Source organism: Hakea prostrata, chromosome 11 (assembly GCF_041222555.1).
Source record: "Hakea prostrata isolate BN-2017 chromosome 11, UWA_Hpros_2, whole genome shotgun sequence".
Classification (NCBI taxonomy): domain Eukaryota; kingdom Viridiplantae; phylum Streptophyta; class Magnoliopsida; order Proteales; family Proteaceae; genus Hakea; species Hakea prostrata.
Window position 1 is genome coordinate 27,100,092 of NC_142610.1, and position 144,179 is coordinate 27,244,270.

The window sequence follows — 144,179 nt, forward strand, 5'->3', positions numbered from 1 at the left end:
ATTCACGGGCGCTCAAGACCGGTAACCAACCCGTGAAAGGACGGGAATCACATTGTGGGGGCCATGTATTGGAGGGTTGCATATGGCTAGACTTGGGTTGATGGGCGCTTGAGACCGGTGAGTATATCCGTGAGGGGACATGAGAGCTTCCCGTTTACCATATGTGGATAACCAATAGGGTTGATGAGTCCGTATTTGAGAGAGTCGGATACGCTGACTCTAGTGGAAAGGATACCGGAAAGGATCCCGAGAGGGGAGGAATGGAAGTATCTGGACCTGACTTGATGTAACTGACTAGATGACTTGCATTGGGCTAGGCTTTTCCCTGACATGCCCCGGTACTTATGCCAAATGGTTGTGAGAGAGTGTGTTGACTTAACCCCCTACCATGGTTTGTCCGAGAGGGATGCAGGACCCATTACCAACCGGCTGCCCAAGATATCTTAAATGGTTGAGGGAACCCAAGATATCTTAAATGGTTGAGGGTGTGTGTGATTGAGACCTTCCCAAAGAAGTACGGTGCTATGACTTAAAGTATGTCTGCCATAGAGACCAGCATACATAGAGTTTAGTTGCATACATACATTATCTGTCTCATATTGCATTGCATCTTGTTATGTTTTGCCACATGTTGTTTATGTTGTTATGGATTAACTTGCCTTACTGAGTTTCTTCGAAACTCATTCCTTTTCTACATTGTTAGACTATTCTGCAGGTACTGAATCCTATGGCGAACAATTCGATGAAGTGCAAGCCGATGAAGCGTACTACACGCAAGGTGTTGGCAACCATCAAGATTACTTTGATGATCCCTCAGTTGATCAAGATGCGTACTACGATTAAGGACAACGTATACGTGGAACGTCTCAAATGGATTGATGAAGTCCACTATTTTGAAGACGTCATTTATAGAAAGGTGGCACGCAAGGTGTTGGCAAGCCGATGAAGTGTACTAGTTCGATGAAGTGCAAGCCGATGAAGCGTACTACACGCAAGGTGTTGGCAACCATCAAGATTACTTTGATGATCCCTCAGTTGATCAAGATGCGTACTACGATTAAGGACAACGTATACGTGGAACGTCTCAAATGGATTGATGAAGTCCACTATTTTGAAGACGTCATTTATAGAATAGAAAACCCTGATGTTAGAATTTTATCTTAGTTCCATTGTTTTAGATATTATTTCTTTTAGACTTACATTCTGCGTTCCGCTGTATTTTGTGGAGTGAGTTTCCGCCTCACTCTACTTCTTTTGATGTGATTACATCTGGTATCATTTTGCACTCTGATTATATTGATTATTCATTTCTTGACTTTAATCTTTTGTCATACTATTTAAACCCTGATTATTTCCTGTTTATGATTATGTAACCTGATATGTGGGAGGATGATTTCCTCATTACTTGATCTTCGGGGCTGTGGATCACACTCTCGGGTATGCCAGTTAGGGTACCGGCTGGGAGGATGTGACATTTTATATTAATGAAATTTTCTTCCTTTCTTTTGCTCTTTTTGGCCTTGACAGAATAGTATCTTTTATAATGCTGACTATCATCTTCTGACCAACTCATAATTGATTAGATGTATATATCTCTGATCAAACTCGTATTCTTCATTGACTTCTGCTGAGATATCTCTGAAGAGAAAGTATTTGATAGAAACCTTAATACCTGATCAGATACTTTGAGATGATGATTTATAGAAAATCTTTGAACTTCGATCAATAGCCTTCCACATAACCTGATCCTTGAGTTATTTTATTGATTAATTCCATTGTTCTCGATCCAAATGATGTCTTAAAGTGACGCTGCCTTAGAGAGATGCTGCCTTAGAAAGATGGCTACTGGAGCCTGACTTCGGAAAGTCGGGATCATCCTCGGAAGGAGTGATCCGGGATCATCCTTGGAAGGAATGATCCGTGATTAGCTTAGCATGACTTGGCTACCTGAGCCTGACTTACGTAAAATCGATCCTCAGAAGGAATGATCCGTGATCAGCTTCGGAAAGCATGACCAGGCCTCGGAAGGCTGGCTACTTGAGCCTGACTCACGAAGAGTCGGGACGATCCTCGGAAAGAATGATCCGGATCAGCTAGCATAATCACGCCTCAGATGGCTGGCTACTTGAGCCTGACTTCGGAAAGCCAAGATCATCCTCGGAAGGAATGACCCTAAATCAGAGTTGAAAAGGCATGATGTGACCTCGTAAGGCTGGCCACTTGAGCCTGACTTTGGAAAGTCGGGATCACCCTCGGAAGGAATGACCCTGGATCAGCATTGAAATGGCATGATCAGACTTCGTAAAGCTGGCCACTTGAGCCTGACTTCCGAAAGTCGGGATCACCCTCGGAAGGAATGACCCTGGATCAGCGTTGAAATGGCATGATCAGAAGACTAGTTTGCCAAAAATGTTCTTTGGATTAATAATGAAGAAGAAATTTTAGATGATCACGCTTAATAAGATGATTTTTCCAAGAATACCAAAAAATCCTGTCTCCTTTCTACTGATAATATTTCTTAAGGTGAATTACATTCCACAGTCGTTTCAAACAGCTCCCATGAGCATCTTTCAGCCAATATGTGTTTATGCTCACAGTTTTTGTCACCACATGTGGCCCCTCCTAGTTTGCAGAAAGTTTTCCATAGTTTCTTGGATCTGATGCTGATTTTTTCCTCAAAACCAAATCTCCCACTCTGAAAGATTTAGGTCTGACTCGAGCATTATAATACGCCGTTGTTCTCCTTTGATATTCTATATTGCGGTATAAGGCTTTTTCTCTGACTTCATCTAAGAATTCAAGATTTGCTCGCAATCCTTCTTCATTAGCTACTGGATCAAATCCTTCATATCTGTTTGATCCTACCATAACCTCCGCTGGAGCCAACGCCTCTGACCCATATGCTAGTCTGAAAGGTGTTTCTCTTGTTGGAGTCCTGACCGTAGTCCTATATGCCCATAGTACATGAGGTAGTTCATCGATCCACAAGCTATGTGCTTCATCCAGCCTCCTTTTTATTCCTTGCAGAAGTGTTCTGTTGGTTACCTCAATTTGACCATTGCATTGAGGATATGCCACAGATTAGTGCTTGCATTCAATATGATAGTCTGCATAGAATTCCTTGAATCTTTCATTGTCAAATTGTGGTCCGTGATCAGTCAGTAGAATCTTTGGCAGGCCATATCTGAATATGACATGATTTCTGAAGAACTTTTCAATTTGACTTGTGGTAGTTGTTGCCAGGGCTTCTGCTTCTACCCATTTCGTGAAGTAATTGATTGCAGCGACTACGAACTTTTTCCCTCCAATTGTAACAGGAAATGGCCCTAACAAATCCATACCCCACATAGAAAATGGAAGGGGATTAAGAATTGATGTTAATTGCTCTGCTAGCTGGCTCTGAATTGATGCATGAATCTAACATTGATGACACCTTCTTACATACTCAATCGCCTCAGACTGCATGCGTGGCCAATAAAATCCTTGTCTTAGAATTTTATAAGCCAAAGCTTTCCCACCTAAGTGGTTTCCACAGATTCCTTTGTGGACCTCTGATAAGGCATAAAGTGCATTAGAGGGTCCCAAACATTTCAAAAGTGGCTCAGAAACTGTTCTTTTATATAATAGCTCATTCTTTAGAATAAACCTGGCAGCTCTTCTTTTCATAGTTCTGGCATTTTCCCTATCTTCAGGAAGAATACCATCCTTCAGATACTGTATGATAGGATCCATCCAAGATACTTCTGCATCAATTTCCATTATCTCTGGATCTGAATATGCTGGAATATTTAGCTCCTTATAATATACAGCTTGTGGTATAGAAGTAGATTTTGTGGATGCCAATTTTGCCAGAGAATCTGCTTCATTATTTTGATTTCGGGATATCCTCATGACTGAGAATTGTGTAAACCACTCCTTACATTGCCATACTTTTTTAAGATACCTGACCATTTGATCATCTTTCGCATCATACACTCCCGTGACCTGACTGACCACCAGCTCAGAATCACTTTTTACTTCAATGCTTTGTACACAGAGGGATCTGGCCAGTCGTAAACCTGCAATAAGAGCTTCATACTCTGCTTCATTGTTTGAAGCATGAAAATTAAACTGGAGTGCATTCTGAATTACAAATCCAAACAGACTTTGTAAAATTACCCCTGCTCCTGATCCCTGAGAATGACTTGACCCATCTACATGCAAGGTCCACACAGAAGACACCTCACTAGAATCTTTTTCTTCCTCCGGTGATGAAATACTTTCAGCAATAAAATCAACCAAAACTTGTGCCTTTATCGCAGTTCTGGGTTTATAATCTATATCATGTTCTGTTAACTCTACTGCCCATGATACCATTCTCCCCGCCAGATCAGGCTTATGCAGTATTTTCTTTAAAGGCCAGTTAGTAAGAACAATAATTGGATGAGCCTGAAAATAAGGTCTAAGCTTCCTGGCTGCTATTATTAAGGCGAAAGCCTGTTTCTTAAATTCCGGATATCTAGATTCTGCATCTAACAATGTATGACTTACAAAGTAGATAGGATTTTTGACAGTACCTTCTTCCCGAATTAATACTACGCTTACTGCCGCCTTCAAAGAAGATAGATATATCTACAAGCTCTCTCCGGACTTTGGTCAAGATAAAACTGGTGGACTGGTTAGCCTCCTCTTCAGCTCTTCAAATGAATTTTGACAGTCCTCTGACCATTTGAATTCGTTGAGTGCATTTAGATTTTTCAACGCCCTGAAGAATGGTGCACATTTATCTCCTGATCTTGATATAAATCTACTTAATGCCGCAACTCTTCCTGTTAAGCTTTGAATTTCTTTCATACTGCTGGGTGCCGTCATATTCAAGATAGCCCTGATTTTTTCTGGATTTGCCTCAATACCCCTCTGTGTGACCATGTAACCAAGGAATTTACCAGATGAAACCCCAAACGCGCACTTCTCAGGATTGAGTCTCATTCCATTTCTCCTTAGTACATCAAAGCACTCCCTTAAATCAGCAAGATGATCAAATCTGAATTGACTTTTCACAAGAAGATCGTCTACATAAACCTCCATATTTCTTCCGATCTGATCAGCAAACAGCTTGTTCATCGCCCTTTGGTATGTCGCACCAGCATTTTTTAACCCGAAAGGCATAACCTTATAACAATAGCTTTCCCGATTGGTCATGAATGCTGTATGAGGTTGGTCCTCCTTCTTCATAAGAATTTGATTATAACCAGAATAAGCATCCATAAAGCTCAACATTTGCTGACCTGATGTAGCATCAATCAACTGATCAATTCGTGGAAAAGGATAGCAATCCTTGGGACATGCCTTGTTCAAATCGGTGTAATCTACACACATTCGCCATTTTCCATTATGCTTTTTCACCATTACCACATTTGCTAGCCACTTTGGACATTCAATTTGCTCAATAAACTCAGATTTCCTGAGCTTGTCCACTTCAACTTTAATTGCATCATGCTTTTCTGATGAGAAATTCCTTCGCCTCTGTTTCACTGGCTTGATAGATTTATCTATCCATAGGCAATGCTCCGCCACTTCTCTGCTTAAACCCGGCATGTCTTGTGCTGACCAAGCGAAGACATCTGTGTTTTGCTGAAGAAATTCTCTTAATTGCTCCTTGTCCTGACTGTTCTGATCAGCTCCTATCATGGTTCCTTTTTTTGGATTCTCCAAACCAAAACAAATTTTCTCCAGCTTTTCTACTGGTTCACCTCTTTGAAATTTTTTCTTCATCCCTGTTATCCGTAACTTCCACAAAAAGAGCAAGTGCCTTACCTTGTGCTTTTGAATCCTTCAAAAAAGTTGTATAGCTTTGCCTTGAAGTTTTCTGATCCGACTTGCATTCTCCAATACCTCCTTCAGTTGGGAATTTGACCTTCAAATGTCTCGTCGAAACTATTGCTCCAATAGCGTTCAACGTTGGTCTCCCGAGAATTATATTGTATGCTGACAGACTTTTTATCAACAAAAATTTAGTAACCGAAGTAGATTCCCCAAAAAATCCAAATAGTCTTGTACCGCAAGGTTTTATTTTGACTGTATCCAACTTCAATCGCTAAAAAGCTTCATAAGACATTATGTCTACAGAAGATCCTATATCGACTAGAACCCTGTGAATATCCCTGTTTGCCACCTCGATGACTACCACAATGGCATCATCATGTGGCTCCTAAATTCCTTCCATTTCCTCCTCCGTGAAGACTATCTCCTTCATCATTTTGATTCTTCTAGGAATAACATGAGATTCGACAGCACTTACATACCTGGCATGTGCCTTAGACTTTGAAATTGAATTCAAATCTAAACTTCCCAAGATGGTCATGATAGGAGATTGCTTCTGTTGAACTTGCTGATTTTCCTATTGTTTAGCATTTTCATCTGGAGAGTTGTACTGAAAATCTCCCTTAGGTCGGTCTTCTCTCGCTGGTGTTTGATTATTCCACCTTCTTGGCTGATCAACGGCATTTCTTCTGTTTCCTCCATTTCTCCTTTGAACAAATTGATCCAACCTCCCCTGACTGATTAATCACTCAATTTCATTTTTCAAAATTCTGCAATCATCAGTATCATGACCATGATCCTTGTGATATCCACAGAATCTATTCGGATTCCTCTCGTCTGCCTTTGCTATCATTGGTAATGGCCACTTCATAATTCCTTGATGTTGAATTCGCATCAGAATTTCTGATCTTCTTGTATTGAGAGGAGTATAGTTTTCCTGGAATGGTCTTGGAATGTCCCTTCTGTATTGATGATCAGGAATATTTCTTGGAAAATTCCTGTTATTCCTCCGATCTCTCTGATCTCTCTGATCAGATCTCACAACTCCATCATCTTTCTTTTTAACTCCATTGCCATCAATTTCTTTTCTTGCCTGAAGAATGTCTTTCATATTTGCATACTGGTTACAGCGAGTCGTTAGTTCCTCAATATTTGCCGGCTTGTTCATGATCAGGAATTCCAAAAGATGCTCATCTATTAGACCTCTGAACATAGCATCATATGCTACTGCCTCATTCAAATTTTTAATCTGAATTGATTCCTGATTGAATCTCTTCATGTAACTTCGAACAGATTCTCCTGATTTTTTACGGATTGCAGCCAAATTATCAACAGTTTTGCTACTCTTCATACTACTTTGGAACCTTGACAAGAATATTTTTGTCAAATCTTTGAAATCCTTAATGGAATCTGGTAGTAAGTTGAAGAACCAAGTTGTTGCAGATCCTTTCAACGAAGATGGAAATGACCGACACTTTAAAACATCAGAATTACCTGCCAGCATCATAACAGAATTGAACTGAGCTAGGTGTTCCATTGGATCTGTGCTTCCATCATACATTGTGAATGTCATAAGTTTAAAATTGTGCGGCAATGGTGCTGACATAATATCTTTAGCAAATGGATTTTGGTTCATCATTTCCTCAACTTTTTCTCCGTCATCTTTGTTTGCCAGTCGCTGAATTTGATCGTCAAGGATACGAAATCTTTTACTGATTTCCGATCCATGAACTTCAGATTTGCTATCTCCTGATCTTCCTGTTTCCTTCTTATCTCTCCGATCTCCAATGCTTCTACTCTTTTTGCTCCAAATGTGACTCAATTGATCATCCTTGGACGATCCTTGATCTTCGGTCTCCAGTGGGATATAGTTTGGATCCGCACTCTCTCCTGATCCTTCCTTTAGAATTGATCTTCTTTGGCTTCCTCCTGACTTCTGAATCTGAGAATTCGAGACAGAGGTCATCTTTGCTCGAGAAAGAGTTCGAGATCTTCCAGCTGATGAGATCAAAACTCTTCCCTCAGGATGAACTCCAATTTGCTTGATGAATGTCCTCATCAGATTTTGCGTCTCCAGGATTTGATGCTGCATGCTCTCAAATCGTTCAGTGATCAGATTTGGATCTAGCTCTGGACTAGATGCCACCAATGTATCCGCCAATTGCTTCTCTTGCCTTTCGAACTATCAGTTGGACGAGGTGAATGATCCTCTATCATTCTCTGTCTCTATCATTCTCGAGTCTGCATCATCGGGATTTGTGGTATCGGAACCACTTCTCTCGTTCTTCTTTTTGGATTTACTCTCCTCGGCTCCCTCTGGCTTGTTTCCACCATTTCTATTGGTAATTCTTCCTCCCGCTCAGGTGATTGAGCCATAGCTTCTGCTCTGAACTTGTTCCAGTTACTGTTTTTCCCACAGATGACGCCAAAATGTTGGTGATATTTCTGCCGATTGCCTTAAACCGTAGTTTTCCGCACCGAACTCCTCAGATCCGATTAGATCTGGTTTGCTCTTCAATGAATCAATCCCTCACTCCTGAAAGAAACAGAATACTAGTAAGAAATGGAGCTGATCGTCTTGATCGGCGTCTCGTCTCCGACGATCTAGTCAGTATGGTGGAGTTTTTGCTTCTGAGCTCTCTTGGAGCTTCTCAAGAGTCTTTAATGGAGTTCAATCAGAGTGAGTTTTGTCGATTTTAGAGACTTACCTTCTTACGAATCTTCCCTCGCTTTTATACTAGCTTTCCCGCTTATAACACTTTTCCAATCATAGCCATCAAATCATCGCTCCGTTTTGGACGTCGCTGATCATCCTTCCTTTATCTCTCAATCGAACCCGGCTAAGATTGGTTTGACCGGTATAAACCGGCAGTGGATATTTTAGTCACAACACATATCATAACATGATTGATCATATATAAAATCATAAAGTAAAATTGAACATGATATTCTAAATGATATATAACATTCTATTACGGATAAGAAAACATATAACAGTCATGTATAGCAAAGGAATACTCATATGAACATAACCATTAAGTTCCCATAATGTAAGCATGTTGGTATAATTAACATACTTGAGTTAACGACTGTCCTTACCTTAATCAAGTTGTAAAAAGATTTAATGATCACCAAGTATGGTCCCAAAATCAGTGTTGATACCCTAGATAACATACAAGTGATGTCAAACGAGAAAACAATCGAATCGGGGTTCAAACGGATCAATTCGGCTGAGTACAGGGGTCTTAACAGCTCTTGGTTGACTGGACAGTCGACCAAGCAGTCGACCAAGACTTGTTAACCATAGGGCAGCAATGGAAACTTGATCCGAAATTGCCCTTCCGGTGCTCCGAACGTCACGAAATTTGGAGGGCATGTTTATAACAGTAAAAGGATACCACACACTAATTTTCATGATGATCCAACGGTTCAGTCAAAAATGCCCAAATCGAAATCTTAGGTTCTATATGATACTTAACAAGAATTAAATTGGAATTGATAGAAATTGTAGAGGATGATGGGAATCAATCAAATGAGTGTTAAGAATCAAGTTAGAATCTTAATTTCATTATAGTCTAAGCTTAACGTGCATCTACATATCAGATTTGAATCAAAATAGGTTAGATTGAATAGAATCAAAGTGATGGAGTGCAATTAATCTCAATTGAATCATAACATAGCATGAGTGGGGAAGGATCAAGGAATTGAAAGGGGGAAACTCATGGTTAAGTGTTTGCAAAGTTGCAGCACTTCAGCCATGGTTTCAAGATCATTAATTGATAAAAAAATAAATGAATAGATTAGAAGAAGAATTGAAGAATTCATACCTTGAGTTGATGATTAATGTATACACTAATGATTGGAGTCAAAGATCTTCCCAAACATCAAGGAATAGCCCAAGAGAGTGCCCAACCTCGAGCTCTGGAGTGCCAATGATTAGTTAAGGTCCTCATTCACGAGTTCCAAAAAGGTAGGGGCAAAATGGGAAGTGATTTAGTGAATTTTCGAATTCCATTACTCTTGGTCGACTGGCTGGTCGACTGTTAGTCGACCAAGCAGTCGACCAAGCCATGACAGCAACTTCAGGAGTGGATTCGGGAGGCTATACAGGTCAAATCGAGCAGGGTTTTCTCCTACAAGTCAATCAACAAGTCTAGTTTCAGAAAATAGCTTCGGATTGATCACGGGGTTCCAAGAAGTGATTCAACTAAATCAATCTTCATTGATGCGCAGATTTTCACTCAACATTGACAATGTGCTCAAGTAAGGGGCATCATTGTCAATGTTCATAGGCTCTGTATCAAGCATCGAATCATCCACTAAGAGGGCCCACAGGTCTCTTCTACCACCACTTTGGGTCTTCCGACCTGCAACAGTATAAAATTCTGGCCAGGTCAAGGTTAGGATAAGGCCGGATTTTACACCCTTTGTTAACTTGCTGAATTTTGGATCTCCAGGGTCAAACCCGACACTTAGGCCTTCAACCAACTTAGGAAAAGGTCTGACCAGGCTTCCTAGGACCTTCCAAAGATATCCACACTAAACTCTGGGTCCCACTTTCAAGGTCAAACACCATTCAGGTCACTTCTTCATCCAAAATAGATAGGGTGTCCAGGCTAGGGTTTGGGCTAGATTTCACAAACAACACCTTCCCCGAAGAAAATGTTGAGCAACTTCCTATTGAACCAATCCCGAAACCAAGACCTCTGTTGAACAGTGAAATTTTTCTCTTTTTTGTACACCGACTTCGTTCAGTATTTGTACTCTTCTTTCTTTCTCTCTCTCTTTTTTTTTTTTTTTTGGGTATGGGTTGGCCCCCTCTGACCATTATGAATAGAATATTTTTCTTCAGACTTCGCATTTATGCTTCTACATTGCCCTTTTTCTTTTACCAAAAGTAATTAAGGTATCGTAAGAGCTCATTTGAGTATAACCGAAGCCTTGGAGAATTCCTGAAAATTTGTGTCAGGAGGTCTCATTCGGGTTAAACCAAAGCCTCTACTTAGCGAATTCCTGAGAATTTTCTAAGCTTTAGGAGGTTTCATTCGGGTTAAACTGAAGCCTCTACTTAGAGAATTCTTGAGAATTTTCTAAGCTTTAGGAGGTCTCATTCGGGTTAAACCGAAGCCTCTACTTAGATAATTCTTGAGAAATTTATAAGCTTTAGGAGGTCTCATTCGGGTTAAACCAAAGCCTCTACGTAGAGAATTCCTGAGAATTTTTCTAAGCTTTAGAAGGTCTCATTCGGCTTAAACTGAAGCTTCTACTTACAAAATTGCTAAGAATTTTTCTAAGTTTTAGGAGGTCGCATTCGAGTTAAACCGAAGCCTCTACTTAGGGAATTCTTGAGAATTTTTCTAAGCTTTGGCAAGACTCATTCGGTTAATATCAAAGCCTTTTGAATTGATTGTATTACTATAGCCTTCATGCGCCATTCAAAAGAGGTCTTGTATCTAAAATATAAATTGCATTGAAAATTTGAAAATTTGATTAAGATTACATCTCAAAATTGCAATAGCTAAGGATAGAAATTTTTAAGATGTTTCGCATTCCATGATTGGTCTAGCTCACAATCAGTTGCTAGATTTTTCAACTTATAGGCCCCAGAACCTACCGGCGTCACGATCATGTATGGTCCTTCCCATGAAGGATCCAACTTCCTTTGGTGACGTGGATCAGATGCTAAGGTGTTCCTTAGAACTAAATCTCCCGAACTATATTGTCTGTACTTCACTCGGGCATTATAATGTGATGCAATCTTTGTGCGATTCGTGTTAATATTTGGACTCCTATAATACCTTTCATTTAAATAATTTGAAGTTATTCTTGCTTTTGATTATTATTGCTTGCATTTATTATTATTGATGGTAGACCTTGGATTCTGTGATGGCTCATACCCATGCGTTGTCGGGTGGGTGGGGTGTGACACTTCCATTGGAGGAGGTAAAGGATTTATATGATTGTTGGGGCCCTAGGGGCCAAGGACTTGATGCAATGGGTAGAAAGGGGGGGCTAAGTTTGCCATTTTAGGGCCATCATGAGAGCCAAAGGATATTTCCCAATTTTAGCTGAAAGGGTGAGACAAACTGCACATAATCAGCCCCCATGTGGATTATGAAGATCCAACTAGAACTGTTAGGGGACTGGCCCCCTTGACTCAAGAATACATGTACAGGAAATGAAGGCCAAGCTTAGTAATGCATATGGAAACAAAGTAGGGAGAGAGTGAAATGTATAGAGTCTCAAGGAAACTTAAGTATAATGATGTTTGCTTTGTTAATCCCGTAGGTCTATTAGGTGGTATTGTTGTTTTTTGGAATGATAACATTTATGTGATTGTCTTGTCTTGTTTTGCCCATATTGTGGATTTACTAATTCACGTTGTATCTTCTAATGCAGTTTTCAGAGTGACACTAGTCTATAGTCATCCTCAAGCTGAGCATCAAGACAAGAGCTTGTATGATTTATCACAAATGGGCTCATCTGTAAGTATCCCTTGGCTTGTTCTTGGTGACTTCAATGAAACTCTATGTCATGAGGATAAGATAGGGGGATTCCCAAACCCTATAGTCAATTAGCTAGGTGATATGGAGAAATTATGATCGGACCGGGTTCATACCTGGTTCGACCCTCGACCCCGGTCAAGTCAGAGGGAACCGACTCGCTCCCGAGCGAACCGGATCGAGAAGATGGCTTGTTGAGGAAGAAAGCTTATTCAGCTACAAGCACGCCCTAATCCTACTTATGGATTAGGTTAATTACCCTAATGATGGCAGATTCAAATTGACGGCTGCGGCTAATCATTATCGAAGGGATAATCATCGCATAACCTAAAGGTTATCTCAGGAGTCCTCTACTAATCCAAACTAGTAGAAGTCTATTGCTCAACGGATCTAACTGTTAAGATCCAACGACTACCCGAAGAAGGCTCAAGTGCATCCAACGAAGGAGATTCGAAGGTACACTCTATATAAACCTCACTGCCATACAAGGTAGACACACACAATCTGAGACTCAGACTCAGATTCAGATACAGACTGATAGACGTAAACTGTCAGAGGCTTACGATCTAGATCACCCTTCCCAGTTCATTATTCCTTAGCTCAGTGCTTCTAGCAGAGCCGTTTGTGATTAAGTTCATCAACTGACTTAGCCTTCGGAGGTGGACTCCCGACCCCCGCGGTCAGGCCACATCTGACGCTTTCGTTTTGCAGGTCATCGAGAGGAGATCTAAGGGCTGAGCAGATTTTGGACGCATCATTTGGCGCCGTCTGTGGGAAACAAATTGAAAAGCTATGGTGACTAGATCAGCAGCCGCTGCACAACGCGATTCCGGCGTTCAGATCCCTGGAGTGAATAATCCAGATTTTCCTCAGGGAAGCCAAAATCCTATCGAGGTAGATGGTGGTCAGGGAGGACATAATCCTCCTGATACATTCCAAGATCAATTGAATCAGGTAAATATTCAACTCTTGGAGGTGAGCCAATCACTCGCATGCTCACCGCGACGAGTGGTTTTACCACAAGAACCTGATCAACGCGATTCAGGGAGACGTGCGTTGCCACGTGATCAAAGATTGGCTGAAGACCAAAATATCGGTCAGAATTTTTGTGAAGGAGACCGAGGACCTAGGAGGATTGACGATCAACCTAGGCGAGACGATCGGTTCGACAGACCGCAAGAGAGTACAACTGATTCAAATACAAGGTTGGATACAGGGGTAAGAACTCACTCACCAACCGTCGAAGAACCGTTCGTGATGATCGAGCAAGTCGCGACGAGCGGAATGTTCGGGAAGGACGGGCTATTCGTGATGATCGAATAGCACGTGATGATCGTGTTAATCGAGGTCGTGATCATATCGTCGAAGATCACCCGACCCGCATTGGTCGTGAATTGGCCAACATCAATGAGAAATTAGGGCAATTGGCTAAGGGAAGGATAACCGAGGATATTTACTCGCTCATTCGGAAGACCCCCTTTGCCGAGCCAATTGCGGGATATCGCTTTCCCCATAACTTCCGTTTGCCTACCTTTTCTACATTTGATGGCTCCGGAGATCCAACAGCTCACATTGGCTATTACCAACGGACCATGGCAATTTCGGTAATTCTCGATGAAATTTTATGCGGGGTTTTTGGTTCATCTTTAATCGGAGCAACACAAAAGTGGTTTTCGAACCTCCCTCTCGGAAGGATCGTAGAACTTTGATGAATTGGCGCGCAAATTCATAGGGCGATTCCGGAGCGGGAATACAGGTCAAAAAGACAGAGGAAACTTTGTTTACCGTCGGACTAAGGAAAAAACGAATCAATCGAGAGTTTCTCAAAAGATTCAACAAAGTAACGATGGAGATAGAAAATGTGGATGAGCAAGTAGCCAAAACGCTCTATTCACGGACTCACTAATCGGAAACTCCCCGGAGTTATTACTACAGGGATATGCCCGCAACTTATGCTTGAGTTGGTACAGAGATTCCGTAAGCAAGCGAAGTCATGGAGATTCTAGATGCGCGCCAAGGAGATAATAAAGTCTCCAATAAGGAAATGTAAGGCTCCCGAGCAAAGCGAAAGCCAAAGAAAAATGTCCGTGATCGGGTTGGAAAATCTCAGGCTTGGTGCCAGAGGTCTCCCGGTAAAAGTGAGTACACTCCATTGAATGTTCCTCGGGCTGATATTCTAAATATCATCAAAAGGAAAAATATTTTGAAGTGGCTGCCTAAAATTCTTTTGAAACCCGGAGAGCAGCAGGATCGAGAAAAGTATTGCCGATTCCACAAGGACTATGGTCATTATACAAATGATTGTTGTCATCTGAAAGCAGATATTGAGAGATTAATATCTCAGGGACACTTGTCCAATTTTGTTAGCAGAAGGAGGGAGGAGCCACGTGAGCCACGCGTGGCTGCTCCTAAAAGGGATCATTCCGTTAGTTCAGAACGATCAAGGGAGGCTCCGAAGTCTAAGAAGGGTAAGGAGGTGATTGAAGCTACTCGGTCACCGATCCTTACCATCTTCGGGGGACCAGAGCCCGAATCACTCCGGAGTTTGAAAACAAAATCCAAATTTGTCGGAACCGGAGAGATGCAGAAGCGAAAAAAGCTGAATGGTGAAGATTCTATCACCTTTGGCGAGGATGATGAAAGAGGCGTCTGTTTACCTCATGATGATGCCATAGTCATCAAGGTAGAAATTGCACGTCGAGAAGTGCATAGAGTTTTGGTTGATACAGGGTCTGCAGCTAACCTAATTTCTTATGAAGTGTATCAAAAGTTGAAGGTGGATGAGGATCTGATGGAGCCTTCATCCACACATCTATATGGTTTTGCAGGGTCATCGGCAGTGGCGGAAGGATCTGTCAAGTTGGACTTATCTATTGGAAGTTTTCCTAAGAAAACAATTGTCCGAATCAATTTTTTGGTGGTTCGGGAACTGCCAGCTTATAATGTTATCCTCGGGCGACCATCTTTATCCAAGATAGGTGCTATTGTTTCGACAAAACACCTGAAGATAAAATTCCCGACTGATATGGGAATTGGTCAAGTCTCCTCTGACCAGAGGATCTCTTGGCAATGTTACGTTGCCTATTTAAAAGACAAGGAGGGCACGAGGAAGGTGACTGCCCTACCTATAAAAGTTCGAGACGATCGGGAAGAAATAGAGATGCAAAGACCCGAACTAGTGGAGAAGCTGGAACAAATCCAGTTGTGTACCGAGGATGAGAAAAAGATCACTTATATCGGGTCTGAACACCTGGAGGAATTCAAAGATGAGTTGAAGTTATTTCTTCAACAGAATAAAGACGTATTTGCATGGTCTGCTGAAGACATGCCAGGAATCGATGGGGTTGTCACAGAGCATAAACTCTGGATAAATCCAAAAGTGAAACCAGTGATACAAAAAAGGAGAAATTTCTCCATTGAAAAGTATGAAGCCGTTCGTGGCGAAGTTGAAAAACTCAAGAATTCTGGTTTCATAGAACCAATTGAATGCCCGACTTGGTTGGCCAACGTGGTAATGGTAAAAAAGGCAAATGGGAAGTGGAGGATGTGTACAGACTACACAGATCTTAACAAGGCTTGCCCTAAAGATTGCTATCCGTTGCCTCGGATTGACCTCTTGATACATGCAACTGCTGGATATGAAACTCTAAGTTTCATGGATGCCTACTCAGGGTATAATCAGATCCTTATGAATAAGGAGGATGAGAAGTTTACAGCTTTCATGACTGATCGTGAAAGCTATTATTATAAGGTCATGCCTTTTGGCCTGAAAAATGCAGGAGCTACATATCAGAGGGCCGTCAACAAGATTTTCAAAGATTTGATAGGGAAGAATGTTGAAGCTTATGTTGACAACATGCTTGTAAAGAGCTTTACAAAAGCAAATCATATTGCAGATTTGACTGAGGTATTCTCAGTACTGCGAAAGTATCAAATGAAGCTGAATCCAGAAAAGTGAGCTTTTGGAGTTTCTTCAGGAAAATTTTTGGGCTTCATGGTGTCACAGAGAGGAATTGAGGCTAATCCTGCCAAAATACAAGCTCTGGTTGATATGGAGGCTCCCAAAACTGTTCGTGATGTGCAGTGTTTAACAGGGATAGTTGCTACTTTGAATCGATTCATCTCCAAGTCTGGAGAAAAGTGTTTGCCTTTCTTCAAGGCACTCAAAGATTTGAGTGGCAGCAAGGAAGCAAAATGGACCGAAGAATGCCAGAAAGCTTTCGAGGAGTTAAAAGAAGCACTCGGACAACCACCAATCTTGTCCAAACCAGAGAAGGGGGAAATATTACAGCTATATCTAGCAACGTCCCTTTCAGCGGTTAGTGCAGTACTTGTTCGTGAGAAAGATAAAAAACAGTGGCCGATTTACTATGTGAGCCACGTGTTGCTAGATGTGGAGAAAAGATATTCGCAGATTGAGAAGCAGGCTCTGGCTCTCATGATGGCCGCCAGAAGCTAAGGCCATACTTTCGAGCTCATCCAATTGAGGTATTTACAACTTTTCCTCTTAGTAAAGTTCTTAATAAACCTGATTTATCTGGAAGGATGGTGTCCTGGTCGGTCAAACTCAGCGAGTTCCAAGTGAGCTTTAAGCCCAGAACCGCAATCAAGGCTCAGGCGCTAGCCGATTTTGTAGTAGAAACTACTGCACCGGTGGAATCCACCATCGAGGATCCCATTATACCAACCACTTGGGAGGTATATGTGGATGGTTCGAGTAATAAAGATGGAGCAGGAGCTGGAATTCTATTAAAAAGTCCAGCGGGATTTATTATTCGATATGCTTTGAGATTTGCATTTGAAGCAAGTAATAACGAATCAGAATATAAGGCTCTGATAGCTGGACTTCGGTTGTCAAAAGCATTGTCTATTGCAGATGTTACTATTTATAGTGACTCTCAACTTATAGTCAACCAAGTCCAGGGGGAGTATGGTATTAAAGAACCACGCTTGCAGAAATATCAAGACATAGTGCAGGCATTTCAAAACCAATTTCGGAATTTGAAGATATCTCAGATTTCGAGGAATGAAAATTCAGTGGCAGATGAGCTATCCCGACTAGCCAATGCCAAAGAAAAGAATCTAGACCCTTCGGTCTATATTGAAGAAATAACTTTTCCAAGTTATCATAAGAAAGAAATTTCTTATATTGAAGCAGAGCGTTGCTGGATGGATCCGATAATCGAGTATCTGAGAGATGACAAATTACCTAAGGATCCGAAAGAGGCAAGGTTGATCAAGATACGATCAGTGAGATTTGTCATTCAGAATGGGAGGCTATACAAAAGTTCTTATTCTGGACCCCTTATGAGATGTATAGGCCCCGAAGGAGCAAAATCAGCTTTGGCTGAGGTTCATGAAGGAATTTGTGGAGCTCACATGGGTGGATGAGCCCTGGCCCACAAAATTCTGAGACTTGGGTTATATTGGCCTTAAGATCCAAGAGGTTGCTAAGGAATATGTTCGTCGGTGTGGTAACTGTCAAATTCATGCTACAGTATCAAAGCGCCCGGCTGAAATCATGACTTCAATTCTAGATCCAATTCCCTTTGCCATGTGGGGAATTGATATTATGGGCAAATTCACCAAAGCGTCAGGCGGACGGGAATATCTGATAGTAGCAATTGATTACTTCACAAATGGTTTGAAGCCAGTGCACTGGCAGCAATTACTGAGAAAAAAGTGGAGAAATTCATGCTTGAGTCAATCATATATCGCTTTGGGATTCCAAAGATTATCGTCACTGACCATGGTACTCAGTTCGACTGTCCGCAATTTGAGCAATTTTGCGGAACATATATGATCGAGCATCGTATGTCCTCAGTGGCATACCCCCAGAGCAATGGACAGGTAGAGGTTACTAACCGAACGCTACTGGAAGGAATAAAAAGAAGACTCAAAGCTGACAAGGCTTCTTGGGTCGAAGAACTTCATAATGTATTGTGGGCCTATAGAACTACGGTTCGAACACCCACAGGAGAAACTCCATTCAGGTTGGCATATGGATCCGAAGCATTAGCACCAGTGGAGATAATGGCAGGGTCATTACGGGATCGAGAGTTCGAGGAAAAAGCAAATGAGCAAGGACTGCTTGATAGTCTTGATCTGTTGGACGAAGTTTGGGCAAAAGCAATAGCACGAACTCAACATTATCAAAGAAGGATAGCGTCTCATATAATACTCGAGTGAAGAATCGTCGGTACTTAGCCGGAGATTTGGTGTTGAGAAACACCTTAGCTTCTGACCCACGTCACCAAAGAAAACTGGACCCTTCCTGGGAAGGACCTTATATGGTTGTAAAACCAGTTGGTTCAGGAGCCTACAGGCTGAAGAACATCAACACCCATAAAGAGTTGGGTCGTTCGTGGAATGCCAAGCATCTCAAAAAGTTTTATCCTTGATGATGATTTCAATTTTTGTTCGCGATGTAATCATTTTCAACTCAATCAATGCAATTTTTGGCTTTCAACAAATTATCTTTTGATTGGAGGGCATCATACACCACATTCAAGAACAAGATCCAACTATAAGGCATTGGATGAAAATCCGTGTGGGTCCTTCAACACTAATGGAATTTTTTCGGAATTTCTTAAGTCGAGGCATCGGATGAAAATCCAAGTGAGTTCCTTTTGCAAGGCGTCGGTTTGAAACCCGAGTAAGTTCCTTCAAGACTTATTGAATTTTCGAATTATCCTTAAGTAAAGGCATCGGTTTAAAACCCGAGTGAGTTCCTTCTCAGACTTATTGTATTTCTCCGGAAATCCTTAAGTAAAGGCATCGGTTTAAAACCCGAGTGAGTTCCTTCTCAGGCTTATTGTATTTCTCCAGAAATCCTTAAGTAAAGGCATCGGTTTAAAACCCGAGTGAGTTCCTTCTCAGGCTTATTGTATTTCTCCGGAAATCTTTAAGTAAAGGCATTGTTTCAAACAACTAAGACCTAATGCAACAACGATTCAAGTGGCTAGCAAAGTTCAAGATGAAGTTAATTTCTTATTTCTTCAAAAGACCAGAAGAGGCCGAACTCAACATCAAACATAAGATTACAAGAGCTGGATACAATCTTCGGTCAAAAAAGAAAGTCATCATCGGTGATCATTAAGAAGTCATACAAGATCGGCACAACTTTGCTAGAACAAACATATGAGTGAACCGTTGGTGTGGATTCAAGGAAAAGAAGAGGAGAAATGAGGATTACAAAAAATATCTCGGTATGCATAAGATCCTCCGCAATTTCATACTCTTTGTCCAGCTTGTCTAGGAGAAGTATGGTCCATGACGAAACTTGCATTCAAGGCGAGCTCGTCATAATTGAACCCTTCCAAGGGAGAGTAAACAGGAGAGTCTTCCAGATAATGCATAATATCTGGATCAGAAGGCGGAAGATCAATCTTATCTTTGGTCCAGTCGGGAGGAGGAAGTCCCAGGTTGGTAAGCACTTCAGGATGGCAAACAGCACTGTAGGGAGTCATATCAAAATGAGGATCCTTCCTTAATATTGATTCCCATACTTCGTTCTCACCATCCCGGTATGCCTGCAAGTTATAAGCATTTAGCATATCAACAAAGGGCTTACTGTGTAAATACTTGAAGACGCAGGCTCTGCGAACATCAGTTGGAAGGGATTCGGGCAAAGGAACGACAGCTTGCCTTTGGGGTAACGTTTCAGATCCTTTGGCTTCTGACTTTCCAACTCCTCGTTCCAGTTGCCGGATCTTCTCCCTGGCATCATCCAAGTCCGACTGAAGACGATCGATCATCGAATTCTTTTCTCCTGCAACCTCCCAAGCTAGTTTCCTAAGGCGAGCAATCTCAAGATCTTTAGCTTCGGAGATTTCCCGAAGCCTCGGAAACTTCATTGCTCAACCTATTGAGCCAAGAGGCTGCTTCCACTTGGTTGTGGAAGTTACCAGTAAGACTCCTGCAAACAACTTCCGAGTTAAAAAGGAGCAGAAGAGTAATTTTTCAGAATCAAAAGATAATGAAGAAAGACTTACATCACCAGTGACTTCGTAAAGACTTCATCTGAAAGTTTGGAAAGAACTGCGCTCTCAGAAGTCATTCGAGCAGCAGTACACCATTCCAACGCTCTATCAAACTCGTTTGACACTAATTCAGGCGAAGGATGAGAAGGATGAGCTACATCAAGAGAAGGATGAGCTGCATCACTTGTCACCCGACGGCGCTTCCTAGTGGCAAAATCCTCCAACTCCAAAGGAGAGGAGGAAGATGCCAAACAAGCACTAGAATTGGAAATAGGAGCAGCACCTGCTGGGACCACACCTTCATCAGATGCCAACATAGTTGCCTCAGATGCCCGAAGAGTATCCTTCGGGGGTGCGCCAACGGTCTCTGCAGCCGGGACGTCAGCAGCGCCATCAACAATGGAGTGATCAAGATCTTTCTGGGAAAGACGAGCGATCACTTCGGGCAAAAGAGGTGCAGGGACGGCATCAATAGAAACTGTGGGAATCTGACTCGAAGATTCACCAACAGCAGTCGCCTGACGCTTGGAGGATTCACTAGCTGAAACCACCTCACTGGCCCCAACCACCGCCGACGGAGCGATTTTCTTACAAGATTTCGCTCTGATAAAGTTCGGGTTGATCTTGGGAGCCACTATATAAACAGAAAAGCCGCATCAGTACAGATATCCAACGACGACAAAAAAGAGGGAAAACCCTAGTTCTCTATCACTTATGAAAAACCCGATTAACTAAACCCCAAGTACTACTACTGTGCAGTTTACTCAGGGGGAAGTGGGGAAAGAGATGAGTAATCAAAAAAAAAACTCACTTGTTCAGAATTTGATAGAGCTATTGTTGGAGTACGAGGAATACGGAAGCAAAGCGAAGGACGGAATGTCGCTTCAGCACTTTAGCAAATCTAACTTGCAGATAGCAGGATAGATGGAAAGTACCCACGAAGGCTTTAAATAGCCTCAGGTATTAAGACGACGGTTGAAAGCTAAGGACAACCAATGGCCCAGATCGAAATGACGCTTCGAAATCCGCAGAAAGCGAGATCAATGGTCGGAGGGATGCCACATGGAAACATGTGGAGGCGAGCACCCGATGCAGAGATACCTCCAATCGTCGCACCGCCATATAATAATGGGTGTATTTCCGATTCATTGGAAACAGTGAATGGTATACCAAAGCAAGAAAACGTTTGGACTTCGCAGATACGAGAAGGGAAACGTGTGGACTTTGCAGTAAATGAAGTAGTGGGGAAGATTAATGCATCTTTCCAAAACGCATCTTCATAATATCTCTACAAGATTATTATTCGTCGAAGAATGTGAAGTTAAGTGATAAGTTTTATCATTTATATTTTGATATTCAAGACAAGATTTCAGCAGGAGACAGGGAAATGGAAAGGCCAACATGAAAAAGAAGTGTCTATTCATTAGCAAGGAGGTCAATCTTTACAAACAAAAAAAAAAAGAGATAATTCCCTAAGCCTCTTCTTCATTGTTGCCCGAGGGACCCTGGTCGGGAGGACTTTTCTCAGGATCCTGAGAAGAGCCTTCCTCAAGAATGACATTGTCAGAGTCCTCTTTAGCAGCAGCTTGTGACTCGGCTTGTGACTTCTCCTCTAGAAGCGCCAGCTCGTCAGCCAGATATGCCTCATATTGTGGGTCAGCTGGAAAAGGATCATTTTCTTCCCAAGCCCAGTCTGAAAGATCCATGCCTAATTTCCCGAAGACCTCTTTCTGGCACACCTCACGAAAGGGAGCAGTATCGAAGGAAGGGATTGATGCGAGAATTCGCTCCCAAACGTTATTCTGCCCCAATCGATAAGCTTGAATGTTGTAGGCACCTAGCAGCTCGGAGGAAGGTACGCTGTTCAGGTATTTCCTAACACACTCCTTCCGAAGCTCTGGCTTGATATGCTCGGGCTTGCTAGGGACCGTCCACTTCAGATATTCTTCGTTCTCCATACATTTAATTTCAAGCCTATCACCGAACAACGTGGCAGCTTCTTTTTGCTTCCTGGCCTCGCACTCGGCAGCAGCGACACGAGCCTTCGAAGCATCAAGGGCCTCCTTGAGGGAGATCACTTCTTCCTCATGCTTTCTCTGCAGCTCCTCAAGCACTGCAGCAGCCGGTCTATCTCGTAATTGGCCTTGGCCAAATTCTCTTCACAGGTTTGCAGCAAAGAGCTGTTGCGGCCAACCCGGCTCAATGCTTCCATGTGTTGATAGAATCTCAACACAGCATTCCTGCTAAGGCGGAAAATATCAGAAGAAGTCATAATAAATTATGAAAAAATAAGTAAGCAAGAAGACCGGTACCTTGTGGATTGACTAACAAGGGCAACGTCATCCAGGTTTTCAAATTCCTGGTGATTAGAAGGAACAAGACTGAGGGAGCTCCACTCTGCAACTTTCTCAGGGTCCCGAGTCACCCTATCTGTCAACTTCAAGGTCCACTGGGGGGTGAAGACCTCCTCACAATCTGCTGAAGTTTTGGATTTTTTATGGGAGGAAGCATCAATTGTATCATGCCTCCTTTTGGTTCTGGCGGAGGAGGAAACATTAGACCTCTCCACCATTGGCTTCTTCCCTTTACCCGAAGCATCAGCCACGGGCCTGATATTCCTGATACCCCTATAAGAGGGGTCGGGAGAGGGAACTGAAGCCTCTTGATCAGCGGTCAAGGCTCTGGGTGATCGTTGCTCAGCTGTCACAACGGCCCTAGCAGCCTTCACTCGCAGGTTCTCGAGGTTCATTCTTTGAGGCACTGCAAAGAAGAGCAAAAGTCAGAATTAAAGACATATCACTTCAGTAAAATTAAAGGATGATGGTCAGAAATCACAATGAGTCAAGCCCCAGTACTGAAGAATGGAGTTATACTCCACCTCAAATCCATGTATCTCTTGATACCATGGAATGGATTTGATCTTTCTGACGGCCACCTCGTCTTCTTCGGATAAGGGAAGGCCTCGATTATTCTCGGAAGAAGAAGTACACCGCCTCCAGGCGGTCGGGAAGTTAAGATCCGATGGAGGCGCTCGACAGAAAAAGTATCGTTCGCGCCATCTTTTGTGGTTAGAAGGGCAAGTTCCTTTGGCAAGGATGCTGCCCCTCCAATCAAGTTCTGCCTTATTGCGTTTGGACAGAAAAACCCATCCGGGAGGATGGGAGATAGAAAGAACATGAAAATGTACAAAGAGAGAAAGAGATGGCGTAATGCCAAGTTCAAAACATAAACCCAAGAAGCCGACAATGAGACGCCAGCTATTGGGAAGGAGCATTCCGGGACAAATGTCCCTATGATTCAGAACTGCGGAAAACAAAGGATCAAAAAAGGGAAAGCGAACCCCGCTTTCCAATGCATCTATGTACAGAGAAAATTCCCCCGAAAGGGTTGAATCAACCCTCTCATCAGGATGGGGAGCCCTAACCTGATAGGAGGAAGGAAAATCAAAATCTTGGATGGCTGAAAGAAGGGTTTCCTCCTTGTAAATGGAGGGAACAGAGCCACGTCCGCTATTGGACCTGGAAGTTTGAAGCTGCCTAGAAGACTCGGCAGTTACCCTAGAAGTCTTGGAAGGTCCAGACTCGAGGAGGACAGAAGGAGTTTCGGTTTTTCTCTCTAAACCTTTTTGAGAAACTTCAGCAAACTCACGCCAGAGGACGGTTAGGGTTTTGTTATCACTATCCGACTGTTCGAAGGGAGGAGAAGCAAAAGCTTCATTATCACTACTATTACTAGAACTGGGTACCAGAGAAGCCCTATTATCCGCCATTACTTGTTTCAGTAAAACTACAAAAAGAAAAAGACCAGTAAACTTACTGATTCAGTGAGGCAAGAGCTTGAGATCAGGAAGGCGCGAAGCAGGCGACAAAGGTTCAAATTCCAGACAGGAAGAATGAAACCTACGAAGACAACGAACCGCTTTTAAAACACCCGCACGAGTGTTCGGGAATCTGAACGATCGAGATTGATTCAAAATCAACAATCGAGAATAGAAGACGTTTTGAAAGTTTGAACTCACGAATCCGAAACAGGCGTTCGGAAACTGTCGCTTGGATTACGTGAGCCACGACAGATCGACTGCAAGGAAACACGTGGCCTTACCCACACAACGCTCGAGGAAAAGTGACCACCGCATTAAATGTGATATGACATTTAATGGAACACACAGAGACTATCGCCTGACAAAGAACCCAGTTAAAAACCAAGCCCTCGAGATGGACCGAACGCTTGGTCTGGGGGGCTCGTGATATGGAGAAATTATGATCGGACCGGGTTCATACCTGGTTCGACCCTCGACCCCAGTCAAGTCAGAGGGAACCGACTCGCTCCAGAGCGAACCGGATCCAGAAGATGGCTTGCTGAGGAAGAAAGCTTATTCAGCTACAAGCACGCCCTAATCCTACTTATGGATTAGGTTAATTACCCTAATGATGGCAGATTCAAATTGACGGCTGCGGCTAATCATTATCGAAGGGATAATCATCGCATAACCTAAAGGTTATCTCAGGAGTCCTCTACTAGTCCAAACTAGTAGAAGTCTATTGCTCAACGGATCTAACTGTTAAGATCCAACGACTACCCGAAGAAGGCTCAAGTGCATCCAACGAAGGAGATTCGAAGGTACACTCTATATAAACCTCACTGCCATACAAGGTAGACTCAGACTCAGATTCAGATACAGACTGATAGACGTAAACTGTCAGAGGCTTACGATCTAGATCACCCTTCCCAGTTCATTATTCCTTAGCTCTGTGCTTCTAGCAGAGCCGTTTGTGATTAAGTTCATCAACTGGCTTAACCTTCGGAGGTGGACTCCCGACCCCCGCTGTCGGGCCATATCTGACGCTTTCGTTTTGCAGGTCATCGAGAGGAGATCTAAGGGCTGAGCAGATTTTGGACGCATCACTAGGCTAGAACAACCATTTAGGATTGCTACCTAATGGAAGTCATGATGAGCACATTTATGTGTGAAATCTTAGGGCATAAAGCATGCATTTTATACACTTAGAGTGGAGTTACCTTGGGTTTTATGTTGTTTTTGCAGATTTTAAGATTTTTCAAGATTTAAGCAAATATTTGGAGTTTTGGGCTTGAATCATGCTATTTTACACGTCAAGAAGTTCATCCAAATTCTCAAATGCGAAAATGGGTCCGATCTGAAGCATGATGGGCTAGAGATGTGTGATTATGGGCCAACTCCGAAATATTGAAGAGATAAAGAATGCAAATCTGATCTACGGCTGAGATTTTAAATCATATCTACAGAGATATTATTGAGAGTCCAAATGGAAAAGAGTCCTTGCATACCTCAATATCTTATTTCCTATCTTGGATTTAAGTAAAGAAAGAAAAAAGAGTAAAAAGAATTATATTCAGAAAGAAAAAGAGGAAAAATCCCGTTTTTGAATGCCTCTGTCCAGTTTCGATCATACCCTTCATCAAACGGTCATCCGATGTCCGATCGTGCTGATTTTTGGAGGAGAGCTTCATGACTACTTAAACCTCAAATCCAACGGTGGAATTATGCATCTGATCTCTCTAAGTTGGCGCGATTACTACGTCAAAACCCTAATTGGCTGAGTCAGATAGAAACCCTGAGTTTTATTCAAATTCAGCCGTGCTTAATATCTCATGTAAACTCTATAAAAGGAGATCATATTCCATCAAAGGAGAACATGTTCTAGAGCTTAGTAGAAGCATTCTTTCTTCTCTCTTCAGTTTATTTAGATTTTCTCTAGTTTCTTTGCTTGCATTAGTGAGATTTAAATTTCTAGATTCAATGTTTAGGTTTAATCTTTTTATGTAATGCAATTCAAGTTCAAGCTTCTTCAAGTTCAAGTTTCGGTTTTTTTTTAGATTCGTTTTTCTCTGGGTCTAGCAATTGCAGATTTAGATCATTCTAGATCTAGATCTGGTTGTTAGGGTTGGTTGAGGTTCGAATCGTTTGTTCAATTTGCAAGTAAGTAACCTTCTTTATTAATCTTCTCTCCTCCCTCCATTCCCGCTTCTATCTACCCCTCCATATTCTTAATTTAGGATTTACTTTCAGCATTATTTATTGTTCTCCCTTCCCCTGGATCCTTGATCAGAGATGCCTACAGTCGTGCCTCTCTTTGGTTAAGGGTTCATTTTCCTTTTATTGCTTTGTTTATTGCTTTGTTATTTATTTTATGTTATTTACTTTCTGCCTATTCATTCATCATCTCGGACCACATAACCGGAGCAAGCCTACAGTCGTGCCTCTGCTTCTGGTGAAGGGTGGTGTTGCATCTGCATTTTAGCTATTTCCTTTTCTTTTTATTGCTTTGTTTATTGCTTTGTTATTTACTTTCTGTTATTTACTTTCTGCCTATTCATTCATTATCTCGGACCACATAACCGGAGAAAGCCTACAGTCGTGCCTCTGCTTCTGGTGACGGGTGGTGTTGCATCTGCATTTTAGCTATTTCCTTTTCTTTTTATTTTTTATTTATTTCTTTGCTTATTGCTTTGTTTATTGCTTGCATTTTTGTTCGCATTTTTTTTTCCTGTCTTTTATTTATGCATTGATTGTGTTTAATTTATTTTTCGTTTCAATTCGATTGCATTAGACATAAAGATTAGGATCGTTTAGTTTAGTTAATTAGTTAACAAAAATTGAATCATTCCACTCTCGCATTACTATTAAGAAGTTCAATTCTAAGTGGCATATCTCCCTAAGATCGACCCGTTAGCTACACGATACCGTGCGCTTGCGGTTACTTTTAAAATTCATAAACAAGTTTTTGGCGCCGTTGCCGGGGAGGTATTAGTCAACTTTGTTTTTCTAATTCTTAGGTAAATCGAAGTGATTTAAAAATAAAAAATAAAATTCAAAGATATTACTCTTAACTTGAGTAGAAACAAAAACGTATAGTAGTCCCCACTCTACTGCAGAATCCCCAGGATTCGATTGTAGGTGGCTCCGAAGACTATACGGATTCCCTTGCTGTCAAACCTATAAGCGCTCAGCTATACGGCAACCTTACAGCTTTGGAATCATTGTTTCAATCGTTGTGGTGGGAAATTCATTACTTTCCCTTCGTTTTTGTTATTTTCTTTTCTTTTATTCTTTAGTACTTTATTTATTTAAAAAAAACTCTCATTCTTTCATAAGAGCCATTAATTGCATTAAGTGGTTAGTGCATGTGTGTCTGGACTCGTGATTCTACAAATAGAATTGTCCGAGTGTCTAACTTGACCATGGAAGGTCTACCTCCACCACCTCCACCTAAGAGTCTTAGGGATAGATTTTATCCAACCCGATCTGCACAACCTTCCTGTATACGTTTACCTGAAGTGAGGGGTAATAATTTTGAACTCAAATCTCATTATCTATCTATGTTACCCCAATTTCATGGGCTACCTGATCAAGATGCATATTTGTTCCTTAGGGAGTTTGAGGAGGTTTGTGTCCTTATGAAGGTACAACAACTTACTGATGATGCCGTAAGACTACGGTTTATTACCTTTGCATTAAAAGACCAAGCAAAAAAGTGGCTTTATAGCTTAATTAGGGATAGCATTATCACATGGGAACAATTTACTGTCCTATTCTTGAAGAAATTCTTTCCTTTCTCTAAGACGAACAAAATAAGAAATGATATTCTTCAATTTCGTCAGAAACCCAATGAGTCTTTTGCTAAGGTAATGGAGAGGTTTCAAAGCCTTCTCCAAGAATGCCCTCATCATGGTATAGAATTATGGCATTTATGCCAAATAATTTATGAGGGTATCGATTACCAAACAAAGCAACTTTTGGAATCAATGTGCCCCACAGGATTTACATCATTCACTAATGATTCCGAAGCTTGGGAATTTCTTTTAGACCTAGCAGATAGAACTAGAGAATGGGAGTCAACCCAAGAGTCTGAAAGGATTAGTAGGGGATATTTTGTCGATAGCCAAGTTCATAAGGAAGCACAAATAGATAATCTTTTAAAAAAGTTAGAGACTTTGGTAGTTAAGGTTGCACCACCATCACCAAGTCAAGCACATTTTATTGACAATTCTATGTGTGCATGGTGTCAATCTCCTACACATGTAATTGAGGAATGCCCTAGCTATTCTGGAGGCCAACATGAAAATGTCAGTGCGATGTTTCCAAACCCGTACAGTAACACGTACAATCCTGGGTGGAAGAATCATCCTAACTTTTCATGGTCTCAAGGGCAAAACCAAAATGGATTAAACAATTATCCCACACAAAATCAATTTGGTGCCCCTCAAAAGCAAAATGCCTAATTTTCTCATTATCCAAATGTCCAGTTCCCTCAAGCCCCAAATTTCCAGAATGCCAATTTAGCTAGACCTATCAATCCACCTATCGTGCCTCATATGCCTTACATTGCACAAAATCAATCATCACCTGGTTTCAACAGAGGTAACAATCCAGAGTTTTCTCGTCTCTCTTCCTTAGAGAAGAATACGGAAGTACTTTCCAGCACCTTCATGACTTCTATGCATAATATGGAAAAACAAATTTTCACTCTTGCAAGTGCTTTATCTGAGCGAGAAAAAGGTAAAATGCCTAGCCAACCTGAGTTAAATCCTAGGATTCAGATTCAACAAAGACCACAAAATCAAGTCAACCAAGTTGAATCCTCCCATTCTTCTTTAGCTTCAATTAATTCTGTGTCTGCATTAAGAAGTGGGAAAGGGTATTTAACAGGTGAGTCACATATTAATAAAAAGAGCGAGATTAGTGACCACTGTGATGAGGAGAATGTTCAAGTATCTCTTAATGAGGGTTTGTCTGAGAAACCCATAGAAGTTGAGGATGAGCCAGTTGCTTTAGCAAAGACCTAAGTTTGGTGAACCACTATCGAAACTATGAGAAAAGAGCAAATTTCAAATGAGAGTCCTTATGTTCCTAAGGCTCCTTATCCTAGTCGTCTAGTAAATAAGAAGAAGACTGCAACTATGGAGAAAATTTTTGATGTCTCCAAAAAGATAGAAGTGAATATCCCTCTTTTGGATGCCATATCTCAGATCCCCGCCTATGCAAAAGTGTTGAAAGATTTATGCACTCATAAAAGAATCACTAGCATTCCCAAAAAGGCATTCTTGGCAGGTAACATTAGTTCCATAATTACTCAACCTGTAGCAACCAAGTATAAGGATCCAGGGAGCCCCACCATAGCTTGTGTCATAGACAATACACACATTGAACATGCTTTACTTGATCTTGGTGCAAGTGTGAATCTTTTGCCTTACCATGTTTATAAGCAATTAGGGTTGGGAGAATTAAAAGCAACTAGAACTACTCTTCAGTTGGCAGATAAGTCAATTAAGATTCCCAAAGGGATGGTTGAAGATGTTTTACTGAAAGTGGGAGAATTTATTTTTCCAGTTGATTTCATTGTGCTAGATACTAAATCATTTTCAATCAAAGATGAAATCCCAATAATTCTAGGAAGACCATTTTTGGCTACTAGTAATGCATTAATCAATTGTCGAAATGGTCTTTTACGGTTGTCTTTTGGAAATCGAAATAAGAGGCAAGGGAGGGACCTAGTAAAGGAATACTTAGACAGAGTCTGTATAAATCTTGAATTTCTTGACCTATTTAGTAGTGTCCAAGGCCATAAGTATGCCATGGTGGGATCTGACCATACCCAATGGAAGCCTCTCTCAACCTAGCAAGCAAAAGACCCATGTCATTCCACTATGAAACCAAATGGGAGGAGCACCCCTACCCGCTAAACCAAATTATTGTTGGTTGGAAGATGTTTGTGAAATAAAAGTAACCGCAAGCAAGCGCACAGTTTCGTGTAGCTAACAGGTCGATCTCAGGGAGATATGCCACTTTAAAATTTAACCTCTTAATGGTAACATGAGAGTGGAAGGATTCCAAATTTTTAACTAATTAATTAAACTAAATTAACAGATCTAAATAAGCAGTCCTAACACATACATCTAAGGCGATTGAATTGAGACTAAAAATAAAATAGACATAACCTAACCATTCATCATCTAATAAATAAAATGTATAAATAAAAAGTAGGAATAAAAGCAAACAATAAATAAATAGACAGATCCAAGTGTCAGCTCTAGATTGAGGGAAGGGGAGTATAACTAGGATGACTTTGACCGTGAACCCTTTTACATAGCTTATAATCCACCAATCAGGGGAACGAATATTAAAGAAAAAGAAAATGCATAAAGTAAATAGAAAAACAAGTAACAAAGCAATACATGGAAAAGGAAAACCTTAACAAAAAAAACAAAAAAAAAGGCACAACTGTAGGCATCTTTAATCAAGGACCCATGTGATAGGAAAACAATAAATTAATCGTGAAAAGTAAATCCTAAGTTAAGAATATGGAGGAGTAGATAGAAGCGGGAATAGAGAGGGGGGGGGGAAGAAGAGACGAAAGCTACTTACTTGCATAGTTGAATCCTCGAATCTTGAATAATAACAAAAAAAAAACTTGAATGCTCGATTTGAATATCAACCAACCCTGACAACCAGATCTAGAATGATCAAAATCTGTAATTGTTAGACCTAGAGAGAAACAAATTCTCTTCAAAATTGAAACTTAAAACTTGAAGCTTGAACTCGAAATTGAAATTAAAGTTGCATTGATCGAAAGAAAGAAATTATATTTGCAAAGAAACAAAATAACTTGAATAATCATTGTATTACATAGAAAAATTAAACATAAACATTGAATCTAAAAAAAAAAAACTAGAACCTCACAAAACAATCAAAGAGTTAGAGAAAACCTAAACAAACTAAAGAGAAATGAAGGTCGAAGACCTAAAAAAAACTAAAGAGAAAAAAGTGCAACCTAAGTCTAAGGAGAGGGGGTATTTAAAGGAAGTGGCGAATGATTTACAAATAAATAAATAATAAACAATAATAATAATAATAATAATAATAATAAAGAAGAGTGAAATAGGAAAAAAAAAAGAAAAGAAAAAGGAAAACCAAATTTCATTGGAAAATCTAAGGAAGAGAGAGAGAGAGAGAGAGAGAGAGAGAGAGAATGAGTGGAGGAAAATAAAAAAATAAATATGGTAATGTAAAAATGTGGAGAAGGAATATGGAGGAAAGAGAGAGAAAAATATGTATTTATTTTAAAAAAATAGCTTTATTAAGGAAATAATAAAGTAAAAGAAATAGAAAGTGGGGAGAGAGAAAAATAATTTGGGAAATAAATAAAATATTCCAAAAAATCCATGGAAAAAAAATAGAAAAACATAATTTTTGACTACTTGTGAGCCCCATACATTTTCAATTATAACAAAGTAAAATAAAATAAAAATCGTAATTAATCTCAACCGTAGATCAAAATTGACTTCTTTATTTCTAAGAAATTTTTTGGAGTTAACCCATGATCGCATATCTGATTCTCTAGCCCATCATGCTTTAAATTAAGCCTTTTTCGCACTTGAGAATTTAAATGGACCCCTTGATTTGTAAAATTGCATATTTCATACAAAAAAAATTCAAATGTTTGCTCAAATCTGAAGAATCCTAAAATCTTCAAAAACAACAAAAAATCCAAGGTAATTCCATTCTAAGTGTGTAAAATGCATGCTTTATGCTTAAGATTTCACACATAAATATGTTCATCAAAAGGCCCATATGTTCTCCATTATACCAACTTCAACAGAAGATTCAAATTGCACTAAATCTTTAGAGGTTGGAGTAAGGCCACTTTCTAAAATGCCTCTACTAAAATCCTAAAGCTCACCCAAATTACTGGAAGTAGGCCAATTGAAGGAACCTTCCAATTTTGTGGCTAAGGAAGAGCTAGAGATGAAAAGAGAAATTGAAAAACAGGTGTTGGAAGAGGAAAAATTATGGTGTCAAAGGTCTAGAGTCCTTTGGTTAATGGAAGAGGATAGGAACACAAATTTTTTCATACATATACTGCCTAGAGAAGATAGGAAAACACTATAAACAAACTGAAAAATGTAAATGGGAAATAGTTGACAGAAGATACACAAATTCATTCTAAAATTTGCTCTCACTTCATATCCCTCTTCACTTCCTCCTCTCTCTAATCTCCCTAGGAGTTCCTCTCTGGTCCTCCTACCTGCATTTCAGCTTCAAACAATAACACCCTTCGTTCCCCTTTCTCCCTTGAAAAAATCAAGAGCACTATGTTTCAGATGAAGGGAACAAAAGCCTTGGGAATAGATGGTCTGGTCTCCCTATAAGGTTCTTCAAAGAGCATCAGGATCCGATTGGCCCTAACCTAATCCTAGGAGTTCAACTTTTCTTCAATGGGGGATTTATGCTTAGAAGTCTTAATAGAACTATTATTTTCCTCATTCTAAAGAGAGCCCATCCCCAAGAGGTATCCCATTTTAGGCTGATTAGTTTATGTGCCACTTCTTATAAAGTCATAGCAAAGTGCTTGGCTAATAGACTTAAATGCATTATGAGATCCATCATTAGTCAAGCCCAAAGTGCCTTTGTCCCAAGTCCTGCTATCACATGTAACATTTAACCCGTGGGTATCTTCATTTCCTTAGAGAGGACATTGTATCCACCCGGGATATAAAAGAAGTCCTGTGGAGTCTATTTAGGGTTACCCTCTTCCATTGGGAAGTCAAAGGTAAAGACCTTTTCCTTTTTTTTAGAGAGTCTGGCCTATAAACTCTCATGCTAGAAGGGGAAACTCTTGTCACATGCTGGCAAGGAGATTTTGATTCAGGTTGTTGCTTTTGCCCTCCCAGTATGTGTTATATCTTTTTTTTTTAATTATTCCAAAATGAATTATGTCATAAAATGATTTAGAAAGTCAAACAATTTTGGTGGAAAAATGATTAACGGAGTGGCATTCCTTGGGTTAAATGGGAAACTCTGTGCGGAGGTAAGAATGAACAAGTTCTAGGTTTTAGGGATGTCCATTGTTTTAACAAGGCTTTCCTGGCCAAACAAAGTTGGAGAATTCTCACAAACCTAGATTCCCTTTGGGCTCAGGCGATGTGTGCAAAATATGTTAAAGATGTTCCTTTCCTTGAGTGCGTACCCCCTAGAAATTCCTCTTATGGTTGGTGAAGTGTCCTCACTGTAAGGGATGCGCTGAGGCCAGTGGGGATTGGATCAATCATTCAGATTTCTAAAGATTGTTGGCTCCCATCTCTACCTTTCAAATGAATTAGCTGCCCCATACAGAGCCATAGCCCCAGGTGGGTGCATGATCTAATTGATTGGCATGATTATACATGGAATCTACCTCTTCTTCAATCTCTTTTGTACCCTTGAGGTGAAAGCCTTTCTTACCATTCCAATCTTGTCCCCGAATACTTTGGACTCTTGGATATGGGAAAAAACCAAGACTTGGAGATTTACTGTTAAATTTGCACATTATTAATGCTTTCCATTAGTAGATGGTTAAGGTAATATTGCTTCCTCATCCTCTTCTATTGATTTCTGGAAACAAATTTGGGGCATCCTCATACTCCCCAAAAATAAACACTTACCAATGGATTACTTCTCATAAGGAAGTTGCGGTCGGTAGCTCTCTCTTCTCTAGAAGGCCAACATTAACCCCAATTTGTTTGGTTTGTGGGTCTAGTACTGAGAATGTTTGCCATGCTTTATTTTTTGTCCTCATGCCAAATAATATTAGAAATTTGTCCCCTCTACGCATTGATACTTCAAAATTTAGGGGAGAACATGTGCATGACCGGATGGATTTTATTCAATCTAGACTTAGGGGTTGTGATGACATCAATAGGATGAACCAAATCTGGAGTGCGATGGCATTGCGTATTGGAACATAACGAATGCAACAATGTTTAGAGGGGTTGACGCTTCAATTATTCATACCATGACTATGTTTTCTTTACCAAAAAAAAAAGACTATGTTTTCTTTACCAAAAAAAAGACTATGTTTTCTTTTATTTGTGCAGATTTCACAATCACTTGGTTGCACCATTGGCATTGGAAAGGGAGATAAAGGGGCCTCTTGCAAACCCGAGAGTGGAGTTGAATTACTTTCAGGTTTTTTGTGGATTGGTCTTGGGAGAGCAAGACCTCTAGAGGAGGTAGAACTTGCATTCTATGGGATGCAAATGGCACATTTGTTGCGGCACAATGTAAGCATCATCGGGGTAGCTTGACAGCAATTATGGAGCTCCAAATGATTAGGGATGGGGTGGCACTGGGGATCTCGCTTGGAGTTGCAAATATCCAGGTCTACTCGGACTGTCTGGCCGTTGTTTTAGTTTTGCAAGTTTTTCAATCATCCCTAGACTGGATGAGCTTTACTATAATTCAGGATATTTGGAGATTATCCTTATGTTTATTTTAACTTCATTCCTAGGGATGAAAATATGTTTGTTGACGTTTTAGCTAAGGGGGCTTGTAAGCTCTCCTTATCTCATTGCTAGTGGGGTTTTCCACCTCTTTTTATAGTAGATGTTCTTTTGCTGTCTTCGGAGTCTCTTGGTCCGAATTCTTTTAGTTTTTCTTGACAAAAAAAAAAAAAAAAAAAAAAATATTGAGGTTTATCAATTGAATTTTTTTTTTTTTTTTTGGAAATGAGGTTCATCCGGCTAGCTTGCGCGCACCACGACTACATCCTACGTGGAAGCGTTGGCCTTTGCCAATTGAGCCACTCCTCGGGGTTAGGTTTATCAATTGATGTTTATCAATATTGAGACAATTCCTTGATATTTACTACTCTCTTTTAATATTTTTATTATTTATTTTTTCAAGTAAGAATTCCCATCTTATTTAGATGTTGGAGATTCCTCTCGGCGTTGGTTTACTGAAATGGTTGAAAAATGTTTAAAATATAAATAAATAAAAACTGATATGTAAATAATTAATTTTTTAAAATAACAGAAAAACAAAAGTTGGTGGAATATGGTCCATAGACCTTTGCATGTTCATCGAGACATATAGAAATATAAAAAGAAAAATAAAAAATGTGGGTGGGAAAAATAATTGAAACACTGGTAAATCCCAGAAAATTAAGCACGCAAGCATGTAATTGCGTAATTGCCAGCTGTTCATCTGCTTGTTGGTTTAACATTTATTGCCCTTAGCATACCCTTCAAGCCTACCTCGTCTTCTTGGAAATTTATTGCCCTAGTATACCCTTCAAGCCTACCTCGTCTTCTCTCACTTTGACATTCGAAGCCAGAATACTTGCGATCGATCAATTTCATCCGATGGCTGCAACTTATCAGCAACAGGCACCCTCTTCTGGTTCGAGTCATGAAGTATTCTTGAGCTTTCACGGCGGAGATGTTCGCACAAATTTTGCTGACCATCTCTACCATGCTTTGGTTGGGGCTGGAATTCGAACTTCCAGAGACGATGAAGAACTGAGAAAGGGAGAAACAATTGGAACTGATCTAATCGCTGCAATCCGGCAGTCAATAATCTCAATTCCCATATTATCCAGGAACTACGGTTCCAGCAAATGGTGCCTCAATGAGCTATACGAGATATGTGAATGCAAAAGAAAAAGGAACCAGACTGTTTTGCCGATTTTCTACAGAGTTGAACCAAGGGAAGTGCGAAATCAGACCGGTAGTTACGCAAAGGCATTTGATGAGGAACACCCAAAACACTTCGAGCAGACAACAGTGCAAAAGTGGCGAGATGCTCTAAAAGAGATTGGAAAATTGTCTGGATGGCATATCGGGGATGAAACGTAAGTTCAATAGTTACGTTTGGTTTTCAATAAATGTTATGATTTACCAAAAAAATAAAATAAAAATGATATGTTTCTCCATTATAAATGTGAATTACTAATGCAAAATTAAGAGAGGTGGATATTGGATGAATGGATCTTATTGGATGTAAGGGGACTTGGTAAGGAGAAGAATTGACTCTGATCTGAAATGGTTTCCCGCGAACTCTTTCTCTGTTTCTCTATTATTTTCTGTTTGGATCTTAAGCATAGCGCTGCTGCCTGCAGCGTTGGGCAACGTGGTATGTTTACGTTCCATTCTTTATTGGCATTTCATTTCTGCAATCTTTTATTGGTGTGCTTGTGCCTCTCTCCTCATGAATTTTGTTTTTCTTTCTGTTATATGTTAGGCTCCGTGCATTTAAAATACCAAGAATTTCTTAATTCACTCCATCTGCTTACTTGTGAAAGATAGAAGCATATAGTTAGATATTGTAAAACTTGCATAATATGCATCAATTCAAATCATTCACCTGTGGCTTTTTCCATGTTCAGTATTTCTTTTTATTCCTTTTGTACATTATTCATTATGCTAAGTATTTTTGATTTGCTTTTTTGAATTATGCAGGCTTGAAGGGAAGTTAGTAAGAGAGGTTGTTAAAATAGTTTCGAGTACATTGAACAAAAGAGTCATGCTTGTTTCTAACAACCTAGTTGGAATTCATAGCCATATAGAAAAAATGTTGGAGCTATTAGATATTGAATGTAAGGTCACAAAAATTGTAGGGATCCATGGAATTGGTGGCATCGGTAAAACAACAATTGCTAGAGCTGTCTGCAATGAAGTTATTGGTAGATTTGAAGAATATGCATTTGTTGAGAATGTTCGAGAGGATGCTAGACAATTTGGGATTCATTTTCTACAAAACAAACTTATCACAACCTATCTTAAAGGATGGGAGCCCAAATATTGTCGATGTGGATGTTGGGATTAATGTGATCCGACAAAGATTATGCCTAATGAAAGTTCTTGTTGTTCTTGATGATGTGGATCAAGATATTCAAGCGGAGTCTCTAATTGGGGATGGTAAATGGTTTGGCATCGGAAGTAGGATTATTATCACCGATAGAAACAAGGATATTTTAACTGCTATAAAGGCAGATGAGATTTATAAGCCTGACTTAATGGGTTTGGATGATTCTCTTGAACTTTTTAGCCATTATGCATTTAAAAAGAATCTCCCTCCAGAAGATTATATGGGTATTTCTACAACAATAGTAAAAACTACTGGAGGACTTCCCTTGGCTCTTAGAGTTATAGGTTCATCTTTATTAAAAAAGAAGAAACCATTATGGGGAAGCATGTTAAAGGGGTTGCAAAAAGTTCCCAATAACGATGTCATGCAAAGTTTGAAAATAAGTTACGATGATTTAGAATTCACGGAACAACAAATGTTTTTGGATATTGCTTGCTTTTTCGTCGGAATGAAAAAGGATATTGTGTGTCATACATGGGAAGGGTGTGATTTTTACCCTCATGTGGGTCTTGATGTTCTTTGTGCAAAATCTTTGATAACCATCAATGAAGACGGTGATCTAAGAATGCACGATATGCTTCGTGATCTAGGAAGGCATATTGTTCGTCAAGAGAGTGAGAGACCAGAGCAACGTAGTCGAATATGGTCTGAAGAGGAAGTCTTGGATGTACTTTTGAAACGGAAGGTAGGTATTGGTTGCACATATTGTTATTTTTGTATAAACTTTGTGAATTTGATACTTGGTCTTATTTTTCTCGGGATATTAGAAGTTTTTTTCATTTTGGCATTGATTACGAGTCATAAATTTTACAGGGGAACAAGTGATTGTTTAGGACTCACCGTTGACTTCCGAAAAGCAATATTCACTCCTGGAGTAAATCAAGGATCGGATGTTTGATGAGTTCGGGACTTGATGCAATGATTGAACTAAGATTTCTCCAATTGGATCATGCACAAATCTTGGTAACTCGCATCAATTCTTTTTCAGAATTGAGACAACTTAGTTGGAAAGGATGCCCCGAACAATATGCATTAACCAAATTTTGTCCAGAAAAATTGGTTGTTCTTGATTTATCAAATAGTGAGATCACGAAAAATTGGATGGGTTGGAACAATATCAAGGTTTGGAAGACTAATCTCTCTCTTCGTTTAATTTGTAAAATTTTCAACATGTTTTAGTAAACAAGTCTCAAAATTTTCTTATAATTATTTTGCGAGATGGCAGCAAAGCTAAAAGTCCTAAAACTCGAGTCCTCGTAAGCAGCTATGTATTACTCCCGACCTCTCAAGAAATCAACTTTTAGAGGTACTGAGTTTCAAATATTGTGAAAATTTGGTTGGGATTGACACTTCTATTGGTAATCTCATGTCCTTGGCCACTTTAGATTTGAGGGGCTGCTGGAGTCTAGTGGGTCTTCCTACAGAAATTGGATTAGTCACGTCCTTGGTCACTTTAGATTTGAGGGACTGTAGGAGTTTGGTGGGTCTTCCCGCTGAAATTCGTCTACTCAAGTCCATGACCACTTTAGATTTGAGTGACTGTAGGAGTCTGGTGGGTCTCCCTACTAAAATTGGTCTACTCACGTCCTTGGTCAGTTTAGATTTGAGGGACTGCAGTAGTTTGGTGGATCTCCCTGCTGAAATTGGTTTTCTCACATCCTTGGTTACTTTAGATTTGAGGGGCTGCAGGAGTCTGGTAGGTCTGCCTACTCAAATTGGTTTTCTTACGTCCTTGGTCACATTACATGTGGCTGATTGCCATAGGCTGGTGGAGTTCCCAATTGAAAATTGTCACTTAACCTCTCTCAAAACACTTATTTTACATTGGTTACTCCGTTTAAACCATTTCGACTTGGGACGGATGACTTCCTTAACAAAACTTGAATTAGTTGACTGCCATTCACTTAAAGACATCTCAAGTCTTCCTCCAGGTTTGACCAGCATTAAAATTTCTCATTGCAAATTACTTCAAAGTATTCCAAGTCTTCCCTCAAGTTTGACCATCATTGAGTTTTCCCATTGCCATTCACTTCCAAGTATCCCAAGTCTGCCCTCATGTTTAACCAGCATGGCTGTTCTACACTGCAATTTAGTTCGAAGTATCCTTCTTCCCTTAAGTTTGACCAGCCTATGGGTTGATAGTTGCAGTCAATTGGTAGAGCTAGCTAGTGGATCAGGAAGTGGGTTGAGAAATTTAAAGACATTAAAAGTTTCTCTTTGTGGGAGTTTGGAAGAAATTGAAGGTGTTGATGAAAAATTGGACTCCCTAGTGGACTGCCAAATTCTCTGTTGCCAATCACTTAAACTATTACCAAAACTGAGGTGCTCAAAATATCTGCGGAGTTTATCACTAGTTGGGCTTGATGTCATGTCCCATTTTGAAGGTGAGGGGATGGATTCTCTTGAGGAGTTATATATTGACAGCTGCAGCTCATTGAAAAAGATACCATACCTGAGATATTCGAAAGGGCTAAGGGAACTATATATAAGGGACTGCCCGGAATTATTAGAGATTCCGTGCCTTGAGGGCTATGAGTCCTTGCAAAAACTAAGCATTTGGGGCATATCATTGACAACATTATCAGATGATATCTCAACCCTGAAGAACCTGAGGGAATTAGAGATAATGAAGTGTGAGAAGTTATCTGGAATTCCTGGGCTTAATGGATTGGACTCCTTGGAGGTATTGACAATAACAGAGTGCAACAGTCTATCTGAGATTCATGGTGTTGACAGATTGAAAAGCCTACGAAACTTGCATATTTCCACATGCTGCTCCTTGGAAAGATTACCAGATCTTTCGAACTTAGAAAACTTGAAGTACCTGAGAGTTGAAGGATGCAAGAACCTGCACAAGGTTTCACAGGTTTGGGAGATTGAAGAACTTAAAGCATCTGGAAATTGGAAGTTGCAGATTACTTGAAGGTAATGTATGGACTTTGTTTCATAAACGTTACTTATATTATTTACTGATTAATAATCTTGTAGGCTCTGTTTATTTCAATGTTGGGGGGGGGGAATGAGTGAGAAAAAGCAGGATGGTTCCCAATTCTATTTCATGCTCATCTTAGACTGAATGGGAGAATTAGAATCATGTATCTCACTCTTTACTTCCTTAATTTGTTGTCATATTATGGCATAGATGGTATTTTGTGCATTGTTTAGACTGGAAATTACATGTTTTGACCTCCCATTACAATGTTGATTGATGAATGTGCTCAGGCTATACATGGAGCAGGTGGAAAAGGTAGACCAGTTCCTTTGTGGTTTTCTCCAAGCTCTTCATCTAGTGCTGCTGATTTGCGATTCAAATGGAAGCCAATCAAGGCATGTTAGCCTGAAACATGCTACGAACAAGATAAATGTTTCTACTGACTTCTATGTAAATTCCCTAGAAAAAAAATTCCTTTTCCTTGTGTATGTATACTTTGTTATTAGCATTTATTGAGGCACCTTATTTCTATTGCAAACACATTTTTGGCTTATTTTTATGTTGAATGAAGTTCTGAATAAGCAGAGAATCATGTTTTTATCACCCAGAGTATTTTGCCTATTCTTATTAAGAAAGGCATAAGCGGAAGCCTTTGATGAAAGAAGGGAGTTTTTGACATCGGCCTACTTAGCTAAGGAGCTGAGGCCTCTTAACACTCCAAATGAGGACGTCAAACATGACAGAGGTTAGAGGTGGCTGGGGCATCTATGGGCACAATGGATGTATCCTCCAAGGCATCAAAAAATGGCAAGTTGAAATTGTGGTCCGGGGATGCCTCCCACTAGTCAGAACCCATAGGTGATGGGGTTTCAAAAATACTAAGGTCAATAGTAGACCCAAAGCCGGGAGATGAAGAGGTAGAGTTGAGGAGGTGGGAAGGGAAGATGATGGGTTCTAATGAGTGGTTATGCAGACTGGTACAAGGAGGTGGGCTGGTTGGAATTGTTTAGAGGGGGTCCATTAGTAACTGGGTTCAAAGGGAAAGTGGAGTGTAGATGCAAAGGGGAGGCCCAAGGAGATGGGGCCCAAATGGAAAGCCTTGGTAGGTAAGTGGGCAGTAGGGCCCACGGTTATAGGGGTTGAAGTCCTCGAGTGCACGTTAGAGGGAGGGGCTAAAGGGTGTGGACGATTGGGTTTAAAGAGAGGCGATTAACATCCTCAACATGGGGAGAAGTTGAGGAAATTTGCAGTGCGACAGAAGGTGTTACAGGGGGTGGAGTAGTATGGAAGGGGAAAGGGGCAGTACCTGCTTGAGCGATAGGATCAGGAGGGCCAAGCCCTAACAGAGATTCGGCAACGAAAACTGAAGTGTAAACCCTGGGAGCATCAGAGCTTGCAGAGAGCAGGGATTGACCAGCATCATGAACAATATCAAAGGAGTTTGCACTGATCTGAGGATCATAACCTGAAGTGAAATGATTCTTCTTTCTTCTTTTTTTTGCACCGGTAAGTTTTCAGGTGGTCGCCGACGTAACAGCTACCGTCACTGACTCTATAGTGTTAATGATGGATCGATGGATCTGGGGAGCTTGATAGGGCATGCGGCCATCAGGAACCGAGTTGCAGACTGGTGAAGGAGCAGCGATTGGGGCAGTGGCCTTCAAGATGGAGTTGCAGGAAGTCTATTCATGGCCAAAGGAGGAGCAGATTTCACAGCGAGCAGGAACCCAGTTGTAGACGATAACTTGGTCTTAATGTTGACCCTTATCATCTTTGATGGTGATGAACGCTGGTAGGGGCTTGGCAGCAGAGGCTTCAATACATATGCAAGCATAAAAGAGGCGCTCCATATGGATGGTTGCAGAGCCAATACGGCTTAAATGATCTGTGTTCAGCCTATCATCTTTATTCTACTTTTCTTGAATTCTCAGGAGTTCCCAAGCCACCCAAAATTCAAGGTCAGACCTACACCAATCTAACTGTTAGATCTGTCCCATACTTTAGGCACGTCATCCCCCCATCCCTAGTGACCTTTACAGTCCAGTTTAACCCTATTCTAACCACCTGATCAAGATATCAATATTTTCATGAATTTTTGTACTTGCCTTAGACCCCCAAACAAGAACCTTCTTATTTTCTAATTTCACCATCCAAATACAGCCAAACTTGGGATCATATCCCTATATTAGTACCTACGTTCCCTGTAGGTTTCAACCCATTCTGACACGTATAGACCCCAATTTCCCATCTCAAGGAATTTACCCCATATCTCCCATTGGATGGGCTAAGTATCCCATAACCTTTTTCCCTAAAAAATCATCCCATCACAGTCCATATCACAAGGAATCCCCCATATCCCATAAGCAAAATTTCAAGAAACCCTTTCTTGGTCCCGTATGAGTTGGTTCTTTAAAGATCTTGGAAGGAGTGATCCTCATTTAATGTAATCCCAATGGTCTTGCAGCCTAGACAGACTCATGAAAAGAAAAGGTGCCAGACGAATTCAATAACACCAGATCCTCAAGGCATGCAATAAGGACCGATTAAGGATCATTTTAAGTGATTTACTTCACTGGGATTCCCGCATGCGAGACATGCCAAACAAAGGTTTAAAGTTGGAGTGAACAGACATTTACATGGAAACCTCCACTACTTAACAAGATGCAAAGTGCAAAGTTTGAGACAGCTTTGGCTGTTGTCTTAATACTTGAAGTACCCCTTATGGAATGGTACAATATGCATCTCCGAAAGTCATCTTCATTAGAGAAATCAGTAGAGTTAAAATGCAGAAGAAAGCGTTGGGCTATGAGGGGAGGAATAGAAGGGGAAATGCCAGGTGGCGTTGAGAGTGTTTATCAACTAGATCATTTGAATTTCTGTAGTCGGGAAATGAGAGAGGCACTTACCTGGCTTTTCTGGAATCCAATGATCTGTCCAAAAGGTGGAATTAGCATTAACACTGCTTTTAGCACCATTGCTTCGGAAGTTGGGAGAAAAACCCTTAGGCTGTTCCAAGTCTGTAAACAATTTCTTTTCGAGATCTGTTGTCGAAGACTGATCTTCGGGGTCAATATTAGGCCGAAATAGTTTTGGCTCATATGAGTGGGGATTCTGAGGTAGTTCCAACCAAGATTAAGGGACTTTTTGGTATCATTTTCATTCTCATTTTCTGACAATTTTCATTATTTTTGTGTTTTTCGTATCCATTCTGAATCTTATTTTTGTTTAAAGAACAGAAAAAAGCTCCAAAATCTATAATAGGCTTGGAGTCTATCATGGATTCTGGGCAAAAATGAGTTTTGATTGTTTCTGCATTGCTATTCAACACCCATGAGTTTGTAGATCTCCAGATTGAATGGTAACATTAACATTTGTTTTTTTTTTATTTATTTAGATTAGAGAAAAGCAACCCCTATCTTCTTCTTCTTCCTACAACCCACCACCATGTCCCACAACCTTAACCATCTACAAGATCCTGCCATATCATCATGTACCATGCTGTTGTCCACAGTAATCGAGTCCCACTAGAACTAAGCTGGGTTTGGGACTTTCCCACACTATATATGTAACTGTGATCTACATAAACATCCATCACCAACGCCACCTCTGGAACTACCTCCTCGTGCAACTTCAACTACCACTTTGGCACTTTCACCACTGCTGCCATCACCAGCACTGTCAGAAAACCTAATTCTTTAATTAACATTCCCTGTATGATACTCTCTTTTTTTAGCAGCGGAAATATTCCCCCCCCCCTCCCTTCTTTCAGACCCAGGAATGCTAATTTGGACCACGAACGTTGCTATACACACTCTTAGCGTCTGTACTTGATTTTTGGAGGCATTAGTCATTGGCAGAGGAACACTAAATGGAGCAAGGAATTCATTTGGATGTGTGTGCCATGAACATGGCTGTGCTTGCACTTTGCAAATAGGGTTGTGGTTGATTTTACGTTCTTGTTAGTATCGGGATGATTTGGCCGACAAGACTTTAGACTTTCATAGGAAAAAGGGATTTTGCTTGTTATAACCTGAAAAAACTTGTCGGAGAGGATCCGGAGTGCCTCAAAGCTTTTTTATTTTGTCTAGTGGCAAGAGAAAACATTTGTCTACAGCACACAAGGAAATGATTCCAGGATTTATCCTTTTGTAAATCCAGGAGAATTTGATCAAATTGTAATTTCATTAAATCTCATTTTGGAATGAGGGACCTTCTTTCAAAGGGCCTCAACAATGATGGATTACAGGCTTTAATTCAGTAAACATGTTGTACCTGCAAAACAATTTATTTCATTCCATATTCTAAAAAAAGAACTATTGGAGGCTATGCAAATCCTAACCCCAAGTTCTTTTTTTTTTACATCTTCAACATAATTGGCAGAAGGATGCTTTCTTTCACGAGTAGTTTTGTGTCAAATTTTTATGCTTCAAATCCTTGTTAGAATGGGAGAATTAGAATCATGTATCTCACTCTTTACTTGATTTGTTGTCATATTATGGCACTGATGGTATTTTGTGCATTGTTTAGACTGGAAATTACATATTTTGACCTCCCATTACAATGTTGATTGATGAACGTGTTCAGGCTATACATGGAGCAGGTGGAAAAGGTAGACCAGTTCCTTTGTGGTTTTCTCCAAGCTCTTCATCTAGTGCTGCTGATTTGCAACTCAAATGGAAGCCAATCAAGGTATGTTAGCGTGAAACATGCTATGAACAATATAAATGTTTCTACTGACTTCTACGTAAATTCCCTAGAAAAAAATTACTTTTTCCTTGTGTATGTATACTTTGTTCTTAGCATTTATTGAGGCACCCTTTTCTATTGCAAACACATTTTTGGCTTATTTTTGTGTTGGATGAAGTTCTGAATAAGCAGAGAATCACGTTTTTATCACCTAGAGCATTTTGCCTATTCTTATTTCAATCTTTAGAGCCCCTAATACAAACCTTGATATAGCCTCCCCCCCCCCCCCCCAAAAAAAAAAAAAAAAAAAATCATTAGGGCACCAAAAAAATCAAATAAGCTATATTTTTTCAAAAACTAGACCATGCATTAGGGCTCCAAAAGCACTTCCGGAGTATCTTCCAAGTTTTATTGAATGCAAGCTAGCCAGACCAAAACCCAAACCCAACGTCTCCCAAAATGAATTCTTGAGAAACTAGCCATTTGTGATTTGACAGTTTCCGACCAAAACCAGAAACTACTTCTCCCAGAAAGACATTGTCTGGTGCTGCTTGACTTTCTTTTCTTCTGGTGGCCAAACACTATGTTTGTAGCATGTACAAGAAGCAAAAATGAGCACTTACAGGAGAGACTACTTTTATGATAAGGACTAGAAAAGAGTTGTTTCTCGTTGAAACTGTGCTGACAGGCAACCGCCTTGTGGTCTAGCATTTGTTTGACTGTTACGTTACAATCACATCATCTGAAGTTATACACTACCTTTGCAAAGATACCAGTTTCAAAAACTATTACCAACCTATCCAAAATTTCCGAGTCCTAATGTCTTTCATTCAATGTCGAAGAGCTACTTGTAATAAAAAAAATAACGAATCATGAGCAAACAGTGTGAAAAGTATGTATACAGATGTGCTTATTGAAATTAAATTTCATGTAATTTGCCTTTTTATTTATTTTTAATTTTTTTCCCATTTAGCAAGTGATAAAGTATTTGGACAAACATACAAGACAGTACTTTAGATGGCCAAAATTTATATCTAGGATGGATTAAATTCAAATGTAGAACTTTTATGACCTTCTTTGATGGTGCTTTTTTTTGAGATATGCTAAGTTGATGCTTACAATTAACAAATCAAACTGGAGTGAGAATCTGAAAGTGTTTCCTGTCTAAATACTCAATGACTAACAGAATATTAAGGTCAATAACTCGAAAGTGGCTCATAACCATGAGTCCAGTACTAAGATGTCAATGGTATCTTAAGATTACTTCTACTTGTGTACTGTTGAAATAGTGGTTCTTTGGGTTAAGTGTGCATTTCTATTGCTTTAGTTGAAAATACCTTGAGCTCTGTGGACCTCTTCAACGATAAAAGATTTCTCTGAACAAATTTAATAGCTGCTGGCTTCTTTTCTCACTTCACCTCCACCTTCTTGTAATCCGTTGGATTTCTCATATGGATTCTGTCTGCAAGTGTCCAAATAGTAATAATTAAAGGCAAGAGCTCACTGTCTGTTGTGTAGCCGTTGCATCAGCATTGGGTTCAATGAGAGGTCTGCACAGGCACATCAACATATGTAGGATTTTTTATTTTTTATTTTTTATTTTGAAGAGGGCAGGGTGGTAATTTCATAGGCTGCTGCATCAAGACATAGGGCCACACAACCAGGTAGAGTTCTTTCTCCCAATAATATTAAATATGAAGCCTTTATGTGCATAACATTATAAGCAACACTAATGTGTTACCCTCCACAAGTTCCCCGTTATCAAGTTGCATGCTTTTCTGTACACGAAATCTGATGTACATGACTAGAAGGTCCCACTTTTTGTATTATTTGTTCCTTTATGGTTATAGCAAGTTATGATGTAAGAACTAGGTCCATGAAAATATGTTGCAGTTTAGTATATAATAATGGCCCCTAATTTTTTGGATGATAAAAGAAAATGAAGTGATCAAGTGATATTAGATGGATTAGAAATCAAAATAGTATGCTTTTGCAAATGCCAGGGTCTTTATTATTGCTGGTGTAATTTTCCTCCAAACTCCAAGGCCTTCAATAGTTGAAGTATACTGAGTAATATGGCCAGAGATTGCTGAGGTCAGCATATTTCCTTAATTTTGAGTTGAGTTGGAGAGCCTGTTTGAGTCCTTTCATTCTAGCACTCTTTGGTTCAAGTTGGTCTTGGAATCCAAGGACCTTGTCACGACAAAAAATCCATGCAATGAAGTATTAAACCGATGTGGACTTGTTCAACCTAGAGTTGGATGTTCCTTTGCAAATTTAGATAGGATGAGGAAAAACAGTAAGTGCAACTGAAAATGAAGTTGAGGGCAAGGTTCAAAATTTTGCCCATTCTGGTACCTACTGAGATGATTGAGATTCTGAAATTTCGGCAAAATTTCGCTGAAATTTTGGAATCTTTTTTTGAGATTTTGACCTTAAGTTTGATAGATTTTTGGGGTTTCTTCTGCCTTTGTTTTCAGTATCCAGCCTATTTGAGGCTAATAAACACATTGTGAGTGTTATTTTTGCCAAAAACCTATCCCAAAATGGTGTTCTTGATGAACACATCCCTTCTGTATGCGGGCGAGATTGGAAGTTCGGAACATGAATTTTAACCAATGTAAATGTGCATATGATGCAAGAGAACACTCAGATCTTCATTAAAATGCAAGAAAAAAAGACAACAACTAAAATTCAATATACAAGTAGTCAAGTATAAGTGTAGAAGTCAGTAGTCAGTAGTGCTATACTAAAACAATATAAATGTATATTGTATACTGTAACAATATCTGAATGAATTACATATTACAATCACATTACACCTATGAATAAGAATAACCTAATCGTAGCTGCTGTGCCGTGGTGGCTCCATCGTCTCAACCTTGTAGGGCTACCTCTATAAATAGTTAACATACTCAGTCCATGTCATGGTATGCCTATAGTGGTCCTAGTAGTTGCACACTGCCCTTCTGTAGGTAGCATCATTCTTATAAAATAACCAACCCGTCTTAAAGAAATTTTCATATGGGAGAGGATTGTTGTCGCGTGGTTGGCCAGTGCTCAAATTAATTTCTTTATCATCTGAATCTCTCTGTGGTATGTCGACTGGTACCACATATGTTATTGATACTACTGGTGGCCCTGATGGATATCCTAAGATGGACTTCATAGATGATCTATTTGATCCATCCCCATATCTAGATGTAGACATACTACTCGAATCAGTAGACTCTCCACCATATGCTTCACTGTAAGCATTTGAATCAACAAATGATTGTATATGCACCATCATATCCTCTACTATACGCTCCAGCATAGGCTCCCTCGTGGCCATATCCTGGATACATGTATCCTTATCCAAGCCCATAAGCTTTGTATGGTACAGACCCCACACTCTCCCTGCCATCTAAACTCATTGATCTCGTTGAGCGTGCCAAGCTAGCCATGTCAAAGTCTCTCTGGCTTGGTGGGGGGAACTATTTATAGGGCCCTCTAGCATAACCCCTAGATGTGGAGCCCTTGCCCCTATGACGAGGAATGCCAACATGGTGCTCATCCTAGATGGCATTGGTGAACTGTGTCTTCCCGGTGAATCTCTGGGGCTCTGACTTTGTTAATGGAATTGCCAAATGCTTTAGAAGTCCACCACGACCTTTGTTATCATCATTCCCATTATCATCATCATTTGCAGCCTCATTAGCATCCCCACCATCCCCGTCATCATTGGTACCATCATAATCATCATCCTCATGTTGAGTTTGACTAGGAGCCAGGGTCTTGTCTAGATCTTGCGTGTACGTGGAAGGCTCAAAATCACCTCCACTTGAGGCCATTATGCAATCCTCATCCACAAAACTAACTGCCTCTTGTGCATGTACTTGACCCTCGTTAGCTATGTTTGCATTGACATCAACCCCCATATTATGAGAAATCTTTGGGTTAGGCCTCCCTCTAGGCTAGTCTATCATCGGCTCATCCCTGTACCTCACCCAATTGATGAGGGGGTCCTCATCATTTGATTCCACCTTAAACATATGGGTGTGGTCGATGGTCTCCTGCTTCCCCTCCTTATATGTTGCAACTTCAACACAAGGATATAGTGGACGAACTCTAGATCATTCATGCGCTAACTCCCCAATATGTTCTGCCTCTTTGAGTGGATCAAGTTAAATGTGCTTCAGTTCCTTTTGCAACCAATGGCAGAGCTAGTTTGGAAGAGGACCCTGATTGTCACTTTCTTGAGGTTCTCTGTACTCAAGCCATGGAAAACCCACCACTCATCTGCAGTAAGACAAAAATATTAAGTTAATTGATAATCTGATAATTTATAAAATATAATAATTATATATGAGTTATGTATCTAACTTGGATTAGTGTTAGCCCGTCCCTTTATAGCAGCATCTGCTCTGAAGGAATCGAATCCATCCCTAAAAATCTTGATCTATAATCATTTGTAATGATGGTTAGCTAAATTCTTTTAAAAATCAAATGCAAAGTCTTGAGTCCTAATTGCCTAATATCTCATCTCATTGTTATAGAAGGACTGGCGAGTTGAGTCCGACTTCAACTTCATAACCACAACCATCACGGCCTAAAACAACGCTATTTTTAACCCCAAATGGTCATTGTATTGATATTTGGGGTCAAGATAATGTTGCACAATTTACAAACGCACTATTAAATTTTAGATCTTCATTAACATAAGAATGAATGAATTGACAACATAGGGTATTTACTTACCAACCTTATGTAGTGGATGCGTAAGATGTGAGGTCCATCGAGCAGCAAAGATATCCAAAAAACTCTTACAGTCTTTGGAATTTGCATGTTGTACGACTATCTTCAGGTCCTGGATTTTGACAAAACATTGAATTAGTACTTAACACTTAATCCAATGATTTGTAAAATGTAATAATTATATAAAATTTATTAATTTAACCATGGTGCAAATTTTTGTTGAAACCTAAGTTTTGTCCCAGGCAAAAACCGGAATCTCTAGGTTTGGACTGAAATTTCGGTCAAAATCTGGTATTTTTCCCCCTTATTTATTTATTTATTATTATTTCGACCCTAGGTTTCAGGCCTTATATGACCACCATTTCATCTCATTTCTTGCCTCTTACCTATTTAAACCATATAAACACAATGGAACTAGTATTTTACCCTAAAAACCACTGAAAATTTTACATTCAAGTATACTGACAAATGATTGGTTTTAACAAGTACAAACTGTATAGCATACATGCATAGAATCATTGTTAGGACCCCAGGATTAGGCGATGTGGAGGAGAGAGAGAGAGAATGAGGGTGAGTTGAGGTAATAATAGAAGGGAAAGAGAGGGGAGATGCATCGAATGTTTTGGGAGTCTTGTGGGCAGCCGTAGGCTAAGGGAACACCGTGAGGTGGGGGGGGTGACTGGCACCATAGAAGCCAGTGTTATCTTGTTAATTCTTGCAACTTTGTAATAATTTTTCAAGGTATTATAAGGGTTTTAACAAGATAACACTGGCTTCTATGGTGCCAGTCACCCCCCACACCTCACGGTGTTCCCTTAGCCTACGGCTGCCCATAGGCGATGTGGAGGAGAGAGAGAGAATGAGGGTGAGTTAGGGTTAGTTGAGGTAATAAATAGAAGGGAAAGAGAGGGGAGAGGCATCGAATGTTTTGGGAGTCTTGTGGGCAGCCGTAGGCTAAGGGAACACCGTGAGGTGTGGGGGGTGACTGGCACCATAGAAGCTAGTGTTATCTTGTTAATTCTTGCAACTTTGTTAATTCTTGTTAGGACCCCAGGATTAGGTGATGTGGAGGAGAGAGAGAGAATGAGGGTAAGTTAGGGTTAGTTAAGGTAATAAATAAAAGGAAAAGAGAGGGGTGAGGCATCGAATGTTTTGGGAGTCTTGTGGGCAGCCGTAGGCTGAGGGAACACCGTGAGGTGTGGGGGGTGTCTGGCACCATAGAAACCAGTGTTATCTTGTTAATTCTTGCAACTGGCATCAGAGCTTGTAACGATCCGGGAGGTGATGGCACTACCTTCGTTTTTTGGTGAAGGAGGAGTTTAGAGATGGATTTTAGAGGTTCTTCTCTTCTGCTGGGAGAACCAAATCGAGGAAGAGCAGTGGTTGGGGGTGGCGATCCAACATTTGGAAGGAGAGGCTCTCGACTGGATCTATCGCAAGAATTGGACGGCATTTTTTTGGACAGGATTCAAAGAAGCCCTGAGGTGTGAGTTTAGCCAGGGGAGACAATCGAGATCAAATCTGGAGTTAGACACCAACCAGGTTGGATTAGAGTATAGTATCAATGGGACTGAATGGCCAAATCAGGCTGTAGAGAAGGTTGGAAAGAAGTATCGAATGGACGATGAAGTACGGCCGGCTACGGAAGTCACGCATCACCAAACGTGGAGCAGAAAGATGAAGATAGGATTGAGTGAAGATACCTACCGGACCAGAGTGGAGGAGCAATATTCTGCTATAAAATTGAGATGCGGTGAAGTGAAGAAGCATAGAAGGAGGCCAGGTACAGTCGGCGGCAAGTTGCAGGCAGCGAAGACTTCGGTTTGCAGGAAAGGAAGAAGACGACGGAGTTTTAGGGTTTTTGGGGTTGGTTCGGTTCACCTCAAACCGGTTCGTGGGTTTGGTCCAATCCCTATGAGCCAAAGATTGTGTTATTTGGGCCTCAATCAGTTATGTTTCGTCTCAAACTTAGGGCCCAAACAAACCCAACACAAAGATTGGGCCGCTAGACCCCCAAAGAAACCCCCTTAGGTCAAGCCCACTCCATTAAACCCTAGCCCATCTTATTTCATTAACCCAATATCCAACCCATATTCCTTAATCCACCATTTTAAGTGCTTAGGCCTAACCCATTTAAAAGACCACCCTTGGGCCCAACCCATTCCATTAACACCAAGCCCATCTCGTTTCATTAATCCATATTTCCTAACCCGTTCAAAAAAATTATTTTGGGCCCAATACCATTTCATTAGCCCAAAACCCACCTTTTCTCATTATTACTTTGGGCCAAATTACTCACACGAACCAAGCTCCCAACCCAAGACCAAGCCAACTCAACCAAATACCAAAGGAGCAGTCAAACCGAACCAGAAAATTGGGAGTCATCGTCTTCAACCTCTGAAAATCAAGACGGACAGCGAGGCAGAGATATTGGGGGTTGTAGCGTTTGCGATGGGTGATGGCTTCGTTGCCAGCGACAGAATCAAGTGTATTGCCCCTAGTCTTGCTGATATTTCTCCAGTTTTTTTTTTTGTCGCAGCTTTGTTGTGGGGCTCTCGCGTAGAGAACTACGATGCTCGTCGACTGTTATTCCGACTGGGAGATTGATGCTGAATTAATACAGTTATGCGGCAACCATGTGATGTCTCAACTTCCAAATTTCCATCACCTTGAGGACAAAGTGATTTTCGAGGGGCCGGTAGGTTGTTAGGACCCCAGGATTAGGCGATGTGGAGGAGAGAGAGAGAATGAGGGTGAGGTAGGGTTAGTTGAGGTAATAAATAAAAGGGAAAGAGAGGAGAGACGCATCAAATGTTTTGGGAGTCTTGTGGGCAGCCGTAGGCTGAGGGAACACCGTGAGGTGTGGGGGGTGACTGGCACCATAAAAGCCAGTGTTATCTTGTTAATTCTTGCAACTGGCATATGGTCCAGCCCCTACAGCTCTAAAGGGCCCAGCTCTTGTAGCTAGGGCCCTCTCCTGCCTTGCTCACTATCATTGCATGCTTTATCTCCCTGGCCTCCTCTCTGTGTACGCCATCAGGATCAACATCCTTGTCACTATTAGAATCAACATGGTATGTTGAAGACCCCCTGACCGCCTCATCCAGTGCTCTTGCCACTTTCTGCTTATCTACTTTCTTCTTCCCTAACCCCTTCTTTAACTGTCTCATTGCTTTCGTTACCTCCGTTGATACAGTAGTGGACATTGTAACTTCCTTCAAACTGCCAGTGAGGTGTGCCTTAAACCTGTTAATGCCACCTCCCAAAAACCTTTTGCCATAGAAATTACACTATGTCCTCCCTTTGTTTCCGTTTATTGATGTGCAATACTACCATGGAGGGTTAACCCTCCCTCCTCTGTGAGTTGTAGCCTATGCTTGTGTCTCCTATTTGACATGCTTTCCACCCTCCTCTTGCCTCTGTGGTTTCTCTCTACCCTCCCTCTCCCTTTACTCTGAACCACGCCCCCCTGTGATCCATCTCACTTGATTCCCGGATATAATCATTGTTGCATACAAAGTGATTGCACAAGTCACTGAACAACATCAAAATAATTTTTGCAAACAAAGAAACAATCATGTGCTTAGGTACTAATTTTTCGCTTGTCCATGTATTTTTTTTTTTAAATATAAAATGAATTTTTAAATTTTTTTGGCTTGAAAATTGAATGTCCATAACAAATCTGGCAATGAAACCATATGAACAACACTTCAAAAATATATAGAGAGCTTCTCTATAATTTTCAAAACCTTTTCCCCTATTTGTTCCCTATTTTTACATGATTATTTATATTTTTATAAATATTTTAATAATTTTTGAAAAGTAAAACAATTTATTGGGTGGAAAAATATTTCGACTCCGTGAGACCTTACATTGGCCTATGGAGTTCAACTTATATTTATTCCATCACCATACAAGCCACATATCATGTATATCTTTTACATTTTCTGTTTAGGAAAATAATCCACTTTGCGAGATAAATTTCAACATAGTGAGTTCATAGATCGGCCCACAGTGTTCAACATTTATTAAATCCATACCCATCCGACAACATGCTAACATGCATTTTATAAAAATCTAGTTTGGAGAAGAATGTTACCTCTAAGATGAAAAACTCCAAGATCTTAGTGAAAAGCTGCTGGATCCTTGCGATGCATGTGTTTACCGGCTAGGACCATGCAAGAAGTGGTAGATGTCGAGGATCGACTCAAACAGGGCAAGAATCAGTCAGGAAATGAGTAGAAGCTTTGGAAATAAAGGTCCAAATTTCTCTCCAAAATGAGCAAAATTTCAACCTTTAGGTACTTTTATAGGCGAGATTTCGGACGAACCCTATAATGGGCCCCAAGGCCTACTCAATCAAGCTGGCTGCACCCAGTGCCAGGGGTATTTTGGGTATTTTAAACCCTATTTTATTGCTGGAATTTTAGCCTTCTTAGAAGAGTTCCAATCCACTTTAAAAATTTTATTTGAGTTGTGTTCGAGTTAGTTTCCATTAGTTAAGTTGTGGATAAGATAAGACTCTTTTACAAAGAGAGTTCCTATGTTTTAAGAGGGTTCTTTTCTTTTAGCAGCTCTATTTTTATTAGAGTTTGTTTGAGTCAATTATTGAGTCCTTGGTTATCTTAAATTCTGGCACATGTGTCATTAGAGTTTTAATTAAGAAAGACTTTAGGCATGTGCTTATTGGAATTTAAGTTGACTTAAAAGTTTTAATTTCAGCATGTGTCTTCAGTTGCTTAGATTTTTTTTCATGAGTCAAGATTCTGTGGTGGGATCCTATCCTATAAGGTGGCGTTTGGTTATGCAATTCCCTGGAATCCGCTTCTGTAGGGAATCATGAGTCTGTGGAATTAGGTTCTGTAGAATCATATTCGTAAAAAAAAAACTATTTGCTTACCCTGATTCTGGCAAGTGAGTCTGTCTGAAAAACCATTTGGTTACCCTGATTCTGAAAGTGAATCTATCTGAAAAACTGTTTGGTTACCCTGATTCTGAAAGTGAATCTGTTTGGTTTTTCTGATTCTGTGAGTGGATTCAACCTAAATCACTTTGAACAACCATTTATTACTGGGTTGAGGCTACTGAGATGACAAATTTTTTCTTTAATTTGGATTAATTTTTTTCCCTTGTTAAGGGTAATATATAATTTTATATAAGTGTAACTACATAATATTAAACATTGCAAGACCAAAACTTTATGAGAGTACCAAATTAAACAAACCACCACCAACAACAACTTGATGTACTGGGTTCAATGTTGCATGGTCCTATAATTGAAGATAAGAGGTTTGACGAATACCCAGTTTAATTGGGATCCCTTTCATGCACTTGACAAATGTCAAATCTCTTGGATCTCTTTTTATTTATAGACAACCTGCCATTGGCTATAAATCTAAGGTCCATGCTTTGTTATTGCCATCACAGCAAATGTGTAGAGAAGTGAAGGAAGTGAAATTAAATGGGATCAAAGTCCAGGTTAAACGATTAAACACTTGATCATTTTGTAGTGTTTAACTCAAGTGAGTTTGTATTATCTCTTCATTTTTTCCTTTATTTAATTTTTTTTTAATTTTCATATATTTTATTATATTCCAGCCACTGAAAATGTGATTCGATTTCACAAACACTACTATGATCCTAGTGTTGTGGAGAACATATAGCCCAAGGGGCCCCTCGGGAGAGACACACACACCCACTCAGGGGTAGGTGTGTCTCCCTTCCTCAAGAGGTTCAGAGAAGCCCCTCGGGAGAGACACACACCCCCACTCGGGAAGTTATGTCTCCCTCCCTCAGGAGGTTCAGAGAAGACCCTTGGGAGAGACACACACCCCCACTCGGGTAGGTGTGTCTCCTTTCCTCGGGAGACTCAAGAAGCCCTTTCGAGGAGAGAGCACATACCCACTCGGGCAGGTGCGTTATCCCTTTAGGAGCCGTGTTTGAGAAGAGTACGAAAGATAAGAAGACCTTCAGTACCAAGAGTGACGTTGAAGACGACCAAGTCAAAAGGGTCAGTTACAGATAACTACTGAACGTATTCGTTCTGAGACTTGGGGAGATGGATAAGCGAATAACGGCTCTGTTAGGCCCGACAAAGAAGGGAGTGTGCTTCCTTAGATCTCTCGCCCACTCTTCAACAAAATAGGCGAAATACAAGGAGACGCCGCCTCCAGGTATCCTCTATATAAGCCTTCACCCTACATAGAGAAAGGTACAAGATTCATCTTACGGTTATTCATTACGCCTTGAGAACTCTCTCGAGGTCTTCTATTGTTGCCTAGACTAACTTGGGCGTCGGAGGCGGTTCCCCGGCCAAAACTTGGCCGGCCCGTTCTTGTTTTCTTTGTGAGTGCAGGCTTCTCAGCTATTCCTATTCGGCTGTAGAAGTCTTAAGGTGGTTATCCAAGTATCCGGCTCTTGAAGAAGGTTTAGACGCAACACCTAGACAAGATCCTCACTTGCAAGATTACTCTACTAAGTGCATGAACCTCATGCATAGGCTTTTTATCCCTGCCCCTTCTCTGTCTTTTCTTTTCTTTTCATTGGTAGGGTACACAATATTCTATTTCCATGAGAAAGGGTCATTGGCATTGGTGGGGGCTTCCTCCGGATCCGGGACCTTTTCAACTAAGGTGGCTGTAGAATTCTTTGCACGAATTACATTTATAGGAAAGCCATGCAATAGGTGGCACCCATTCAGGTTATAGATGCTTGTTACACAACCATGTGACTCCAATTCCAAAGCAACTATCAAAGGAATTATCAACTGATCAAAGTAATCATTCATAACTAACTACAGAGCATAGTCTATGAGGAACTCCAGACGTGGACACTTCAGTGATGTGGCTGCCGATGTGGCTGCCGATGTGGCTATCTCCGCATGTGGAACTATGGCAGTATCAATGTCATAGCCCAATGCCAGATTTATTAGTCTCAGCCCAATCCAGCTAGACTTGTTGCCCTATCAATTTTCAACAAAAGCCATGGAAAAAGGGTGAACTGTGACTTCAGAATATGTGTATACAGTTATCATTTTATTAAAAATTATACTAATAATCATACACATAACCAAGAACCTTGAAATATCCTTCAACGACATACAAATAAACATTAATTTGAGTCTGGAAGGCCCAAAAGAGCAGATACATCCAATGCCATGTTTAACAGTTAAAACACAAATTTTCTTGTATTTGAGTGAAAACATAAAGTATATAGAATGGGGGTTAAAAAAAACCTATAACTAATCCCAGCTTGGCATTGTAGCAGAGAACATCATGCTTTGACGCTTCTGGGGTAACTTCTCTAATATTATTTCAACATCTTCATCTAATCCCACAACAAGCATCTGATATGCCTCATCATGAACACAAGAAACTTGGTCCTAGAGAGGATGAAGGAGAACTCTTGCTGACTTTAACTAAGTCTGAAGTATTTGTCCCTGGTTTCAATAATAAAAGAAGAACACAAGAAATTTGGTTAAGCAAGTCAAGCATCATTAATATTTTAAATAGATGAACGAAAGTTACATATTTTACCTTGGATTGATACCATACATATACAGTGACCATTGTGATGAATATTCCTGAAGCTACAATGAATATAATTGCAATTATACTAAGTTTTTTTTGGGCTGTCTGCAATTTCAAGAAAGAAACTATATTAATAACCCATAAATTCATCTAATATAAAAATCATCTAGAACTATGAATGATCCATTAACCATACTTGATTACAGACTATGCTTTAACATTTTCCCTTTTATGAACCATGTTAACAATATAGCTAAAAGGCAACAAACAAAAGAGGAACTTCAAAATAAGTGCCAAGCCTAATTTGTGAAGATAACATCAGATCACTATCTCAGATCTGTATTCTAGAAAATGAAAAGAATAAGAAACCAGGGTGAGATGGTGTACCTTCCCCTTCACCACTTTAGAAAATGAAGAGTTAGTACTAGAAAATCATCTGTAGTAACCTGCATACAGTGTATTCAAGTGAAGGGGAGGGGGAGAAACAGAAATTCTGACTTCATAGGTTAGGGACCAGATACCAGAGTAGAATAAGTGCCTTAACTTCATAGGTTAGACAAATTTGCAAGACAAATTCAGTTCAACTTAAAAATAATCTCTGCATGGAGGGCTTCATTTATAGCCTCAAAGAAGAAATGGAAAAGGACTCTAAGTTGGAAAATCAACTAGAAGTGTCACTTCTATTTCTGCAACCTTATTCAACCTTCTTTGTCTATTTATTGCTTACTATTTTTGTACAGGTTTAGACAATGGATATATGCAACAGAATGCATCATTTAACTGTTTTACCATGGATGCAGTAGGGAAACCCCAATGAAACTCCAAGGATGGAGTTGGTGAGATTCTTTCTCCACTGGTAGGTGAAAGGCCTAACATATCTTCCATCTTCTTTTCCTTCAAGTAAAGACCTGGTAGAGTGTCAATAAATTTAGCATTTTTCTATCTTTATGCTTCTGCTGTCAAAATATGCAACAAGAGTGTCAATAAATTTAGTAGAACCATTTTGACACTAGTCTACAATTCAGAACCGCCCTCCCTGTTTCAGCTTTCAACTTCAAAGCCCTCTACAAATAAATAATTGTTGCATATTTTATTTATAGATACAAGAACTAACTTGTAATATATAAAATGGCACATTACAAGACCCAAGACATGAGAATATTGGAAGACTCAGAGAGCAAAAAAAACAATCCCGAGGCAGTATTAAAAAATCACACATTTATTGGACTCCACATATGGATTCAGGAAAGATTCAAGATGATGCTCCTTGTACGATGGACAAGCCTCATCCAAGATATGAAAGTGTCCTAATCACCCTTCAATATTAACTTGTGAAAGGCACTGTTCAGAGCATATTCAACCTCATTCTCAGGGAATAAAACTCTTTCTTATCACCACAATTTTGGTTTAGCAAATGAATGGTTAAATATTTGACCTATCAGTCTGAAGGTAATAAATAATTCAATTGGAGGAGAAAGTACATTTTCTTTTGCTGCTGAGGAGAGGAAATGCTTTTTATTATAATCAGTGAGAATATATAAATGCAAACCATAACGTACCCATCTTTCTGTATGGGTATCTATAAATCCTACATGAGTGTTGTGTTCTCTAAATCCTAAATTTTCTAACCATCAGTTTCATGGAAACCTTTCTCAGATAACCCAGCAGCACTAGCTGCAACAGGATCAACCACTACACCCACAGCTGCAGAAATGTAACATCTTTCTAATGGTTTTTTGACTTTCCTGCAGCTGCAGTTGTAAGTATGTGATTTCTATGGTTAACCATCTCCAAATGTACCCCACGATGATCCTGATGCAGCAATACTTCAGATCCTTGAAGAATAATTAATGCAGCATCTTCTCCTTAAAACACACCTAGAAACATGAGAACAGGCTACCATGAAAAAAAATCAATGCCGCCAAAATTCTGAACTGGGAATAGAACGTGTGTTGGTCCTTCTGACATCTCAATTGTGCCCCATGACAAGTTAATCTATGACATGTAAATTCCACATATACTTGCAAGATGCAACCAATTTCTAGCATGATGCTTAGCTAAAAATAGAAGCATAAAAAATAGAAACATAAAAAGAACAAGTATGGGATGCAGAAACAAGTAAAAAATTGAAGCATAAAAAGAATTCAAGCAGGTCAGTTTAGTGTCAACCCATATGAGAATATGAACCACATCACTGCATCCAACCAATATTCCAAAAATATAAAGATCTACTTAAGAATACAGGTGCAAAACAACTATGGATTAGCGATGGGAGGTGGTCACTGGCTAACGTACAGACATTCTCACAAACAGTTAATCAGCATACTGGCATGTTAATAAAATTGAGACAAGTTTGGCAAATTTAGTCCCGTGAGGGTGAAATTGATCAATTGTATACTGTTTCTTGTACAGCTAATAAGATCACATATATTGACAATAAAAATGAAAACTTTGCAAATGTAAACCCCATACATTCTAAGAAACAGGTTTGTTTTAAGACACTGCAACATAATTCTAGTTTCTACTGCCGCCAGATCAGTTACTCCCTCTTGCTACCAAATGAGAAAAATTAAGAAGAAGAAATCAGTTACCCATTGACAGTGCAGTGATCTTATTAGCAAAACAGAGAAAGAAAACCAGAAAATAAAGGTTACAAAAACGATAGAGAAGTGAGTTATCAACTATAAGTATCGCACCCAAACAAAAGTAGAGAAGACTAAAAAACCAACTTCATTACTCATACATCTGCTTCCACGGATCTGATACTTTGAGAGGATAAAAAACTTAGTTTCTCGTCAATTAGTTTCTGCAAGTTTAATTCCATGATGGTCATAGGAACTTTTTTCTAAAGTTTGCCATTCATTCGTTGTCATATCTTATGTTCCTAGAACTGTCCATTGATTCTTCAGAGCTACACCATCTGTAGTCATAGAGTAGGTTATCTGTAGTTAGTTAACTTTCTGGTTTGCCTAGTAGAACTTGCAGTCAGTACCGTGAATATAATCTTTGCTGGACTCTTGATAGTTAAAGGATTTCTATTTCCTAGTCTACAAGGTGGACGTATATTCCTCTGCAATTGTTCTGTAATTGTCAGTGATCATCTGTATTTACCATGATGGTATTTCTTTTTTCAAAGAAACACTAAATGAAATGGTTGTGAACATAAACATTGCTTTCATTGATAATTTTTCAGTGGCATAGTATTTGATCTAGAAACTATAGAGTAACAAAGTGGAATCTGATCTAAAGATAACTGAAGAGCTACTATGGGATGCAGATGATAGGTAGAAAATTTAACCATTAGGACCAATAATAGTTTCTAAAACATTGTAAGTCTACCTAAATTAATCTCAGGATTTCTGTTATGTTCGTTTTGTTACTATTTTTTAATATCATGTTAGTTAAGTTATGTGTTTGTCTGTAGAATTGAGGCTTGCACTATAATTTAGTGATCTAATGCTTTTAATAGCAGCACATATACTAAATCTGGCAGAATGGCACTCAGGTGCAAAATCTTGTTGTCTTATCCACAGGTTAAATGATGATTAACTAGCAGTTCAATTAGTTAAAACTCTAAGATTATGTACATAATCCAGTTGAATGTTCAGACGATGGTTCATTATTTGCTGCATTGCTGAATGAAAGCTTATAAAATTGTTATGAACTCTCTCAATATTTCACTTTAGTGATTAGTCCTTTGGGCTGTCAAGATCACACTTGCTCTGTGTTTGGAGATGTAGGAGCTTCCTGAGTCTGAATCAGCACAAGCATGGTTTCCTGTTTCACTTCATTAAGGAAGCCATTCCTATCATATTGAAACTTGATCTACACTGAAGTGGACCTGGTATCTATTCAGGTTTAATCGGCTGAAGTTCAACTGAAAATGCATTATTGTCCAGTGTTATTATATGGAAGATTGCAAGCTGCAAGTTCAGTTGGTCATCAGTCCAATTGTTCATACCACTATTATCAAGGTGCAAAGGATCTAAAATCTGCTCTGTATTTATTTCTGAAACATTTATCTCAAGTTGAAAGTTGTCCTTTTGAGCTACATTTGGAGTGGAAAGTTTACAGAAACGATAGAGAAGTGAGAGAGAGACCTGGAACCATGCAGTGAAGGCATACAGGATAGTCAAAAAACTCGAGTAGAGATGTTACCTTTTTATGGATCTCTTTTGCAGAAATGGGTGTGAGGCCAAATCGAAGCTCAAGAAAAGAAAGCGATGGAGCTCAATGAACCAGCAGTGCTCGACGACGACGGTCTGCTCTTGTGATGCCAAATCGAAGCTCAGAAAAGAAGGCGATGGAGCTCAACAAACCAGCATTGCTCGATGATGACGGTTTGCTCTTGTGAAGCCAAATCGAAGCTTAGAAAACAGGGATGGAACTCAACGAAGCAGCAATGGTGCTCGACGACAAAGGTCTGCTCTTGTGAAGCCAAATCAAAGCTCAGAAGTGGAGCTCAACGAACGATTGCTGTGCTCGACGACGACGGAAGGGAAGACTCGCTCTGCGAACAAGCTGAGCCCTAGAGAAAATAATTCACGATAATGGTGATTCTACGGGAATCACCCATATTTATACCAGGGGTTGATTTCGGTGAGTCTATTCGGAAACCACCTCTTGAGGTGGTTTTCAATGGATTCCGTTTTTAGTGTAAAATGTGGAGTCCAGGTGATTCATGGAATCACCTGGATTTCGACTCAATATTGAACGAAACGATTTATTTTCATTGGAGTCATGATTCCCTAGATTCTGATTCCAGGGAAACGCAGAACCAAACGCCACCTAAAGGAATCCCACGTAGTCCTAGAGTCTTAGTAAAGTTTGAGTCAAGTTCTTTTGATGTAAAGGCTATAAATAAGCCTTATTGCTCATTGTAATTTTCAAGTTGAATTGAATAAAATTTAAGAGTATTTGTGAGATACAGGTTTGTGGTTCTCTCTGGGAGGGCCACAGCGGATTTTTGAAGAGTTCTACTGCTACAATGTACAATCCATCTCCTTCAACAGCAGCCATTAACCTTCACAGCAAGCTCCAAGTAAGTATTCTCAAGTTCCAGCCAATCCCCTGCACCCTTAGGCCATTGCATACCCTAGAAATCCTTCCCACCCCATCACAGCCCCTCCCGGCTCATTCCCCACCCCCACGGCCACTTAATTCCCTATTCCCAGCAACAGCCCCAACCCCTCCTCATCTGTCTCCTGGCCCCACAACTTCCTTACCTCCGCCTTCTTCCCCACGGCTACATTAAAATGCCACCCCCTGTAGCCCTTTATCCCCAGCCCCTATAACGTCTTCTCTTCTCTCCCTAGGATCGCACCCCTTTCTAGGTTTCTGATCTACTGTCAATTTTTCCAAATAACCAAGTCGGATAATCCTACTGCACTTCATCTTCTTCTATTGAATTTTCTGCAACTCTCTTTTTTTTTTTTTGGGGGATGAATAATGAAATATCATAAAACACCCCAAGTAGGGAAAGAAGGAGAATGTACAAATGGGGGAAAGGTGGGGGGGGGGGCGGTGTGGCAGCCAGCCATAAAGAGGGGGGCTGGAGAGAAGAGCCTAACCCTAGGTAACAACAATGAGCCTGTTGCTTGGGGTGTAGCCCCGGGGGGGGGGATATGCTGAAGCCTAGCAAAAACATCTGGCTTTCCAAATCATGTCCTAAGTCCTAGATTTGTAGGTCCATCTCCTAAGGTTGCACTCCTATCATAAGTGGTGGATACTAGCACCAAAAACCAGCTTACCAACCTGATCGTAGATAGAGGAACCAAGGAAGGCTCTTGAAATCTAAGACCATACTCAAGCAAAATCGAAGGGGCTTTTGAAGTGGGGCTAAATAGAAAGGAGGGCTTTTCCCAAAAGATAGTGAGAAAAGGGGCAAGACCAGAACAAGTGGTCGATATCCTCTGAACCATTCCAGCAAAGGATGCAGGTAGAGTTAACAGGGATGTAGCGGCTGATGAGGAAGGATTGGGTGGGGAGGCCGAGGTTAAGGGCTTGCCAAAGGGTGAGGGAGTGGTGTGAGATATGACCTTTGAACCAAACTAGAGGGGACCAAGGGGCCGGGGGGAGGGTGAGCGAGTAAGGTTCCATGCCGAAGAGAAGGTTTATGGGGGGGGGGGGAAGCCAAATGGTGGTGTCACAAGGGGAGTCAAGGAGGGTGGGGAGGGAGGTCCAAACTTGTGTGAGACAAGGTTGGGGCAAGGGGGACCAAGTGCTGTCAACAATAAAGGTGGGAAGTGGGTGGACTTGGGAATATGGGACTTATACAGTGCGGGGGCCAAAAAGGGTATAGAGAAGGCCCATCAGATGTCATGGGTCTATCTAGAAGGAGTTAGAGGAGCTGGAGAAAATAGGGGAATAGATAGCAAAAGAGCAATTGGTCTCTAAAGGCGGTTCTTCCTCCATACCCATGAAGGGTTAGAGGGGATGGGAGCAGTCTAGAAGGAATCGAACTTGAGGAGATAGGAGTCAACCCAGGTAACCCAAATAGAGTCATGCTTGGAAGCAATCTTCCAGATGACTTTTTGAATGCAAGCCAAGTTGATGTTTTGGATGCAAAGGAGTTAGAGGAGCTGGAGGAAATATGGGAAGAGATAGCAAAAGAGCGATCGGTCTCAGAAGGAGGAGCTTCCTTCAAACCCAAGAAGGGTCAAAAGGGATGGGAGTAGTCTAGAAGGAATCAAACTTAAGGAGATAGGAGTAAACCCAAGTAACCCAAATAGAGTCATGCTTAGAAGCAATCTTCTAGATGAGCTTCAAAATGCAAGCCAAGTTGACGTCTTGGATGCGAAGGATACCAAAACCCTCGTCGGCATTTGGATGACACACATCAGACCGTGTGACAGAAGAGGAACTCCATTGTATGGATCGTGAACTTTAGGATAGAGAAGATGCCACACTAATAGAGATAGGAGGCATGGAAGACCGAGCAAATGAGCATGACTCTACCAAAAAAGGAGAGAAGCTTGCCTTTCCACAACTGGTGTTTCTTCCATATGTGGTCTAGCATTGGGGCACAATGGTGAGTGGTGAGTCTCCCAGGGGAGAGGGGGAGGCCCAAATAAGTCACGGGGAAGAAACCAAGGGAGAATCCAATGAGATGCAAGAAAGAATCACCGACGGAGTCCAAAACACCAAAAAGGAAAAGAGTAGATTTATCAAAATTGACACGATGGCCAGAGAGGGATTTAAAGAGGGAAAGAGCCGAGAGCAAGGAAGACAAGGACGAGTGGGTGGCTTTTGAGAAGATCATGAGTCATCCGCAAAAGCGAGATGGGTGAGGTTGAGGGTCTTGCACTTGGGGATGGGGGATATGAGAAGTTTGTTGGTTTTGGATTGCATGATACGGGAGAGAACCTTCAAGGCAAATGAAAAAAGGAAGGGGGAAAGGGAGCAACCCTGGTGAATACCAACACAAGAAGGGAAGAAGCCTACATGATAACCTTTGGTGAGGATGGAGAAGTGAGGAGTTAAGATGTAGACGTCAATCTAGTGGAAAAACGGGGGGAAAACCCATTGCTAAAAGGACCTCACTAATGAAGTCCCAACAAAGGGAGTCGAAAGCTTTGTGGAGGTCCACCTTCAATAGTGTGGCAAGGGAGTGGGAGGCTCAATTAAAGCCCTAGACATTCTCTGCCGCAAAGAAAGATGTTATCTGCAATGCTATTCCCAGAGATGAAAGCAGATTGGTTGGGGCTAACCAAGGGAGGCATCACTTTTTTTAGGTGGTTGATAAGGATCTCAGAGATAAATTTGTAAAGGAGATTACAAAGGGAGATAGGATGAAAATCCAAAAGAGAGGAAGCTCTAGGATTTTTATGGATAAGACATGAATGTTTGGTTGATAAAAGAAAGCCATGAGGGGTTTAGGAAGAAGCTACGGATGGCTCGAACAAGGTCCACTTCAATGAGATCCCAAGCAGCAAAAAAGAAACCCATACTAAAACTATCAAGTCAGGGGGCTTTGTTACTTTTGTCGGAGCAGATAACGGAGGTTATCTCATCATTTGAGGGAATGGAGTAGAGGAAATTGAGGGAGGCAGGGTCAACAAATTTGTCGAGGGGTGGGGGGCAGAAGGAGGGGGTCGGGAGGGAAGGGGAAAGGGGGGCAAGGAGGGAAGAGAAGAATAGGGATGGAGTTGAAGTTGTGGCGAGCTTTGAGGGAGCGATGGAATAGTGCGGTATTAGCATCCCCAAGCTCGAGCCCTTTGATCTTGGTTTTCTGACAAAGGAAACTTTCTTCTTGGGAGGCAAGGGAAGAGAATCCATTTTCTGCAAGGGAAAGGTTTAAGGGATCTGATTGAAGTATGGAATGGGCCCTCAGAAGTTTGGCACGGCATAAGGAGACCCAGGAGATATGTTACTGAAAGTATAAGAGTTCCATGATTGGAGAGCCTCCTTTGTGTTGGAGAGGGAGAAGCAATCGACTGGCTTGTCCCAAACATTTTTAACCGTAGGGAGGAAAGAGGGGTTGGAGGTCCACATATCAAATAATCTAAAGGGCTTAAGGCCAAAGGAGAGAGGTATTGGATGTGGATATAGCAAGGAGAGTGGTCCAAGAGTCTAGGCCCGGGGGGGTAGGAGGAGAATCAAGATTCATTAGCAATAAAATGGTCCAGCTTGGAGGCTATGCAGGTACCCCCAATGAGGAGTGAACTATATTGAAATCCCCACTAATTCCCCAAGGATGGTCACTAATCGAGGGGGCAAGTGAGCGAAGATCGTCTAAATGTGGGATCCAATTGGAGGGGTAGTTGAAGCCATAGATTATGGAAAGAAGGAAGATGTGGAGGACAGGAGAGATATACGGAGGTGGATGAGTTGGGGAGGAAGAGGTTGAGATAGAGACCTGAAATTTGAGAGGGTCCCTAAGAATCAAATACGACCATTAGGGGAGTGGTCGTAATTAGAGAGGAAGACTAGGAAGGGGTGGTAGACCTGGCAATCCAACGGGTATTGTTGCTTTGGACATAGGTCTCAAGAAAGGCACAAATGGTAGCCTTCGATGGAAGAAGGGAATTTTTGACATCAGACTACTTAGCTAAGGAGCTAAGGCCTCTAACACTCCAAATGAGGACATCAGACATAACAAAGGTTAGAGGTGGTTGGGGCATCTATGGGCCTAATGGAGGTATCCTCCAAGGCATCAGAAAATGGCAAGTTGAAATTGGGGTCAAGGGATGCCTCCCACAAGTCAGAATCCATAGGTGATGGGGTTTCAAAAATACTAAGGTCAATAGTGGACCCAAAGCTTGGAGAGGATGAGGTAGAGTTGAGGGGGTGGGAAGCGGAGATGATGGGTTCTGATGAGTGGTTATGCAGACTGGTACAAGGAGGTGGGCTGGTTGGAGTTGTTTAGAGGGGGTCCATTAGTAATTGGGTTCAAAGGGAAAGTGGAACGAGATGGAGGTTCACATAGGTGAGATGAGATGGAGGTCGAGAGCTGAGAGTTGGAATATCTCGATCGAGATCTCTCCATATCTCACCCTGAATCTCGCTACAACTCTCAATTTTTTTGCCTTTTTTTGTGGATTTCGGCTAGATTTTCACTTGCAACTACTCTTAGCACATTTACAACATCGAAAGAAGATCAATTGTTCTTTGCTTGTCTTATGAACTTATGATTTAATGACTTATATAGAACTTTTAATGGTTGTATATTTTATTATTCTATTCTTGAAAATTGAGATTGTGATACTCATATGGATGGAATTTCGATAACATTTAGGTTACTTGATGCATTTGATACACTTGCTTTTCATGTATATGCCTTAAAGGTTATATATTACATGTTGTATAGCTAATCTTACAACATTTCGGTTTCACACTATGGGTAGACTTAGAAATCATACATAGGGTTGTTTTCTGACAAATCCAATGTATTCAAAAGGCATTAAATAGGCTAAATACCAAGTTGCAACCCAATTCACACTATGGGTAGACTTAGAAATCATACATAGGGTTGTTTTCTGACAAATCCAATGTATTCAAAAGGCATTAAATAAGCTAAATACCAAGTTTCAAACCAATTGGGACCCTAAAACCCCACCGAGTTGACGGCAAAAAAATGTATATCTCGACCGAGATCTCGCCGAGATGGTCGAGATCTCGGTTTTTCAAGGTGGCGAGATCTCACTCTTGAGCGAGATCTTCTACCATTGGCAGGGCTCAGGGGATGCCTCCCACAAGTCGGAACCCATAGGTGATGGGGTTTCAGAAATACTAAGGTCAATAGTGAACCTAAAGCTAGGAGAGGATGAGGTAAAGGTCCATTAGTATTGGGCTCAAAGGAAAGTGGAGTGGAGATGTAAAGGGGAGGCCCAAGGAGATGGGGCCCAAATGGAAAACCTTGGTAGGTAAGTGGGCAGCGGTCAGGGGATGCCTCCCACAAGTTGGAACCCATAGGTAATGGGGTTTCAAAAATACTAAGGTCAATAGTGGACCCAAAGTCGGGAGAGGAAGAGGTAGAGTTGAGGGGGTGGGAAGGGGAGATGATGGATTCTAATGAGTGGTTATGCAGATTGGTACAAGGGGGTGGGCTGGTTGAAGTTGTTTAGAGTGGGTCCATTAGTAATTGGGTTCAAAGCGAAAGTGGAGTGGAGATGTAAAGGGGAGGCCCAAGGAGATGGGGCCCAAATGGAAAGCCTTGGTAGGTAAGCGGGCAATAGGGCCCACGGCTAAATGGGGTTGAAGTCCCCGAGCGCGTGTTAGAGCCTTAGAGGGAGGGGCTAAAGGGTGGAGGCGATTAGGTTTAAAGAGAGGCGATTGATGTCCTCAACATGGGGAGAAGTTGAGGAAATTTGCAGTGCGACAGAAGGTATTACAGGGGTTGGAGTAGTATGGAAGGGGAAAGGGGCGGTACCTGCTTGAGCAATAGGATCAGGAGGGCCAAGCCCTAGCAGAGATTCGGCAACAAAAACTAAAGCACAAACCCTGGGAGCATCAGAGCTTGCAGAGAGCAGGGTTTGGCCAGCATTGTCAACGACATCAAAGGAGTTTGCTGTGATCAGAGGATCAGAACCTGAAGTGAAATGATTCTTCTTTCTTCTTTTTTTGTGCCGGTAAGTTTTCAGGTGGTCGCCGATGTAACACCTACTGTCACTGACTCTAGAGTGTTAATGATAGATTGATGGATCTGGGGAGCTTCATAGGGCATGCGGCCATCAGGAGCCGAGTTGCAGACTGGTGAAGGAGCAGCGATTGGGGCAGTGGCCTTCAAGATGGAGTTGCAGGAAGTCTATTCATGACCAAAGGAGGAGCAGATTTCACAGCGAGCAGGAACCCAGTTGTAGATGATAACTTGGTCTTAATGTTGACCCTTATCATCTTTGATGGTGATGAATGCAGGTAAGGGGCTTGGCAGCAGAGGCTTCAATACATATGCAAGCATAAAAGAGGCGCTCCATATGGATAGTTGCAGAGCCAATACGACTTAAATGATCTGTGTTCAGCCTATCATCTTTATTCTACTTTTCTTGAATTCTCAGGAGTTCCCAAGCCACCCAAAATTCAAGGTCAGACCTACACCAATCTAACTGTTAGATCTGTCCCATACTTTAGGCACGTCATCCCCCCATCCCTAATGACCTTTGCAGTCCAGTTTACACCTATTCTAACCACCTGATTCAAGATATCAATATTTTCATTAATTTTCGTACTTGCCTAAAACCCCCAAACAAGATCCTTCATATTTTCTGATTTCACCATCCAAATACAGCCAAACTTGGGATCATATCCCTATATTCGTACCTACATTCCCCCCAGTTTTTGACCCCTTCTGACACGTATAGACCCCAATTTCCCATCTCAAGGAATTTACCCCATATTTCCCATTGGATGGACTAAGCATCCCATAACCTTTTCCCTAAAAAGTCATCCCATCATAGTCCATATCCCAAGGAATCCCCCATATCCCATAACCAAAATTTCAGGAAATCCTTTCTTGGTCCAATATGAGTTGGTTCTTTTAAGATCTTGGAAGAAGTGATCCTCATTAAATTTAATCCCAGCGGTCTTGCAGCCTAGACAGACTCATGAAAAGAAAAGGTGCCAGACAGATTCAATAACACCAGATCCTCAAGGCATGCAATAAGGACTGATTGAGGATCATTTTAAGTGATTGACTTGACTGGGATTCCTGCATGCGAGACATGCCAAACAAAGGTTTAAAGTTGGAGTGAACAGACATTTACATGGAAACCTCCACTGCTTAACAAGATGCAAAGTTCGAGACAGCTTTGGCTGTTGTCTTAAATACTTAAAGTACCACTTATGGAATGGTGCAATATGCATCTCCAACAGTCATCTTCATTAGAGAAATCAGTAGAGTTAAAATGCAGAAGAAAGTGTTGGGCTATGAGGGGAGGAATAGAAGGGGAAATGCCAGGTGGCGTTGAGAGTGTTTATCAACTAGATCATTTGAATTTCTGTAGTCGGGAAATGAGAGTTGCACTTATCTGGCTTTTCTGGGATCCAGCGATCTGTCCAAAAGGTGGAATTAGCATTAACACTGCTTTTAGCACCATTGCTTTGAGAGTTGGGAGAAAAACCCTTACAATGTTTCAAGTCTGTAAAACATTGCTTTTCGAGATCTGTTGTCGAAGACTGATCTTTGGGGTCAATATTAGGCCGAAATAGTTTTGGCCCATATGAGTGGGGATTCTGAGGTAGTTCCAACCAAGATTAAGGGTCTTTTGGTATCATTTTCATTTTCATTTTCTGACAGTTTTTCTTTATTTTTGTGTTTTTTGTATACATTCTGGATCTTATTTTTGTTTAAAGAACAGAAAAAAGCTCCAAAAACTATAATAGGCTTGGAGTCTATCATGGATTCTGGGCAAAAATGAGTTTTGATTGTTTCTGCATTGCTATTCAACACCCATGAGTTTGTAGATCTCCAGATTGAATGGTAACATTAACATTTGGTTTATTTATTTATTTTTTATTTAGATTATCCCCTATCTTCTTCTTCTTCCTAAAACCCACCACCATGTCCCACAACCTTAACCATCTACAAGATCCTACCGTATCATCATGTACCATGCTGTTGTCCACAGTAGTCGAGTCCCACTAGTACTAAGCTGGGTTTGGGACTTTCCCACACTATATATGTAACTGTGATCTACATAAACTCCAATCACCACCGCCACCTCTGGAACCACCTCCTTGTGCAACTTCAACTACCACTTTCACTTTCGCTACCACTGCCATCGCCAGCACCAGCACCAGCACCAGCACTGTCAGAAAACCTAATTCTTTAATTAACATTCACTCTATGATCCTCTTTTTTTAGTAGCGGAAATATTCCCCCTTCCCCCCTTCTTTCAGACCCAGGAATGCTAATTTGGACCACAGACGTTGCCATACACACCCTTAGCGCCTATACTTTGATTGTTGGAGGCATTTAGTCATGGGGAGAGGAACACTAAATGGAACAAGGAATTCATTTGGATGCGTGTGTGCCCTGAACATGGCTGTGCTTGCACTTTGCAAATAGGGTTGTGGTTGATTTTAGGTTCTTGTTAGTATCGGGATGATTTGGCAGACAGGACTTAGCGAAATACTTTCATAGGAAAAAGGGATTTTGCTTGTTATAACCTGAAAACACTTGTCGGAGAGGATCCGGAATGCCTCAAAGCTTTTTTATTTTGTCTAGTGGCAAGAGAAAACATTTGTCTACAGCACACAAGGAAATGATTCCAGGATCGAACCTTTTGTAAATCCAGGAGAATTTGATCAAATTGTAATTTCATTAAATTTCATATTGGAATGAGGGACCTTCTTTCAAAGGGCCCCAACAATGATGGATTACAGGCTTTAACTCAGTAAACATGTTGTACCTGCAAAACAATATATTTCATTCCATATTCTAAAAAAAAGAACTATTGGAGGCTATGCAAATCCTAACCCTGAGTTCTTTTTTATTTTTTTTTACATCTTCAACATAATTGGCAGAAGGATGCTGTCTTTCATGAGTAGTTTTGTGTCAATATTTATGCTTCAAATTCTTGTTTGGATTTTGTCCTGAAATATTGCATCAGGTTATGCATGATGGATGAGCTTGTACTCTGCTAACATTTTGATGTGATTGTATTACTTCAGAAAATAACATTATGGTATTCTAGATTTTGCAAATGGATCTATAAAATTTATTTATTACTTAATACATTTATGTATTTATTTACTCTGCTCACTGTGTGACTTGTAGTCACAGGGACCATTATAAATGACATATTGCAGTGTAGTGTAAAATTATGGCCCCTAATTTTTTTGATGAGAAAAGAAATTAAAGTTATATTAGATGGATCAAAAATCAAAATGGTATGTTTCTGCAAAAGGTTGTTGTTATAGAGATACTCTAAAAATCTAAAAAGATAAGGATCTTTTATTGTTGTTAGTGTAATTTCCTCCAACTCCAAGGCCTTAGAGAATTGAAGGAAGTGTGATACTGAGAATATGGCCAGATTGTTGGATCAGCATACTTTCTTGAGTTTGAATTGAGTTGAAGAGCCGCTTCGAATTCTTCCTAGATGCTAGTACTCTTTGGTTCAAGTTGGTATTGGACTCCAAAAACCCTGTTACGACAATAAATCCATCTAACAAAATTTTAAACACCCATGTGGAGTGTTCAACCTAGAGTTAGAAGTTCTTATGCAAATTAAAATAGGATTAGGAAAAACGATAAGTACAAAGTAGAAAAAGAAGTAAAAAGAAATATATTCTTCCTGAATAAATACATCATTAGAAGAAATGGGGGATGGGGAAATCAACCGATGGTTTAATCATTTTTTAAAATGATTAAAGACCAATGTTGTGTCCAGCCTGGCCTTGCCATGCGCAACATTGTTTCTGAGATTCCATAAATAGAAGTAACTTGAATGAAAACTGAAAAGATGAGCTCAGTTGATGGATCAAGCTGTGGGCAACCTAGGGTTGATAGATACAGGTGTTGGGCCTTGTTTAATAGGTTTATATGGTCATAGGCCTATATTATGGGCCTAAAAATATAGTACCTTGGCCAAGTATGAAAATAGGTTAGTTTATCAGTTCAACTGGTCTAATTATGTAAATTCTGCTCAACTTAAGCTATAAGCTAGAATGGCCTTTTTCTTATGTTGTATTTCAGTTTTGAGTGTCTAAGTCAGTTTCTATTTTCCTGGTTTAAATCAGTTTCTAAGTACTATTTTCAGTAGGACTAATAATGTAAAGTTATAAATTCCCCCCCCCCCCCAAATTGCGGGAAAAAAATCAATTAGATTAGAGACCTGGTATTTGGATAAATGTAAAATTTGCTTTCTTCTGAGCACTTTGTGTGTGTTTGCTTTGGTTTTGTCAATTAGTTTGAAGATCCAAGCATTAGGAATTCTTGTTCTGTCAATTAGTTTGGGGATGAAGGTTTTAGGTGAAAATTTTGGTAATTTCGACCAAAATATCTGCAATTGAAAATAAAATGAAACTCCAAGAATTTTCCTAAAGTTCAAATTTCGAACGAAATTTCGACCATTTCACAAGTTTCGACCAAAATTTTGCAAATTTCGACATTAAAACTTGTTTTCCTTGGTTTTTGTTAGTTTCTATCTCATTTTCACCTAATTTCCACAACTACTTTGCCTTCAAACACCTCTTTTGCTCATTTTTTGCCTTCAAACACCTTTTAAGCCATAATAGCTATTCATGGGCCTAAGCTCAAACTACAAAGGAAACTCATCGGCAACATAATGTGAAGCATGAGCCATACCCAACAGTTCCAAACTTCCAGTTTTTTCATTTTTGTTTTCTTTAAGCCTTAAATGATCTTGTATTGTTTTGAAATTAATTTAAGTTTAGTTTAGGACTATTGATCTATGATTATGTGTTGTTAAACTTATATTTTACTATTTTTTTAATTTTTTTATCTTAAGAACTATTTTCTAAATTTCAAAATACATATGTATACATGATATATGGGCTTGAACTTAATACATGTGAGACACCATCACTTGATCTAGTTGGTTATTGTATTTTGTTGACTTGTTGTATATATAACTATTCTATCAAACAATTCATGTATGCTAATAATTCTATGCATGTATGCAATACAATTTGTACTTGTCGGAACCTATCATTTGTTAGTATACTTAAATGATAACTTTTGAGTTGTCTTTTTAGGGCAACATTAGTTCCATTGTGTTTATTTTGTTCCAAATAGGTAGAAGACAAGAAATCAGATGAAATAAAGGTTATATAAGGTCCAAAACCTAGGGTCAAATTTTTTTAAAAAAAAGCACTTGGTTTCCACTGAAATTTCAGTCGAAACTTGAAAATTTCAGTTTTTTGCTAGGCCGAAACTTAGGTTTCGACCGAAATTTTCTCCATGGGAGATATAAAGCCTCGACAGCTATGAGGCTGTTATTGGTTGAAGATCAGAGTTCAACTTTCATTGTCCATCTAGGTATTCCATTCTTAAGGTTTCCATCGTATTTGGAAACCTAAACTCAATTTTGGAAACCTAAACTCAATTGCCCTTCTCCTATCACCCTTTTTCCTATTTTTCTTGAATTTTCTTGAATTCTCAAAGTTCCCAAGCCACCCAAAATTCAAAGTCACACTTCAATGTTTTCTAGTTTCACCATCCAAACACAACAAAACTTGGGGAATCATTTCCCTATGTGATTACCTATATTTCCTCCTAGTTTCAACTTTCAACCTATTCTGACACCTATAGACCCTAGTTTCCCATATCCAGGAATTTATCCAATGCATATCTCCCATGTGATTGGATAATAAATTTCACCTAAGAACATATATCTTTATCCACAAGACCCTAACTTAACATTTTTCCCTAAAAAATCATCCCATCGCAGCTCATATCACAAAGAACTCCCTATGTCTCATAACCAAAACTTTAAGAAACCCTTTAGTGATCCCATATGAGTTGGTTCTCTTAAAATATCTTGGAAGAAGTGGCCCTCATTAAATTGGGGCTGCTTCAGATACTATATTCTAATTCCAATGACCCTGTAGCTTAGACAATCTCGTGAAAATAAAAGGTGCCAGATGAATTCAACACCAGATCCACAAGCCATACAATAGGGATGCTTGAGGTTCATTTTAAGTGATTGACTTTACTAAGATCCTTGCATGCAAGATACGGCAAACAAAAACTTTAAAATTTGGAGTGAATAGGCATTCCACTACTTAGAATAGTTGTTATAAACTTACGAGATGTGAAATTTAAGATAGCTTTGGCCATTGTCTTAATATAGACTACTTATGGAATAGTGCAATGTCCATCTCCAAGAGTCATGTTCATTAGAGAAATGAATAGAGTTAAAATGCAGAAGAAAGTGTTGGGCTATGGAGGGAGGAATATAAGGGGAAATGCCAAGTAGTGTTGAGAGTATTTTTATCAACTAGATCATTTGAATTCTTGTTGTCAGGAAATGAGAGAGGCATTTACCTTGTCACACCCCACTCGTCGGTATCGATCCCACCCGACAACCTATGGGTATGATCCATCACAGGATCCACGGTTTTATCATTAATAATAATAAATGCAAGTAATAATAATCGGAAGCAAGAACAACTTCACAAGAGTCCAAATACTCCAAGGAAAATGAATCAAATAGAAGAATCATAGTATTAAGTTCCAAAATCATCGAGTTCAGCGAAAGCAATTAATTAAATTAGAACAGTTTTATTCCAGTAATTCACTCTTGGGCTATAGCCTTCACTTAAGCTTAGCAATATAAGGAGTTCTCCAATTTTTCTCCTAAGACTTCTCAAAATGCCGAGCGATCTATCTTCTTCTGCCATCAATGGGTGCAATAAGCGCACTCTATGCATCCGCAGGAGGCTTCGTGGCATACATCTCCGTCTCCCATTGACAGTACCACATTCTTTTCACAGGAGTTGCTCCAGGCATACGAAACCTTTGCTAATTCGGCAAACCCATATGTATAATATAAGATAACATACAAAGAAAAGGAATGAGTTCTGACGAACTCAGTAAGGAAAACATATCTCACGTACATATCGACAGTATATCAAGGTAAACACATATATAAAGAATGATATGTGAATATATGGATGCAGCTATGAGTCTAACTATGCAATTCTCTAGATGGTTGACATGCTTTAAGATATAACACCAGCCCTCCTCTGGGTAGGTCAAGTCACTCTGATCCCTCACGGACTAATTACCTCTGTTGGGATCCCAGGTAAAGGGGTTCAGTCCTCATCAATCGACCATGGCTAGGGTTTAGGTCAACACTCTCTTATCATGACCATTGGCATGAGTACTGATACATGTCGAGGTTTCTAATCCAATGCAAGATCATACAGTAATATACTACATGAAGTCCAGATACTTCCCTTATGGCACCAACCAACTCGGTTCAATATCATTCTCTTCCTAGGAATGAGAACCCTCACGGACTGGCTACCGCTGTTGGACTCCATTACCTAACCATATAGTCATCCACATATTGTTGGGGCGGATGCTCTCATAACCCCTCACGACTCTTGGCTGCTCCTTGGATGTCCATGGGCCCAAACCCTAACATATGCAACCCTACCATTGTATGATCAACAATGAACCACTAAATCTCTGCATGGACTAGTTACCGTTGTAGGATGAAACAGAGTCATATCACTATTATCACGGGTCATTCGGCTTCAATTCCTCTACCGAAAGGGTAGTAGCATGTATGGGTACCTAGCCATGCAATCTAAACTCCCTAGGTATGTCATCCAACAATTATGATAATGCTGGGGGCATCAGTAAGCATGTGTCCCATACCACAACCCACTAATATACCAAGCAATGGATACCCAAATGGATACACTTCCATCATAACTACATCACATCACCAAACATTATAACATTATCATGCATTATATATCATAAGGTAATAAAATACATGTAAACATCATTTACAACATACATTCAGCTACTAATCATTGATTTATACAATTACAAGAAGTTATAAGAACAATGATATATATAAGAGTTAAATAGTTCATCATAAAGCATACTATCGCATATATATAAGAATATGTCCTTGCCTGTAAATATGTAAAAAACTTACTAAAATGCAAGTAGACTTCACCCACAACACTTCCAGCAAACTCAGAGATCACCTAATTACAGAGTTGTAAAAATACATTAAAGACATGAGTCAAATCAGAGCAAAGATAAACTTCATAGAGCTACTGTGACCCAGCTGGTCGCTTGGGCCAGTTGGTTAGGCAATTGACAGCCATAAGTGACCGCCCCTGTTCTAGACTGCTTTTAAGTCCGAAATTTTGACTTTTGATCTTCTAATTTTAATCCAATTTTGGGAAGATCTATATCTGAATTTCATCCTTAAACAACCTACAACCCAAGCACGAAACAAAACTCTAAAAATTCTAATGATTTAATATTCAAATCTTCTCCTTCAATCAGATCTATCCTTTATTTAGATGTAGGGATCCGTTTTTGATCAAGATCTAATCAAATTCACTGATGGGGAATAGAATCAACACAAATAACTCACCACCAACCCAAGGGGAATAGATCTACATCATTCCAAGAGATGAGGAAAGAAAATAGAGTGTGGGGATCACTTACCTCCACCTAATTCGCAAAACGGACGAAGGATTGGATCTACTTTGCAAACCACACTTCTCTCACCTTCCAACACATGTTCTCCGCCTCCTAACCGTCCATAGCAGCAATCCCGAGTATAATAATGAGTAATAAGTTCGGGGTTTGCTATATATATGGGTCTAAGGGCAAATTAGGGTTAAAACCTCGCAAGTAGACCTGACGGTTGCTTGGGGTGGTTGATTGGCCAATCAACCATCTTAAGCAACCGCCCCCTAGTACTTTTCAGTACTTTGGTGCTTTGCTCAAGGGGTTGATCCCCAACTCACACCTAAACCCTAAACAACATGTGGGGGAGTTCTTACCTCGATTTTGGACATCTTCAAATACATCTTGACTCCAACTAGTGATCCACTTTCTCAGTTCATCAGGGTTTTTTATCAATAGAATCCAGATCCATGGACTCAGGGTATGGATCATGGACGTCAATTCGGATATTCCACAACTTATTCTGGTTAGACCTTCGGGTTATCGGACCTGCAATACAGATCCTAGGTTAGAATTGCGAACCCAAAGATCTATCCAAAAGGTGGAATTAACATTACATTGTTTTTAGCCACCTTTGTTTTGAGAGTTGGGAGAAAAACTGATGTGAACGAGGTTTTAGGGTTTGGTAGGTCCACTTAAGGATTCTCTTCCTGAGAATCAGCAATCTTCTAGGGTTTGTAACACCCTACTGTTGAAGGTATTGGGCTGATTTTGTGTTGCTAGGTTGGACAAGGGTTAGGATTAGCTTTGGCAAGGCTTAGGAGTCTAGTTGAATATTTGAAGAATCAAGTCTGAAAACCTTGATGCTCTATTATTTTATAGTTGAATATTTGAGTTAGGGTTTGATATGAATAAGGGCTTTTAGGGGAATGACTAGGGTTAGGATTATTATGAAATTCCACTCATTTCTTAACCCATGGTTTGAGGACCGCGAACCCAGAGCTCGAATAGATGACAACTATGGACCATTCGAGTCGAGCCCATAAGTTTGGAAATGGACTTCGTGGTAGTGGATGACCCTATAGATGACTTGACCAATCTCTTAGCATTCAACGGAAGAGAGAAGGTCAATAATGAAGGCTTTAAAAGCAGATTTTGGCACGTCCGAAAACTGACGGAAGAAGACTCAAATGTCAAGGTAAATATACAAATGTGTAGGCCTTAGAAAAACCATTCAAACCAAATGGAAATCACCGGAATCGGCCCCTGATTAAGGGGTATTCAAGGGCTGGTTGACCGGGTTGGTTCGATCGCCCCTTGCCCAGTTCAGGGTAAAATGGGAAATTCAGGATTTAAAAACCCTATTTTATGTTTCCATTCCTCATAAACACATTCTTTATGCTAGAGAGGTGCTGAGGGCCTAGGAGAGGAGAAACCAAGAGATTGGGTGATTCCTTTACGTGTGGTGACTTATTTAAGCCTGGATCGTCTCAATAACGCTTAGAAAGGTGAGTGTTTTTGAAAACCCTCTTCTCTAACCTAGTTTTGATGGTATTTATTATCAATGAATGCTAGGTTTTGGTTGTTGGAGTTGTTGGTTGTATTGAATGCTCCGCCTTGTGTCTCTTTTTGTCTCCTAACGTCTTTGAGAGTTGGATATGCAAATCTTTGCATTCAAAACAGATTCGAAACTTTCTCAGACGTCCATGGGCAGACACGGAGAGCCAAATTTGAGGCTTTTCATTTGAGACCTAAGTGGGAGGTTTAGATGATACTTTGGAGACCCTAATACTATTAATTGGAAGACCCCAAAGTCCTCGAAACCGAAATCGAGGTTTTTGGTCATGACCAGTCTGGCGGGAGGGTTGACTGGCCAGTCAACGGGCCCTATAAACCTATCCAACTGGCCATGCTCGGAATGTGTGTTTTGGCCCTCTTTTGACCCCCGATCGATTCCCAGTTGTTACTCACTCACTTTCTTATGTACGTAGGATTATTTTGGGTCTAATTGCACTCTCCTTGGTGAACTTTTTGGGACTTTGAAGAACATTATTAACTTGAAAAGATGAGGAAAACACTTAACCATATCTTGTGTAATTGTTGGTGTTATTTGAATCTTCATTTATATTGCTATCGTGTACTCTATTATAAATTGTGTGTGACTTTGCACGAATAGAAGGTAATGTCATTCTATGTTTGTTTTTACTTTCAAATTTCATAAATTGTGATATGAGAATGATGTGAATGTGTGAATTTGATGGTGAGACTTTGTCTTCTTGTACGCATATGCCAACTAGGGTTGTGGGTTCGTCCATTACCTTGGTGACTCTATATACATATGCATTTAGACTTAAGTACATGGATACTAGGTGTCTAGTTGTGTTGGCTATGTAAGATCGACATTTACTCTTTTATTAGAAAAGCAACCCATCTACTTCTTCCTAACCTGCCAGCATGTCCCACAACTTCAACCATCTACAGAGTTCACGCCATATCACAGTGCCAAGCTGTCTTCCACGGCAGTTGAATCCCGCTAGTATTGAACTGGGTTTGGGAATTTTCCGAGCTATACATGTACCTTTGATCTGCATAAACTTCCATCACCACCACCACCTCGAGAACTACCTCGTGCAACTTCAACTTCCTGTTGCTTCCACCACCACTACCATCGCCAGTGCTAGTGCCACCAGAAAATTTAATTCTTTAATAGGCATTCCATACTTGGTCATGTTTTCTCAAAGTAGGGAAACACCAAAACAACCCCCCCCCCCGGAAAAAAAAAAAGAAGAAAGAAGAATAAAAATATTAGGACCTAAGAATGCTAATCAAGACCACTAATGTTGCCATACACACCCTTAGTTTCCGTTGTTGATTGTTAGGGGCATTTAGTCCCTGGTAGAGAAATATTCATTTGCAATTTTGCTTTGCGAACGGCCAAGATTAAACCATGACTTCCTGTTTGATAATAACCGTTGAATTTAAACATGTGAGGTTTGAGTTGTTTTAAGTGAATTAACCGGTAGGTAGACTGGTTCGGCTCATTTCCGTTTCAAACCAAACCAGCTCAAAATGATGGAACCGACGCATTTTGAAATGCCAAATTGAGTGAAGCTTCCCACTTCTTTTTCATTCTCTGAGCTGCTTAATCTTGGAGGAGAGAGAGAGTCTGTGAACGAGATTGAAGGTGTAAGCAACTCTGAGCTCCGATAAGGTTTCTCCGATGACCAAACTAATTACCAGGTTTCAAATCGTTCAAAAGAGGGAAAAACAGAGAGAGAGCTGCGTCTTCTGCATCCAATCTCGTTCGTCTTCTTCATTCTCAACCCTAAAAATTCCAAGAGAGAGAGAGCTGTGTAGGAGATGGCAACGACGTGTCTCTCTTCAACCTTTGGCTTCAACGGAAGTGAACGAATGATTTTGCTTGAGCGTACACAGAGAGGTGGCTTCCTGCATTTCGTGTTTTGCTACTTGCTTCCTTGGTAACCTGTAAAACCTTCAATGTGGCTACTGTTTTCTCTCCGCCATTTGGTGCTCTTTGTTGTTGTTCTTGTTGTGATTGTAATGGAAGTAACAGGTACTCTTAAATTTATTTTCAGGGGTAAGAGACTGATGGAACAGTTTCTGATGTAGAAATTGATTCTGGTTTCACGTAACACGTGAGAAAATTGTGGGTTCTCTCTTGTGCAGCAAGAATGTTGTTTCTGGGGAGACTTCTATGGTCAATGGTTCTGTTTGGGCTTCTCGGTATGGCAGAGCTTAGCTCTGTGAATGCCATGCCTTGACGGATTCTTTTGGATACAGATGTTGATACTGATGATTTCTTTGTACTCTTGTATCTGTTGAAGCTATTTCAATTGCAGGTTTTGCTTCTCTGTTTTCTCAAATTAAATTTCTTCCTTGATAAAGTATGGTCTTGCTTCTGCTTCGTATCTCTAATGTGGCTTCTCGGTTGGGAGAATGTGATTTTGTGGGTGTGTTTGGAAATTGTCGGATTGTCTTTTTGGTGAATATACGTAGTCAAATTTTAAGTGCTTCTTCTTGTGCCTTTATAGGTCTCTTTCTCAGGATTTTTTTTTTCATGGAACTGCAACATGATATGTTACATTGCTATAGGCTGTTACTATCAATGCCAAATCATGGAATGATGCTGGGCATGCTGTGAATCAAGTGTGCAACCTTCTCTATATGATGGGTCAGGACAACATTCAGGTTGGAGTTGGAGGTGATGGTATTATATTAGAAGATGGCACCATATCTCCAAACGTTGGTGGATATCTTCCTATAATTGAACAGGTGCTGGACTATTGCCTACAACTGGTTGAATCCATACTGCTTATGACATTTGTCAAATCATTTCTAGGGAATTTTTAGCCAACTCTCCTGCAACTAAGTTAATATATTATCATAACAGTCTTAGAGAGATGTAATCTCATTTCCTACAAGATTATGCTGTTGGAACCTTGGTTTTGAAGCTTTGTTCCCCTCTAGGCAGTCAATTACTCTGATGTTGAAAATATTTACAGGGAAACTCAACAGCAGGAGCTTGTAGGTATAGATAATCTATACCTGTAGGGCGGTATGGGGGACGGTTGGATATTGCAACAAATTATGGGGTACCAAGATGATTTCTTCCACAGGTATCAAGCTTTTCCTCCTCAAATGGCTTCCTATGCAGGATAACCCGACATAAATAATTTTTCATTCTTGATGCATGTGTCTTGTTAATTTCTGTTTTTTAATTGTTTGTCTCATCTGGTCATTGTTATGAACTGTAGATAACATTACACCATCCAATCCTTTGATCTGATTTTAGTTCTCTCTATCTTTGATTTGCTTCATTTGTTACCTATTCTAATTTTCGCGTCTCCAAAATTATGCGTACTTCATTTTTATTGTGGGGTTAACCTTCCCAAACATCTTTCTACATGTTCCGAATTGCAGAGTTATTTTGGCAGCCATATCAAATTTAAGACTGTGTCAGTTCTATTTAATTTTACTGTTGAAAGCAGAGTATATTTTGGCATGGAGATCATGGTGTGAAAAGTGTTGCCAAAACCATAGGTGCATACTAAAATAGAATGTAGAATGAAGGTGAAATCAGGGAAGATTTATACAAATATGCTGCATCGCTCATAAGTACATGAAGTGTGAATTGGCCAATGCTAGTGGTAAAACTAATAAGTTCGAACAAAGAATAAGTCTGACATGCATAATGGACTGAAAGATGCATCATCAGTCATCAGGTGAGTTTATATAAGGAAATATAGATGCTCAACTGGAATGGCTGAGGAAACACAGTGTAAATCGAGTTCAAAATATTTGGGCATGTACAGAGACATATAATGATACCTGTGACAACATGCTAGGTTCAGGTCCAAAGTCGTTGGAAGCATGAGTGATGATGATTTAGGTTGTTAGAACTGTTGGAACAGTAGCTGTTAACATGTCTCTGGATAGAATGGAATGCTGTACCTCACTGTGTGTTGCAAATCTTAATGTAGTTGGATGGTCATCATATTTAACCAATACCAGTTTGTTTGACACTATTGAGAACTAGTTGTTGCATGCTTTATGCTAGCTAATATCGAAATAGAAACAGTTATTTCCATAATCTAGCTCCAGTAAGAACTGTATCTTTCCTGATTTCAAAAGATATGCTACTTGCTACTTGCTAGCTAAAATAAAGATATTGTTGAGCTAGCATTTGATTCTCTTCTTCTGCATTTTATGAGGACAGCCTTGTTCTCTGCTTCTCTTGTTTTGTGCTATTGCCACTTTTTTCTAATATTTTTTAAATCGGGGAGACGGGAGATATTTCCCTCCTTGCCAGTGGCAGAGCCACATTGGGGCCGGATAGCCCCCCGCCGGATTTTTTAAATTTTGGATTTGTCCTACATTTTCTCCTTGTTTGTCTCACTTCACATGTGAAATACCTCTATTTCCCCCCCCCCCCCAAACAAATAAATAAATAAAAGTTCAAGATAAAGATGATGGGTATAGATGTCATTCTTAATCATTATCTGATGGTTACCATTAATCTCCCAGTTTTAAGGAATAAAAAAATTAAATGCTAATTAAAAATTAACTCACGATCTATGAATTTCTTCCTATTTATTCTCTCATATTTTCATTCCTATTTATTCTCTCTTAATCTCCTTTTTTATTTCCTATTTTTTCTCTCTTTTTTATGTCACACGTCTCACAAAACATTAGAGTAGTTAGTTGACACTGGAGTCTTCCTAAATCTTCTCCACAATTATCAGGTATTCAGTCTCTTTTTTTCAAATTATTCCTCTCTCTTGCTCAGGATTTTTCTAGTATTCTTTTCAGAAAGCATAATTGAATTTTTCTTTTATTTCGTTGTTTTTTCTTTCTCCTAGAATTTCAATTCTACTAGTAGCAATTTAAATCTCGTTAAAGTTTAGCCATTGATTTTATCAAATCTAATCATAATAATTGATTTTTTTTTAATCCCTAAGCTTTTTCCTAAAAATTTTATTCCTATTAATAGAAATTTAAATCTCATTTAAAAGTTCAGCCATCAATTTATGAGATCTAATCGTAATCATTTTATTTTATTTTTGAATCCCTAAACTTTCGATTCCTACGAATAGCATTTAAATTTTAATTTAAATTTTTATTAGTTGGATGTTTAGAATTTCAGCTTAATATTATTAGATGTAATCATAATCATTGACTTTTTTTTAACTTAATTTATGGAAATTGATTGTTTTCCCCATATTTAGTTAATAGACTTCAAATCTGTCTTTTTTCCTACAATTTCTCCCACAATTTCTTTCCCACATTTTTCTTTCATGATTTTTAAAAGTTTTTCTTCCACAATTTTAGCCCCTGTGCTTTGTTTCAATATATTTTTTATAATTTACATATAATTGTGTTATTTATATTTTAGTCCTCATATTAATTTACCTAAATTTTTAATGTGGACCCCACATCCGAATATAATAAAATAATTTATAGGTGAGGCCCACAATGGGTCCCACATTGACCTACATAATATATATGGTGAAAAGACATTAGTGCTCATCCTACGAAGAGGTGATCTAGACTTATTGTTCGGTCCCCCCAATGTTCAATCTTGGCTCCGCCCCTGCTCCTTGCCTAACCCACTGCTCAAGAAGTTCTGTTTGACACAATATCCAAGGGGCTCCTAACTCTATTGTTGATTGGGACACATACTAACATTGCCATTTTCCTTATGACCAATCCTCATCTTTATGTGATGGGTAGTGGTATGAGGTCAAAAAACCTAACAGGTTGCTGCCCAAAGAATGCCAGCTCCTATTGCACACCTCGCCAGTGTGTGGACCATGGAAATTTGTTTATTGCCTACACTAGAAATCCTAATGCAGAGTTTAGTATATTTCAAGATCCTTTCGCAGCTTACCAGGTAATTAAATTGATTAAAGGAGTTGCTTAGCTAAGTATGTAAATGAATAAACTGAAACAAAAAGATATACAATTATCATTAAAGAAAAGAATGAATAGTCCTTATCTATTGACCATGATTGTAAATACTTGTTATAAGCTGTTTATATATTTCATTTTGGTTGTAGGTTTCCATTCTAGCATCCCAATTACCCTAGTTCCCTTGGATGCAACAAAGACAATCCCCGTAACTGAGAAGTTCTTTTTGGAATTTGAAAAGAGACAGCAACCATATGAGGCACAGTACTGCTTCCAGTCCTTAAAAATGACTCATGATACTTGGTTTGATGACCAATATTATACGGTAACCAATTTATTGGAATTATTAGATAGTTTTATTCATTTGTATTATCTAGACCACCTACATTTTCTTGCTGTAAAATAACATGGCAATGATTATTCCTTTCAGTCAACAAGATGAGCTAATAAATATTGAATGACCTTTTGCAGAGGTACGTCATGTGGGACTCATTTATGTCTGGTGTGGCATTGTCAATCATGCATAACATGCACAAACATGATGGAGAAATGAATTTGCTGAGAAGGAATACATAAACATAACAGTTGTGACTTCAAACAAACCATATGGAGTTTCTGATGGTTCAAATCCATTTTTTGACAAGCGTTTAAAGCCTAAGTTTCATCTTCAAAAGAATGGAGTGCATGGTAGTCAGGTAATGACAGGAATTGAGGATCCATTTTGCCTTGCGGACAATGGAAAAGGAAAAGGGAAATGTGAGGTAGATGTTCCATTCAATTTTTGTTAGATAATTTTGGCTGTTTGCTGGATTGTTTTTAATTTTGATGTATTAATACGGCCATGGTTTCTGATTCACACTTTATGGGCTTGCTCACTATTTGCCACATAGCCCTCGAAGGTAAGCTGTGCAAACTCATCTATTGTACTCAATATTAATGTATTGGGTATAATTCTGTATTATTCAGATGTTTGTCAATTTTCCAATGTTCATAATTGTGATCTTGATTCTTGAGTAGAATTTATAGATCAATGCTTGAGTATCTTTTGGTGCAAGAAACATTTAGGTAGAACTCCAATGCTATTTCTTTCCTGTTCATGTTGATTGAATTTATCATTATCACATCATATTAATTATTTTCCTGAAAATGTTACCCATGTGAACACAATATAACAAGATACGTCTTCAACTTTGCTTAAACATTGTATTCTCTTGTTAAGTTGGATCTGAAATGATAAATTTCCTCAGTATATTATTTTTCGGCTTAAGGTTACCTATGAAAAGATCCTTGTCTCATTTTGATCAAGTGTCATTAGGTCTCCTGGGCAGGATACCAAGGAAAGTCCTAAGCACGTGCATGCCCTGCTGTTGTGGCTCAAGCATATGCTTTTTGTGCCTGTGTCCTTAGTTTCATCTAGATTGTAGTTGGTCTGCCGAAGCACTTCAAGACATGGCTCTGAAGGAAGAGTGTCTTTGTTGTCATGTAATTCAACAATGAAAGGATCTTGAATGCAAATGTATCTGGTCCTGAGCAAGTGTCTTTGTTCTACTTACAGGCATTCCCAAGCTACCTGAATGAAAAGCTATCAGAATTGTCAGTTGGGAGCACCCATGAAGAGACTGATGTCCACAACCCAAAACTGAAAAGACATCAAACGTACCTAAGACCTCTAGAATGACTCCAGTTAAAGCTTTTGCGGCACCAAAGAGATGGGAAGAGACACCAAAGACAACTCAAATTCGTCCAACTTATGAATCGGTAAGATAGCATCTATTTTATAAGTTGCTAAAATAATACCTGTAAACTATGAAAATTAAAGCAAGTACAACCTCAAAGATGTGGTCTGCTTTTCTCAGGTTTATTCTATGAAGCAAAGGGCCTCCATGAAGAAGCTCTGAGAGCAAATTCCTCTGCTTGGTAAAACCTCAGGCTGCTCTGCGAAGCTGCTGGTGATGCATTAGGAGCAGAAGAAGCTGCTCATTTCCAGATTGCAGCTTTTGTCCAAGATATTGAAGCTGTGGAACCTTCAGATCACAACCACTCCATATATACTAAACTTTGTAATCATCCATTGTATATTCCTAGTTGAGTCCTCCACTTTCAATGTATAGTCCAAGATACTGAACCGGATGAACTCTCAGATTACTTCTTCTTTTGTTGTTAAATACATTAGTCTAACTAAACCATCTGGTTCTCTTGCTTTTAGACTGTCTTCACATTTGATCTTCTCCTAGCACTTCTACTGATTTATAGATTTCAGCTTTGTAAATATAGAACTTGGTCCAGTAAAAAAGAAGATGAAATTCAATACATTTAGGAAGCAAATGGGGCTGACCAGAGACCTACCATATGATAAGCAAATGCATGTATAGCATCGGTGCATGAACAGAACATGGACTTTGGCAATGCTTGGGTGCCTTCCACACATGGAAGCACTAGAGGAAGAAGAAATTGAACTCATGAAGGGTTTCTTTATCTTTTAACCTCTTGGATTTGGTGGGTGAGTGAGTCTCTCATTCTATGGTGTATTCAAAAGCAACTTCTATTGACCCAAAAAAAAACAGGGTAACTTCTATTCAGGTTCAGTTATACATGGAAAGCACTGAAATTCAATTTGCCACTTTGGAACATTCCTGAAAATTCCATTACAGAAGCACCGTTGGTTGGGTTGGCCGGAGTGTTGGTTAATTAGGTTTTGCTTTTCATAGAAAAATTCACTGGAGTATCTTAGAAGCTATCCTTCAAGCCAACTTCCTATTATCATATTTAGTTTGGCACTCGTATTCCAAGCGTCATCTGGTGGAAAATTCCAAATTGAAATTCTGTTTCCGTTGAAGACTGAAAGCCAGATTTGTGTGAGTTTATTTATGATTTTGGCTCCATTTCAAAAACCCTAAAAAAAGGTTTAGGAGCTTGAAACTGTCATCCATTACAAGAATATGTCCATCAGGAACAGTTTTGGGTATTTTTCATGGTACCCTCTTTGCTTGATGGTTCGATAACCTGAACAATGTCGTGGCTTAAGAAGTCTCCAAACACTTCATGCTTTCATGGCTTAAGAAGTCTCCAAACACTTCATGCTTTCAGGCGCTTGTTCGTAAAGAATTTAATCTTTTATCACTCTGTGCAAACTATGGTAGTAGAGTGAATATGTGTTGGTTGACCATGCCTTTTCTAGCCATTTTTATCTTGGGTCTCACACATTTTAGAGAAACGGCATGATGCCGTTTTGCAGATCTGTGAAACGGCACCATGCCGTTTTAAATTCTCACACATTTTAGTGTGCCGTTTCACATGTGCATAGAATGTCACCATGCTGTTTCATCGCTATGATCACAATGATGAAACGGCATGGTGACATTCTATGCACATGTGAAACGGCACTATACCGACTTAAATTCTAAAGGTGATTCATACATTTTAGTGAAACGGCATATTGATAGGGAATACTTCAACCAACAAGAGAAATAGCGTCTCTATTGTTTCTCTCACACTTGCATATGCGTGGGGTTTGTCGTGGGTTCTAGAAGTCCAATAAGCAGGACCACATCTCTTCCTTTTTTTTCTTTTCTTTTTTTTGAGCTAAATAAACTTCATATTAGTTAAAACAGCAATGACATAGTTTGGTTGTATCTATTACAACCATTTTCTTTTGATAATCTAGGGTAGATTCATATGCTATATAATTGAACAATTGTTGGAGTGTTGGATGGCTGCAGCCACTGAGGTTAATGTCTTTAATATTACATATTATCTTTACCAAAATTGAGACATATGCTATTGGCCAGTTGTTGTGATTCCGTGATGAGAGTAGGTGTAGCACATCCTTTTCATTGCACCATATTTCATCCAGTGAGATGTTCTTTTGTTGTGCTTGATCCATTCCTCCCAACTAACAAAGCCTCTTCTATCCTCCCTTTCCCTAATCCTCCAATGCTAGCATACTTAAGTTTTCCTTTCGCAAAAAGACCAACGCTCCATCCAACACTATTTAGATTTGAGTTATGTACCCCTGCACATATCAAGAAAGACAAATGACCCATATTATTCAAACTTCTACAAAGACAAGTATTTGGTTTATCAGTTATTACAAAGATCTCTCTATTTGTGGTATCATGAGGATCAGGAGAGAATAAATTTAAATCTTGTAATCCACCTGGCTGTGCTATGTAACACTTAGGTGTGATTATGATTGATTTTATTAAAGACTTTATTATTTCTTTCCTTACAGACAAAGTAACAAGTTATTATGAAAACCGATGCCATCCACTTCTGAGTCTCTTTTTCATCTAGAATAAAAGAGCTGTAAAGATCAATTATAGACCCCTGTCTTAGCCTTTCAGATCTTAATCCTAGATGTCCGGCAGCCCAAATTCGCTTTGTCCAGTCACATGATAGGAAAACATGCCACATCGACTCCACATTTTTTTCACACAGCTCACATATTGGATTCAACGGCATCCATTTAGCGAGTATTTGTTTCACTAGTATTCCTTCACTTAAAATGGGCCAAAAGAAATGTTTAAATTTGGGATGAAGGGGTAGTTTCTAGAAAAAAGCCCACCATCTTTTAAGAGAGTTGGATATCGGCATTATTTCTTGTTTGTAGTAAGGTTTTCTGTGCTAGTTTGACAGAGAACTCACCATTACTAGAAATAAGGGATATCCATTCATCTTGTTCACTATTCATAATTAAATTGGAAATGCCGTAAACTTGGGGGGGGTTGAGGAAAGAATAACTCCCTGTTTTGATGGTTGACTGCCACTTGTTCAAATGATGAGGTCCCACAGCTCTGTGTTTGGTGATAAATAAGATCGATCACCCGATTCTTTTATCCATGGATCGAACTAAAATGATGTAGTCCTTTCATTTCCTACCTTCCTCCAGACCATTTTTTCGAGGGTTGATAACATTTCACAAATGTTGTTCCAAGTTCAAGAGCCCTTTCTCTTCATTACCTTGGGATCGAAAGGTGTAGTGTTTGGAAAGTATTTCGCCTTCAGTGTCTATACCCACAATGCTTCCATGTGTTTCAGCATTCTCCATCCTTGTTTGAGTAATAAAACCTTATTGATATCTTCCATTTTCTGAAAACCCAATCTTTCCTTCTTTGTGTTAACAGCTGATCCCACGAGATAAGCGTCAGTTGCCTCTCCTTTGTTGGATTCCCTAGCCAGAATTTTTGACATAATGAGTCTATCTCTTTGCACAAAGTCCTTGGGAACTTGAAGCATTGCATATGAAACAAGGATTTTGCTTGAAGAACTAATTGTAGTAGTACCCCTCTTCCTGCAAAAGATAGGCTTGCCGCTTTCCACATTGCCATTTTTTTTTTTTTCATTTTGTTGGTTACAAACATAAGATTCTTCATTTTGGATCGACCATGTATCAACTGGAAGCCTAAATAAACTGCATCCTTTTCCATTTCCTTGATGCCCAAAGTTGATAAGATCACTTTTTTCTCGCTAATAGCCACATTTTTGCTAAAGAAAACCCTGCTTTTTTCAAAATTTATTTCTTGGCCAGTGATGTCGTAAATGAGTTCTAACACAGCTTTGAGGGCCAAAGCGTCTTCCTTCTCCGCACGACAAAACAGAAAAGTATCATTCGCAAAAAAGAGATGAGAAATCTCAGGAGCTCTTCTCGCAATCTTAATTCCCTTGAAAAGATTGAGGCTTCTATATTCATTCAAAAGCCTAAAGAGGATTTCCATTATGAAAAGAAAGAGGTGGGCTCAGTGGACAACCTTGACGCAATCCTCGGGTTCCTGAGAACCAGAAATATGGATTACCGTTCTGTTTAATGGAGAAAGAAGCACCGAAAATTAGTGACTCTATCATAGACTGCCATTTTTTATCGAACCCCAGAAAATCGAAAATTTTGAGTAACACTTTCTATTCTACCATATCATAGGCTTTAGACATGTCAAGTTTGAGAGCCACATACCCCTGCTTCCCTTTAGTTTTATTCAAGAAGTGGAAGATTTCTTGAGCTATCATAATGTTATCCGAGATTTATCTATTTTCCACGAAAGCCCGTTGACACGGAGAGATGAAGGTTTCCAAAATGGCTTAAGTTTGCGGGCCAACAGCTTTGCAATTATTTTGTAGCAAACATTGCATAGACTAATTGGTCTAAAGTCAGCAACAGACGTTGCAGGGTCTTTTTTGGGAATGAAGCACAGAAGGGTGTGATTCACACCAAAAGGTAGTGTGGAGTGGTTAAAGAGATTTAAGACAAGATCACAAAGTTCATTCCTAATTACTTCCCAATGTTTTTTTATAGAAGAAAGCATTAAAACCATCCATCCCATGGGCTTTATAGGGGTCCAAGGAGAAAACAGTTTTCTTGATTTCCTCCAATGAGGGTGGCCCCGAGATCCCTTCGAGACTGACCTGATTGGACATATTCGGGAATAAGCATTCAATGAACAAAGGGTCCAATGGGTTTGAGGACAAGAACAAATTTTGCATATGACAACAAAAAGCTTGAGCAATTTCAAAAGGGGTACTTACCAATTTACCATTGTGCTCAAGATTTTCAATCGTTCCCTTATGGCGATGGAGTTTAGAGAATAGATGATAATACATTGTACATCTCTTCCTTATTCAGTTAGAAAATTATGCAGAAATAGACTTCGCCCCTAACCACGGACCATGGATCGTCAACAGTATTTGATAATGCTGCAAAAATGGGGCAACGATGTGCCAACGGACCGTGTTTTTTTTAACAACTTAATATCTGCCTTTAAGCACTCCTTCTCCCACCTTCAACGTACAATACGGAAGTGACTATGTTGATTCGGCAAAATTTGTGGTCCTTTGTAGAGGTCAAACTGCATAATAGCTTCAAGGACTATGGAAGGCCTTTGTCGATTCGTATTTCAAAATCAATCAAGGCTCCATTCAAACAGGGTGTGAGAATATTCTGTCCAGGAAATGAAGTGGTCTGGGTAGTCTTACAGTATAGCAAGCTACCATCATTTTGTTATTTTTTTTGGGTTTCTTGGCCATGAACAGAGGAATTGTATTTTGGTCAAGATTGACAAAAAAGGTATCCCAATTTATAATGGGATCTTAGATACTATTTATGGTGATATTCGTGGAACAAATTGGATACACACTGGGAATCTGGATCATCACCCCCGACAGCTCTCCGACGGTTTTTTCACAACAAAAATGGTGGGCCCCACACTGAAAAATTAAAAAAAAAATCTCCCATCACCACCCTTGGGCCCCCCTGTTTTTTGTGGTGGTAAGCAGTCGTTTGTGCTCCCCGACGGGTCGCTGATCCAGATTCACACACTGGAAGCACGTCGCCTAGGCAACAAAACTTGAAAGTTTGAAAATTACTGGTGAAGGTAACTTTTGTAGGCACAAATCTGTTGATACCTCCAACTCCAAGCAACGTGAACAATCCGGTATCTTTACCACCACAACTACTACAATTCATCTTGAAGGATTTTTATTTGCCCCTAGGAAGACGTGTTAGTGTGACAGTTGTCCTTAAGTAATCCAATGATGAAAATGTTTTGATAGTTTGGTAATTAAACATATAAACTTTTATTAATGACATCAATTTACCTCCAAATAAATCAAATTCAAAAAAAAGGGCTTCTTTCATAGTTTGGGGGAAATCTAGCTAACCCTAACTTTGCCTCTATTCTTCATCGTCTCTCTAGATCTGTCTTCTTAATCTTAGTTGCAGATCCTTTGGACAATCCCATCTTCTTCTAAACCTTCACCAAAAATAAAAAATAAAATTTTCACTTGGCAGATATAAAATATGTCTACAAGCCATAAGTATTTTTGAGCAGATCATAGCTCAATGCTCTCAGCCTAGAACTTTGGACAGACATTCTCATCATTTTTTTCTTAGAGATTACCTAATCCAGTGGGAATCACTTTAAAATGAAACAATCAGAGATGATTTGATTGTAGAAATTGTTTCTTGCTGAACAAGAATGATATAAGATTATCGCGTTAACTTAGAGAATGTTTGGTCGTAGTCTCTCAACAATTTGAGTAATTTGGAGTATATCTTCTTCTTTTTTCTTTATCTTTTTTTTTTTTTTTTTTTTTTTTTGCAATAAATCATTATTCACTCGTTGCAAAAGCAATCACGATTGCTTATTCATGTCCCCTTGTGTTGGTGCTCATTGATAAAATTTTAGGATGTTCATCACATCTTAGGAATCTCCATCAAACCAGAAAGCGTTTAGAAGAATCAAATCAAACCAAAAAGCGTTTAGAAGAATCAAATCAAACAGTTGAATCCATGGGATCCATCCAAGTTTTCTTATGCTATGGCTATTGGATGCTGGGTGTATTTTGGGTTAGAGATCAGATTCACACAATCTCGTTTTCGGCGTCTTTGGGTTATTTGGGCTTTGCCATGTGAATTTAATTATTATTAAGGATTAGTTTTGTAAATATAAAAGTTATTTAACCAAAATAATAAAATTACAAAACTGTTCTTATTTTTCAATGATTGGATGAAACGAGTAACACATGTCACATTCCTGTGTTTGTCAGGGGCATACCCGCGCAGGCGTCATTCGATTTTTATTTGCGGCAGCAACAAGCGGCCCTTATTATGCCACGTCATCAAAATTTAAATCAACGGTTGAGATTTAAACAATGAGAGTTTATTATTGTAAATATTAGTTTTTTGTTTCACACCTAAGGGATTGAATTTTATTAAAGTCCCTCGTTCACCCGATACCCAAAACCCTCCCTCTCTCTCATTTTCTTCTCACACCGACGTTGCTATTTGGGAGCACGATTCTGAGAAATTAGGGCACTCCGGTGACAATAAGTCGTCGTCGGTTGTCGTTGAAGCTGTATTTGCAAGAACTTAATCGGTTTTTTTTGAGTTTCGAGGTATTTCGAATTCTCTCATTTGTTAAATCTCGATTTGGTTTGTGATTAACTTCATTTACCCTTTCTGGAGTTTGACCCATCAGAATCGATGATTCTCCCACCTACTCGAAGGTCAACAGTCCTTGGTGATTCATCTTCTTCAAGAATCGTTGGATTTGGTGAGTTTCAATTGCATCTCTACATTTCTTTTCTTTCATTTTCCTGTTTAGGTTTAGATTCAATGCTTATTGTTGTTTCAGACCTTTTTAGTCTTTTGATAATTTTCATATTGAAAACATGTTTGAAATTTTAATTTCGATTGTTGTTTGTTATAGGGATTGATCGAAAATTTAACTAAGTTTTAATCTTTACTGTTGGCTAGAAAAACTGAAACAATTGGCAGATAGGGTTGGAATAATATGTATAATGTATATATCAAATCAAACGAATTCTATGTATCCAAGAGGTATATCCTGGTTTCATGTAAATATAACTGATATGCATGTATGACTATTATTAAGTGTTTTCTTTCACCCAAAAAATAAAAAATAAAAATAAAAAGATTTTTTATTGGAGTAAAATTTGAAGTTGGACACATGATTAATCCAGAGAACGTCTTTGAAACCTGAATGTCCTGATGGACTTTTTCACTCTTCCTCCTGTTACTGGATCTCTCTGATTAAGTAGAATTCTTTCTGATTTCATCTTTACATTTTCTTAGCATTTTGCTTCCCTATGCTGTATTAAGCTAGAAAATTACTTATTTAATCGAGTTTTCTACTAATGGATCTCTGTCTCTTACTATGGTTTTGCTTTCGAAGGAGTATGTATTCAAGAAGGCAGATTTGTAGCGTTCAATAACAGCTGTTCATCTTTGTGAATATAGTTTTTGCATTATTTATTCAATAATAGTTATGATTAAAGTTAAAATTTTGATGACTTTCGGCATGCATTTGCTCAACCTAACGAAGATGAATTTTATGGGACTCAAGTAAACATGAACGTGTGGAATCCAAACATACATAACAACACAAAGAAATTTAGCCTTTCTCTTTTCTTTTGGTAATAGAAATTTAGCCTTTCTGAGATATGGGTTATTGCAGGTCCGGGACGTAATCCAATCAACACTATAGAAGTTAGATGGATGGTAAGTCTTTTATCAAAGATATAACATAAGCTAAAATATGAACTAGTATCTGGTATTGTTGTTTTAATTTTCTTATTTAGATAAAGAATTTTTCTTCTTTCATCCCTAAATGGTCATTTGTATTAAATGAAAAGCTAAAAAATATTGTACATGCAAAGAGTTGGGATAATGTTAACTTTCAACTGTGTGTGTAGCCTTATCTCCCCTTTTACTATGTTGCAGTAAATTCTTTTTCAAGCTCTAGAATAGGTGATTTTATTCCAGGTTTGAGGAAGCCTAAACTTATAGATTATAAAAACACTATGATATTTTGTGATGGCCTTCGACATACTGACATCATTGGTTAATATCAACTATTTGTATTGGTAGCATGACATGCTTTTGAGATTTTAATATATGATCTTAAAATTTTTTCTGTTAGTATACTCCTAAAGGTATCCTGGTAAAAAGTCCTTCCCCTTGTACTTTTGTATTGGTGTCATGTTTTCATACAGAATCCATGAATGCATCTGGAAGGCCATATCAAAGTATTTTCTCTACTCCCAGGCTATTTTGGTGTGTATTCTGTTATAATCTGGTCTTTATCGCATCTGATATGAATATGCTACCAAAATTTAGAATCTGACTAATTGACGCCACCCTGAAAATCTCTTAGACCAAAGCACAACCTTGATTCCAAAATTAGTATAGTACTCACAATATGTACATGCTAGAAGGTAACACTAAATTATGGAAAATCAGAGGGTGCATCTGAGTATTGATTCCACTCGGTTTCAACTACCCCACCAATCTCATGATTCTCCTTTCCTTCTGTAGCTGACCTGAATTGTGTTTGAACTCTTTATTACTTGATCAGAGGTCCCTAGTTGCAAATTGCAATCCTAACGTAGCTTCATTGATGATGGTTTTTCCACGTTGAAGCAATTAATCGATTCTTTTATAAAGTTCTAATCCAAGGATAAGTTTGTTATTGGGTGTTTAGACCAGACATGTAAATCTCAACCAAGTAAACTATTCTCAGTATTTAGTCTTAGGGGATGTAACATGTTTATTAAATTTGAAAATAACCGCAAGAGCACGGTATCGTGTAGCTAACGGGTTGATCTCAAGGAGATATACCACTTTAGAATTAACTTCTTAATGATAATGCGAGAGTGCAATGATTAAAATTTGTTAATTACTTAATTAAACTAAATGAACGGTCATAATCCATACATCTAATGCGATCGAATTGAATTGAAAAATAAAGCAAACATAATCAACGCATAATTAATAAATGCAGAAAAAAAATGTGAATAATAAATAAATAAAAATAAAAGGGAAATGATCCGAGTGTCAGCTCTGGATCTAGGGAAGGGGAGTATAATTATAATGACTTTGACCGTGTACCCTTTGCCATAACTTACAGTCCACCAATCGGGGGAACGGATATTAGAGAAAAATAAATTGCAGAAATAAATAATTAAAGTAATAAAAGGAAAGGGAAACCTTAACCAAAAAGAGGCACGACTGTAGGCATCTCTGATCAAGGACCTAGGGGAAGGGAGAACAATAAATAAATGCTGAAAGTAAATCCTAAATTAAGAATATGGAGGGGTAGATAAAAGCAGGAATAGAGGGTGGAGAGAAGATTATTGAAGAAGGCTACTTAATTGCGAATTGAACAAACGATTCGAATCTCAACCAACCCTAACAACCAGATCTAGATCTAAAATGATCTAAATCTACAATTGATAGACCTAGAGAAAAACAAATCTTAAAACTTGAAACTTGAACTTGAATTGCATTGCATAGAAAAATTAAACCTAAACATTCAATCTAGAAATTTAAATCTCACAAATGCAAGCAAAGAAAACTAGAGAAAGCCTAAATAAACTAAAGAGAGAAGAAAGAGTGCTTCTACTAAGCTCTAAAACACGTTCTCCTTTGATGGAGTATGCTCTCTTTTTAGAGTTTACATGAGATATGAATCTTGACAGAACTTGAATCAAACTCAGGATTCCTATCTGACTCAGCCAATTAGGGTTTTAACGTACTAATCGGACCAACTTAGAGAGATCAGATGCATAATTTCACCGTTGGATTTGATGATCAAGAAGTCTTGAAGCTCTCCTCCAAAAATCAGCTCGATCAGACATCGGATGATCATTCGATGAAGGGCTTGATCGAAATTGAACAGAGACATTCAAAAACGGGATTTTCCTTCTTCCTTATCTGGATATAATTCTTTTTCCTCATTTTCTTTCTTTAATAAAATCACAAATAGGAAATAAGATATTGAGGTATGCAAGGACTCTTTTCTCCATTTGGACTCTCTCAATAATATCTCTGTATATTTGATTAATAATTTATAATCTTAGCCGTAGATCAAATTTGTCTTCTTTATCTCTTAAATATTTTGGAGTTGGCCCATAATCACATCTCTAGCCCATCATGCTCTAGATCATACCCATTTTCGCGTTTGAGAATTTGAACAGACCTCTTGACGCATAAAATTGCATGATTTATACCAAAAACTCCAAATATTTGCTTAATCTTTAAAAGTCCTAAAATCTGCAAAAACAACATAAAACCCAAGGTAGCTCCACTCTAAGTGTGTAAAATGCATGCTTTATGCCCTAATATTTCACACATAAATGTGCTCATCATAACACATTACTGGCATAGATGAATTTTATTAAGAGTTCCTGTCTTTTTAGGTCTCATCTCATCCATACCTAGCATGCTGTATGTTGACATTTATTGAGCCCTCATTTTGCAAAACTTATCCCAACTTGAGCATGGTAGTCTCCCGAGAAGGATTAATTGTTTGTATGATAGAAATTGGGTGGTTAAGGTTTGGAGGTTTTACCAAAATATTGGATGGTTCTCTTTGTGATTTTCCCCCGAGAAAAACAATAAGTAGTAATGTCTACTTCTTCATTGTGGAGACAGTATTTTGTCACATGATGTCTTCATGGAAATGGAATGTCTGGGTTATCATGTGTTATTTGGAAAAGGTGGTAATGCCCTCTTTGTGTGCTTCATGATCCAGCCAATTACCTTGCCAAGCTGGTAATTTGCCCAGTGAGGTTCATCCACTACCTGGTCATTATGCCTCAACTCTTTACTTTCTCACGACCAACAATATTTACAATCTTGATGACTTCCTCAATGGTCCCTTTCATCTGCATAATCTGTGAGAAGTTCTGTGCTTGATAAGTGTTGATACGGAATCTCGCTCGTCCTTCCCTGTCACGAACTTGCAAAATACGTGCTCGACCTTGTGTGGTCGAGGTACGTCTCCGACGAGCAAGTCAGTACCAATAATATGATTTCAACTACTCAATAGAAATTCAAGTAATTGATCACACAGAGTATGAATACTTACTACATAAAGCCTGCCTGAGGTGTTTATATAGCTCTAGATATCAGAGTTAGACTCCGAATATAACTCTAAGAAGAGTTGTGTTAGGAAAGTAACTCTAGAAAGAGTCTTTTACCTGACTTATCCTTTCTAGGAAGTTGGCAGATGATAGAAGTTTATCCTGATCGGGTACTCTTGACACGATGGTTGGACCGTCCATTAACACTATGGTCGAGACAATTGTATTGAACCCGTTGGTCGGACCGGTTAGGGTAGAATGACTATTTTAGTCATTAACAGAAGCCCCCCAGTCCATTGGAGTCGAGGACAGTGTGGTCGACCCAAGGAATTACATTACTCCCGTGCAGGGTGTCCTTGATCTGTCCGAACAGGTACCTCCTTTATTTCTTCTTCTACATTTCTTCTTCTCTGCTTTTTCATTTTTGAGTTTCTTGAGAAAATAGAAGTTGCTATTGCCACTACGAAAGCTCTTTCTTGCCTCTTATCTTGAGGTTTCTGCTTCGCTTTATTTGCTGTAAAATTCCTTGATTAACCTTGATCATGGTTTTACATTTTTTGCAACTTTATCGGAGACTCCTTTGCTTTGTCTTCTTGACCCTGGTCGGTCCTCTTTTCACCCGAGTAGTTTTATCTTGGATTGTCTTTTGTATGTTGGGAATAGTTTTCTTCCTGTCAGATTGGTATGTGCACTAACACAAGCATGGACGGGAAATTTGGAAGTTTCTTGGAGAGATGTAGTGGCCATTCACATGCTTGAAGGTAAAGTAAAGGATTTGAGTGCCCAAGTAAATTGTTTAGTTGGGGAGAAACTTGAGGCCGATGCATGAACAAAATCTGTCGAAGATAAAGCTTCTACATTCAGTGCAGAGAATGCCGACCTTAAAAGTGCTTTGGAAGTGAAGGATGCGGCTCTTTCGTCTGCCGAACAAGAGAAGAGGCTAAAAGATGAGTTTATCAGAGATTTGACCGATCAAATATCTCAGGCTTTTCCAGCCACCTTTGATGATCTTTTTAATGATTTACGTCATGAAGTGATTCGAAGGTGGGTTCAAACAAAAGGATGCCAGAAGTTTGTGTCAAAGGTTGTTGCGCCCGGTTTTAGGTATGGTCGCCGTGCAGCCTTCGCGTGTATCATTGGTGAGTTCCGTGGTCTAGATCTTCAAAAGGTGGAAAAATATATTGATCCAAGCGTCTTTGATGATCTCAAAATTCCCCGACCAGCTTGGGCGGTGGGTAAAAAAGCTTTCGCATTGCCCAAGGAGGTTGAGGTACAGGATTTTCTTGACTCCGACTGGGAGCCGGCTCCTAAGGAGGAAGATGCCAGTCCTTCGACGAACACTGATGGAAACGGACAGAAGTCTTTGGTTGACGTGGCAACCAAATAGTTGCTTTCACCGGTCTTTTATTTTGAACCATCTACTGCCTTTGTTCGGTAGTTTAATGATATGGTCTTTGAGACTTCGTTGGTACCTAATGCTTGTTCGCTATGTTGAAATAATGCCACTTGTTTATTTGTAGAATGTCCCGTACAAGGATAGATTGCTTGTGCCTCACAAGTAATTTTGATTGGGTAGATATCCCAAATAAATGAGTATGTGGCCGGTACTTAGCTTTGCTTATGACCTCTGCTCCTTGATACTGAACAAGTGGGGGATGCTAGTCGTTCTCGGCATGTATTTTTATCATTGAAGCCATGTTGCTCGGTAAGGCAAGGTTTGTTCGTTCATGGTGTGTTTCTTTATCATGCGAAGCCATGCTGTTCGGTATGGTAGGGTTTGTTCAGTCATGAACCGAGTAGCTGTTCGTCAACAACTGCTCGTTCATAACCCCTACCTTCCGGGCATGGTAACTTTGATCATGATTTTGAACTGCTCGTGCCTAAGGAATGTTAGGTCTTTCTTGCCTATTAATTTTAGGTCTTTTTGCCTAAGTAGTATCTTAGGTCTTTTATGCCTTAAGATTCGTAGGGCCTTCCTAAGAATCACAGGTCTTTTATGCCTAGGTCTTTTCCGCCTAAGAATTTCATGTCTTTTCCGCCTGAGAGCTTCAGGTCTTTTCCGCCTGAGAGTTTCAGGTCTTTTCTGCCTAAGAGTTTCAGGTCTTTTCCGTCTGAGAGTTTCAGGTCTTTTCTGCCTGAGAGTTTCAGGTCTTTTCCACTTGAGAGTTTCAGGTCTTTTCCGTCTGAGAGTTTCAGGTTTTTCTGCCTGAGAGTTTCAGGTCTTTCTGCTTGAGAGTTTCAGGTCTTATCTGCCTAAGAGACTTAGGTCTTTTCGCCTGAGAGTTTCAGGTCTTATCTGCGTAAGAGACTTAGGTCTTTCTGCCTGAGAGTTTCAGGTCTTATCTACCTAAGAGACTTAGGTCTTTCTCTTCTCAATGCTGGTCGAGTAGAGTTATTGATTTGGTCGAGCAACATCCTTCCAATGTTAGTTGAGGAGAGTGACTGTGGTCGACTCGTAGAGTATAGTAGTCTTTTAGACTTGTATATCTAGACCTCTTTCGTCGAGCATGGCTACTTGTCACTTTTCAAACCTTTTATGCTCTGTGTACAAGGAAGTCGAGATGTGAGATGTTTATCTCTCTTTACTCCCCTGAGCATGATAGGTCAACTCTTTTCTGAGCTGTTATGCTTCGTCCAGCTGAGAACTTTTGCTTGTAGAACTCCTTTCTCTTGATCATATATAGTCGATTATACCTCGAGCTTCCATACTTGTAATTTTGACAATATTTTGCTATCCACGAACTCAAAAGCTTTGAAAATATTGTATATAAGGCTTTGAAGCTAAATATATTGTTGCTGCTGAATTCTAGTGTTAGCTGACTTAAAGAATAATATTGCTTGATATTCCACTTCCAACTCTAGGTTGTATATGACGAATAATCTCGATCATGCATCAAATGTAAAAAGAATTTCTATAGATTGAAGATCAGAAAAATAAATGATGATAAGAAATCTCTGATATAGAGTCATCTTCTCTGAAGAAGGTGATAACATCTCTTGAAGGATCTTTGCTGTTAGAACGAGAACTCCACTTTGAAAATATTGTATATAGTGAATAATCCCGATCATGCACCATTAGAAGAATAGTAACGATCATATAGATAAATAGATCTTCAGGGAAATCCATAGAGAAAAATAGATGCCATATTTTATTTGGGAGTGGGGAGGCCCCACAACTGTTGTTGCCGCTTTAATATATCATCACCGTGTTCTAGGTGTGAGTTTGTGAATCGAGGAAGCCCAAAAGGACATAAGCTGATGATTAGAAGAATCTCTACGAGCGATATCGATAGGCAACAAAAGGGAATGAAGCCTCTTCAAATTATGAATCATTTCTTCTTGAAGCAAAGCCCCATAGCTAAAGCGTTTGAATGGATTTGCTCTCTGCTAAGCTTTGAAGAGTGTTAGAGAATAGCACATATGCATTATTTCTCATATTGTAATGTTTTCATATTCTATAAATATAACACTATGATCTCATATTGAGATCATGAGTTCATTCATTTAACATGGTATCATCACCGAAGGTTCGCTCCTGAGGACTTTTTGGTCTTTTTCTCCTTGCTCACCTGCGCTCCTTTTTCTCTCTCCTCTCTCCTTGTTCTTTGCTCGATTCTTGATCTTTTCTTGCTTTTCATGTTTTCTGATACGGTTACATCTGCATCTGTCCCTTCCATGGCGTCTCCGGCTGGTTCTTCTTCTTCATCAATGGGTTTTTCGAATATCCATCATTTTCTCTCAATTAGGTTAACCTCTGAGAACTATCTCGTTTGGCAGAGTCAATTTCTTCCTCTGCTTCGCTGTTATGGCATGATGGGGCTGATTGATGGTACAAACCCTAGGCCTTCACCATTCTTGGATTCCACTTCGTCTTCACCAATCGACAATCCTGACTTCCTAACTTGGCAATATCAAGATCAGCTTCTGCTCAGTTGGATTTTGTCAAGTCTCACGGAGCCTGTTCATTCGCAAGTGGTAGGTCTTAGCACATCTGCTGAAGTTTGGTCTGCCTTGTCATCGACGTTTGCTTCTTCTTCTCAAGCAAGGGTTATGCAGTTGCGTATGCAACTTCATCACGTTAAAAAGGGTTCTGATTCGATGGCAGACTATTTGCTCAAACTCAAGAAAATTTCTGATGCCCTTGCTCTCGCTTCTCAGCCGATCTCTGACTCAGATTTGGTGTTGTTTATTCTTGGTGGTTTGAGCACTGAATATCAGGCGTTTGTTACCTCAGTCACTACTCGCGACACTCCGATCAAGATTTCGGATCTGTATGGTCTTTTATATTGTGAAGAGATGAGGTTGTCTTCTGCTTTGCACGATCTTACCAATGTTACTGCTCAAGTGGCGACTACCTCTTCTCGCCTATCTCGCGGTGGTTCTGCCTCGCGTTCTTTCAATTCAAGGTTCTCTAATGGTCGTTTTGGTAGTCGTTTTGCCTCATCTGGAGGGCGTTATGGTGGTCGTGGTTCATCTCTGTTTTGTCAGATCTGCGATCGTCCAGGTCATAATGCAAAATCTTGCTATCATCTTCAGCGCTATGCTTCAAGCTCTGTTTCAGGATCTGCTTCGTCTTGGAATTCTCCTAGAGCTAATGTTGCTACTTCAGGATCTGAGTCATATAGAGCAAATCGTGATGTTATGCATTGGATACCTGATTCGGGTGCTTCTCATCACATTACTTCTGATTTGAGTGCTCTCAGTTCACCGGCAGAGTATCTTGGTCCTGATTCAGTTCGTCTTGGTGATGGTTCAGGTCTGTCAATCTCTCATACTGGATCTTCGTCTTTCTCTGTTAATGATCATAATTTTCATCTTGCTAATGTTCTTCATGTACCTACTGCTGCTCATAACTTGTTGTCTGTGCATCGGTTTGCTTGTGATAATGATGTTGTGATTGAATTTGGTGCTTGTGGTTTTGTTATTAAGGATCGGTGCTCGGGCCTGGTCCTTCTCCAAGGTCCTGCTGATAATGGAATTTACAGACTCCCTGTGACTTTGCATGATAGTTCTGTTACTGCCTTTTCTAGTCTCTGTGTTTCTTCTGATGTTTGGCATTCTCGTTTAGGCCATGCTAGTTTTCCCACTGTGACTCGTTTACTAAATCAATTTCACCTACCCTCTTCTGGTTCTTGTTCCTCTTTTGTTTGCTCTGCTTGTCAATTAGGTAAATCACACAGGTTACCTTTTCTTTCTTGCTCCACAACTACTTCTGCCCCACTTCAACTTGTTTACTCTGATTTGTGGGGGCCTTCATCTGTTCTTTCTAATGATGGTCATCGTTATTATATTTCCTTTGTAGATGATTTTACCCGCTTTACATGGCTTTACACAATTACTAAAAAGTCTGATGCTCTTCAGGTTTTTCAAATCTTTAAGGCTCTTGCTGAAAATCAATTCTCTTGCACTCTTAAAAGCTTTCAATCTGACTGGGGTGGGGAATTTAGGAGTTTTACCACTTTTTTACAGTCTTGTGGTATTATTCATCGGTTGTCATGTCCTCACACATCTGAACAAAATGGCCGTGTTGAACGTAAACACCGTCATATTGTGGAAATGGGTCTTTCTTTACTTGCTCACTCTGGTTTGCCATTAAAATTTTGGTCTGAGGCTTTTTCTACTGCTGTCTTCATCATTAATCGCCTACCTACTACTGCTTTAAAGTCTGACACTCCTTTTCATAAGCTTTTTAATCGCCATCCAGATTATACTTTTCTTAAAGTGTTTGGCTGCAGTTGTTTTCCATGTCTACGACCTTTTCATAATCATAAACTCAACTTTAGGTCATCTGCCTCTGTTTTTATTGGCTACAGTCCTAAACATCATGGGTATAAATGCTTCTCCTTATCCACTGGACGGGTTATCATTTCTCGTCATGTCATTTTTGATGAATCTTCTTTTCCATTTCGTGCACTGTCTTCTTCTTCTTCTCCTCTATCACAATCTCCTTTATATGTTTCTTCTCCTTCTTTACCAGCACATTCATTTTTCAAATCAACTTCTCAAAATTGTGCTTCTGTTTTCCTTCTTCACATGGGAATCATCGTCATGCATCACATATATTACAAGACAATTCCGGAGCATCAGCCCCCGCACCCCACTGTTCCGAACAATCAACCTGAGTTCTTGTTATGCACAATCAACCGATTCTTGTTCCTGGTTCTAGGCTACTGTCCAAGAAGGCTTCTCCTCTTCTGTTTCAGATTGTATGCATGCACCTTCAGCAGTTGCTTGTACCTGAAATTTCTGCAGCTGTTTTGGATCCTCTGCTCGATAATTTTGAGGTTGCTGATACTACAAAAGACCTTTCGGAGGCTGCTATTCATGGAAAATCTGCCACTGATTTGGGTTCTTTACCGGGACGTCATGAAGTTGCTGTTTACTCAAGTGATCCTCTTTTGGTTTCTTCAAATGTCTCTCTTACTTCTCTGAATGATGTACTTGTTGCTGCTGATCCTTCTCAGCTGAATCATTCTGCAGCAAACATTCAACCTCCTTGTGGGTCTACTACTGCTGTTTTACATGATACGTTTGCAACAAATCCTCCTGATTTTGTTAATGGACTTTCTAATTTTGGTCATGCTGCTGTAAATAAACCAAGGACTGTCTATGAACATTTACCAGGGACTGTTTCTGTTAATGATGTTTTTAATTCCCAACACTTTGATGACAACTCACATCCTAATGTGATCTCTAAACATCATATGGTGACTCGTTCAAAAGATGGAACCCGTACTCTCAAAGTACCTAAAAGCTACTATGCTTCTAGGTATCCGGTTCCACTAGCTCTCCTTACTCATATCTCTTCTAACAACGACCCAACTTCTTATGGTCAAGCGTCAAAATCCCTTGTTTGGCGTATTGCAATGGATAATGAGTTTAATGCTCTTTTGACCAATCACACTTGGGTCCTCACCCCTCCACCTTTGGACCGTCGAGTAATTGGATGTAAGTGGCTTTATCGTATCAAACATAAGGCTGATGGAACCATAGACCGCTACAAGGCTCGTTTAGTGGCTAAGGGGTATACACAAGAATACGGGTTGGACTATGACGAAACTTTTAGTCCCGTGGTGAAACCCACTACCATTGGCATTGTTATTGCCTTGGCTGTCTCTTTCAACTGGCCTATTCGCCAACTTGATGTCAACAATGCGTTTCTGAATGGTACCCTGACTGAGGAGGTCTATATGCAACAACCTCCTAGATATGTGGATTCTAGATATCCTTCTTATGTTTGTAAACTCCAGAAATCCCTATATGGTCTCAAACAGGCGCCTCGGGCATGGTTTCAACGTCTTAGTACCTTTCTTCTCCATCATGGTTTTGCTGGTTCTAAAACTGATTCCTCATTGTTCATACGGCATCATCCTACAGCAGCCACCGTATGTCCTTGTTTATGTTGATGATATACTCATCACTGGGCCTTCTTCACATGCTATTGATGCTTTATTATGCACGTTATCTTCTGAGTTTGCTCTCAAAGATTTAGGTCCCGCTCGTTATTTTTTGGGAGTTGAGCTTATTCCTCTCAAAAACGGCATTCTTCTCTCACAACAAAAATATATTACTACTCTTCTAGATCGAGCAGACTTATTGGATGTAAAGCCTATTTCCACTCCAATGTCCTCCTCTCTTCGGTTTTCTGATGCAACTGATAAACCCATGGTTGATCCCACATTATATCGAAGCTTAGTTGGTGGTCTTCAATATGTCACTCTTACTCGCCCGGATTTATCATATGCAGTAAATAAGCTCTGTCAATTTTTGGCATCTCCACAAGAGGTTCATTGGGTTGCTCTTAAAAGATTGCTGCGTTACTTGAAGGGTATTCTATTATTTGGTCTTCATATCACGCCGTCTTCTTCTACATCTTTAGATGCCTACTCTGATGCTGATTGGGCAGGTTGCGTTGTTGATCGAAAATCGCAGAGTGGTTATCTTATTTACCTGGGTCCCAATCTTATTTCCTGGCAATCCAAGAAACAGTCTACAGTTGCTCGTTCTAGCACTGAGAGTGAATATCGTGCTTTAGCCCTAGCTACTACCGAACTTACATGGGTTCAATCTCTTCTAAGGGAATTGGGGATCTCCCAAGCTTCTCCTCCAGTCTTATGGTGTGATAATATTGGTGCCACATATTTGACAGCGAATCCTGTGTTTCATGCACGCACGAAGCATATTAAGGTTGATTTTCACTTTGTTCGTGATAAGGTTGCTAAGCATGATCTTTGTGTTCGCTATGTCTCTACCACTGACCAATTAGCGGATGTTCTTACAAAAGCTCTCTCTTCTGCTCGTTTTTGTCTTCTTCGGTCCAAACTCAAGGTCCTTGAGGGACCCTTGACTTTGCGGGAGGGTGTTAGAGAATAGCACATATGCATTATTTCTCATATTGTAATGTTTTCATATTCTATAAATATAACACTATGATCTCATATTGAGATCATGAGTTCATTCATTTAACAAAGAGCGATGAATCAGGTGCATATCGACGACCCAAAGAAACTGAAGTGGCCTCGGCAGTAGCCATGCGCAGTTGTTCTTGGCATAGAAGCAAGATTCAACCGATAAGAATAAGAATTCAATCTACAAGCAACGAATGTCGCAAGGGAAATCAAGGTCGTCACCGTTTCCGTCTTGACGAGCCCCAATGGCTTCACCTTTCAAAGATCCTTTGAATACAGCAGGTTCGAATGCATAACCTGTCCATCTTCTTCATCCCTCCAGTTTATAATAAATTGATGATATTTATTACTGGAATACGGTTAGACATAATGAAGTGGAATGATTTGTCATGTTTTGGCAAGTTGATACCTTGCTCCATTGACAATGAATCATGGTGCTCTAGTTGCTGAGCTAGACTAATCATCAATGTAAGGTAAAAAGTCAAAAATCTATGGATTTTCATCCAATGAAGTCAAAACACTTTTTAATGAAAGAAATTGAATACTTTATGTAAGGCTCAATTGAACTTTCAATCAGATCTCTAGGAAATCATCGCCCAAAAAGAAAGAGAAATAACAAAAGTCAATCATATATGTTTTGAAGAAAAGTAACTACATAACCTCCATGTTTGATGTTTGATCATTGATCAATCATACTCTTCTGAAGAGAGGAACTTTTGTTTAATTGATTTTCGTATCGTACAAAAGTCATGAAATCCTTGACCAGCAAAACGATATGCATGAGGTCGGCGGTAATCCATCTCTAAGTCTTCAGTTCTATAAGTAGTCACTGATTTCAATAGAGCAGCAGTAGATTAACACCAGGTTCTAGCACTACAAGTGGATATTCTGTCTAAATAACAAGTACCCATATGTATAACTGAGTAACCATTAATCCATCATCAGCAGTTAAGAACTATAAATAAATAACCATTTGGGTTTAGGTCCCGGTGGTTGGGAAAATAGGAAAGGAAATTTTTAAATATGTTTTCCTTTTCAGTAAAGAAGGAACAACTTACAATTGAACTCCGCTATGGAATTGGGTCCTACCCGGCTTACCTCAGGCAGGCTTTATGTAGTAAGTATTCATACTCTATGTGATCAATTACTTGAATTTCTATTGAGTAGTTGAAATCATATTATTGGTACTGACTTGCTCGTCGGAGACGTACCTCTACCACACAAGGTCGAGCACGTATTTTGCAGTTTCGTGATAGGGAAGGACGAGCGAGATTCCGTATCAACAATAAGATTTGCCTTGTCTTGGTTTTTTGAATCCTGGCATGTTGACCTCTCTCTTGTGGTTATTATGTTTAAATGTTGATAATTCTAGGTGCAATCGACACAAGAACTAGGCTTATCACACTTTTGTTATCTCTGCGTTTTCTTTGGTTCAGTTTTCAATATGTGTTGGAACTTTTGTGTTGATTTTTTACCTTTTGCTTATACATGTTGTAGAGAAGTTACAATCTAATGGTACATCTAAGAGAGAGAGAGCTGGCTGATAGAGCTGCCAGCTGCTGCACTTGGAACAGGAGTCATAGAGAAGTTGAAACTTGAGAAAGTTTCAGACGTGGCTTGGCAAGGCAAATGCTCTGGTACATTGTATGTCTTCTTCTCTCTCTCTTTTCCATTTACCTGGGTGCATGCACAGTTGTGATTGAGGGAACTAGAAGAGCCAGAACCACCTAAAATGACTAGATGTAGTGGTGAGAAAGACATTCATATCTTAGGTATCAAGTTTGACATTGAATAGACTTGATTGGCAAAATAGGATACATGCAATTTTGATAGCATTGAATTGATTTGTATCAATGATATCTGAAAAATCTAATAACAGCCTTTTTATTTGTTCTAGATTATTATTGGGCTTATAAGTTTTCTCTTGTGATGCAGATACATTGGAGGAAATGAATCTGAGAGGCACTTTTCATTGATAAATGAAGCATATTCAATGTTAGTGAGAGATTTTATTTGTTTAATGAGTGCAATTAAAAATGCTTTAATTTTGTATTATTTGCTTTATTTTTGTGTAGGAAGATAAGGATGAGAACAACAATATCGAAGGTCTAGGAGTTCTTGCATCCCCAAGAATTCAAATGAAGCTTTAGTTGGAAGAGAAGTGTTTGGTTCCTACAGGGCTTATTGAAGCCTTAGCAAAGAATGAGAAGATTAAATTAAATTCGATCATCGCGAAAGGTCTCGTTAAGTTGATTGAATCAGGGTGTTTGTAAAGCATGATAAACTGAATTAACTACTAATTTTGTTGTGTTCTTACATTCATTTTTTGGTTGTACACATCTTAACCTAGATGTTCAATTTGTAATTTAGTTAAGTTTGTATGTCAATCTTTTTCTTGTAAGTATTGTAAAAGAAATTAATAGATTATTGTTGTCTTGATTATTTCTTTTTCTAGTAGAAATTATTTGTTCTTGAAATAGGTTTCCTATTTTAAATTTTAATTATGAAAAAAAATTCGAGCTCTGCCGGTGAATGTTGTGTTCTTACATTTGTTTTTTGGCCTCATTCCGGCCTCTGCTATCATCTATTTGCTTACTGCTTGCACTTGGCTTATTGTCTCCTTTATATTGGAATAACACATAATACAGACAATGACATGCAGTCTAAAGAAACTTCACATATTTAGTTTGGTTTTTTGTGTGGGCAAACCAACATTCATAAGAACAGCCATCTGAGATACAAAGCTTGGATGACCAGTCATTTTCATTTAGAACAGCTGGAAAACTGATCTCCTGATTACATTTTACAGGTTACTGACCAAGATATCTCTCATTGAAGGTCTTTACATGAAATTAGCTCATGGCAACATTCATTTCCCCCATCTAAAACTAATTGACAGAATCATAAATAAAAATATCCATCCACAAGCATGTGAGCCGGGCCATGTTGTTTACTTTTGTTGGTTAAACACATGCCCTGACCAAACCCTAGTGGGGGGGGGGGGGGGGGGGGGCAGACCTGTTATAATCAAAGTAGACTTTTGGGTAAAGGCCAAGATATGAAAAATAACTAAGAGCCACATCTCAATTGCTGGTTGAGTTAGAGCAATTGAATGGGTTGGCCTAAGTCATTTTCAATCAAATAGGAACTGTGCTTGGGACCTCATGAATTTGGAGGTTTCTGGGCATGCAAACTGATATGAAATGTAGATCCGGATAACTTGTTAGCCTCCAAATTGGATACCATGGAAACAGTATTAAATGGGCTGTTTTGTCCCATGAGAATTCGTGTACGTTAACTTGATAGCTTCATTTCTGCCGGAGGGGAAACTTAATTGGAGGTGGGAATGGAAATTGGGATAAGTATCTTTGGAGACGTGGGGATTGATTCATCCCTTTTGATAACACCCACCTTCACTGTCATCAATAAGGCATGTTAATACCTCCTAGAACCTCTCTGCTTGTGGTCCAGGCTTCACAATACATCACTCCAGAAATCTGAGACATGACCGATAAAACTGCAAAAAAGTTCTACTAAGCAAGACAAAAGTTTGTCTATTTTTACAACTGCTGGCATCTGCAGCAATGGTTTTCTTTTTTTTTTTTTTTGGTCAACCAGCAATGGTTTTCCAATATAAAGTCGTCATGTTAGAAACTGTACATTTGAAGAAGCGAACCAATAGCCAGAGACTGGGAAACCACGTATTCTCACATTGACTTCCATTGTCAAAGAAAAAATGTTCTAGCAGCAATCTGTTGACCTCGTGAAACAGTGTTTCCTTCATACTAATTTCAAGATTTGACTTTTCCTCTGGACTGTGTGCGGGCTAATAGGAGTACTGGGAGCGGAAGTTACGGGAGCAGCAACTGGGGAAGCATACGAGAGGTTGGTCTTGCGCTCTCTCGGGTATGGATAATCGATGGCAAGTTCATTCACACGCCGTAGTACAGATTGTGGTATGGGCCGGCAGGACTTCTTCTGTCCTTCAACCTACAAACACATTATATAGATCATTTATTTTCTATATTAAGGAAGAATAAAACCAATTAATTTCTACAAAGAAACAAACCAACAACTAGCAAGAATTTTCTTTCATGGAGACATCAGATGGTGGTAACATGAATTCAATATCCACTTAAGCATAGTACATACAACAAAGGATAGAATTTAGTTCAGTGTAAGCTCATGGTACCCGAGTCAGTGTGCAAATATTAAATTTTTTTTTTTTTTTTTTTTTTTTTTTTTTCGGGAACCACCACCAACAAAATGATAAACCATCGTTCTTTTCTTTTTTCATTATTTAAACCACCACCACCAAGTTCTTCTGCGGGGCGCTTTTTTTTGTGTATTTTGGGGGGAAGCACGCGCTTTTTTTTTACTTTTTTGGGTGGGCTTGGGGTTTTTTTTTTTTTTTGCAGATTTTAAGACTTTTCAAGATTTAAGCAAATATTTGGAGTTTTGGGTTTGAATCATGCTATTTTACACGTCAAGAAGTCCATTCAAATTCTCAAATGCGAAAATGGGTCTGATCTGGAGCATTATGGGCTAGAGATGTGTGATTATGGGCCAACTCCGAAATACTGAAGAGATAAAGAAGGCAAATTTGATCTACGGCTGAGATTTTAAATCAAATCTACAGAGATATTATTGAGAGAGTCCAAATGGAAAAGAGTCCTTGCATACCTCAATATCTTATCTCTTATCTTGGATTTAATTAAAGAAAGAAAAAGAGGAAAAAGAATTATATTCAGAAAGAAAAAGAGGGAAAATTCCGTTTTTGAATGCCTCTGTCCAGTTTCGATCAAACCCTTCATCGAACGGTTATCCAATGTCCGATCGTGCTGATTTTTGGAGGAGAGCTTCACGACTACTTAAACCTCAAATCCAACGGTGGAATTATGCATCTGATCTCTCTAAGTCGGCGCGATTACTACGTCAAAACCCTAATTGGTTGAGTCAGATAAAAACCTTGAGTTTTATTCAAATTCAGCCGTGCTTCATATCTCATGTAAATTCTATAAAAGGAGAGCATACTCCATTAAAAAAAAAAAAAAAAACGTGTTCTAGAGCTTAGTAGTAGCATTCTTTCTTCTCTCTTCAGTTTATTTAGGTTTTCTCTAGTTTTCTTTGCTTGCATTAGTGAGATTTAAATTTCTAAATTCAATGTTTAGGTTTAATCTTTTTATGTAATGCAATTCAAGTTCAAGCTTCAAGTTCAAGATTCAATTTTTTTAGATTCGTTTTTCTCTGGGTCTAGCAATTGCAGATTTAGATCATTCTAGTTCTAGATCTGGTTGTTAGGGTTGGTTGAGATTCGAATCGTTTGTTCAATTCGCAAGTAAGTAACCTTCTTTATTAATCTTCTCTCCTCCCTCCATTCTCGCTTCTATCTACCCCTCTATATTCTTAATTTAGGATTTACTTTCAGCATTATTTATTGTTCTCCCTTCCCCTGGATCCTTGATCAGAGATGCCTACAGTCATGCCTCTCTTTGGTTAAGGCTTCATTTTCCTTTTATTGCTTTGTTTATTGCTTTGTTATTTACTTTCTGTTATTTACTTTCTGCCTATTCATTCATAATCTCGGACCACATAACCGGAGCAAGCCTATAGTCGTGCCTCTGCTTCTGGTGACGGGTGGTGTTGCATCTGCATTTTAACTATGAACTAAATTTTATTGACTGCTTTAACATACTAACTGGTTTTTTTTTTTCCTTTTTATTTTTATTGTTCACATTTTTTTCCTGTCTTTTATTTATGCATTGATTGTGTTTAATTTATTTTTCGTTTCAATTCGATTGCATTAGACGTATAGATTAGGATTGTTTAGTTTAGTGAATTAGTTAACAAAAATTGAATCATTCCACTCTCGCATTACTATTAAGAAGTTGAATTATAAGTGGCATATCTCCTTGAGATTGACCTGTTAGCTACACGATACTGTGTGCTTGCGGTTACTTTTAAATTTCACAGACATTCAACATTCAATAAATCACTTCACACACCAAAATCTATTCGAAGTGGCACCAGCATTACTTAATTACTTTGTCTGCTTACATATCCCATCAGGGAAGGAAATCATTAATGGTTACTATTCATCGGCCAGTTAGATTAAGACATGAATTCATTCTAAGGTCCTATGTACTACAAAACCACGCAAGATTTTGAATTATCATAAAAAATTTAAGCTTTTTACATGACTCACTTCATTACAAAGACATTGAGATGCAGCGAACAAGGAGACATCTCCATCTCACTATAAACTGTGTGTATAGCCTTCAACCATTTATCTCAAGTTAGAAAAAAATAAAAGGAGACCTAACTTTCAGTCAATGGCTACATCCACATTCAAATCAACCCAAATCCTTCATTCCAGAATCCTCAAGATCAAGAATACAAGTAATGTAACCCAGGTACTGGGTTAATCTCCAGGACCTTTCTGTAGTTAGAACCAGCAATAAATGAGCTGAGAGCTTTTGGGAGCTTTTGGGTTAAGGGATGTTCAAAAAATCATGGGTTTTCTTAAGGGATGGTTTTGGAGAGGAATTTTGGTTAAGTTTAGGTTAACAAAACTTTGGATGGGCTAAAGAATTGCGTAACTCTGGGAGTAGAGAAAATACTTTGATATGGCCTTCCAAATGCATTCATGGATTCTGTATGAAAACATGACACCAATACAAAAGTACAAGGGGAAGGGCTTTTTACTAGGATACCTTTAGGAGTATACTAACAGAAAATATTTAAAGATCATATATTAAAATCTCAAAAGCATGTCATGCTACCAATACAAATAGTTGATATTAACCAATGATGTCAGTATGTCAAGGCCATCACAAAATGTCATAGTGTTTTTATAATCTATAAGTTTAGGCTTCCTCAAACCTGGAATAAAATCACCTATTCTAGAGCTTGAAAAAGAATCTACTGCAACATAGTAGAAGGGGAGATAAGGCTGATTCGTAGATCACTTTAGAAGGAATCCTCAAATAATCATATTAGGTCTGAACACTACAACAACAACGATTCAGCCATAACCCAATTGATTGGGCTGGGCAATGAATCCTTGCCCTTGAGACAACTATACTCTTGGTCGTACGTGATACAATGCCTAACCTAGGCATGTCTTTCCTCACCACTTTCACTTAAGGTCATTTTGATCGATGTGATTGAAAATGTGTATTATAATTATTAGGGGTGTCAATGGTTCGGGTTGGGCCGGTTTCGGGTCGGGCCTAACGGTTTCGAGCTGAAAAACACACAGCCCAAACACGACCTATTAAGAAAATAACGGTTTCTGGCCGGTTTCAGGCCGGTGCGGTTTGGGTTCGGGTTGACTAACTGTTTGGGCTAACGGTTTAAAATTGGGTTTACTAACGGTTTGGGTTCGGGCTTACTAACGGTATGTTTTGAGTACTTTGTTGATGTGTGGAATTTATCAAGAGCATGTAAACACATATAAACATTAAGTTCCCTCCAAGTCTCTTGTGTTCGGTGTTCAAACCAAAAACTTTTTTCTACAAATAAGTAAAAATTATAAAACTAAATATACAAATGAAAGTTGGCATCTTGATAAATTTTAGTGGATTGTCTCTGCTAATTCTACTCCCTCTTCTTAATACTTGTAAAAATTGATCAAAATAAAGCATTTAACGATTTTCAAATGATAATACAATTGCTAAATATTCACTAAACCCATCTTTCAAATGGCAAAGGCTTTGAGTGGCTTCTTGTTTGCACGTTCCAAAGCAAAACAATTAAGGAAAACAAATGAACACTTGGGGGTTTTCTTGTCTTTTACATTTAAATTTAATTTATTTCATTTATTTATAACGGGTTTTACGAGTTGGTTTGGGTTCGGGCTAGTTTCAGGACAAACGGTTCGGGCTAGCGGGCCACACATGGGCTGGCCTGGCCCAGCCTGAACCATTGCGGGCTGAAGTTGTTAAGCCCAAACACAACTCATTAAGCTTCGGTTCGGGCCGGTTCGGTCCGGTTTTAACGGTTCGGGTTAGGTTTTGACACCCTTAATAATTATATACAACCTCATGTGAGATGCATGCATGCCAACATGTCAGGACCCTCAGTATTAGTTTATTTTTGAACAAGCCTAGTTTGTATATATCAAAAGACAGCTAGTGGTAGAGCCCAACGTATTTAAATCTGAGCTGTGGACTATCTCATGGGTGTACACATTGACATCTATCTAATACCCAACCTAACAAACAGAATTTTGTATCTCTTCTCCAATTGTACTATGAATATGGGATTCAATAAAGACCTCGACATAGACAAACTAAACCCGAAACAACAAGAACATCATACACTATAATTGATCTTAGATTTTTAGACAATAGAGAAATTGTGTGGTTCAATAATGCTTTATTGTTTTTACTAATAAGTTAGACCTCCCTCTGCAACCAGCAACCCATTCATTAACTACTTTTCCAAAGCAAGACAAACATATTTCAAATTGAAAAGTATGGATGGAAATTTATAGGAACACCAAAGTAAGGACAAAAAAGTAGGAAGTCCCTATAACAGAAACAAATGCTACCATAATTAGACAAGCAAGATTCACCCTTATTCATTGAATTTATGCATTACGGAAGGTGTTGTGACCTCACTAGCCAAAAGCCCCGGGTAACATGAGACTGAAGCATAAATTTCAAAAAACTTGGGATTCCGGGTTCTAGGTTTGATTGAACCTCCATAGCCTGCTCCATTACAGATGAGTACTATTGGTGAGGTGCTTGAAACCGATTCTCGGTTGCCCTCTTTTGCTTACATCTTCAAATAAATTAAAGGGGGCATTGATTATTACATTCATATACAATAATTCAAGAAAACAACCAAGAATGAACTGAAATTGGAAACAGACAAATAAAACAAGCAGAAGAATAATAGTGGTTCAGAAACACTCGCTGGCTTCTATTACTCTCTGGTTCATCTACAACTACCTGTTCAAATATCAAACATATTTACATCAACTCAATGCATTATAGATCTCAAACGATTAACTACAGAAGAAGAAGAGAGAGATAGTAATATATTGGTAAAAAATGCTGCAGACCTGGACTATGGAGGATTCAGTACATCTGAGCCGTAAAGAAAAGGAGAAAAAGAGAAAGGGCTTTCTAGATTGACCTGCTGATACGGAGAAATTATGATCAAACCGGGTTCATACCTGGTTCGACCCTCGACCCCGGTCGAGGCAGAGGGAACCGACTCGCTCCCGAGCGAACCGGATCCAGAAGATGGCTTGCTGAAGAAGAAAACTAATTCAGCTACAAGCACGCCCTAATCCTACTTATGGATTAGGGTAATTACCCTAATGATGGCAGACTCAAATTGACGGTTGCGGCTAATCATTATCGAAGGGATAATCATCGCATAACCTAAAGAGTTATCTTAGGAGTCCTCTACTAGTCCAAACTAGTAGAAGTTTGTTGCTCAACGGATCTATCTGTTAAGATCCAACGACTACCCGAAGAAGGCTCAAGTGCATCCAACGAAGGAGATTCGAAGGTACACTCTTTATAAACCTCACTACCATACGAGGTGAAGGGGATCGAAAACACACAATCTGAGACTCAGGTTCAGATACATACTGATAGACTTAAACTATCAGCGGCTTACGATCTAGATCACCTTTCCCAGTTCTTCATTCCTTAGCTCTGTGCTTCTAGCAGAGCCGTTTGTGATTAAGTTCATCAACTGACTTAGCCTTCGGAGGTGGACTCCCGACCCCTGCGGTCGGGCCACATCTGATGCTTTCGTTTTGCAGGTCATCACAAGGAGATCTAAGGGCTGAGCAGATTTTGAACGCATCACCTGCAAATGGTTAAGAGAAGAAACTGAAGCCGGAGGAGCAGAATATATTTTCTTAACCTGTAATGACAAAGACATTAATCGAAAACACAATACCTGTCCTACCATCACCGACGATCAAAGCTTGAAGCTAGGGTAATCAACAGTTCGCTGGTTTGGTAGTGCCTATGGATAGAGAAACCACGTAATAGAAGGAGATCAAAGAAACACATAGATTATTTGAAGCCCTAGAAAAGGTAGAGAGTAGAACACCTACCATTTTACTGGATTCCCTTGCCGAAAATGAAAAAAAAAATGTAGAGATGCAATCGAAATTCATCAAATCCAACGATTCTTGAAGACGATGAATCGCTGAAGACTGCTGACCTTCAACGGCAGGGTTAGGTCACCGGAGTGCCCTGATTTCTCGGAATCGTGCTCCCAAATAGCATCGTCGGTGTGGGGAAGAAAAAAATGAGAGAGAGGGTTTGGGTATCGAGTGAATGAGGGACTTGTTATTGTAAATTAATAAAACTATAAGGGATTAAAGTGTGAGAGAAAAAAATCAATATTTACAATAACCCCTTATTGTTTAAATTTCAATCATTGATTCCCATTTCGACGACGTGGCTCAATCAGAGCCGTTGGCAGTAGCCAGCAGCTGCCGCAAACAAAAATCTTCAAGGGGTTCCTCCGTTCAGGATTTTTATTTGCGGCTCGCTTTGCCGCTAGCTAGACAACCTAAAGTGCGCTGCATTGCTAGCAAGACCGGCGGCCAGATATTGCCACGTATGCAAACTTCGATCCAACAGTGTGTATTAAAAATGCGGGGGTTTAAATGTAAATAAATTTTTCTTGTTTTATCCTAAAGGGTTTTATATTTTAACAATTTACAAATCCAAACCCCTGAATATCAAACGCTAACTGTTTATCGAAAACTCAAGTTCGATTCTTCACCTCAAAAATCCTGTAAAATGAAGGTTTGTAAAATGAGTAATCTTAGAGAAGATGAAGCTGCTGAAGAATCGAAGGAAAAAATAACAAAAAAAGAGAAGGAGCCTTCATCTCCTACAACTTAAGTCTCAAAACCCATTTTCAATTCCTTTTCTATTTTACCTGAAAGCTTTGTTTCCAAATCCCCTGTTTTGTTGCAGCCACTCGGTCAAGTTCCAGCTTTTGAAGATGGAGACCGAAGGTCTTCTTGTAAGTAATCAAATCTGCTAGTTCAATCAATCAAACGATTCGGGCTGATTTTGATATGTTTCTTGCTTGATTCTGCAAAATCGAGGGCAATAACATCTTATATTAGAAGATCGCAACTGTGGCTGTGTGGATTGAAGTGGAAGGCCATTAACATGATCCGTTTGCTAGAAAACCCTTGATTTACCTTTGTTGGGAGATATTCGGCTATATATCTGTTAATCGTGAAGACCCGATGATGCTTACACTTGCGGAAGGGGTTAGCCTAGTTCACCTTCACAACGTATGGGAAGCCCAGCAAATGGATTGCTTTCAACAGAGATAGAGGCCCAGCTTATTACAATTTCAACTGCCCAGTAGGGCTATGGAAGTCAGAATCTCTCAACTTCTTCTTAGGTTGAGAATTCTATCAGAGCGCCCAAAGGAACTTCAGTGAAACCCTCCACGGAGACCATGGAATGTTCGGATTTATTAATTATATTAATAAATTAAATGCCCAAGGGCAAAACTGGAAAAACACTTTTAGGGCGATTACAAAATATGGGTTATATATTTGTAACCATCGCATCACTTAGAGATACGAGATTATTCTTGGGTGATTCATTCGTGTGTGAGTTTTTCAAAAAATAGAGGCGGCTCCCATCTCTCTCTCCCTCTCTCCTAGAAACGCAGAAAATGAGTTCTTTGCTTTAGATCTCCTAACCATCCTTTCCACACGGCACTTGGGTTGTGGAATTTGTTCCCTTTCCTAGTGATTGTGGAATCACACCGGTGGAGCTTTGGTGGAGGAACGAGGACGTGGATCCAAATCATTTCTGCTGCAGATATTCTATATTTAGGAAAACGAATCCAGGTAAGGATCTTTCCCCATCAATTATGAAATTGAAAATTATATGGAATTTTACCCACATGGAACAATCCTCTACTGACACCAGTTTAAATAAGCTAGCTCGAAGCACCGATAACACTTTAATGGTAAACCAACCGCGTAGGGTAAACAACGGTTTGAACCTATAAGACCCCACAACTAGGTTTAACCTCTCTATGTCCTCTTTGTTAATCACTTTGAAGAATACCAGTAGCCCGCAGATTACTCGGAATACGATTGATCAAGACACTTCACTGATCCCAGGGAATGAGGGAATTAGGTTGCTACAGATAAAGAGTCATTTGTGTGAGGCTTAGACATCATCAAATGCACTTACAAGGTAATCCTATTATCATTTGGACAGATTCTCCTGCTGCTCTACCATCAAGAAGATTTTGATGTGCTAGCTAGTCCCCAACCCGAATACCAATAGGAAAAGACTAGCTTCCCTTGAACAAGTGATCAATGTCAAAGAGACTTTGATTGGAGGAGGCAGAGGGTTTATATGATTGTTGGGGCCCTAGGGGCCAAGGACTTGACGTAATGGCTAGAAGGGTTGGGGGGGAGATCAGTCTACCATTTTAGGGCCATCATGAGAGCCAAAGGATATCTCCCAATTTTTGTTAAAAGGGTGAGGCATGCCCATAATCAACCCCCACGTGGATTATGGAGATTCTATTCTAGAACAGGGGATTGGCCCCTTGACTCAAGAATACCTGAAGTTTTGCAAGAAATGAAGGCCAAGCTTAGTAATGCTTATGGAAACAAAGCAGGGAGAGAGTGAAATGTATAGAGTCTCAAGGAACTTAAGTATAATTGTGAAATTCCCCGGATTTCTACCCCTTTAACCCACGGTTTCAAGACCGAAACCCGGGCCTTGAATTGGTGACAATCGTGGACCATTTAAGTCGAGCCCAATGATGTAAATAGGGTGATATTTGAATGACCATATATTGATTTCGGAGAATCCAATTGATATGAATAAGATATCAAATTGAAGATTGTCGAAAGACCTTTCCAACGAACAGAAAATCACTAAAATAGGAGTCCGTTTTGGGGGTCCAACCATGGGCCGGAAGATTGGGCCATTTGGGTGAACCAACCCCCACCCAATTTTCTGTTTAGGGACAAAAATGGAAATTCGGATTTTTAAACCCTATTTATGTTTTATCTCATCCGTAAACACATTTTTGGAGGCTAGAAAGAGGCGGAGGCTTTGGAGAAAAGGAGAAACGAAAGAGAGGAGCGATTTCCATTCTTCTGAAGGTGTCTGTGATCCGAATCTTCGCAAAATTATTAGGAAAGGTTAGTTTTCTTTAACCCTTCTCTTTAATCATAGTTGGTGAGAGTTTCTCTTCCCTTCTTTCGTAGGAATCTATGAAAGGGAAAAATGATAGGTACCCTCGATGTTTATCTTTTCTTATATTAATGTTTCCCTTGAGTATGGGAGTAATGGTAAGATCCCATGCTAAGGTTTACGCATTTTGACTCTCTAGGTCACCCACGGGTGATTTAGGAGAGCCAAATTTAGGGCTTTCTGAGATTGGTCAAATTTAATTAAATTGAAGGTACCCGTAGGATCATTTTGTTGTCAATTAGCTTTCCCCAAAATTTCGTTTCGTTTAGACTTCGATTCTGTGGCGAATTAGAGATCATTCACTAGTAAGGTTGGGAACTACCCTTTTGTAAAGTAGGGGTAAGGATTTCGATTTTCGTGGGAAGATTTTGGGATATCCTTTGAAACCCAAATTGACTCTAATTTGTGATTATTGATTTCTTGCATGAATAGACATTTATGTATCTTTAGTCACCAAACTTGTGGGAGTGAATTCTCGGACTTTGGAGAAAGGAGCAAAGTAAAAAGGTGAGGAATAACTAACCTTGTTACACATAATTAATTGTTGTTATTTTAATTTCTTTTATTGATATAAATTGTTGTAAATTTATATTTACCATGATATGCATGTGTATGACTTTGCACGAATGGAATGTAAGATTTATTGCTTAAGTATTTCTCTTTTCTATTGAATCCTATGTTATTGATATGAATATGGTATGATATTGTATGAGATGAAAGAGGAGGAATATTATTATTCCCTCTACATTGTAATTTCTACTAGGGTCATGGGTTTTCCCATTGCCCTAGTGATCTTATGTGATTGTCTAAGTAACATTGGGGAATGCCCTTTTGGCATTTCTGCCATAGCTACCAGAGGAGGTGGTATGGGATGCATTCCTATGGTGCCCTTGGCGTTTTCCCTGATTTTTGATTGACATATGTAGGGCATGTCTAGAAGTGTTTGGCTAGGTAACCTCATGAGTACTTCTACCCTTCCGATAGGGGTATTGAAACCGGTTAACCCATGATGTCAGTGGCTGGGTCTTGTGAGCATCAAGCAAGCCCACTGTCATCATGAGATGGTAAGGTTGCATATAATAGACAAGGGCTCATGGGCGCTCAAGACCGGTGAAATGACCCGTGAGAGGACATGGAGAGCATCCTATCCATTATATGTGGATGACCATAGGGTTAGGGGTCAACGTAGTCCGAGTTGGTTGGTGCCATAGGATACATTGACTCTAAGTGGGAAAAGATACTGAACCGAGTTAGTTGGTGCCATAGGGGAAGTATCCGGATCATATGTAGTACGAGACCGTATGACTTTGCATTGGGCTTAGAATAATCCTTGACACGCGCCAGATCTTATACCAATGGTGATGTGAGAGAGTGGTGACTTATACCCCAGCCACGGATTGATGTGACTTGACCCAATTGCCGCGGAGAACCCAACAGACGTGCTTGAGTGCCATGAGGAAAGAGTGATGAGACCGCCCAAAGAAGACTGGTGTGTGACTTAATGTGTGTCTACTTTAGAAACTACATTATAGAGTTAGGAACCTCATATCATCACCATGCATTTATTATTTATATTATTAAATACATGATTGTTTTATGAATTATGATATGGAGTATGGATGAATGTATTGACATGAATGTCAGTTACTTCACTGAGTTCTATGAACTCATTCCTTTATTTTGTTTGTTTCTTTAGATTGCTCTATAGGTTATGAGGACCCCTCCTACGCTGAGGATCCTTTGATAAATGGCTACCAGGAGGACTTTGTCGGAGAAGAAGTGGAAGCTCATGATGCTTCATGTTCATGCCAAGACTGCTCTTATGGAGTTTCTTTTCCTTAGAGCTTCCTTAAATGATTTTACGCTGCAACTTTAAATATTCTTTCTCTTCTAAGATTCTGATGTTTAGTTTTGATTTGAAATAATGGATGATTGTAATCATTATTTAAGATTTGGTAATTTATTACTTGAACTTGATTTATTATTGTCCATTTAATTATGCTATATCATGTTTTGTATGGATTTGTCACTGAACCTAGATCTTGCGGTGTATCACCCCCACGGGTATTCGGGTATTATCGGATCCGACTGGGTGGGGTGTGACAATAATGATGTTTTCTTAATTTGTTAATCATGTAGGTTTGTTAGGTGCTATTGGTGTGTTTTGGAATGATAACATTTATGCGATTGTGGTGTCTTCTTTTGCCCATATTGTGGATTTACTTAATTCATCTTGTATCTTCTAATGCATTTTTCAGAGTGACACTAGTCTATAGTCATCCTTAAGCTGAGCATCGAGACAAGAGCTGGTATGATTTATCACAAATGGGCTCATCTGTAAGTACCCCTTGGCTTGTTCTTGGTGACTTCAATGAAACTCTATGTCATGATAAGATAGGGGGATTCCCAAACCCTATAGTCAATTAGCTAGGTTAGAACAACCATTGAAGATTGCTACCTAATGGAAGTCAACTGCTCGAGTCCAAAATTGTCTTGATCAAATAAGAGGCAAGGGAGGGACCTAGTAAGGGAATGCTTACTAGGCCATAAGTATGCCATGGTGGGATCTGACCATACCCAATGGAAGCCTCTCTCAACCTAGCAAGCAAAAGACCCATGTCGTTCCACTATGAAACCAAATGGGAGGAGCACCCCTACCCGCTAAACCAAATTACTGTTGGTTGGAAGATGTTCGTGAAATAAAAGTAACCGCAAGCGCACAGTTTCACGTGGCTAACAGGTCGATCTCATGGAGATATGCCACTTTAAAATTTAACTTCTTAATCGTAACGTGAGAGTGGAAGGATTCCAAAATTTTAACTAATTAATTAAACTAAATTAACAGATCTAAATAAGCGGTCCTAACACATACATCTAAGGCGATTGAATTGAGATTAAAAATAAAATAGACATAACCTAATCATTCATCATCTAATAAATAAATAAAATGTATAAATAAAAAATAAGAATAAAAGATGCAAACAATAAATAAATAGACAGATCCAAGTGTCAACTCTTGATTGAGGGAAGGGGAGTATAACTAGGATGACTTTGACCGTGGACCCTTTGTCATAGCTTACAATCCACCAATCGAGGGAACGAATATTAAAGAAAAAGAAAATGCAAAAAGTAAATAGCAAAACAAATAACAAAGCAATACATAGAAAAGGAAAACCTTAACAAAAAAAAAAAAGGCACAATTGTAGGCATCTTTAATCAAGGACCTAGAGGATAGGAAACAATAAATAAATCATGAAAAGTAAATCCTAAGTTAAGAATATAGAGGAGTAAATAGAAGCGGGAATGGAGGGGGGGGGAGGGGAAGAAGAGACGAAAGCTACTTACTTGCATAGTTGCATCCTCAAATCTTGAATAATAACAAAAAAACCTTGAACACTCAATTTGAATATCAACCAACCCTAGCAACTAGATCTAAAATGATCCAAATCTGTAATTGTTAGATTTAGAGAGAAACATATTCTCTTCAAAATTGAAACTTAAAACTTGAACCTTGAACTCGAAATTGAAATTAAAGTTGCATTGATCGAAAGAAAGAAACTATACTTGCATAAAAGAAACTAAATAACTTGAATATTATTGTATTACATAGAAAAATTAAACATAAACATTGAATCTTAAATTAAATAAAATAAAATAAGGGTAATTTTCATCTGGACCCCCTGAGGTTTGGTCTATGTCATTTTTAGTCCAAAAAATTTGAAACTTTGCATCTACCTCCCCTGTAGTATAGAAAAAATCAATTTAAGGACAAATTATCGCTCTTATGACAAATTTGCCCTTTTTATTTTTTAATTTTTATTTTTTACATTTTACGGTTTAAAGTTTATTAATTTACAAAATCAGACCCTCTTCATTACCTGATTCCCAAATCCCTGGTTCTACCGATTTTAAATCGCAAATCCTAGTTGAAGATTAGGAAATGAAAATGAATGGGTGGAACATAATCTCCAACTAGTTGAGAGCGAGAGCGAGAGAGAGAGAGAGAGAGGAACCATAACATAGTGTAACCAAGAGGATAGTTGAAACACTCGCTTACGCAGTTGTTGTTCTATTTCTTCACCGGCGGAGGAGTGTGTGTTTGTTCGGCAGCGTTGTCACATAGAAGTTCGAGCGATGGAGTCTTCAAAGGTGAAGAAAGGAGCCAGTGGAAGGAAGGGAGGTGGACCTAAAAAGAAGCTTGTTTCTCGCTCCGTCAAGGCTGGTTTGCAGTTTCCTGTTGGAAGAATCGGTCGTTACTTGAAGAAAGGTCGTTACTCTCAGTGTGTTGGAACCGATGCGCCAGTGTATTTGGCAGCTGTGCTCGAATATCTCGCAGCTGTGCTCGAATATCTCGCAGCTGTGCTCGAATATCTCGCAGCTGAGGTTCTAGAGTTAGCAGGAAATGCAGCTAGGGAAAACAAGAAGAACAGAATCATCCCAAGGCACGTTCTGCTGGCGGTGAGGAACGATGAGGAGCTTGGGAAGCTTCTAGGCAGGGTAACGATTGCTTATGGTGGTGTTCTTCCTAACATCAATCCTGTTCTTCTACCCAAGAAGTCTGAGAAGGCTACCACAGGCAATGAGACCAAATCTCCTTCCAAGGCCACCAAGTCACCCAAGAAGGCTTAGTTTTATCTCATTGTTAATGGGAACTGTTGATGTGTAGATTTTTTTTTTCTTCTTTTTTTACAATTTGAAGAGGATAGTTTGAAATCGACCGAGAAAAGCATCTGCAACGAAAACTCCAAACAGAGGAAGCATGTGAGACACCCCTGTCCAAGTATTAACGTTCACCGCCGCCGTCACCATCGACTGCGGAAGCAGTCCCGTGAGGTAAGTAACAAGTTGGAACTAATTCCATTACAAGAAAACCTCTCTGCGATCTCAACTCCTAAGAAATCCAGAAAAGAAATTTTCATTAATTGAAGATTCTTAATCATTTCTCAATTGATCGAAGCGAAACAAAGAAAGAGAAAGGAAATTAAGTTAATCAACACTTACCGATGATGAAAACGGCAGATCTCCATCGGCTTGTTTCAGATCTAATCGACGGTTGACCTCTGTAATCGACTGAACCTTTAACCGTTTCTGATAACAGAGAAAGAATGATCCATTGCTGCTGAACTGAGTTAGCTCTGTTTCACAGAGGAGAAAAAAACCTTATTAATCATTTCTCAATTGTTCGAAACGAAACAAAGAAAGAGAAAGTAAATGAAATTAATCAACACTTACTGACGATGAAAACGGTAGATCTCCATCGGCCTGTTTCGGATGCAATCGCCGATTGACCTCTATAATCGACTGAACCGTTTCTGAGGTAATGGAGGAAGGTATGATTCTGTAAATTAATAACTTTTAATCCCGTAAAATGTAAAAATAAAAAAATTTAAATTAAGAAGAAAGAAAAAAAAAGAAAAGGGCAAATTCGTCCTAGAAGTGATAATTTGTCCTTAAATTGACTTTTCCCATACTACGGGAGGCCAGATGCAAACTTTCAATTTTTTTGGACTAAAAATGACATACACTAAACCTCAGGGGGTCCAGATGAAAATTACCCATAAAAAAAATAAAAAACATAGAACCTCACAAAGCAATGAACGAACTAGAGAAAACCTAAACAAACTAAAGAGAAATGAGTGTTGAAGGCCTAGAAAAACTGAAGAGAAAAAAGTGCAACCTAAGTCTAAGAGAAGAAGGGGTATTTAAAGGAATTGGCGAATGATTTACAAATAAATAAATAAATAAATAAATAAATAAATAAATAATAATAATAATAATAATAATAATAATAATAATAATAATAATAATAATAATAATAATAATAATAATAATAATAATAATAATAATAATAATAATGATAATGATAATGATAATGATAATGATAATGATAATGATAATAATAATAATAATAATAATAATAATAATAATAATAATAATAATAATAATAATAATAATAATAATAATAATAATAATAATAATAATAATAATAATAATAATAATAATAATAATAATAATAATAATGATAATAATAATAATAATAATAATAATAATAATAATAATAATAATAATAATAATAATAATAATAATAACAATAATAATAATGATAATTATAATAATAATAATGATAATAATAATAAGAATAATAAAAATAAAAATAAAAATAATAATAATAATAAAAATAAAAATAAAATAAAATAATAATAATAATAATAATAATAATAATAATAATAATAATAATAATAATAATAATAATAATAATAATAATAATAATAATAATAATAATAATAATAATAATAATAATAATAAAAAAGAAGAAGAGTGATATAGGAAAAGAAATAAAGAAAAACCAAATTTCGTTGGAAATCTAAGGAATGGAGAGAGAGAGAGAGAGAGAGAGAGAGAGAGAGTGAGTGTAGGAAATTAAAAAAAAAAAATGGTAATGTAAAAATGTGGAGAAGGAATTAGGGCTGCAACTGGACTGGGCTTTTGCAATCCCAAGCCCAGCCCTATATGTTTTAATCTGAGCACATTCCCGCCCTGACCCTAGTTCAGAGCCAAGGATTATTGTCCCTGGCCCTAAGCCCTACAGGGCCAAGCCAAGCCCATTCCCGCTGTCACGCCCTCCCAGTCGGTACCCTATCTGGCATACCCGAGAGTGTGATCCACAGCCCGAAGATCAGGTATCGAGTGATCAACCTCCCACATAAACAATAACATAATCATGAACAATCATAACAAGAGTGCGGAAGATAAATCATAGATCCAATAAAGAAAGAATGAATCATAACTGAATCAGAATAATAGATATAATCAGAGTATCAAACAGATAAGTAAAGTGGAGCAAACATCCCACTTTACATCCAGCGGAAAAGTAGCTCTAAAAGAATAAACTAGACAAAACCTAATCCCAGTAACAAGTACATTGGGTAACTAAATTGTTCTCCACTTTATAGACAACATCCTTGTAAGTGTAAATCTCATAAATAGCACAAGGACGCTTCCACTCAATGGTCGGACTAAGCATCGTACGGAGCATAACCACCCGCGGGATCTTCAGAGTAATTGTGGTAACCGCAATCACCTTCCTGGAGATATGCCTCTTCGCCTTGCGCTTCTTCATAGGGACCGTCATAGTACTCGGACTGGCAGGATAGTCTAACAACATTGTACAATAAAGGAATGAGTTTCAAAGAAACTCGGTAAAGGCGATTAAAAATCCATAATAACATAAATGGCGGGATTCCGAACAATCATGAATGCAATATGATATGAGACAAACAATGAATGAATGAATCTAACTCTATGTATGCTGGTCTCTATTGGCGTACATGCTTTAAGTCATAGCACCGTACTTCTTTAGGAAAGTCCACTCACATCCTCAACCATTTAAGATATCTTGGATTCTCTCACGGATCATTTCACCGGTCTTGAGCAGCCGATTGGTAATGGGTCCTTCATCCCTCGGGACAAACCTTGGCAGGGGGGTTAAGTCAACACACTCTCTCACAACCATTTGGTATAAGATCTTGGCGCATGTCGGGGTAAAACCTAGCCAAATGCAAGTCTTCTACTTGGTTACATCAAGTCAGATCCAGATACTTCCATTCCTCGTCCCCGACGATCCTTTCCGGTATCCTTCACACTAGAGTCGGCGTATCCTATGGCACCAACCAACTCGGACTACGGACTCATCAACCCTATTGATCATCCACATATGGTAAACGGAAGCTCTCACGTCCTCTCACGGGTTGGTTACCGGTCTTAAGCGCCCGTGAGCCCAAGTCTAACCATATGCAACCCTACCAATAAATGGCCCCCACAATGTGATTCCTGTCCTCTCACGGGTTGGTTACCGGTCTTGAGCGCCCATGAATCCCCATTGCTACCACGGGTCGTTCGGTCTCAATACCCCTCCGATTAGGGTCGACATAACAGGACATCCTAGCCAAACACTACTAGACAATCCTAGATATGTCATCCAACAGTTTAGGAAGGTGTCCAGAGGGCATCTCCGGAAACATCCCATAATATTTCCGTAGTAGTCCAAGAACAGAAGTGTCGAAAGGACACCTCTCCTTTCCAAACCATACGTAAGCATACACATGCATCAATTCATATCATCACATATATGGTAACTTCATATATGGAAAGAAATCAGTAATTACAATCACTTGTATAACATTGGTAAGTAAATCATACATTAATCAATTTAATATGAATAAGTAATGCTACTGTAATCAAAGTTATGCAACAGTAGTATATCATTGTAAGAATCTAATTTAGGAAACATATTAATGATATTCAAATATAGAAACTAGATTCATGCTATCTATGTAATTAAGGAAATAACCATCCTTACCTTTTATAACTCGCAAGGAATCCTAAGAAATCAAGTAAGATCTTGGCAAACTTGAGAAGAAGGTCCTAAACAAGTATATACAACATATTAGGAAAGATCCCTAACAGCAAAGATATCAAAACATCCGAAAACAGGACCAAATCTGGAGTTGCTGTACTCATTGGTCGAGTGGATTGGTCGAGTGGTCCAGTCGACCAATCAGTCGACCAATGCAGACAATAGCCTATAAAATCAGAGTTTTAAGATATGAAATCCGAATTTGGTGGTTCAAAAGGATACTAATCAAGGGGTAGACTACATCAGTAGTATTCTAACATATAGGGGACCTCAAAACACTAATCAAATCAAGGTATCAAGATCCAAATTAGGAAACAAAAAGTTACCATAATTAACTCAAACATGGATCTTGATGAATTTGAAATAGAAAACAAAGACAAGAACAATAGGAGGATGGATCATTGCTTTCGGTAATGAAAACATAAAAACATACATAGGTCTTCATGGAATAAGGCTTAGAAGCATAAATCTAAATAAGGAAATAAAACCTACCATATACGTAACTATCATGCATCATGAAGAACACATAGTATGGTAGAAGAGAACATCTAGAAATCTATAGATTATGGATCATGGAAAGAAAACACAGTAATTAACTACTAACATGATCAACATAGAAGATCCAAAGAGATCAGAATTCAGATTAGAAGTTTAACAGAGATTAAATCATGGTTTGATCATGAATCCTTCAAAAGCTTGCAATGATCATGGTTAAGATCATTGTTCTAGCCTTAAATCCTTAGGATGATCATGAGAACATGTTCGGAGATGTTTGCAACAGAGAATGCAGCATCTCTTCTCTGTCTCAACTCAAAAAGGAAAGAAAAACAAAGATGGAGGAGAAGAAGAGAGAGTAGACATACCTTTTGATGCAAAAGAAGAGTTTCGACGAAGATCCGTCAAGAAAACACCAAGGATGCAAGAGAGATGACTTGCAGAGGTCTTTGGTTCGTTCCGGAGGGTTTGGAGGCAGCAAATACGAAGTGGACTCGAGATTGGACTTAAATAGAGCAAGAACAACCTAATTGCCAAAGACAAGCACTCATTGGTCGAGTGGATTGGTCGATGGCCCAGTCCGACCAATCGATCGACCAATGCTTGACAAGAAGGCCAAAACAGGGAATTGAAGGTCCAGATCAAATCCAATCCTAAAGGGGTTTTGCACACAAGTCAAGTGACTTACCTAATAGGTAGAAATGCCTTCAAACCAAGATAGAGAGCACTCCAAGTCCATCAACTAATTAGATCTTCATCAGGATTCAGTTTCCATAAATAGAACCTCATCATCAACTTTCATGGATTCAAAGCCAGACACCAAGTCTTCTACTGGGATGGCCCAAAGCTGACTTCTTACTTTACTTCGGGTCATCGGACCTACAAATAACAAGGTTTCCGGGTCAAGGTTAGGGCTGGGTTTTACACCCGCCCTAATTGGGCCGGGTCGGGATGGGTTGGGAATGGGCTTGGGTTGGCCCTGACCTTGATTGGCCTTGACCCTGATTGGCCCTGATTGGCCCTGTCCCTGGCCCTAATTGGCCCTAATTGGCCTTGTCCCTAACCCTGATTGGCCCTGTCCCTGGCCCTAATTGACCCTGACCTTGATTAGCCTTGTCTCTGGCCCTAATTGAGCCTATCTTGGCCCTACCCTTAATTGGTCCTAGCCTTGAATCTAAAATATCAAATTTAAATTCATGAAAAAAACAATAATAATAATAATAAAAATAAAAGTATTATAAATAAATTAAAAATAACATAGAAATATAAAATGATTCAATCTTATACAAAATGATAAAATAGTCAATAAGTTGATAGTGTTGTTTTAAACATAAATAAATTCATACTCCATAATTCTATATTGATCTCTGAAAGTCTCTCATTGCTTTGATGATGGAAATTGAAAACCTCTCTCATTACTTTGGTGATGGAAATTGAAAACCCCTCTCATTGATATCCTTATTCAACCAAAAAAAAAATCATATTCAATACTTTGTTAATGATAATTTAGTATTGATATTTTTTTCGTAGTTAAAGAAAATTATATTTTAGTTACAAACATAGCTATCTGTCCTTAATAATTTTTTTTCTTTCTGAAATATCACATTGGAGGCAAAAGAAAGATGTCTTTTTTTTTTTTTTTTGGTAAACTGAAATTTATTTCAAAGAGCAAGCGTCATACAAGGTGTCAGAGTTACACAAATCTAACAACCAAGAAGAGGAATTTGGCCAGATAGTCCTCCTTGCCGAGGTAACAGCCTTCCCATCTAGGGAATGAGCAATAGTATTGCATCCCCTAAGAACAAAAGAAAAATTAAATGAAATAAAATAGGAAGCCAAATGAATGATGTCTTCCACAATGTTCAAAAGACCCACTGGAGTAGGAGGCAAAAGAAAGATATCAATATTCATGATGAGAAGTTGGGGTGTAGATCTGTTAGATATTAATTCTCTATATACTAGCTTTAATTATTTATAATATATTATCTTGCCTTAATAAAAAAATAAAATAAAAATCAATGATTTTTTGGAACTAAAAATGACTTAGTTCGAAAAATAAAAATTATCTGAAAAATAATATAAAAGTGAACTCATAGTCTAATGTGATCAAAATGACTGAAGGTCAAAGTCGAGACTTATAATTATATCAATGTCGATGTGAAGATTAGGGTAAAAATCTAATACATGATCAGGGTCAAATTAATGTTAAGACTAGAGCCAAAATTATGGTTATGATCGGGCCAAAATTAGGTGGATGCTTAATACATTGGTAATGAAGATATAATTTATTTTTATTAATTTTTTATAAAACATGATCATGTTTTCAAAATTTGACACATGTTAAATATTTACCCATGTGGATTATAATTAATTCTTCTCCATATGGGTGGAGGGTCCAGATTCAAATCAAGGTCAAAATCATGGGCCTAGATCAAGGCTAATATTAGGACCAATATCAGGGATAGGATCAGGGTCAAGATTAGGGTCAGAATCAGGGCCAAAATCAGGGCCAGAATTAGGGCCAAGATTAGGGTCAGAATCAAGGCCAAAATTAGGGCCAAGATTAGGGTCAAAAATTAGGGCCAGAATCAAGGTCAGAATCAAGGCCAGAATTAGGGCCAGAATCAGGGCCAAAATCAGGGCCAGAATCAGGGCAGAATCAGGGTCAGAATCAGGGCCAAGATCAGGGCCAAGATTAGGGCCAAAATCAGGGACGGGCGGGCCAGAGAGTAATCCTAGGCCCGCCCTTGGCCCTAGTTCAGGGCCAGAATATTTTGGCCCTAACTAGCCCTTAGGGCCAAAATCTTTAGCCCAAGCCCTATTCGGGCTCAGGGCGGGCTTAGGGCGGGTCAGGGCCAAACTTGCACCCCTAGAAGGAATATGGATGAAAGAGAGAGAAAAATATATATTTATTTTAACAAAAAAAAAAAAGCGTTATTAAGGAAATAATAAAGTAAAAGAAATAGAAAGTGGGGAGAGAGAGAAAAATAATTTGGGAAATAAATAAAATATAACAAATAGAATATTTTAAAAAATCCATGGAAAAAAATAGAAAATCCTAATTGTTGACTACTTGTGAGCCCCATACATTTTTCAATTATAATAAAGTAAAATAAAATAAAAATCTTAACTAATCTCAACCGTAGATCAAAATTGACTTTTTTTCTAAGAATTTTTTTGGAGTTAACCCATAATTGCATCTCTGATTCTCTAGCCCATCATGCTTTAAATTAAGCATTTTTCGCACTTGAGAATTTAAATGGACCTCTTGATTTGTAAAATTGCATATTTCATACCAAAAAATTCAAATGTTTGCTCAAATCCTAAAATCTTCAAAAACAACATAAAACCCAAGGTAGTTCCACTCTAAGTGTGTAAAATGCATGCTTTATGCTTAAAATTTCACACATAAATGTGTTCATCAAAAGACCCATATGTTCTCCATTATACCAACTTCAACAGAAGATTCAAAATTGCACTAAATCTTTAGAGGTTGGAGTAAGGCCACTTTCTAAAATGCCTCTACTAAAATTCTATAGCTCACCCAGCCGCTGGAAGTAGGCCAATTGAATGAACCTTCCAATTTTGTGGCTAAGGAAGAGCTAGAGATGAAAAGAGAAATTGAAAAACAGGTGTTGGAAGAGGAAAAATTATGGTGTCAAAGGTCTAGAGTCCTTTGGTTAATGGAAGAGGATATGAACACAATTTTTTTTTTCATACATATTGATACGGAAGATTCCTACCCGACCGGGCTGACCTGGATGGGGCTCCACATGCTAGTTAATCGGGACAGATGCTGATCATCCATGACCAAAAGCGTATCATACGCCACATATATAGCAATCATCCTTGATATAGAAGGTCAACTCAGCAGCTGATTGAATGGGACCAACGACAAGGAAGCATGATCCTAGGAGAAACAACAACCCTTGTCGGGCTAACTTACCAAATACATAAAAGGTAACACTTACAATATAAAAGCATAGAGATATCCCTCCGGTAAGCATCCAATACACTCTGAGTTTAATCTTGTGTAGCTTTTGCCTGAGACCTCACTCTATTCATCATCTGACTTTGCCATCGGAGGCGGCTACCTGGCATACAAGCCGGCCCGCATCTAACCTTTCTTGCAGGGTTCATTGTCCCGGATACGAGAGGAGGCTTAGTCGGATCCAAAAGTATAATTGATCCGCATCACATATACTGCCTAGAGAAGATAGGAAAACACTATAAACAAACTGAAAAATGTAAATGGGAAATAGTTGACTGAAGATACACAAATTCATTCTAAAATTTGCTCTCACTTCATATCCATCTTCACTTCCTCCTCTCTCTAATCTCCCTAGGAGTTCCTCTCTGGTCCTCCTACTTGCATTTTAGCTTCAAACAATAACACCCTTCGTTCCCCTTTCTCCCTTAAAAAAAATCAAGAGCACTATGTTTCAAATGAAGGGAACAAAAGCCTTGGGAATAGATGGTCTGGTCTCCCTATAAGGTTCTTCAAAGAGCATCAGGATCCGATTGGCCCTAACCTAATCCTAGGAGTTCAGCTTTTCTTCAATGGGGGATTTATGCTTAGAAGTCTTAATAGAACTATTATTTTCCTCATGGAATCTGCCTCTTCTTCAATCTCTTTTGTGCCTGTTGTAACTAATATGTCCACTGCCGGTTCATACCGGTCAAACCAATCTTAATTGGGTTCGATTGAGAGATAAAGGAAGGATGATCAGCAACGTCCAAAGAGGATCGATGATCCGACGGTTATGATTGAAAGAGTGTTATAAGCGGGAATGCAAGTATAAAAGCGAGGGAAGATCCGAAAAAAGGTAAGTCTCTAGAATCAACCAAAACTCTAAGCTCACTCTGATTGAACTCCATTACTAGCATTTGAGAAGCTCCAGAGAGCTCTGTAAACACCATCGACACCATACTGACTAGATCGTTGGAGACGAAACGCCGATCAAGACGATCGGCTCCGTTTCTTACTGTGATTCTGTTTCTTTCAGGAGTGAGAGGTTGATTGATCGAAGAGCAAACCAGATCGAATCAGATCTGAGGAGTTCGGTGCGGGAAACTACGGTTCAAGGCGATCGGCAAAAATAGCACCAACATTTGGCGCCGTCTGTGGGAATTCAGTCCAGAGCAGAAGCTATGGCTCAATCACCTGAGCGAGAGGAGGAATTACAGATAGAAATGGCGGAAACAAGCCAGAGGGAGCCAAGGAGAGTAAATCCAAAAAGAAGAACGAGAGAAGTGGTTCCGAACTTCCGATGCCGCAAATTCCAGTGATGCAAACTCGACAGAGGCATAGAATGTTGGAGGATCATTCTCCACCTCGTCTAACTGATCAGTTTGAAAGGCAAGAGAAACAATTAGCAGATACATTGGCTACATCTCGTCCAGAGTTAAATCCAAATCTGATCGCTGAGCGGTTTGAGAGCATGCAGCATCAAATACTGGAAACACAAAATCTGATGAGAACTTTCATCAAACAGATCGGAGTACATCCTGAGGAAAGAGTTCCGGTCTTGTCAGCTGGAAGATCTCGAACTCTTTCCCGAGCAAAAGCTACCTCTGTCCCAATGTAATACCCCTAGATTTTACTAAGGGTATTTTGGTCAATTTTCATAAAATAATCTTTTACTATATCTTTTAATTATATATGTTATTTTGTTTTATAGTAATTATCATTTCTTTAGAAAATAATAAAGTAATGATAAATTAATTAATTAATGAAACCAAATAAGTGAATTTTTTTTTTCAATTTACTTAAATAAACTCAAATATTAAACTAATAAATAATTTATTAGTTAAATATTTATTATGATCGTTAGCTTCATAGATCTTAAACATTTTTATACTTTAAGAAAATTAACTCTTCATTTTTTTTTGTAAACTTAAGAAAACAAAATACGTTAAGAGTTAAAATATAAAGTAATAAATTAGCTTTTATATATAATCTATACTTAATTCTTTGTTAATAATTATAATATCAGTTAAGTATTTATTATTATTAGTTTAATAATCTTAATTCATTCAATATTTTATAATCAAGTAAAGAAAATAGAATACGTTAAGAATTAAAATATAAAGTAATAGATTAGCTTTTATATAATCAATACTTAATTCTTTAAGAATTTATCAATACGTTTAGTTTTATTAATTTACTTAATTAAAATTATTTAAATCGTTATATCAACTTCTTGCTTATAAATAGAGGGGGAGACTTGGTCTCACGGGAGGGAGATTTCCAAAGAAGAGAGAGAGAGAGAGAGAGAGAGAGAGAGAGAGAGAGAGAGAGAGAGAGAGAGCTCATTAAATAGAAATTTTAAGTTTATTCAGAATCCATTTCATTGTAATTGTTTGTGTTAATTTGTGTTTCCTTAGACCACTCAAAGCATTGCACTATTGTGATCTTGAATCTATCGTGAAGGCAAGTGATAATCTTGCACTATATCCACTTGTTTGAATAATCGCGTATTTGATCTATATTGCAAGTGATAATCTTGCACTATATCTACATATTTGATATATTGTCTTTTATTTAATCCAAATTGCAAGTGATAATCTTGCAATATATCCACTTGTTTGAATAATTGTGTATTTGATATGTTGCATTTTATTTGATATAAAATTTAAGTAATAATTATTCATATTATCTATAGTTTGAAATAATGTATTTTATCTTGATATGTATTGCAAGTGAGAATCATTTATGTATATCTACTAACTTGACTCATTGTATCGTTTGATCTATATTACAAATCCTGCATTATATCTATATGTTTGATTTATTGTCTTATATAAATTTCTATGAATATCAAGATTTGTCATTGCATTGCATATTGCATTATAAGAAGAAGACATAAACTTTTCCATTTATCATGGTCCGATAGAGAATTGGATGGGTTGATAGGGCTGTGTAACGCGCGCAGGCCACGTAACGGCGTGGATCAATCTTCATCCTTTCCTATTGGGAAAACCCATGATAACACTGGAAGGATCAACACACATATCAGGGCTGTATAACGCGTGCAGGCCATGTAACGGCATGGGGTATGATGTGTTGAATCCCAAATGGAGCAATACGCATGTCAAGGCTGTATAACGCGTGCAGGCCATGTAACGGCATGGGGCATCGTATTGTTTCCAAATAAGATAAATAATAACTTATGCATTAGCATTATTGCATTATTTATTTCATTTGATTGTATTTCTTGTATTATTTCAAACATGTCGATCTTGCTAGATTTGATCTTGCTAAGTTTTTCGAAACTTACCAAATATTTTTCTCCAGATGGTGAATGTGTAGGGCATGACTTTGAAGAATTGTGCCGTGATACAGAAGAAGTCCATATTGCTGATGAACCTCATTCATATATTATTTGTTAAGGACATAAAATATGTTTCTATCTATATTTAAATAATTATGTAATTGGTGTGAAATGTTCTACTTGATAAATGTAATAGTCGAACCCTTTTATTTTGGATATTTTAGAATAATGGAAATGTTTCAGTTTATTACAATAGACTTCCGCTGCTTAAATATTCTAAATTCTTCGAGTTTAATTTATGGTCATTATCACGGCTGGTTCGCTACCTAAGGGAAACCGATTCTTGGGTTAAGTATCGACCTAACTTCCCATATTGGGAATTGGGGCGTTACACCCAGATTCTCAGATTCAAAAGTCAGGAGGAAGCCGAAGAAGATCATCTCTGAAGGAAGGATCAGGAGAAAGTGCAGATCCAAACTATATTCCACTAGAGACTGAAGATCGAGAATCGTCCAGAGATGATCAATTGAGTCATATCTGGAGCAAAAAAAGTAGAAGCGTTGGGGATTGGAGAGATAAGAGAGAAACAGGAAAATCAGGAGATTGCAGATCTGAAGTCTATGGATCGGAAATCAGTAAAAGATTTCGCGTCCTCGATGATCAGATTCAGCGACTGGTGAACAATGATGGCGGAGAAAAAGCTAAGGAAATAATGAACCAGAATCCATTTGCTAAAGACATTATGTCAGCACCATTGCCGCGTAATTTTAAACTTCCGACATTCACGATGTATGATGGAAGCACAGATCCAATGGAACATCTGGCTCAGTTCAACTCTCGTTATGATGCTAGCAGTAACTCGATATTTTAAAGTGTCGCTCATTTCCATCTTCCTTGAAAGGATCTGCAACAACCTGGTTCTTCAGCTTATTACCAGATTCCATTAAGGATTTTAAGGATTTGACGAAAGTATTCTTGTCAAGATTCCAAAGTAGCATGAAAAGCAGCAAAACTGTTGATAACTTAGCTACAATCCGTCAAAAATCGGGAGAATCAGTTCGAAATTATATGAAGAGATTCAATCAGGAGTCAATTCAAATTAAAATTTTGAATGAGGCCGTGGCATATGACGCTATGTTCAGAGGCCTAACAGATGAGCATCTTCTGGAATTCCTGATCATGAACAAGCCAGCGAATATAGTAGAATTGACGACTCGCTGTAATCAGTATGCAAATATGAAGGACATTCTCCAAGCAAGAAAAGAAACTGACAAAGAAGGAGTTAAAAGGAAAGATGATGGAGTTGTGAAATCTGATCAGATAGATCAGAGAGAGCGAAGGAATAGCAGGAGCTTTTCAAGAAATATTCCTGATCGTCAATACAGAAGGGACATCCCAAAACCATTCCAAGAAAACTACACTCCTCTCAACGCAAGAAGATCGGAAATTCTGATGCAAATTCAGCATCAGGGATTTATGAAATGGCCATTACCTATGATAGCAAAGGCGGATGAGAGGAATCCGAATAGGTTCTGTAGATATCACAAAGATCATGGTCATGATACTGATGACTGCAGAATTCTGAAAAATGAAATTGAACGACTGGTCAATCAAGGAAGATTGGACCAATATGTTCAAAAGAGAAATGGGGGCAACAGAAGAAATGCCGCTGATCAGCCGAGAAGGTGGAACAATCGAACACCAGCTAGAGAAGAACAAGCCAAGGGAGATTTTCAAGACAACTCTCCGAGAGGAAAATACTAAACAACAGGAAAATCGGCGGATTCAACGAAGGGCACTCCCCCGTCATGACCATCCTGGGAAGTTTGGACTTAAATTCAATTTCAAAATCTAAGGCGCATGCCAGGTATGTGAATACTGTCGAATCTCATGTTATTCCTAGAAGAATCAAAATGATGAAGGAAATAGTCTTCACGGAGGAAGAAATGGAAGGAATTCAAGAACCACACGATGACGCCATTGTGGTGGTCATCGAGGTGGCAAACAGAGATATTCATAGAGTTCCGTAGACACAGGATCATCTCAGAGACATCATGTCTTACGAAGCTTTTCAGCGATTGAAGTTGGATACGGTCAAGATAAAACCTTGCAGCACAAGGCTATTTGGATTTTCTGGAGAGTCTACTTCGGTAGAGGGGACTGTGGAGCTAACAATAACACTTGGAACACATCCACAAATGGTAACTACAGTTACTAAATTTTTGTTAATAAAAAGTCTATCAGCATACAATATAATTCTTGGGAGACCAACGTTGAATACTATTGGTGCAATAATTTCGACAAGACATTTGAAGGTCATGTTCCCAACAGAAGGAGGCATTGGAGAATGCAAATCAGATCAGAAAACTTCAAGGCAGAGCTACACAACTTTTTTGAAGGATTCAAAAGCACAAGGTAAGGCACTCGCCTTTACTATTGAGGTTACGGATAACAGGGATGAGGAAAAAATTCAAAGAGGTGAACCGGTAGAAAAGCTGGAAAAAATTTGTTTTGGTTTGGAGAATCCAGAAAAAGGGACCATGGTAGGAGCAGATCAGAACAGTCAGGACAAGGAGCAATTGAAAGAATTTCTTCAGCAAAACGCAGATGTCTTTGCTTGGTCAGCACAAGACATGCCAGGTTTAAGCAGAGAAGTGGCGGAGCATTGTCTATGGATAGATAAATCTATCAAACCAGTGAAACAGAGACGAAGGAATTTCTCGTCAGAAAAGCATGATGCAATTAAGGTTGAAGTGGACAAACTTAGGAGATCTGAGTTCATTGAGCAAATCAAGTGTCCAAGGTGGCTAGCAAATGTGGTAATGGTGAAAAAACATAATGGAAAATGGCGAATGTGTGTAGATTACACTGATTTGAACAAGGCATGTCCCAAGGATTGCTATCCTTTGCCGCGAATTGATCAGCTAATCGATGCTACATCAGGTCAGCAAATGTTGAGTTTTATGGACGCCTATTCTGGTTATAATCAAATTCTTATGAAGAAGGAGGATCAGCCTCACACGGCATTCATGACCAATCGGGAAAGCTATTGTTATAAAGTTATGCCTTTTGGGTTAAAAAATTCTAGTGCAACATACCAAAGGGCAATGAACAAGCTGTTCGCTGATCAGATTGGAAGAAATATGGAGGTTTATGTAGATGATCTTCTTGTAAAAAGTCAATTTAAATCTGATCATCTCGCCGATTTAAGAGAGTGCTTTGATGTATTGAGGAGAAATGGAATGAGACTCAATCCTGAGAAGTGTGCATTTGGAGTTTCATCTGGTAAATTCCTAGGTTTCATGGTCACACAGAGGGGTATTGAAGCAAATCCAAAAAAAATCAGGCCTATCTTAAATATGACGGCTCCCAGCAGTATGAAAGAAATTCAAAGCTTAACAGAAAGAGTTGCAGCATTAAGTAGATTTATATCCAGATCAGGAGATAAGTGTGCACCATTCTTTAAGGCTTTTAAGAATCTAAATGCACTCAACGAATTCAAATGGTCAGAGGACTGTCATAATTCATTTGAAGAGCTGAAGAGGAGGTTGACCAGTCCACCAGTTTTATCTCGACCAAAGCCCGGAGAGAGCTTGCAGATATATCTATCTTCTTCAAAGGCGGCGGTAAGCGCGGTGTTAATCCGGGAGGAAGGTACTATTCAAAATCCTATCTACTTTGTAAGCCATACATTGTTAGATGCATAATCTAGATATCTGGAATTTGAGAAATAGGCTTTCGCCTTAATAGTAGCAGCCAGGAAGCTCCGACCCTATTTTCAGGCTCATCCAATTAATGTTCTTACTAACTGGCCTTTAAAGAAAATACCGCATAAACCCGATCCAGCGGGGAGAATGGTATCATGGGCAAGGAGAGTTAACAGAACATGATATAGATTATAAACCTAGAACTGCGATAAAGGCACAAGTTTTGGCCGATTTTATTGCTGAAAGTATTTCATCACCAGAGGAGGAAAAAGATTCTAGTAAGGTGTCTTCTGTGTGGACCTTACATGTAGATGGGTCAAGTCATTCGCAGGGATCAAGAGCGGGAGTGATTTTACAAAGTCCATTTGGATTTGTAATTCAAAATGCACTACGGTTTAATTTTCATGCTTCGAACAATGAAGCAGAGTATGAAGCTCTTATTGCAGGGGTTACGACTAGCCGATCTCTCTCGTGTTCAAAGCATCGAAGTAAAAAGTGATTCTGAGCTGGTGGTCAGTCAAGTCACGGGAGCGTATGGAGCAAAAGATGATCGAATGGTCAGCTATCTTAAAAAAGTATCACAATGTAAGGAGTGGTTCGCACAATTCTCAGTCACAAGGATATCTCGAAATCAAAATAATGAAGCAGATTCTCTGGCAAAATTGGCATCCGCAAAGTCTATTTCTATTCCACAAACTGTATATTATGAGGAGCTAGATATTCCGGCATATTCGGAGCCAGAGATAATGGAAATTGACGCAGAGATATCTTGGATGGATCCTATTATACAGTATCTGAAGGATGGTATTCTTCCTGAAGATAGGGAAAAGGCCAGAACTGTGAAAAGAAGAGCTGCCAGGTTTATTCTAAAAAATGAGTTATTATATAAAAGAACAGTTTCTGGGCCACTTTTGAAATGTTTGGGACCCTCTGATGCTCTTTATGCCTTATCCGAGGTTCACGAAGGAATCTGTGGAAACCACTTAGGTGGGAAAGCTTTGGCGTATAAAATTTTAAGACAAGGATTTTATTGGCCACGAATGCAATCTGAGGCAATTGAGTATGTAAGAAGGTGTCATCAATGCCAGATTCATGCACCAATTCAGAGCCAGCCAGCAGAGCAGCTAACATCAATTCTTAATCCTCTCCCATTTGCTATGTGGGGTATGGATTTGTTGGGACCTTTTCCCGCTGCAACCTGGAGGGAAAAAGTTTGTAGTGGCTGCAATCGATTATTTTACGAAATGGGTAGAAGCAGAAGCCTTGGCAACAACTACCACGAGTCAAATTGAAAAATTCTTCAGAAATCATGTCATATTCAGATATGGCCTACCAAAGATTCTACTGACTGATCACGGACCGCAATTTGACAATGAAAGATTCAAGGAATTCTGTGCAGACTATCATATTGAGTGCAAACACTCATCTGTAGCATATCCTCAATGCAATGGCCAAATTGAGGTAACAAACAGAACACTTTTGCAGGGGTAAAAAAAGAGGCTGGATGAAGCGCATAGTTTGTGGATTGATGAACTACCTCATGTACTATGGGCGTATAGGACTACGGTCAGGACCCCAACAGGTGAAACACCTTTCAGACTGGCGTATGGGTCAGAAGCATTGGCTCCAGTGGAGGTTATGGTGGGATCAAACAGATATGAGGGATTTGATCCAATAACTAATGAAGAAGGACTGCGGGCAAACCTCGAATTTTTAGATGAAGTCAGAGAAAAGGCCTTATACCGTAATATGGAATATCAGAGGAGAACAGCAGCGTATTATAATGCTCGAATCAAACATAAATCTTTCAGAGTAGGAGATTTGGTTTTGAGGAAAAAATCAGCATCAGATCCAAGGAACTATGGAAAGCTTTCTACAAACTGGGAAGGGCCATATGTGGTAACAAAAACTGTGAGCAAAAACACATATTGGCTGAAGGATTCTCATGGAAGTTGTTTGAAACGACCGTGGAATGTAGTTCACCTTAAGAAATATTATCAGTAGAAAGAATTTTCTGGTATTCTTGGAGAATGCATTTTATTAAACGTGGTCATCCAAAGTTTCTTCTTCATTATTAATCCAAAGGACATTTATGCGAACCAGTTCTTCTGATCAAGCCATTTCAACGCTGATCCAGGGTCATTCTTTCTGAGGATGATCCCAACTTTCCGAAGTCAGGCCCAAGTGGTCAGCCTTCCGAGGCCTGGTCATGCTTTCCGAAGCTGATCACGGATCATTCCGTACCGAGGGTGGTCCCGACTCTTCGTGAGTTAGGCTCAAGTAGCCAGCCTTCCGAGGCGTGATTATGCTAGCTGATCCGGATCATTCCTTCCGAGGGTGATCCCGACTCTTCGTGAGTTAGGCTCAAGTAGCCAGCCTTCCGAGGCCCGGTCATGCTTTCCGGGCCGATCACGGATCATTCCGTACCGAGGGTGGTCCCGACTCTTCGTGAGTTAGGCTCAAGTAGCCAGCCTTCCGAGGCCCGGTCATGCTTTCCGAGCCGATCACGGATCATTCCGTACCGAGGATGATCCCGACTTTACGTAAGTCAGGCTCAGGTAGCCAGGTCATGCTAAGCTAATCACGGATCATTCCTTTCGCGAGGGTGATCCCGGATTGTTCCTTCCAAGGAATGATCCCGACTTTCCGAAGTCAGGCTCAAGTAGCCAGCCTTCCGAGGCCTGGTCATGCTTTCCGAAGCTGATCACCGATCATTCCTTTCGCGAGGATGATCCCGGATTGTTCCTTCCGAGGAATGATCCCGACTTTCCGAAGTCGGCTCCAAAGAGCCATCTTTCTAAGGCAAGCATTCGGATCGAGTACGACGGAATTAATCAAGAAAATAACTCAAGGATCAGGTTACACCGAGGACTATTAATCGAAGTTCAAAGATCAGATCAGGTATTAAAGTTCCTTTCAAATACTTTTTCATCAGAATTATTTCAGCATAAGTCAATTTACAAAGTTTGATCAAAGATATATACATCTAATCAATTATGAATTGGTTAGAAGATGATAGTTAACATTACGAAAGATACTATTATGTCGAAACTAATATATATATATATATATAAAATATAAAAATAATAACAATAGAAGGAAGGAAGAAAATTTCATTCATATAAAAGTTGAACAAGTTAAAAAACCTCATATGCAAAAGAGGTAGGCAAGAAAGAAAAAGATAAGTTCATAAAGCAAAAAGAGTGTTTTCTTCATATTTGTGATTTTGTAGATGGATCAACATCTGTAGCATTACCAGATGGATCAACATCAACAAGATCATTAGCAAAGCAATATCTTCATCTCCTTGAGCAAGGTAAATTATCATCATCATTATCATCCCAACCACCGGCGTAATGATCTCGGCCGAGCTGGAGGAATCACTCATATCATTATCAGAATCATCTTCTGATGAGCAATCAGAGCTGGGATGCTTCAAATTCCTAAGATCAAAAAAGGTTCTAGAAGGGAGAAATTCTGGGGATAACAACTTGAAATCTAAACCAGGATGAGTCTTAAGGATTTCTGAAAAAATTTGGTCAGAGCAATCCTTTACCATATTCTTGCAAAACCCTAGGAAAGTTGGATTATCTCCAACTTCCTTCATTGAGGAGGTAACCGAATTTAAAACTATCTGGTTTTCACTTTGTATTCTTCTCTTCTCAATTTCAAACTGTTTCCTCTCGCCTCTAAGTCTTCATGCAAAGAAAGTTTTGAATTTTAAAGTTTCATCCAGGAGAGCATGAAGGTTTTCTTTCTCTTTAGAAACCAAATTAAAGGAAGCATCGAGATTATCCTTTTCTCGCTGTTATCTCATCGAGTCTTAACTCCAAACCATTACTTTTATCCTCCAAAGCAGACTTCTCCCAAACAGAATTGAACCGAAAGCTTTCACATGATATTCTTGAGCCAACTCTAAAGCTGTATTTAGCTTTTCAATCTCATTAAACTTTTCCCGGAGTTCATTCTTTTCCTTCTCAATACTTTGTGACCGGACCAAGGCTCTGGTTAGCTTTCCTTTAAAATCTTCTCTTTCACCTCGTGGCAATTTTGGCCCCGTCAAGGGCATCATCCTTTAACATTTTAAGTTGAAAAAGCTCATTCCTATGATTCAAAACGGCTTCTCTCAACATAGAAACTTCTTCCCGCAATTCAAGACAATGGTCGAGCAAATTTCATAATCGTATGCAAACTATCAAGATCATTCATCAAATCTATCTCTCTCGAACTCAATTGCTGTTAATTTTCTCTCTCGAAGATCCCAATTTTCTTCGAAGATCCCGTACCTCATTAACCAATTCAAGTTCTTTTTGATCAGTTCATCATTTTCCCGAGACAAAGTTTTTTCTCTCCAATACTTCGGAAAATGCATTGAAGGCAGCCCCAAAACATCTATTGATCAATCAATATATATATATATATATATATATATATATATATATATATATATATATATATATATATATATATATATATATATATATATATTAAAAACAATATAAATAATCAAATCAATAGTAAATTAATTCTAAATAAAAGAAAGGGAAAAAGGTCTAATTCTTACCCCCACCCATGAGAATAAAGGTCGAATCGGACATCCGTGCAAAGATTCCTCTTGTCACGAGGGATTCTCGCCTTTTGTACCCCATTCTCTAGCAGCCTCCCAATTACGGCTGGCCGTATGATTTTCTTTTTAAAAACCACTCGGGGTGGAAAGGATTCCCGAATCAGCATTGCTCATGGTATCATCAACCTGGTCGGGGGCTGGTTGGAGATCAGCTATCTCAAGAATATTCTCGGGATTAACATTTACCGCAAAGATCATTGGAACCAATCGCATGATGATATTTTCTTGGTTTTCATGACCATCATGAGGGTCAATTACCATGAGAGCTTCAGGTGGGACAAGATTATTCTCTGGGAGAGCTACTTCATGAATTTCATGGGAAACATTTTGGTTATTTTCCTCCAAAGGAGGAACATCTTGATCACTTTTCTCGGGGAGGGGGAACATCAAGATCTCGGGGCAAGCAACAACATCAGTATCTGGGACAGCAACATCCAACACAGGGATGGATAAAGGTAAAACGGAAATTTCATTCACACGATCCTCGGCAACAACATCCAAGGGAGAGACAGGAACATCAACATTTTCATCACATAATTGATCAGCTATTTCTTCAATAATACCACCTGCAGCATGTGTTAATATGTCTTCAGCAATTTTCTTCAGATGGTCAGAAGAATAGTCAAATAAATCCTTACCTTGACCTTCGTCCTCAACCATTTTTTCTGGGAAGACGGAAGTATCATGAGGAATCTCTTCACGTGGACTATCTTCAACAGTGGGAACTTCTGTGGGGGCAGTATGAATTTCTTTTCTTCTTTTCTTCTTCTTCTTTGAGCCGACGGGCCCCCGGGTCGGGAATCGGACTCAGTAGACCTAA

General features: G+C 39.1%; 1 protein-coding gene, 1 non-coding gene and 1 pseudogene across 3 annotated transcripts; 2 read left to right on the forward strand and 1 right to left on the reverse strand.

Annotated features, from left to right (window-relative positions):
• Positions 1-27,895: 27,895 nt before the first annotated feature.
• LOC149001241 (small nucleolar RNA R71) lies at positions 27,896-28,002 on the reverse strand. The gene has a single exon (XR_016170889.1). It is a non-coding gene; the product is annotated as a small nucleolar RNA R71 (small nucleolar RNA).
• A 7,350-nt stretch (positions 28,003-35,352) lies between these two features.
• Positions 35,353-86,189, forward strand: LOC149001242 (disease resistance protein L6-like; annotated as a pseudogene). Its single transcript, XR_016170632.1, has 12 exons — positions 35,353-35,934; positions 36,542-37,622; positions 37,752-38,072; positions 38,169-39,875; positions 40,173-40,332; positions 44,467-44,571; positions 80,512-80,691; positions 80,922-81,035; positions 83,976-84,151; positions 84,298-84,587; positions 85,382-85,584; positions 85,683-86,189. The product of XR_016170632.1 is annotated as a disease resistance protein L6-like (transcript).
• A 36,740-nt stretch (positions 86,190-122,929) lies between these two features.
• Positions 122,930-123,526, forward strand: LOC149001243 (putative histone H2A.1). Its single transcript, XM_089139879.1, has one exon. The coding sequence runs from the start codon at positions 122,975-122,977 to the stop codon at positions 123,467-123,469; it is 495 nt and encodes a 164-aa protein (XP_088996005.1). The 5' UTR covers positions 122,930-122,974; the 3' UTR covers positions 123,470-123,526.
• Positions 123,527-144,179: the final 20,653 nt, after the last annotated feature.

What these genes read in the sequence shown, in the direction of transcription:
- LOC149001243 (XM_089139879.1), top strand. Translation starts at nt 122,975, where the DNA reads ATGGAGTCTTCAAAGGTGAAGAAAGGAGCCAGTGGAAGGAAGGGAGGT.